A 144,179-nucleotide genomic window follows, 5' to 3' on the forward strand; every position below is an offset into this window, starting at 1 on the left:
ACACAAATACGCTACACACGTGGCCATTATGTCTCACCCTGCATCAGGTGCATAGTCTGCAATGGTAAAGTAAAATTAGAACTTGAAGACTGTGGGCCTGATTCATTAGTGATCTTATCTGCTGTTTTTTGCATATTTTAAGCAAATCCACTCTGTGCAAGCTCAGAAAAGGGAGATAAGCAAAATCCACTGCGTAAGTGAAGAATTTCTTAAGTTAAGATGAAAATCCATCTTATCTCCCAGTTTCTTCTTAAAAATAAGCATCTTAACTTTTGCACAAGAGAAGATCACTAATGATTCAGGCCCTGTATCACCAAAACTTTGCACCTCTGAGAAATGGCGAATTCCTCCATGAAACTTGATATGAAAAGTTTGCACAATATTTTTATTTAAAAATATAGCAAGAAATGTATGTAAAATGTATCAATAGGTATTTATCAAAGGACTTCTTAAAAAGTTTACTTTACAGATCAGTAAATAAATTGTCTACAAATTACATGTATAAAAATAAAATGTTTATGTACATTGAGGACCTGCATGATTATAAGTCACTTCAGACAATCCATGTAAGTAAAGTAAAAATATTTTTGCATTTCTTTTAGTGAATTTATTTGGGAGAAAAAAAAATGAAGCATATTGGTTTAAAAATGTAGGTAAAGAATATATATATTTAAATAAAGTATTAGAAAGAAAAATATATTGTGGTGGAAGCAGCAAGTCACCCGGAGACTGAACTGACAGCCTGCCTTCTGGATGAGAGCCAGGCTGAATACAGCGTACTGTCACACATGGCTTGTCCCTAAGACATTTCGACTTCGGGTGACACATGGGGACTTAAGGAAAAATAAAAGAAGTGAACCATGAATGATCCATATACCATAGAGAGCAGAGAGAGACCCAAGCATGTCCCTGTCTGCTCTCTGCACTTCATCTACACTCACCTAATAACTGTGGCAAGCCCCTTAGCCTCCCTGCAGCCACTAATAATGACAGGGTGTAAGTCATCGCAGAACTTAAATTGCAGGAGGCTAATTAACTGGTTTGCTCAGTGTGGAACTCAGCTAAGCGCAGTTTTGCGTCCTGAATTGATACATTTTATGTATGGACTTCATTGATATAATACAATTAATTTGTACCCCACACGTGATAGATCTGCAACTATCAAATCAAAATGTTCATGCTCTAGTCATTCAGAGCAAGTCATTCTTTACACAGCTTTTAGTCTATGGTTGTAGTAAAGGTTTGATTGTTTTTATAAACCACAAATTACTGGAATACAGAGGAAAGAAATATCCCTCAAATATGGAATAAAGATGGCAATGAGGGAATGTTTGAGTCTTTATTTATAATTAAATATTTTAATCCTGGTGTGTTTGTTTTTATTTACTCTTAGATTATTATTTAGCACTACAAGTCCTCAGTGCTTGTAGTTTAACAAGTGCCAGAAAATCCAAAAAGTTAATGACTGCCAGGGTTTGCTGGGACTTGTAGTGCCACATGCTAAATTAATAATTTTCTACACTTTAAATCACTACTCTAAATCCCATCATGCAGGGGGTTGGAAGGAGCCGCAGGGCTGGTTTTCCCTAGGTTGGCCGCCATTTTATTTTGGCTGGTCAGATTCCCCATTGTTATTCAGCCCTGTACTGAACAGACTGGGCTGAGTCCCACTATGATAGAGAGAACTGTTGTTTTGTTTTATATTTATGTATTTGTACACTTGTAAAGACTGTGTTGATGATCATTAGCATGGATCTTGGAACCAAAGCTTGAGTTAAAGCGAAGGATTCTCCTGCTAACAGTCATATCTGGGAACGCAAACACAGTAAATTCGGTGCTGAATCACTAAAATAAAATTAAAAGTATATATAATATAGTGTACTAAGAGTAAGTACAGGACCCACTGCTGTAATAAACCCGTAGGTCAGATGAAACCAATCAGTATAGTAGAAAAACAGCGCTGAGACCTGTAATTAGACCTAGGAATAAATCCACGTTGATGGAATTAAAACAGTTTATTGAATATAAACATATGACAATCAAATACTCAACATGCTAATAGTAAAATATCAGTGCACTGATAGCGTACATCACTCTACTACAAATTGCAGGCACAGTTAGAATGGGCAATAGACTCTAAATTTTCTCAATGCTACATTGCCCATTATCGGGATTCTCCTGGTACAGCTCCATTATCATTCACTAACCCGCACTCCGATGTATAGTGATTACACTGCTAATTGAATGACTACAAAACTGTGATTATTCCAAAGGAACACTATTATTCCTTACATCAAGGCACTACCTACTGTGTGGTACATTTCGAACCATTATATGGTATCAGAGCCGGATTTACACCTCACGAGGCCCTAGGCAAGATATCGGTTTGGGCCCCCCCCTTCACACACACAGTGGCCCCTCACACATACACAGTGGCCCCTCACACACACATAATACACACAGACACACTATTAATACACTACCCCACCCAGGGCCTGATTAAGGGTTCAGGCCGCCCTAGGCTAATATGCCCGCAGCGCCCCCTCGCCTTCCATGCCAGGCTGTGAAACAGTCTGTGAGTGGCAGAAAATTCACGACACAGTGACTATTGACATTTCCTGATATATGTATTTCATGTCTGTGTGATAAACTACATACAGTTATTCTGGTAATGTTGTAAAGCTATTTCCTGGCAAGCTGTTGAAAAGTTGAGCAACTTGTAATGATCATCAGGGGGTGTTATGGAATCAAAGGCCGATGTCTAAGAGAATTATAAATGCAAAAGAAGGGAACTGTGCATCCTCTACCAATTATCCCTATGTCTAATAATTTATGTCACATCAAATGCTGTCAAAAGGGGTATACTGATATTCCCAGTTCCATGTCCAGAATATATGTAAAACAAATGGCCCAGGCGCAATCATGTGTAGTATGGAGAGTAAATATAATGTACCTATTGCACCAGCAGTGAAAAAGGAGTGTGCTAAGAATATATGTTCTTAACACTGGTGATCCACACATTGACACACTCCTAACTCACACTGGTAACACACAGCAAATCAGTAACACACACTTGTTAGTAACACAAAGGCGCTAAATCACACCGGTAACACATAATAACACACCAGTAAGTAACACACTGATAATCTACACAATAACACACCCACAATGGATAGAAACACAATAGTGACAATCAGTGACACACTAGTGACAGGCACATGAAGTGACACTAGAAGGTATGTGAAGGACATTAACATGTGCGCTGCCAGGAGACGCCCTATATTGAGGTAACAGGGCTTTGTAAGCATTATAGACCCCAGAGCTGTCACTTCCCCGAGTCCTAAGAGATTAAAGATACAAAGTGGAGGGAGAGGAAGAGGAGGGAAAAATATTTACCGATCGAGAAGATGAAGAGCGCTGAGCGCGACTTCCATCCAGGACTATCCTGCCGCCATCACGAACAATAGCGCTATCCGCTCCCTCGACTGTAATGTCGCGCTGCACATTGGGACATGTAGTGCTCTCCAGTTAAAAGCTACTTCAGTATGCTGCACTGCACGTTGGAATGTATAGTCCTTTCATGATGCACATGTCAGGCAATAGACTGGCGGCGGGCAGAGTAATATGAGTCAGTTATATCAATGGGTCTACAGCACTGTCAGGTAACGCAGTCTGGAGCGCTCTTCCTTTTCCACTGGTAAAATGTTGTCATAGAAGCGGTAGGGGAAGGTGAGTACAGCACGGTGATGATCAGCAGTGACGGGGGAGGGGCCAAATTTTTTATTTTTTATTTTTATTTTTCAAATTGCTTCCCCAGCTGTGCCCCCGGAGAGCCGTTAGGCCCTAGGCAGGTGCCTAGGTTGCCTAGCGGTAAATCCGGCCCTGTATGGTATGAGGAGCCATCCTATTTAAACATCAACCAGGATTTTAAAATACTTTTACTAACCTACAAGGCCATCAACAAAGCTGCACCAACATACATCTCCTCTCTTGTCTCAAAATATCTCCCAACTCGGCAACTCCGTTCTGCAAAAGATCTGCGTCTCTCATCCACCCTTATTACATCCTCCCATTCCCGGTTACAGGACTTTTTTCGGGCTGCACCCACTCTATGGAACTCTCTCCCTCGCACAATAAGACTCTCCTCTGTTCTACAAACTTTCAAGCGTTCTCTGAAAACCTACCTATTCAGACAAGCTTATAATATTCCTCAACCACCATCTTAACCTCACTACCTTTAGCCTGTTACACAATTTCACACAAGACAACTACCCCCGGACCAACATTGTTGTGTGACAGGATCATTTAGCTTATGAGTCACCCTACCTTTGCAGTCTGGCTGGGCTAAGATGCAAAATGTATACTTAACCTCATGTGTCAATCTCCCATTGTCCCATAGATTGTAAGCTTGCGAGCAGGGCCTTCTCACCTCTTTGTCTGTTTTACCCAGTTTGTTTATTAGTTTATTACGTTTGTCCCCAATTGTAAAGCGCTACGGAATATGTTGGCGCTATATAAATAAATGATGATGATGATGATGATGATTTCACTCAAATAATTTCTTTAAAACACTGGAAGGACTTTGTGTTAACAAATTATTTCAATCTATTCATTTGAATGAGTGATCAAGTTACTATCTCTATATTATTGACTTCAAGAGCTCCCATTCTAACTGTGCCTGCAATTTGTAGTAGAGTGGTATACGCTATCAATGCACTGATATTTTACTATTAGCATGTTGAGTATTTGATTGTCATATGTTTATATTCAATAAACTGTTTTAATTCCATCAACGTGGATTCATTCCTAGGTCTAATTACAGGTCTCAGCGCTGTTTTTCTACTATACATATCTGGGAAGGCGGCTTACTTAGAATAGGCAACACTTATGCTTTGGTTGCATTTGCACGCTCCTGATCTGCCTCTACGGATGTAGGGAGCAGCATGGGCAAATTATGTGAAACTATAAGTTCCACATTGTTTTACTGCACATGAGCAGTGGAATTTCGATATAACCTGGGACAAAATTGTTCCGCTCTTTGCAGACATCCAATATAAATTTGTCATTCACAATAAAAAAACAGTACCTACAACTTAGGCATTTCCATAGCAGCCTTACCCATAGAACTCTAACTATTGTTGAATCTCTTTGTCTTAGGAAAACTTCCAAAAAGGAGTTGGTTTCTTCTTTATACGCGGAACTTGCGATCTCAAGCCCAATTCCCCATGACCAACATGGACTAGCATGGAAGGCTCATTATCTAGGTGAGATGATGGATAATGAGGACTGGGGAGAGTGAATGCTGCCTCTAGCTCGATCTGCGGATGTATCAAAGAAAATGAATATACATTGTTATTCAGATGGTACTGGGTACCTACCTCAACAGTTTACATTCAGTTACTGCTGATAGATGCTGAAGGGCTACCCCTAAGATGGCTCATTTCTTCATATTTGGTGGAGATACCCAAAACTCTGTGGCCTTTGGCTCAATGTTAAAAATGAAATACTGACTATCCTTCAGGTATATATCCCCATGAATGCAAGTTCTTCCTTCTCAGGTTGGGTGTATCATCTGCAACACATCATCAAAACAAATTAATAAGATATATAACGTCTTTTGTCACCTCTCAGTTAGCAATAGACTGGAAACAACTTATTCCCCCTTCAGTTCAATATATTATAAACAGGATATAGTGTAGCCATTGCATGGAGTTAATGACAAGTATAATTAAAAACTCTGCCAGATCCTTAGGAAAGATATGTGTCAGAGCCCGTCCCTGTGTTCTTCCGTCCACATAGGGATGGACGCCTTCTCTGTTTCCTGGAAGTCGTATCTGATTGCCAAGCAATCAGACCCGGCCGGCTGACGGCTCCTCCTTCGCAGCAGTAATAGGATGCTACTCGGCACCCAGTGACGGCTGCTGACATCAATGCCGCCGGTAATCAGTCCCCCTCCTCACTAACTATTTAAAGAAGGCTTTGGCACCAGTAGGGTGCCAGAGTATTAAGTCCCCTAGCTTCAGGCGTTTATGTAGTTCCTCACTTCTCGGTCTGACTGCATGGTTCCTGACTCAGCTCTCCCCGACACTTCTTTTGGATTCTCCCTTGGGCTCTTTAAGACTCTTCTGGTATTTGACTTTGGCTTGACAGACAGCTCCTTTGGATTCTCAATGTGTACTGCGCTATCCGCACAGTTTGACATTGGGCTTTCCAGACTATCAAATACCTCTATCTATCTTGCTCAGTGCCCTCCTGAGGAAGCTCAACCTGGGCGTTTCTTGAAGCTAAATCCAAACTCCATTGTGGGGGTCCATGGTGAAGACCAGAGGCGCATTAGACTCCACTCCTCCAGGCAGGGTTGAACCAAAGTCAGCTGATAGTTCCTGGTTCCTGATAATATGGGGTCTGTGGACATCTTTTTAAATTTTCGTTTCCCATTTGTATGACCGTAAAGCTTTCTCATGGAACCTTTCCATCTGGCATACTCTCTCCTTCCCCCTACAGTCTGCCACACCATCCCCCCTCCTCCTACACCTTTATCCCTTTCATACTTACAGTTGGTCAGTTGGTCAGTATATTTATAATGTGTTTTATCTACCGATTCACAGTTGTCTTTACTGACCTTTAATAAACAAAAATGTAGGAAAAAAGTGGATATTGGCCCCTGAGAGTTGGACTTACATACAGCACTAAATCAGTTCCTGTAAAATTACTTGTTTGTCAATATGACTTAGTGGTTATGCAATTTATTTAAACACCGCTTAATATTTACTTTTTGACAACTTTGATAAAGTAAAATAATTAATTTTGTATTAAAATGTCGGTTTTTGGATCACATCATAAAATTCTTATTGGTCTGCATTTTAATATATCTGTGGACCCTGTAAGATTAAAAGCTCCCATACATGTTGTGATATTACCTGGAGTTAAGGCGTCCACTACACCAGTCCCACTAATCTCTGAGCCCCAATACTGGTATTGCCATCCACCAAACTGTTAATGCAAATACTGCAAATATGTGGGCCTACTCACATATGTTTGTCAGCTTTGTATACTCAATGTGCTTAGTAATTTTCCTGACCAACTGTGGACCGACCCGAGAATGAGTATGGTAGAAAGAAATAGGTCTGCCGACAGCCACCTTGTGCCCCGATAACATTACTTCTTAGCCCCCCATAGGTTAGAGATGAGCGGGCTCGGATTATCGCAATCCGAGCCCACCCAAACAGTGCGGATCCAACGGCGATCCGAGCACTGTTAGGGGATTTCCGGCGGGGAGAAACACTGAAAGCGAGGCTGAGCTCCAAATCCCGCCGTCGGATCTTGCGAGACTCGGATTCTATAAATTCCCCGCTTGCCGCCGCCATCTTCAGTCGGGCTCAGATCAGGGAAGAGGGAGGTTGGTTTTTTTTAGTGCTGCTGTGTTCTGTCACTCTGTCCTGCTGAGTCCAGTGGTGCTTTGTCCTGTGCTCTGTCCTGCTGAGTCCAGTGGTGCTTTGTCCTGTGCTCTGTCCTGCTGAGTCCAGAGGTGCTTTGTCCAGTGCTCTGTCCTGCTGAGTCCAGTGGTGCTGTGTCCTGTGCTCTGTCTTGCTGAGTCCAGTGGTGCTGTGTCCTGTGCTTTGTCCTGCTAAGTCCATTGTTATTAAAAATGTATAAAAAAATTATAAAAAGATAAAGAAAAAATTATACAAAATTAATTTAAAAAAATTATAAAAAAACTATAAAAAAATTTCTACTGCAATATATAAATACGTTCACTGTTCCTGCATTCCAGAAATATTAGTACCAGAGATTAAACTACGTTCACTGTTCCTGCAGTCCAGAAATATTAGTACCAGAGATTAAACTACGTTCACTGTTCCTGCAGTCCAGAAATATTAGTACCAGAGATTAAACTACGTTCACTGTTCCTGCAGTCCAGAAATATTAGTACCAGAGATTAAACTACGTTCACTGTTCCTGATTGGTTTGTTAAAGTGCGAATGTCCTATTTCAACAACATCAGGGTGGGTGGGAGGGCCCAAGGACAATTCCATCTTGCACCTCTAGCAAACTCTTGCAAACTGCCATCCTGTCTGCCACTGCAGTGCCACTCCTAGATGGGCCACGTGTTTGTGCCGCCCACTTGTGTCGCTTAGCTTAGACATCCAGCTACCTCGGTGCAACCTTTTGGACTAAAAACAATATTGTGAGGTGTGAGGTGTTCAGAATAGACTGGAAATTAGTGGAAATGAATGTTATTGAGGTTAATAATAGTGTAGGAGTGAAAAAAAAATAATAATATGGATTTTTGCACTTTTTATGCTTTTTTTAAAAAAAATCAGAACCCAAAATCAGAACCAAAACCATTAGTGGGGTGTTTTGGCAAAACCAATCAGAACCCAAAACCTCAAGCTAATAAGAACCCAAAACCCAAAACCTGAAAAGTGGCCGGTGCACATCCCTACCATAGGATTGATATCACAAGAAATGAGTAAGTACTGTAACTTGGGAACATGTCATTCTCTGGCTTATCTTCATCAATTTCTTGTTCCAAATTTCAAAGTAAATATAAAACCAAAAAAACTTTGTGATTGTGTCATTAAACTATAATTTAAGTGTGGACAAAAATATGTAATGTGAAAAATCATTTTAAGCTGTCCTTGAAAAGTGCAGAGCAAAAGATCATCAGTGTTAAAGTTTGTCACAAAGTTTAGTGGCTCATAAGAAATTGTTATCCATTAAATGTGTCCCCATCACCCCTGGGATAGGGAGATTTCAGGATTAAAGATGTTTGTTGAAAAATGAAATTCATATTATGAAAATGACTTTACTATGAAGCTTGAAATGGAGCAAGTGTTACAATCATTTTTAATCATGTGTACTTCAAATTCAATCCTCTAGAAATAGCAGTCAAAAATGTTGAAATGAAATACAGTATATGCAAATAATGCAAATTATTTCTATCTTCTGAATTACTAAGCTCCTTAAAGGGTAACTAAGATGGATATTGGTAATGCCAGATATTACAATTAATCAACATTATAATGTATTTTACTTACCTTTAAGGTTCATGTCTTCTATGGTAAAGAATAGACTCACAGTTTTTGCAAGCAAAATATAACTGGACTACTGAAATCAATATTCATATTATGATAGGAAAAAATTTACAGTATAAAATATTTCCTTTATATTAGGGTTGGTTCTATGTAGGACAAAACAGAGCAATGGTTTTTGGCGCATGGCCCCACCTAGTGGCTAAGTGACAAACTGCCCTGAGAAGTAGGCAGAAAATGTTTCCTGGCAGAATCGATTTATTAGGATCAACCAGAACGCTAGGGACAGGGACATTGTCAGTGGATTTTCCTGCACAAGCACTCTCTGATTATAGAGAATAATGTGGAGGGGAGAGTAAGATTGTAATGACAGCAGGAAAAAGTTCAAAAGTTATATTGACAGGCAGTCAGATCAAGTATCTGTCATTGGATGTCTGCCTTACATTTCAGTAAGGCTCTGATAAATTAGTAAAAACCCTTGCTGACCAGGTTAGTAATGGTGGGAATATTAGGGCAGTGGTCGGCAAGTGAATTAAAAAAAACTGCAAGCACTGTCATAGTTTGTCTTAGTCTGAGCTTAGGGTATGCTAACTAATAAAAAATAAAAGCATTCTGAATAAATATTCTGGATTTAATCTTGTAGTGCACAGTTGAAGTTATTGCGCCCACCCTCAATTCCCATCATTGAAAAATTAAATGAAAAATGCATGATATTCAGGGTGGGCTAATTACTAAAATAATGTCCTTTAAAAGCTTGATTATTACTGCCCAGTAATACTATATTATTATTTTTCAGTGTGCTGGATATAATTCCCATTATTTGTTCTTATTCTTTGTATATTGACAACATCACAGTGGGCCTGATTCATTAAGGATCTTAAATGAAGAGGTATCTTATTTCAGTATCCTGGACAAACCCATGTTACAATGCAAGGGGTGCAAATCAGTATTCTGTTTTGCACATAAGTTAAATACTGACTGTTTTTTTCATGTAGCACACAGATACTTGATAGCTTTTTTGTACACTGAAATTTAAAATTGATATTTGTACTCAATGCGGCTGCGAGACTCATCTTCCTCTCACTCCGCTCCTCCTCTGCCTCCCCTCTCTGTCTTGCCTTACACTGGCCCCTTCCCCTACAGAATCCCTTTCAAACTCCTTACCACCACTTACAAGGCTCTCTCCCAGTCTACTGCCCCTTATATCTCTAACCTCCTCTCCATCCATACTCCCGCCCGCTCCCTGCGCTCGGCCAATGATCGCCGCCACTCCTTCACTCTGATCACCTCTTCGCACTCTAGAATCCAAGACATCTCCCGCGCTGCCCCCCTTCACTTGGAACGACCTCCCTCGCTCCATCCGTCTCTCACCCAATCTGTGCTCTTTCAAGCGGGCACTTAAAACTCACCTGTTCCTTAAGGCCTACCAACCATCCACTTAACCTCTCATCTCTTCTGTTTCTCCCCTGACCCCTTTTTTCTCTCCCCTTTGCTTCACTGGCTCCCTTCTGTGCCTGATTTGTTTACCCTCCCTTAGGATGTAAGCTCGTATGAGCAGGGCCCCTCTTCCCTCCTGTCTCCAAACCTGTTCTTCTGCTCCGTCTCTACTGTATATGCCTGCCCGGAGTCCCTGAAGTACTGGTACTTTTTGTTTATTGTTCTGTACTGTTTTACCCTGTATAGTCCACTGTTCGTATCGTGTACGGCGCTGCGGAAACCTTGTGGCGCCTTACAAATAAAAGATAATAATAATAATAATATTTAACTTATGTGCAAAACAGAATACTGATTTGCACCCCTTGCATTGTAACATGAATTTGTTCAGGAGACTGAAATAAGAAGTTTCTTAAGTTAAGATCCTTAATGAATCAGACCCAGTGTCACTACTCTTGCTCTGTCTGCTAAGTGCAATTCTCATGCTCTTTTTTTTATATGTATAAACAGCTGCTTTTATGTATGGGGTTTTATATAATGCTTGATCGTAAATTATGTTTTTTGTAAAAAGTTGTGTCTTTTAAATCTATTGATTGGGGTCATCATTAAAAAACAATCTAGGTTCTTCCTAATTTGTCACTTTTATTGCTTATTGAGTCAATATTGTTGCCAAAATAAGAGTAATGTTCCCCAAAAAGAATCAATATCAGTTGTGGCCATTGTTTGTAAATATTTTAGGGAGATGACTGCTGTCTTGTTTGATAATAATACTAAAAGTAAATTGTGACTCAACTGCTTAGCCTCCATGCCAAGCATGGGTGACTAAAGTTATAGATCAAGGGTGGCCGTAGATGTAGCTTATCTGGCTTTCAGTAAGGCTTTTGACACTGTCCCACATCGCAGACTGTTAAATAAACTTGAAAGCTTAAGATTGGATTCTAAGATGGTATAATGGATGAGATATTGGTTGCAGGATAGAAAACAGAGAGTTATAGTAAATGGAGTGCATTCACAGGAGGGAAAGGTTACCAGTGGAGTACCCCAAGGATCTGTACTTTATCCAGTGCTTTTAATATCTTTATTGGAGCCATTGCAAATGGTATTGAAGCAAAAGTATGCCTTTTTGCAGATGACACAAAGATATGCAGCAGGTTAGACACACCAGGAGGGGTAAAGCAAAGTATTGATGATTTAGGCAGGCTACAGGAATGAGAGTGGCAACTAGAGTTTCATGCCAAAAAATCAAATACTTGGGTCTCAAAAACACAAAGGCTAAATATAGCATTGATGACACTATAATGGAAACTACTGAGGAGGAAAGGGATCTAGGAGTCACTATTTCAGGTGACTTAAAGGCAATTAAGTAATGTAACAAAGCAATGAGGAAGGCATGTCAGATGCTTGGTTGCATAGGGAGAGGAATCAGTAGCAGAAAGAAAGAAGTAATAATACCACTGTATAGGTCATGGTACGGCCTTATATAGAATACTGTGTTCAGTTCTGGAGGCCATATCTCCAGAAGGATATAAATACATTAGAGACTGTACAAAGAAGGGCAACTAAAATGGAGCATGGCCTACAGCACAAAACTTACCCGGAAAGACTGAAAGATCTTAATATGTATAATTTGGAGCAGAAAAGGGAAAGGGGTTTGAAACTTTCAAAGTGCTACATGAAAAAAACAGCCAGTATTTAACTTATGTGCAAAACAGAAAACTAGTTTGCACCCCTTGCAATGTAACATGGTTTTATCCAGGAGACTGACATAAGATACCTCTTCATTTAAGATCCTTAATGAATCAGGCCCAAGATCATTACTCAATATAAGCCCATTCACATTCAATGAACTGTTATACACTATTTTTGATATTGTCGGCAACACTTTTCATCAAAAAAGTTTGAAGAATGCCAATTTTTCCACATTTTTGGTAAGTAGAGTTATGCAACAATCACTTATAATGCTGTCAGCTGCACTAAACACTCCTGCATTAGATGGTGCATTAGATGGTGGACAGGTTAGTTAAACCATAACCAGTATGTATAATTTGCTCCAAAAGAAATTTAATTTTCACCCTTATTCAACAGGGCAATCTCTAACGTCAATGTCTCGATTTTCATTAAAATAATCTTCTACCAAGCAAGAGAGAGTACTTTTAGTTTGAGGCATCATAGAGGCAGCAATAAATGTGGACATTTAATTTATGCATAATTAGACATCATAACCATACTTAATACATCATTCTTATTCTAGTCCATATTGGTGGGGGGTGGGGGGAAAGCAGTAGCATTTCTATAAGAAATCAAATGAGCAATCCTTTCATGTGACATTTGACAATGTCTATACAAGGAACTGTGTGTATTTCATTACATGTATGTCTGCTAGAAACAAAGACTTTGCATGTGCCTTAAATCTAGGATCAAGCATGGTTGCCAAAAGGTATTGATCAGGTTTCAATATGTTGCAACCCCCTGACTTCTTTCACAGTGAATAAAGAACTTGATCCACAAGGTCAAGATATTTAGCAGAATCATTTGTCTTCATATAGTCCTTTAGCTTCTGTAGCTACTTTTTCACTATTTACTGGTATGAATTGACTCAGGCTATCAGTGTCTGAACTCTTGTTATTATTACAATAGGTTTAAGTAGGTTCCATAAAACCAAAAGGATTCTATAGTGTAAGGTTTCATGTCCATATTCTCCCCTTTCATGGCTTGCTGCATAGCCTTTGAAGGTATGTTGCTGATGAACAAGTTTCTGAAGCATATAAAGGGTTCAATTCCATCTCATAACTAACCATGTATTCAGCTGATGGCATTGCAGTTTATAATTGTGTTGCAGCTATTATTGTGCTCTGCATGTATTTATTATTATTATTATTATTATTATTAATTTTTATTTATAGGGCGCCACTAGGTGTCCGTAGCGCTGTACAGGGACAAACAAATTACAATACGAGGTGAGACAGCACAGTACAGTAAACAATAGGCACAGTAACTCAGTAAGCTCAAAGCAGGGAAGGGGAGAGGGGAAGATCCGCATACGACGGAGACCAAGAGAGAGGGCACGGATGACAGGGAGACCCCCAGAGGGGAGAGGGGGGGAGCGAGAGGGTACGGGGAAGAGGGTCCTCGAGGGGGGAGAGCTAGGTAGCTGGAGAGCAGAGTTAGAAGTGGTGGAGATAGAATTGGTGGAGACAAGCAAAATAAGGGCCAGAAATTGTACAGGCCACAGGCAGCATCTCCCACACAGACCTCTCATTTTTATAAAATTCTGGTTCACCGTGTTTATTTTGTGTGCAAATCACTGTGTATGTAGAACATTTGCCCAATCTTAAGGCTCTGACTATATAAGTTATGGTATGTTATGTCAGAAAAGAAGAATCCTAAATAGTCTAAGGGGGTATTCAATTGTCCACAAGTTTTTTTTTCCCCCCTAGCATAAAAAAAAAAAATCTCCCGCGGGTTTTTAACTGCAATAGTGACCGTTTTTAGTTAGCGCAGCGCAAAAACTTGTGCAATTCAATTAAAAAAGAGGGAACGCTGCCCCCGCGCGCTAGACATTGTGTTTGCGAGTTTTTAGGGGAGTGAAGGGGAGTTTTAACACGGTCACTTATAACACAAAAAAAAGGTTTTGCATACTTTTCATACATTAGATTGCATTACACATTGATAATATCTACATTACAGTACTTTTTTTAGCACATTTTTTAATTGAACTAATTTTTACCATAGAATCATCTATACCATGTCAAAACACATTACTACATTCATATTTTTACCAAAAAAATACATAAATATAAATAATTAGTGATTTTATCATTATTATTATTTTTGATGTTTATTTTATTTCATTATTTTTTTACATGAAAATCAACTTTTACATGTTAGGCATTAGTGATAAACATAAGTTTAACTTTTTTTTCCACATTATTACATGATTTCAAATACTTTTCAGAGGTTTTTTATTTTTAACACACCCTAAAGAGGTGCGAGATAAAACAGCATATTTGCCTGTTTAACCCGCTGCCTTAAAAAACAATTGAATAGCTTTTAACGCGGCTGCCTCTCGCACACCCTATACTTTTAAGAGACCTTCTACTGGACCGCAAGAAGACTGTTTCATGAATAAAAACGGAGCTTTAAAAATGGAATTGAATCACGGGTAAAGTTAACCCGCTCAGAAATGATTAAAAAACAGTGTTAAAATGACTTAACGTGGTAAAAAAAAAACTCGCTGACAATTGAATACCCCCCTAAGAGTCAATTAGGGTTCCGGTTCGCGGGATCGCGCCAGAACGGACTGTGAACTTAATCCACGTTACAGCAATAACGTGGATTTTCGTTCGCAGCCCATAGGGTTGCGTAGAAAAAATCCACATTATTGCGGTACCGTAATAGCGGCAAGAATGCTCACTTTTTGCGGTAACGCGCGTTACCGCGAACCGGAATCCTAATTGAATATGCCCCTAAGAGTTGTTCCAACAGATTGGCACCAGTAATGTCATTATTGATGCCAGCAGTACATATGGGGAACTAAACTCATCTTCATTACAGTACTGTAAGGTCTCATTTCAGAGGCTTGCAGAGTCTGTTAATTTCCCCCCCGTTATTAGGTGGAGAGAGAGAGAGAGAGAGAGAGAGAGGAGGCTTTTGGGTTGGACTTAAAGTAGCTTGCCTGGAAATCACTTGCTATGTGCTAATACTAGACTTAGAGAAGCATGAGGATGATGGTCAAGGCACTGCTATTTATGATGTTAAAGCTGTGGGTGATAGGACTTGAGATATGGGACAATATAGTTAGAAATCTCTAAACCAGGGGTCAGGGAACTTTTTTACCTTTTACCCCAAAATATATTTAGATACGCCGACGTTACCCCGTTGATTTGAAAGGAAGGAAATCATATATTATTAATTATTGGAATTCAAAATTTTATTGAATCTATACAAAATTTATTTGAAAGCTTCAAAACTTCAGGTTTTGGAGAAATTTTGTTGCTTCATTTTTGATACAAGAGCATCAATATTGGGGCATTTTGATGTCAGAGCAATTTGGATACAGTCTTCAGTGTCCAATCGATTTCTCTGCTTTGTTTTTATGTTCGTTAGCGTTGAAAATCCTTGTTTGCAAAGGTAGGTTGTTGAAAAAGGCAGCAACTTTTTGACTGCCTCCTCATGTGCAATTTTGAATGCCTTTGCAGCTGTTGACATCCAAAAATATGACAGATCTGCTTTGTTTTCAAATGCAATACATGCTTCATTATTGCATCTAAGCTCAAGAAGTGCCTCTGCCAATCCTTGAGGCTCTTCTGGTACAACAGCAATTTCACATTTAAAGGGGTCTACAGTCCAACTGACAGCATGTGAATCGGCAGCATTACCACCAAGAATTTCATTTTTACGCCATTTGGGGTAATTTACCCCTGTTCCCTGACCACTACTCTAAACGCTCAGTATCCCATTAAAGTCCCTTAAAGCTCTGCAACACCTGTACCTCTGCTAACATGCAGAGAGGGCTGCAAAATTTCACGGTAAGATAAATTTTACCACTTCACTTCACAGTGCATCCACATGAGTCATATGGGGTTGTAGCTCTTGGCAAGATCTACCAGAGATTGAGCTGGGAAAACCCTGCCCAGCTGACATTAGATGACTGGCAATGACTCACACCTGGTAAAAAGCCACTTGGCAAGTTTTTTAAATGGCTTTGCTATTTGAAGGACAGTAAATCAATAAATAATAAACAAATAGATAGGTAAAGTGGTTTAAGTACCCACAAATGATTAATTACATTTCCATAGTTGCCAACATTATAAAATAGTTTCCAGAAACACGTTGCTTTTGAGCTGGTGCATGTCATGTTTAATACAGACCTTGAGGAATTGCAAACTCCCAGGGTCTGATTCATTAAGGAAAGTAAGGCAAAGAAATGAGTAAGTTTTCTCCTGGACAAAACCATGTTACAGTGCAAGGGGTGCAAATTAGTTTTTTTTATTATGCATATAAGTTAAATACTGGCTGTTTTTTCATGTAGCACACAAATATTTGATAGATTATTTGTACACTGAAATTTGATCTAGGACATGTCTTACCCCAACTATAAATCTGCAATCACATTTTAGATTCACTTCCCCCTCCAATGCAACATGGTTTTGCCAAGGTGCAAAGTTACTCCTTTTTTTTGTCTTTACTTTCCATTATGAATCAAGCCCACCATGTTCATGTTTGCGGATTTTGATTCTAACTAACTTTTTTTTTACAGTTTAAATATTCCTTTTTCAATAAGTATTAACTTAAAGCCACTTGACTAAAAAATATGGTAAAAACTGAATCTAACATGCATAGGAAAAGGAATTTTATTTATTCTATATTCACAGATGGTCAGCATTGAAAACTATGGTTACATTTTTAAACCTGGAACTGTCCTTGAATGATTGTTGGCAACGTATTGACAGAAAATGAAATGCTCTACTCACCCGCATATCCTGCAGTTTATAAATCATCTTTACTGTTCTAAAGATATAGGTAGGGTTTCAGCTGTCTGTAAAACAGCAGAGAGGCAATACATTACATTTTACCATAGCTGCAATGGAATGTCAGGTTAGTGCAAAACAACATATTTTACCTTCATGGAAATTATAATTTACATTAAAGGACAAATTCAAGTTACCTTACATAAAACAGCTACCAATAACATTCACACATATGTATGTAAAAAGATATGCAACATTGTATTTCCATTTAGCATACAGCTATGTGCAAGTTATTGTTCTCTATCAAAAGCCATTTTCTCTGAAAACAGGCTAAAACAGACTGGCAGCGGTATTCTTTTACAGGATTAGTGACATGAAGCCTGTTGTGTATGTAGAAAAACACCCCTTCACTTCCCACTATAATTATAAATAATAATAATTTATAATAAATAAATGATGATGATGATGATGATGATGATGATAATTACATGGGAAGAAGAATGTAAAGTGATATCACCTGAAAATGCTGTATTTTGTTAACCAAAAAATATTGAGCAAAAATCCATGACTAAGTCTTTTTATTTATTTTTTATAAATCCAATACCTTCCACAGTTTACGAATTAACATTTGCATAATTTTATAACAATCAAGGGCTAGATTTGCTAAAGGGCTGTTTGCTCAAACCAATGCTTTTCAGCGTTTTTCAAACCGCCGGAAAATACTAAATACTAAAGCCTAAACCGCCATTAAAACAGCCAGAATTTACATTTTTCAAACCCAAGACATTATTATTTATTAATATAAATATTTATTTATATTTTTTATGTTTTCAGATTGATTAAATATTCATTAGCTATTGGGCTTATTTTAGTTGTATTCTATTTTATGTTGTTATTTGAATATATTTTTAGAATCTGCTGTTTATCATATTTATATGGTTGTTCAAGGTTTATTCCTGATCCTTATCGCCACTGAGGATTTGTTTATGTGTATGTACTTGGTTATGAGCATATGTACAATATATATAGACATGTATATATGTGTTGTAATATTGAACGGGTGCTCATGTGGGAGAAGTCAGTTCCAAATGATAAGTTTTTTTGTAATTGAGGATTGCAACCTGCATGTTGAATATGTTTGTATATGTTCTATTGTTTTATTTTTTAATCAAATAAATATACCATTAATAAGTTCATTTTCTGGTGGCCATGCAAGCGCCCCCAGAAGCTTTCAATTAATCACTTATAATAGACCAATCACAAGAAGTGCTACAGCTTTATATAGCTTGACATTATTGAGATGACTACACTGCTTTGAAAAAGTCTGCTGTGGCCAGGCGAAACGCATCAGCAGAAATATAAAAAGTCCCAACTGCGCTCACAGGATGAAGGAATAAGACTCAAATTGGGGATAAATGGTACTGAAAAAACAAATAAAAATATATAAAAATACCAGATAACAAACAGAAAATAATGATAAAAAATCACCATAAATAGCCTGGGTGGTGTATCACTGTAAAATAAATGGAATAAATAAAAGTAATACAATGTTAAAAACAAATCCCAGAAGAAACTAATAAACCAAATGAGCTGGTGGCTCACATGAGTGTAAGTCTCTAAATGGCTGTTGAAGTTCATATCTGATAATGATGGTGTATGAGCTGTTTAAGGACCAGTCCAGAATGTTTCAATATGTCCACAATGGCATAGGATAAACCTCAAAAAAAGGGGGAAAAGTTAGCGATCAGCAGATGTATAATATAAAAAACCAAAAACTGAAACTAAATTGGAGGGAAGGAAGCAATAAACGAATAAACAATGTGAATGAGACTAGAACTAAATAGAGACATAAGTGGGGATTAGTGAAGAAACGTCCTGCATATGATATAGATGACTGAAGGTGGAAGTAATGTGGAAAAAACAGATTTAATAAGTATGGACAAACTGGCCATACAAACCAGGAATTACAGAAATAAAAACATAAAAGCACTTACAGAACACTCAAATCTGAGACTGTGTTGTAGAAACAAAAAATCAACCATAACTCACGCTAAATATGGATATAGATGCGTGAGAATGTACTCTGACAGGGGAAGAACCAGGATCGGGTGTCCTCCCTCAGATTGAAAGGCGTCAGCAGGTCTACACTTAACTTTATTGGAGATCCAAAAGACCCTTTTCTGCCATACTTCATTTATATGCACTGCAAGGAACTTGCTAATTTAGGAACCTTTGAGACGTACATCTTGTATCCGGACGGACCAATATCAGGGTGCGCACCCACCAATCACGTGACCGCTGCCTATTTGGAGCATTGATAATGATCTATCCAGCGGGGAGTCCGTTGAGTTGTCATACTATTGCCAGGTATAACTGTTTCATTGGGTTCCTACATTTACCTTGACCTCATTATTGCTATTGGTATATGGACATTTGCACTTTTGGGAACTAATTCCCTAGGTCACTCACACTATTTTGGGCAGCACGGTGGCTTAGTGGTTAGCACTTCTGCCTCACAGCACTGGAGTAATGAGTTCAATTCCTGTCCATGGCCTTATGTGTGTGGAGCTTTTATGTTCTCCCTGTGTTTGCGTGGGTTTCCTCCTGGTGCTCCAGTTTCCTCCCACACTCCCAAAAAAAACATACTGGTAGCCTAATTGGCAACTGTCAAAATTGACCCTCATCTGTGTGTGTGTGTGTGTGTGTGTATTACGGAATTTAGACTGTAAGCTCCAACAGGGCAGGAACTGATGTGAATGAATTCTCTGTACAGCGTTGCAGAATCAGTGGCGCTATATAAATAGATGGTGATGATGATGATGACTATTTTACCGTGTTTTATGGTCTGGATCTATATAGTGCCAACCGGTGCAACCACATTGATCATATTTTTGTTATATTTTTGTTATATTTTTGTCCTATCTCCATTTACACTTTGATTATTTTATGGTGTATAATTTATTATTTATGCTATACTAGTCATTATATGTTTTATGTGCAAGTTTATATATACATTTGGAATAACTTGTTATGCAATATAGAACTATGCTCTTTTTGCTCAAATAAATTTTTAATTTGTTTTACATGGTTTGATTTTTCTATTTGATATTTTCTATTCCCATTTTGTTTTCACCTGGTGGCATACTTTGCGCTGGTTGTTTTTTTGTTTTTTTTGTTTTTTTATTTTTCAAAGCCACCACTTTACAAACCACCATCTTGATTTTAACAATGCTGAACGTACAACCCGCTGGATTTACTAAGCTGGGGGTTTTCAAAACCGCCGCAAAACAGCCATCCAAACGGCCAAAAAGAAAGAGGTGGTTGTGAGTGACGAGATTGCTCAAACTGCTGCTGTTTTAACTATTTTGCTATGCAGAACATAAAAGAAAGCTCCATTGACATTTAAATTATTTGGGCATCATTATTTCTTGATTAAGGGGCAAAATTAATTTAATATTATCTTATGAGGGAATTTTGTTTTTTAATATTTTTTAAAGGGGACACTATTATAGCATTATATTATGTGGGAAATGTGAACATATAATAATATTCACTGACTATTAATGGTGCATATAATTATTTATGTTGTACAATTTGGCATTACATAGTACAGAATATTATAATAATTAAATCATTTTGTCCCCTTAATATAATTTAAAAAAAATTCCCCCATAAGTTAATATTAAATTCATTGTGCCCCTTAATCAATATATAGTGATTACCCAAATAATTTACATTTCAATTGTGCTTTCTCTTATGTTCTGAATGACAAAATAATTCAAACAGCATGTTCGAGCGATCAAGCCATTCAGAAGCAGATATTGAAACTGTCCTGTCCTGTCTTTTGGATGGCGGTGTGATGGCAGTTTTAACCAAACCACCGGCGGTTTAGCTTTTTCAATCCGCCATACATTGCTTTTCATTTTAAATTGAAGCCTCAAACCGGCCTATAGTAAATGCGATGGTTTGGACTCTAATCCGCCGGCAATGATTGGCGGTTTCAAACTGCCATCAATCTCGATTGTTGGTAAATCAAGCCCCAAGTGTTTGATCTATTCTCAGTGATTGCCCACCTTCGAAAAAATTTGTTATCATTTGTTACAGGTTCTTTAAAATATCTTGTTGAAAACAGCACAAATAAACCATAGCAGACAATCAGATATTTGCTTTTGTTGGTTTAACTGACAATAGTCTTGTCTAAGCTAGTACCTAATTGGATGATAAGGATAGATTTGTGATATTGAGGCGTATTACTTTTGTATTGTTTTGCTACCTTTTTCGTTAGTTATATGTCTACGGAGCTCAGCATTAGCTGTTCAATTCAATTGGTCACAGTGATCAGCCCAAGTAAACAGTTTCATTGATCTAGTGGAAGTCATACTAAAAACCCCAATGAAACCAATTATAACAATTATGGCTCACACAGAAACAAAACCTTCTCTGGCAAATGGTAACCATAGCAGTCCAGGATCAATAGTTACATTTATCTTTGGTCAGTAAAAATTAATTTAGATCAGGTTGTTCTCTACATGCCTGTATTTCCTTAATTTCGATGAACGATTGGTAGGTTTGTGTTGCTTATACATTAATACTATCTTGTATGTGGACAGCATTTAATGTTAGCTGCACATTAGTTCAGTTCTATACCCTACCTTCCACTTTTTCTTCTTCTTACAAATATAATGCATCAAATATTTCTGGATACTGTTAGTAAACAACATACTAGAAGTGACGATTGACATCAGACCTAAAACAACACTCTTTTAGCATTTGCTGAAAAACCATCTCTATTCATGTGATGAACCCACTGTGCTCAACTGTTATTGCGGTTGTCATATCTTTTGGCTGCTGGTCCCACTGACTTCAACTGCCATTGCTGTTTCCATATCTATTCAGCTGCCCTCTAAGCTTAACTATGATTGCTGTTGCCATCTCTGTTTGACCACAGGACACACTGAGCCCAACTGTCAGCATCCTGGACTATGTGTCAAAGTTGCAGAAACTGCCTACACTGTTAATATGAGCCAGAGTGTGGTAAAGCAGCCTCCATCTCCTCTGTTCTCCTGAACAACTTTAATCAATTGTTCCTCACTGCTCTCTCCTTACCTACCCTAGATAATCCACATCATCCACATCTCTCACATCACTCTACCATACACCTACACAATTTACCTTGTCTCTTACTCCTACTCATGTTCACAATACTTCTCTCCAGACTCCTCTTCTCTCTCCGGCATCCTATTCGGCTAACCACTAGTATTATTATAGCCCCTTCGCTACTTCCCACCTCGCTAACCTGCACCCATGAACTCTTTTTCATCACACTTTCTGGTCTATTTAAGAAGAAAGAAACCCAACACCCACAAATCATTCTCACATGTTCTCTTTCTTGTCCTGCTTCTTCTCATTGCTGCTGGTATTATCTCACCTACCACTGGGTGTCCACTATCTGTTCACGCTACTTGTTTCAACTCAAAACTTTCCAGCCACCATACACTACTAAACCCTCCAACCTTATCCACATATCTCCACTACGATCCCTCCCCTTTTAATGTGCGTTTTGGAATGCAAGATCTGTTGTAACAAACTCATATTTGTTCGACTGTAGAGTGCTATGGAATATTCTGGTGCTGTAGAAATACATTTTAAAAAAAGACAGCTGTTGTCAGCACTTATCCTTAACACTGCATATATGTGTGTAACTCTTCTCTATATAAATAAATGTTAAGAAGCAGAAAAAGAAGAATTTATTCATGTTTTTTTTTTTTTTTTTTAAATCACTTAACCTTCTTCTAACAAAAGCCTGACTTACCTCCTCTGACATTGCATCACCTGCAGCTCTCTCCTACAGGGGACTCTCCCTCAGCCACACTCAGGGACTCAGAAGCAGAGAAGTTAGCGGAATAGACCATCTACTTTCTCCATACTGCACCTTCTAAATCATACCCCAGAACCCTCCCTCTTTCTATTCCTTTGAAGTCTATACTATCAATCTGATTAAATAAAATGGAGGGCGCAAAATAATTACACAATGTTAGACAGTGGTATGATGAATGTTTATAGCCCTTTTTAGATGATATGAATAGTGCAAGAAATGGGAAGTTTCAAAAAGCTGCCAGCATGAGCGATATAAAAGTGATCTTACCCTAAATGACCCTGATCGTTGGTCCCGGGACTTGATCTGATTATTGTTCTTCTTTAGTTCTGGCAATCAGCGGTGGCTGAACCTGTTAGAGATAATCCAGATAGGTTTTCTGAAAAGAATCCTATTTCGTAGCGTTTTTTAATCACCGTCCGTCCCGCCGCTCATCAACAAACAGAATGAAGTGATGTGAACCACGGTGGCTGTGGGGATTTTGATTCCTATCTGGATTATCTCTAACAGGTTCAGCCACCACTGATTGCCAGAACTACAGAAGAGCAATAATCAGATCAAGTCCCGGGACCAACGATCAGGGTCATTTAGGGTAAGATCACTTTTATATCGCTCATGCTGGCAGCTTTTTGAAACTTCCCATTTCTTGCACTATTCATATTGTCACGGTCCGAAGACTGGATAGGAGCCCAGTGGCAGGGAGGAAGGCTGGCTAACAGGAGATAACATGGAAGAAAGGTCAAACAAGCCAGGTTCGGTACACAGAGAGGCGTAGCGGTCCAAAGGTTGAGGCAGAAGCGTAGTGGAGAGCAAGCCGAGGTCGGTACACGTGTAGTAAATGCAGGTAGACAGGAACAGCAACAGGAGCAGGCGCTAGATCACAGGCACACAGCACAATAATCAGGCACTGGAGACAGGAATTGGCCAGGCTTTTATAGGAAGTCAATGGGTGGAGCTAAGGCATGCTGGAAGATCAGGAGATCACTGGAACTGATCTAGAACACTGAATAAAGACAAGGAACTGTCCAGCAGCCAGAATAGCTCAGTCAGCAGAGCAGCAGTCCACAGAGGCAGAAGCCCTGGGTTCGAATCCTGACACATATAATCTAAAAAGAGCTATAAACATTCATCATAACATTGTGTAATTATTTTGCACCCTCCATTGTATTTAATCAGAGTTTATTTCCAGAGGTGCTGCATTATTTACATGAGAGCGCTTTCCTTTTGTATTTTATTATACTATCGATCTATTCTCTCCATCTGTTGCTGTCATTTATTACCCCAGATCCAGTTTCCAAATTTCTTGACAATTTTGCTGCCTGGTCAATTTTTTCTATGCTTTGACTTCCATATTCTTATACCAGTGGATTTCAACATTCCCATTGACAACTCCACTGTCTCTGCTGCTACAAAACTTCTTTCATTTGGTTCCTCCTTTGGTCTCCCTGTAGATTTCCTCTCACACACACTTTGATGTTGTTTTCTCCCGCTTGTACACCATCTCTAGTACTCCAACTTGGCTTTCTTATCCTCCAAACACAACCTCTTTTCCTTTAGCTTACTTCATGCTCCCCCACGTGCACCCAAATCCACATGCACACATCGACACCTGAATATTCTCAAACTCATCCATCTCTCTTCTTCTCTACAATGACTTCTCCCTCTTATAATTACCCTGTCCTTCCCTGTTCTGGCTGCATCTTTCTTCAACAACACACTTACTTCAGCCACCAAATATAGTCTCCAATAATCTAAACCTCAACCATGGCACTAAAAAACAGACCCATTACCTGCAAAAGTGCTCCCACACTGTTGAGGACCACTGTATGAAATTTCACTCCTATGCTGTCCTCCTCCATTATAAAGTCATCCTTTCACCTAAAGCACTGTCCTTTCACATTTGCCAAGCAAGCATATGTCACTTCTCATTCAACCAGTCTTCCAACCCCCGACACCTCTTACAGTCTTGCCACCTTCAACTTGCTTCTCTTCCTTCCCACAAATTTTCCACGTGCTCCCTCATAGCCTATGATAGTTTAATCTCCTTTAAAGACAACACCATTAAACAAGATATTTTTCATGCCAAATCCGTAACACCCCACCCACCTTCAGTTGGTTCTTTCCAATAACACAAGATGAACTCTCTGATCCCATCTTATCCTGCCCTGCAAATTACCCCCTTGATCATATTCCCTGGTAACTTTTCCACTCCCTCTTCCCACTGCATTCTCCCCTTTAGCTCACTTATTCAACCTGTCTCTCTCAACTGACACATTTTCATTCTGCTTTAAGCATGCGCTTATTTCACTACTCCTAAAACAATATCTCTTGACCCAGTCTCTCTCCCCAACTACTGCTTTATTTTTCTCCTCCCCTTTACCTCCAATCTACTTGAGTGATTTGTGTATAACCCTCTGTCTCACTTACGAAATCAGTGCTCCTTGTAGACAAACAAAACCTTGTTTCTCAATTTAAAGGTGAAGAAAATTAAATACCTGGGCATTTAGATCACTCCCTCTTGTCTTACAGAGACAATTTCCCTGTCACACAACATGGATTAAAAGTGATATTTGCTTGTGGACTACTCTAATAATATCATGGCTGGGCAGTATCAACCCCTTTAAGATATCTGTTCTCCTAAACCTACTGTAGTACTTCCAACACTACCTATTAAAACCATCCAACAAATGCTATCAAAATTTATATGGAAAAAGAAGACACCTAAAATTAGAGATGTGATTCTCAAAATACCAACTCAAATGGGGAGGGGGGGGGTAGATGATTTCCCAATATTAAACTCAACTATTGGGTGGGCTACCTCAGACAAGTCATGGCCACTTTTGTTTCTAAACTCACCTTGGTGTAGCTAGACGTAAAAACTAAATACTTTAATCTCTCCCTGATATCCTTGATTTGGGGTCACTCTGAATCTCATAAGTCATAAGCTATCAAACCTTTACCCACATTAACATTTCCTGCATAAATATGGGAAAAACTGTATGTCATCAGTATCATTGTCATCATTTACAGTGATGATAATAATGTTTATTTGTATGGTCCCACAAATTCCATAGTACCTAACATAATTGATATAAATGATATACATGAAAACAGTAAGCATAATAGCAGATAGATGGGTACAAAGAGCAAAAATAAAAATGCATGGATGCAATTAACAAAGGCATGCAGAAAAATTCAGCATCTGACATGACAAGGGGCATACAAGGTAGACAGACGATGGACAGATAGGAAAGGGAAGGAAGAGAGAACCCTGCTAATAGGAGCTTACATTCATACAAGGATAGTAATGAGTGCAGTAGTGGTACACATTTACAGGTGGTTCTGGGGAAGTCAGGCAGAGAGAGCGTAGTATGGAAAGTAGGGAGCCCATTAAATGGTGTAGGCCATGACCCATAAAAGCAGATGTTGGTGCATCTGTGAGCCTCTATCTCTCTGTCTCAGATATCAGATTGTACAGTGGGCCTGCAGACTCTGTGAAGAGATGGATGATGTTGTTGATGTGGGCCTCGATGATATTAGGCACTGTGCAGATATGTCTGCTATAGCTAGCCATTAGGAGGAGATTAATTTAAAAAAATGGTAATTCGGTCATCAGACATCCTCATGACAGATTACCTCTAGTGGAGCCTGAGGCTTCTCAGGGGAGCTAAGCAGCAGAGAAAGGTCCCAATGGCAATCCTCCATCTGTCTGCATGTCTCAATCAGACACACAGTCAGAACACAAGACCACAGTTCAGCAGCAGGAAACAGTGCAAACCAAACCAAAAGCACAAGTTTGGAGAGTGATAATGTGCTCCTTAGGATCCTCCACCAGTCGAGCAACATAGGACTCCAAAGTTGGCAACCGTCACCTTACGCTTGGGGCTCCCTAGCTTCTCAGTGGCTTCTCTACTCTTATATATGAAAAAAAAAATGGGCAAACTGTAGGCCTCATGTAGAGTCAGACACATTTTACTGAAGAAAACATAGACGAAAAAAGTGTGCAATAAAGATAAATATATATTTACATGTGTATGCTGAGCTGCCCATATCTTAAGTAAGCATACTCTGATAAATGTGTCTGCTGCATGAAGATATTTTTAAAGTGCATCATACACAAAAGAAGCAAAGGAAGGTAAGGTGTCCGAGTGTTGGAATTTCTACTGCTGCCCATGCACATGCTGTGACTGTCACCGTGGTAATTGAGAACCTTATATATTGTAATTTATGTACTGTTATGTGTTGAGTTAAATTCATTTTTACAAAAGCCCAAACTAATGTAGTTTTCTGAATAAATATGCTGGCTTTCAGGCGCGGGCTGGGAGAGGCGTGGCCGGGGGGCACACAGGCGGCCGCATCATATTACAGGGGATGCGGCAGCATCATTGATGACGCGGCCGCATCCCCTGTCATGTGATGCGACCGCCTGTGCGCTTGACGCGGCCGCATCTGATGACATCGGATGCGGCCGCTGGGGGAGAAACTATTTTTTTGCATCCGGGGGGCGGCCGGCCGGCCTACCCCCTGGCCCTAATAGGCGTCTAACCCAGCGGCCCGGGGGGCCGCTGCCCCCCTGCCCCCCGGGCCAGCCCGCCACTGCTGGCTTTAAAAACTTGGAATTCTAAAGCTAATAAAAAAATGTAACAAAATAAAGAATCTAAATTCAAACAAAGAAAACACAACAGTTAACTTTTCCAACAAAATACAGACCCTGGAAAGCGTGCTCTATGGTGGAAGAAAAGACAACCTTATATTTAATCATTCTATACAAACACCTTCACAGCTTCATGCTGATCACTTACATTGGCGATAAAGTAAAACAAATACACTCACATTACAAAAAATCCTCAATGACACAGCGACGGAGCTGGCTAACAATATCACTCATCTCAGCATCAGCAGGAGAAAATGATCCATACCCTGACAAATGCCAGGATCTACCTCAACTTCTAAGCAGTTTTCAACACTCAATGTTTTGCAAAATAGTGTAACAGTTATATTATAAACCTTAGAAGGGGAGTACAGCAGCAAATCGACTCTGTCTAAACATTAATTCAGCTTTTTTATGCATGGTACATCTCCATTGGCAGTGATTTGCACTGGTTGGTATCTTTGTTCGACTGTAGTAAGAGGATTTGCGAGTGGGGATAGAAGCCAGGAACAACTTCCACATCATGCATCTCCTGTAAAACAATAAAAAATTACATTCCTTTACTTAAAAAATAAAATGTAATATTTATATAATGAATACAAGACAAAACTCATCCAACTGTGTGGAAAATCCCTGCTTCAAATTATAGAAAAGTGATGATAGCTGCAGTAAATGGGAATCCTGAGATAATCCTGTATCATTATCATTTGTTTGACATCATACAATACCTGCTCATTCATGGAATGGAATTTTTGCGGTTATGAAAAGTTTATTCAATTCTGCGCTCTGCTGCAATTTGAGTCCCACATGTGGCAATTGACAGCACCCAGGATATTTAGTATTCATACTACGGAATAAAATGTCCTTTTAGCCTCCCACCACTCAATCTCGCTCAGCAGAAAATGAATAAATTGAGAAGTAGGCTTTTTGGTGCTCTCATGACCAGGAAATTACATTGTCAGAAGGTTGAAAAACTGGCACAGCCAGGGTTGCCATCAGAAACCATAGGGCCCAGTGCAAATTAATCTAGCAGCCCCTCCTTTAATATAGCAGTCTCCCTCCTTCTGCACAATAAATTCCCCCTTCTTCACAATACATGTCTCCCTCCCTCTGCACAATATTTGCCCCCACCCTCTGCACAATACATAACCCCATCTTAACAATACATGTCACCCTCGGTCTTCACAATGCATGACCCCCCTCCCTCTGCATAATACATGCCCCCTCTTCACAGTACATGCCCCCTTTCTTAACAATACCGGACCCCCTTCTTGAAAAACAATTCCTCGGTTTTCACAGTACCGCCCCAGGCGTGCACATTCGGGATTTCTAGTAAACCCCCCTCCAAGCACGGCAATGTGGTACCCAGGCTTGGGCCCAAAATACACCCCCCCAGGACCACCTTACAGCAGGCAATTGCTGATTGTCACAACTTTTATACAACCATTTGTTGTCTGATTGGTTGCCATAGGCAACATCTCCAGTTTTTCAAACCCGCAGTTTAATAAATATACCCTTCAGTCTGAGGCACTTGAGTGGACAAGTCACTGTCTCCCACAAGATTAGCACACTCAAAATGTCATGGTCTGATTGGCTACATACCAGACTTGCAGGAGTTAAACACTGCATACAAAAGTGCTCACATCCTAGTCAAACTTTCCATAACAACAAACTGTCCTGACCAACCCATTATTAAACTACAATAATATGACTTTACCAAATCCAGCTATTTTACTACATCAAAAATCTGTCCTTATTAGATCACTCTTATTACAATTCTCTTTACTTACCACTTAAAAACTGATGACATAAGGATAAGCAGGTGTTGATCAATAAGATGCTTACACCCATGTCAAATTAATTTTAACAATGGTCTGTCCTGACAAAGTCTTCCTAGTTACTACAATAAAATACCCTGACTGAATCCTTATGTTACATTGTAACAGTAACCTACCCTGACCAACCACTCTTATTAAAACACTACAGTTACCTGTCCTGACTAATTCCTTCCATTACACCATAGTAATAATCTACCCTGTACATTTCCCCATTTCCCTATAGTAATTGTCTACCCTGTACATTTCCCCATTACACCATAATAAAAATCTGCAATACTCTCCATAGACCATGTGAATCCAGTGCTCAATCTGTCAGTAACTTTGAAACAGTTAATTACGGTCTCTTCTCCAGTAATAGTCATTTCACAAGTTGTCATATTGCAGAACCGTGGGGAATATTTAATTGAATACTGGGGTTATAGTTGTGCCTATTAATATAAAGTGGGGCGAGGGTACTATTAATATAAGTCTGAGATGTTTTAGGAGCTATTAATTGAACATGGGTCTGAGAAGAGAAGGTAGGCCATTTATTAATTGTGAATACTAATTATTTAAATTCTGGGCTGTTTGGGATGAAATAGGTTTATTTATTAAATGTGAATACTAATAATTTAATGTTGGGTCTGGCTGATGGGATATAGGTCTATTTATTAAATGTGAATGCTATATATGTTATGTTTAGATGGTTGCAGAGAGGAAAGCCTAATTATTAAACATGGGTGGCTTTTATTTAATGCCAGGGCTGATTAGAGAGAAGGAGGCTTAAAGTGTTTGCTGATTGTTAGGCTTTCCATATTTCAAATAACTGTAATTTTTCCTAACAGGGCCCCAACAATCCAGTTTCCAGACAAGCAGCAAAAACTGAGTTTAAGACACGCACAAGAGCCGCAGGTGGTGAAAATGGCAAGAACAGGTAGGAGAAAGTAGAACAGTCTGCCAAGTCTCCCGGTTCTGTTAGAACAGTCCCGATTTTGGGTGACTGTCCCGCTAAATCAGGACTTTGTCCCCACTGCAAGGACAGTTGGAAGGTATGGTCTGCTTCACACTGCTCTGATTGTAAAGAAGGAGCTGCATGCACCTAATATTAGTGCACGCAGCGCTCTCTGTCTATTTGAACGCTATTGGAGCCACTCGCATGCTGGTCATGCCCACTCAGGTGGCATGAAATGGAAACTCCCTCTGGAAATGCGTTTGCCCCTCTTCACAATATGTGCCCCCTCTTCCCAATACATGACCCCCTCTTCACAATCAAGCCCGGCACTACCATCAGGCAGCTTTAGGGGGGCAGTGTGATGAAAGGGTCCCAATGTGAAGCAGGGGGACAGTGTGATGCAGGGGGAGAGTGTGATGCAGGGAGACAGTGTGATGAAGGGGGCCCAGTCTGATGCAGGGTAAATTACAGTTGTTAAAAAGAATGTGCACCAGACCATCTCTCTTGATGATATAAATATACAACGTTATTGAGTTACCTGTTTCTCTCTCCAACAAAGCTTTTGGTTGAATTATTCAGTTGGACTCAATAGCTGACATTATCTGCCAGAATTTACTCTTGAGAATTGTGTCTTGAAGTCTTTCCTCTACACTGTCAGCCTTTGTATGCTTCCTCTGTTCTCACTCAGCATTGGCTCTCATTCATTGATAGTTGTCATACCTGCACTTGTCGCATGCTTATCACCTAACTTGTTACTATATGTGAACGGGCACTTGTCCATTTTAAACCCTTCAGAGCCTGAAAGAGGAGAACTGAGCTAGTCTGATAGTGACTGATCCACAGCGATGTACCTATACCACAGTGAACAGTGGGCTACACATACGTTCTTCATCTACTGCACTTCCATGTGTAAACCATTTTAAAGAATGCAGGACTAAGACAACCTGTAGTCTATCAGACTAGTGATTTGTTTTGAGCAATACAGGATACTTCAAGAGAAGAGTGTGTTCATAAAATGCGTAATGGTTGATATCCCTCTCTGAAGTTAAACCTCTTAATAACTTATTTAACTTCTTTGAATAATTGACACGAGACATAACTGTGGCAATAATAAAAGGAGTTTATTTTGCAAACCAATATGGTGTGGAGAAAAGAGCAGTCAGTATGACATACACCAGACAATAAGGATATCCCAGCATTAAACCATGGGACATCCGCAAATGGGGGTGGTTAACCAAACAGCACCCCGGGCGCACATATTTACCTTACTGGGACAATCAATCCCAGGCACTCCATGAGCCCACAACCTGGACTGAAAGTAGCGTAACCATAAGCCGACCCACAGTGGCGGTTCTTACACAGAGACTATAGCGGGTTCAGCATGCCCATTACCGTAATGTGTGCCCCAACCACTGGCCATCGACTGTACTGCATTTTACAGCCTCAAGCCATCCAGGACCTCCACCATTGAATGCCAGACACACCAGGAACTGGCAACAGGCACCAGAGAACAGCCCGACAAGCCATAGCAGGCACGGAGGTCCATCGAAACCAGGAAGGGTGGGCAGGCAATGTCCTGAAACTCCATAGAATAATTGTTATTCTCCACCCATCACCTTTAAAGACTACTCCTTAGCCCTCCCCTATGACACCGGATTGGCGTGCACATCCCCAGTTAAACTTTTGACCTTAGAGGGATTAATTTAGTTGCTCCTTTTAATTTCCTTCATGCTTATTTCATCCCTCAGTTCGTTTTACAGCTCTAGTTGTAGGGCGTAAGTAGCCCAGTCCTTTAAATGAGTAAGAACGGGCAGAGATGCGTGTGACAGGACAATGTCATGATGTGGGAAGGAAATGGAGCCATACAGGCAACCCAGACTGAAGTTAGATAGTGGAAGGCACAGGTTTTCAAAAGTTTGCAGGGCTTATGAGCTTTGTGGTAGCACATATGCATAGATAAATCAGATGGTACTCGTACTAGTAGGTTAATTGGCTACTATCAAAATTGACCCTAGTCTCTACCTGTCTGTTTGTCTCCCTCTCTGTCTGTGTGTGTGAATGTGTGTCTATATAAGGGAATTTAGATTGTGAGCTCCAGTGGGGCAGGGACATATGTGAATGAGTTCTCTGTACAGCGCTGCGGAATCAGTGGCGCTATATAAATAAATGGTGATGATGATGATGATGATGGTATATGAGGGTAGCAGTAAATGCATTAAACTGCGGTTTGTGTCAAATCGCCAATTTTTTGCTATTTTGATGGCCATGTTTAAAATGCCAATTTTATTAAAGGGAAAGCTCAATGAGCTGTGCATTGATAAAATTGCCATTTTAAATATGGCTGTCAAAATCACCAATAATCGCGATTTGACTTATACATATTACATTAATACATTTACCACTTTTACTGCTAAATCACAAGGAGAGCAAGTTCCAGGCTTTTTTGAATGCTATAGCCATTAATAACCTCCAGAGTGTCCAGCACAGCCACCATTAATACCCAAGTACCACAGCTCAGCAACCTCCTGCTTGTCTCTGTAGACTTTCCAAGCTACTAAACCATCAAAACTATTGCCTGATTCATCAAGGCATAAATGTGGCGATCTTAAGCGTATTGTACGCAAAATCAATCTTCACATGCCCAGAGCCAGGAAATATGGACATGAACACAGCCTTGTCCGTTCAGTCTTTGAACGCAAAGGACACTTACTGCAGCCTACAATTTTGGGGAGTGGATGGGGAAGGGGCATTTTGCCATAGTCAACGTGCAGCAAAGGCATGCCAAACTCAAGTGCATGCAGCCATGTCCAAATCCAGCTCTGGCCATCTCAAAGTTACTTGTTTTACTACTATATCTCTTGCTCCACATACAGGGCTAGTCTAAGTTCTGATCACTATTGATGTCTTGTTTGCATGCTATAACATGTGTTTGCAATCACTAGCAACTATAAAAGTGTATTTTATACTCAGTAGAGATTGAGAGCATCCTAATAAATATATTTCATTGGGGGGCACTTTTTTTTACATAACTGTTTTATCATTAATGCCTATATTATTAACAGGAAACATTAATTCAATATTTTTTACTATGCATTCTGTTTAAAATTTATAATCCACATAGGTATTGGACATATCCTCCAGCGTCTGGTGTAGTACAGCACAGCAGACATACAGCCGATTTCAACAGCACACATACCCTGAGATTCGTGCAGTGATGAATTTGAGCATGCACAAAGCATAAATACGTGTGTTTAAAGCTAAATCAAGGTTGCACTCAATATTCGTGCCTTCATGAATCAGGGCCTATAATATATATATATATATATATATATATATATATATATATATATATATATCTATATATATATATATATATATATATATTGTGGTAATGTAAAGCTCTGTAAAATTTATGCAGGAACATTGTGGTGTTGATCATATATTCATACAAAACAATCGTTATATCTAACAAGAGCTTATGGTTGTGACTTAAAAATTTCACTTGTTCAGAAACTCACTGTACTTCATAAACCGAGTAACATATTTACTTTATTTATGAATCATTTGCATACCATAACTATACAAACCTCTTTAAAGGTCAGCAGATTCTTGCTTTATTCCTAGTATTTCATATAAGATGCATGTGCAAGTGCCAAGAGGGGAGGAAGGAGGGATTACAAGTGCCACGCACTTGCCAATATATCAGACTTATTGACTGATATATAAAGATACATTTTTGTACTGCCATTTATAGCACACACAAACTCTTATACTGGATCCTTACGCAGGAAAGTGTGATTTGTACATTTTTCCGGTGCAGAACATAGATATAATGGGTCTGAGTCATGAAGGAGCGCAAAGCAAAAAAAGGAGTAAGTTTGCTCCTGGACAAGACATGTTACAATGCAAGTACTGGCTGTTTTATACATGTAGTACACAAATACTTGATAGCTTTATTTGTACACTGACATTTAAAGTTAATCTAGGACTTGCCCTATCCCAACTATAAATCTGTCCCCACATTTTAAATTTACCTCCCCCTCCAATGCAACATGGTTTTACTCCTTTTTTATGTTTTGCACTCCTTAATGACTCAGGCCCAATGATTCTTATTTATACTTCATGCAGTATGTGTATGTATGTAAATATGTATGTATGTATGTATGTATGTATGTATGTATGTATGTATGTATATATGTATGTAAATATGTATGTAGAAACATGGAAAATGCATATTTTAAGTCAAAGTTGAATCCCCTCAACATTAGAAATGCATAATGAAATTTCTGCTCACCCTTATTTTCCTGTTGCATTGTTTATTACAAATAATAATCCTGAAAGAACTACCATTTCTGTGTCTTTTTCTTCATGTAAGGTTGGACATATTTTACAAAAAACAAGCAGAAAAAAGACACGCAATTATGTGTGTATGCTGAGCTGCACTTAAGATAAGTGTGACTCAGCAAACTACATTAAATGCATCTGCTGCAAGATATGTTTAAAGTGTATAATACAATTGAATCATATTATATGCTTTAAGTGTATGATCACGATGAATACTGGCTTTTTAATGTTGAATAATAAAAAAATATTTAACCCTAACCCTAATACTTTAAAAAAAAAAAAATGCCTATTGACCCTACCCCAAAAAATTTATACCAAGACCGGTGCTCATAGTGTGGACTGCTTACTGTCACGATTTCAGTGACATGGGTTAGTAGCGTTCTGGAAGCGCGGTACAAAGGGAGATCCAAAAGGGGTAGTCAAAGGCAGTCCGGGTCACAACGGTCACAGGCAGGCAGGCAGATATTAGGAGACAAGAAAATAACTGGAACACTATAGGAAACGCTGGAGGCAGGTAGGAACCTGAAACTCTGGCCCTGGGAGGAGGGCCAGGAGGGGTTAAATAGTGCAGTGGCCCAATAGGAGATCAGCGCCGCAGCGCTGTCATAATAAGCACCATAGCGCTCATGGTATAGCATCCCGTTGCCTAGCAATGGGGACGCGCTAATGTAGTGGTGGCCGGAAGTGACGCGTCTAAAGCAACCAGACGCGCTGGAGGGGGAGCACAGGCGGCCGTCCTGGGAGATCGTGGGACGGCGCCTGACCCTTACGATCATTTCTGGGAGACAAACAGCATGAGCCCACTTGTAAAAGTCAGTACGGGGCTCCAGCCCAGCCTGGGCTGGAGAGATTTTAACAGGGAAACCCACAGCATGGGGACCCACTGTCATATTGTTACACAGCCCTAGCCTTTTCGTCACATTGCTGAATATCCTGGGGGGAATTGGGAAATAAAACAGCTTGGTGCTGGAAGCACTGTGGTTCCTCAGAACACCCATTCCTGAGGTAATAAATGATTAAATTAGTAATTGTAGCATTTTTTTTTCTGTAGCACTACTTTTCCCAGCAACCTCTGCTTGAGTATGCTGGCAATTGTGGAGCTATCTAGTAGTTAAGCTCTCACTGACAGGGTCCTCAGTACCCAATGTCTCATGTCCGTCAGAAACCATGATGTTATGCCTTAAGCTGAATCTCCAGCAGTTTGTTCACTCACATGCATGGAGTTCGTACCTTGATCCATGTTAGCTGAAATGACTAGCTCTTGACAATCAATATATGTGATATTATACTTAATTAATCTATCTGTAGTATGTCTATTACATACATATATATATATATATATATATATATATATATCTTATCTGTCACATGTATGTCATATCTGTAAGTTGCTCATAATGTTCTACAGAATCTGCGGCACCTTATAAATGATGAAAATGCCTTATCATCATCATTAGGGCTCATCATTGGGGTTCATCAAAACACATTGTATCCCAACAAAAACAATGCCGATAACATTGAAATGCAGACTTACCATTAAAATGACACAGTACATTAGGGAAAGGGATAGGGTAAGGATTAGGTTTAGGGTTTCGATTACAATTAGGATAAAACCTTCTAGATTATACACGCGGCAGGTCTTGTCATTGCATTTATACTAATTGTAATTGAAACCTTAAACCTAATCCTTATCCTAACCCTAAACTTAACCCTAATCCTAATCTTAAATGTAACCCTAATCCTAACCCTTAAAGTAGATTATACATACGGCAGGTCCTGTCATTGCAGCTTTACATCACTGTCGCTAAGTGACGCAAATTACAACTGCCGGCATTTAGTGCAATCGGAATATACAGGAGGTGTGTCAGTAATGTACTGTATCTTTTTAACGGTAAGTCTGCACTTCCATGTCATCGGCATTGTTATAATCGGAATAGTTTTGTTGGGATACAATCTATTGTGATTGTAAGTATCAGAAAATCACTCCCCACCCGTGGGAAGCTTGTCATTCTCATCAGTGTTGCTCCTATGTTTTCTTATTTGTATAGCCAGTAAGTTTTGATGTCATCGGGCCTGATTCATTAAGGATCTTAACTGAAGAAACTTCTTATTTCAGTCTCCTGGACAAAACCATGTTACAATACAAGGGGTGCAAATTAGTATTCTGTTTGGCAGATAAGTTAAATACTGACTGTTTTTCATGTAGCACACAAATATCAACTTTAAATTTCAGTGTACAAATAAGAAATCAAGTATTTGTGTCCTACATGAAAAAACAGTCAGTATTTAACTTACGTGCAAAACAGAATACTAATTTGCACCCCTTGCATTGTAACATGGTTTTGTCCAGGAGACTGGAATAAGAAGTTTCTTCAGTTAAGAACCTTAATGAATCAGGCCCATCACTTATAATGTTATCACTTCACTGGTCATTAGGAAAACGTGTGTATCATATGGAATAAAGCACCCTCTGCAGTATATTTTTATGGGTTTTTGAAGCCACCTCAGATTGCTGTGACTATGAAAGTCACTTGTATGAGCTCATAGTACTCCTCACTAATTTCAACATACATATTTACAGCAGACAGTGCATAAACTTACCAATCTTCGTGGCAGCCAGTCATTATGTTCAAGGGTTAATATTTATTGTGATTAGGAAGAATTGTGATTGTCTCGAGGGTCACAAGTTTACATTAAAGGCAATTAGTGTCAGCTGTACCTGAATATCAGTGATCTTATGCTTTTTTTTCACTTATCACATACATCAAAGGCATACATAATTAAAGTAATGCTAGGAATACATTTAGTTTTGGGAAAATAAGAGGTATTTTCAGAGGTGTTGCTGGAGTTAAAAGTAGTATTAAACATGCTCGATACTAATACATTGATATGAAGGCACTTCGAAAGGCCTGAATCAGTTAATACCAAATGAGTTTATACAATTTCTGATGATTGATTTTCATTAAGTTTAAAACCTGTAAATGTTTTGCATCATAATTTTTCTAAATGAAAATTAAAGTTTGTAGCTATATACAAGTCTATTTGGATCATCTTAAAGCGCATATTAAAGTACACCTATTGTTTACATACAATGGAGGCAGCCATTTTGTGAGTGAAAGTTCAATAGAATGCTTCCTATTAATCACTTGGAACTAGTGGCATCGCTAAAACGTGAGGCATTCCTTGAATTAATGGTGTGCATTCTCATGAATATTGATTTAGCCTATAAGTGTCTGCCTCCACTATGTGAAGTTAATAGGTAAGCCTTAGAGCTGTTGAGAAATATATATATTTTATTTTTGATAAATGCTGCCTCCACTTAGAAATGTAAATATGCTCACTATTGAAATGGAGAGAGATAAGGATTAGTCACGATGCAGTAAATAGGTTGGATGGGAGCAGACAGGTGAAGGGAAGGCCAGATAGGAGGAACTTGTAGTGGGCAAATTGGGAGATAATGAGAGAATGGATAAGAGTTTGGTAACATCCTGAGTGATATCCTGGCAAAGTTTTGGAGGAGGAGACAAGTGCAAGGGAATGGATGTGTGGAGTGAAGCTGAGGGCGGAGTCAAGGATTGCAATAAGACAGCAGGCATGGGGAACTGGGAGGAGAAGGAAGAGAGTGATCAACTGTATCACAAGCAGCATAGTGGTCAGTGAGTATAAAATTAGTGACTCTTCAGCTTAGCTGTGACCAAATTGTTGGTCACTTTAGTGAGGGCTCTATTGGTGGAACCTAGAGGACAGAAGCCCAATTGCAGAGCGTTTAGGAAGGAATAAGAGGAGAAAAAATAGGTTAGGCGGTTGTAGACAAGAGAGAGCATGCTTGAAGTTCTAGTACAGTACAAGATATAAAGCTACAAGTGCATGTTGCAAGCCCCAGGCTGAATCAGACTTCTTGTTTACAAAAATTCAATTTCAAGCACATTATTTTTAAATTAAATTAATGCATTACATGACATGCTTCTATGATTAGTCACAATTTGTTGTAATGCAGAACACGAACATCTGGATGCCACAAAAAGTGTTGTAACATATTATGAGATCATTGAGCCCTTATCTGAAAACAAGAGAATACTCAGACAAAAAATAAATTAGTTGTACATTCTTTAACAACTTTTAAAAAAACAAGGCAACACAGGAACATTGGTTGTCGATTACATTTCCAATAAATGATTCTGCTATCACCGCAGCCTTATAACCACAGGTTTATCCTGATGAAGAGGGATTTTTTTTTTTGCTTCGATCTGCTGGTACTGTCAACTTCAAAGCAGATAAAAAGAGCGAGTACCTCTACTCCCCTCAAGGGAATCCTGGAGATACTCTTTGAATTAACTGTGCTTTTCACTTCTCCCCCCTTTTCTGTACATGAAAGGCAGACTTACCAGTTTTTGTACTGCACTAACTGAGAGGATCTTCCCCTCCTTCTTTCTTCATATCAATCACTCCTCTGCTCCAAGAGACTTGAGAGTGTGCAAGGAGAGTAAATTAGCTTTGGAAAACTTGATGCTGCAATTAGGAAAACCTTGTAAATACTCCACTTAGAAGAGAAACGGGGATGTGTGCAGAGAAAAGCAGAATACACTCTCTAAATATAGGCTGCAGTGCTGTAAGACTTAATGGAAACGGATTACAATAAGCAGCAGTTATAGAGTAAGTAATTAAATAAAGATTGGAGTAAAGTAGTATCCTTTGCCATCTCACTACAGCACTGGAAAGTTGTTTTATTTCAAGCCGAGCGTTACAGTGATATATACAGCACTCGGAGACTAACGTCTTCACTGTACACTGTAGATACATGGACCACATTTAGTCAGGTCAAATTGCATCTATATTAAGTTTGGTGAATTTTAAAACATATTGTAGCTAATTGTGTTAATGCATCCTGCACAGTGAAATCCATGGAAACATCAGCTGTGAGATGAGAGAGATAAAGGACCTCATTTAGAGTCGGATGCAAAGTCCGTGTAAAAAGTGTAGAAGTGGGAGTGTGCCGCAGCTTGGTAGGGTATTACGAGTTGCAAGCAAACCCCAGTTGTGTCCCACTTGTAATACCCTATCGAGCTGCGAGCAGTTCCTGCAGCTAGCTAACGCTTGCGCCACCTAATTCCTGCCGCACAGCTTTAGCCCTGTTTTGACGTGTGTTGCGTCTGCGGCTCACTGCGACTAGGATGTATTTACATGGTCACACCTTCACAATTCCGTGTTCCTCCCATTCTCTCGTAGTGAGTCGCAAACTGTCGCAAGTGTTAATTGCGCCCAAGATGCAGGCGGATGTGGAGCTTTCTGCACATGCGTCGTAGTGTTTTTTGGTTTGAAGCGCCTAAATCGGACTTTGCGTCCAAATCTAAATGAGGTCCAAAGTGTTTATATAGCTAAAAAATGTAGGTAAACCTGTGGTTGAATAGTTTAACCGGTAAGTAAGAGACTTCATCATGGACAATCCTTTTATATAAAGTGTGAGTACGTAACGTGCCTCTCCCTCTGTGATGCCAGAGTCACTAGTAAAAGGACATTACTCTGGTCATGACGGCTGCATGTGGCCCCCGATCACCTGTTCTCCACCAATTGTGTAAAGTAAATAACATACCGTTTGGTTGATCAGGATGGTCTTAATCGTTCTGAATTTTGAAGTGGAAAGTGAACTTATGCCTTCTCTCACAACTTAATACAAACTAACATCAGGCTCACAGGAAACAATATTATCAACTTTTTGTTATATCTATTATTAGTACTGCAAGGACAACACAAAATAAAACATCTTTATATTGTTGTATTACATTTTGTTGTTGCATTCTAGTTTCAGCAATAACACAATGTTAAACAATACAAACACTCAAAGCATACCCCTGTACCATACAATGGGTCTGATTCATTAAGGAAAGTAAGTAAAAAAATTTAGTAAGTTTTCTCCTAGTTTCTTCTAGTTTCATGTTACAATGCAAGGGTTGCAAATTAGTTTATTATTTTGCACAATACTAAATAGCTAAATACTGGCTATTTTTTCATGTAGCACACAAATAATTGATAGCTTTATATTCACACTAAAATTTAAAGTTGTCCTAACTATAAATCTGTCCCTACATTTTAAATTTAGCCCCCCCTCCAATGCAACATGGTTTTGCCAAGATGCAAAGTTACTCCTTATTTTTGCTTTCCTTTCTTTAATGACTCAGGCCCAATATGTCTTACTTTAGTATACACCGTTTTAGTGCTTAATTTATTGTTAAATACTCTGTTGAAAGATTTTAAGAATAGTTCCAAAACACAATAGAGTAAGACCACAAAGCAAACACTTTTTATGACTTTTGCACACGTATGACTAGTGTAAGGGAGAAATGTAGTGACTTGGGAGAATCCAGCGCAGATGATCCAAAAATAAATGAGAAAATATATAGTGTGATGATCTTTAACTATGATTTGAAAGCCACTCGCTCATTAGGTGCTTATGGAAAGTAGAGATGCTCAGGCTCGGTTCCCCGAGTACCAAACACACCCGAACATAGTAGATTCGAGTACAGAGTCGAGCCGCTCGGTACTTTTGCGCACTTTCAAAAAACGAGGCAAAACATCATCGTTATGTCGTCGGATCTCGCGAGTTTTGCATCCTATAAGTACCACCCTCTGCGGCGATCCAACGCCATTTCACAGAGGGATACAGAAGCGGTAGCACAGTCTACAGAGCAGTTGCCCAGCATCATAGGTAGAATAGAAAGAGGAGGGGGTAGCAGTGTTCTTCAAGGTCTACAGTGACATTCAGGAGAGTTCAACTGCTCCATTGCTTCTAAATCTGCAGTCCCACAATGTACAGTGTTATATAGGTAACACACAAAGAGGAGAGCCCCATTGCTCCATTGCTAATTATCATTGCTGAAATACAAATACTAGGGTTGGCAGGCTTGGTGTAAATCTGCAGTCAAATTGTATGGTGTTATATACATTACACACAAAGAGGAGAGCTCCTTCGATAATTGTCATTGCTGAAATACAAATACTAGGGCTGGCAGGCTTGGTGTAAATTTGCAGTCAAATTGTACAGTGTCAAATACGTTACACACAAAGAGGAGAGCTTCATTGCTAATTGTCATTGCTGAAATACAAATACTGGGGCTTGCAGGGTTGGTGTAAATCTGCAGTCAAATTGTATGGTATTATATGCATTACACACAGAGAGGAGAGCTACAATGCTAATTGTCATTGCTGAAATAGAAATACTAGGGCTGGCAGGCTTGGTGTAAATCTGAAGTCACATTGTACTGTGTTATATAGGTAACACACAAAGAGGAGAGCTCCATTGCTAATTGTCATTGCTGAAATACAAATACTATGGCTGGCAGGCTTGGTGGAAAATCTGCAGTCACATTGTACGGTGCCATATATGTTACACACAAAGAGGAGAGCTCCATTGGTAATTGTCATTGCTGAAATACAAATACTAGGGCTGGCAGGCTTGGTCTTCTAAATTTGCAGTCAAAGTGTACAGTGTTATCAAAATGGATTCACTGAAGTACACAGAAGAGCAGGAGCACCAAGCATCAGCTTGCACCAGTCATGATGATAGTAAACCCTCTACATCATCTGCTAAAGCTTATGTTAAAATGTGAAGTGTTTGTAAATCAGGGAAACCAAACTGTAAAAAAACAACTTTCATCTTGGTCAAGCAAAAAATACCTGTAATCCAGGCAAAGTTATCTGCAGAAAAAAAAAATTCCCAAATGCCATTCTAGACACGCAGTGGCAAGGAAAGAATGAGGCCTTCTCCCTTCTCTATGAGTGCTAGTTCTGCAACTGTCACTGAGGCATCTTCTTGTAAGGTCAGTCGTGACCAAGCAAGACCTTGTCATTCGGACTCCAAAAGTGGTGTCCAAATGCTTTTATGTGTGAAAGCCAAGCTGGAAGAAAACAGAAAGTCATTAGAGAAATATGTATGTTCAGATTCAGAAATGACACAAATCCCTGAGTATATCCACGAGTGCAATGTGTAATCCTTGTGTACCCATAAAGAAGGCCCATTTCAGCATTTCTGCAGATGTGTGCCTGAACAGCCCAAGTGTAGCCGGTGATACACAAATTGAGGATGCCACTTTGGAATTGCAGCAGAATGAGAGGGATATTTGTGTAGCCAACGAGGACACTAATGAGGATGTTGATGAGGATGATGTTGTTTGTGTAAGTCCGGCAACGTTCGAAGCAGTTCTTGCACATGATAAGAAGAAGGCCATTGTCATGCCTGGACACAAGACCAAAAAATACACCTCTTATGTGTGCAATTATTTTTACCCAAATCCTGACAACAGTTGTCTATCCATTTATACTGTTTGTAAAGCCACAGTCACTAGAGGTAGGGATCTTAACCATCTCGGAACCTCATCCATGTTATGCCATTTCATGGCAAGCTGTTGGGAAAATCAGAAACTTATGCTAAAAAAATAACAAGCAGTCCATCATCAGCTAGGTCCCTTCTCTCAGCTACATCACAACGCCTGCAATCTACCCCCACAACACCGTCCTCCTTAATATCCTCAGAAGTGAACGGAGTTAGTCCTGCATCCAAGTTGGTAAAGCTAGATGACTCCTCCACTATTCTGGATTCCTCAGAAAAATTCTTGAGTGTTAGTCCCACTGCTGCTGCTGGGGGTGAATCTGCATCCCAGAAGCAGACCAAGAAGAAGACTAATAATAGTTTAGAACAATTTACAGTTAAACAATCCGTTGCAAGAGGAAGCAAGTATGAAAGCTGTCACCCAGTTGCAAATCGGATCACAGAAGCCATGGCAACTATGCTAGTATTAAATCTGCGTCCAATATCCACTATTAATGCAGCTAGTTTTAGACATTTACTTGAGGTCTTCTGTCCCCGTTACCAAATTCCATCATGACACCATTTCACCAGAAAAGCTATTCCTCACCTCTACCAGAAGGTTCGTAAAAAGGTATTTATTGGGCTACAAAATGCTTTTCTACCCATTGTACACTTAATTAAAGATATGTGGACCAGCGGAACTGGGCAAACTAAAGATTATATGACTGAGAGCCCACTGGGTTGGTGATTCGCCTTCACCAGCAGGAACAGCAACAGCATGTACCCAAGTACGTTACATTTGTCAGAGGCAGGCTACTCTGAGTATCACCGGCTTCAGTAAGAGGCATACAGCTGACAATCTGTTACAAAATTAAGGGATGTCATTGCCACATGTCTTATCCCGCTTGGACTCTCCTCAGGATATGTCATTTCTGATAACGCCACCAATATTGTGAGAGCCTTACAGCTGGGTGAACTTCCTCACTTTCCCTGTTTTGCTCACACAATAAACTTGGTGGTGCAGAGCTTTTTAAAAAATGACAAGGACGTGCAGGAGATGCTGTCTGTGGCCCGTACAATATTTGGACATTTCCGGCATTCAGCAACAGCTTGTAGGAGATTGCTGCAGCTACAAGAGCAATTGAATTTGCCCTGCCACCAACTTAAGCAAGAGGTTGTGACAAGGTGGAATTCCACTCTGTATATGCTTCTGCAGATTGAGGAACATGCCATCCACGCTTACTCCACAAGCCAAGACATTGGGAAAGGAGGGAGATGTATTTTAGTCAAGCACAGTGGAGAATGCTTTCTGTGTTGTGCAAGGTGCTGAAACCATTCGAAGTAGTCACATGTGAACTAAGTACAGACACTGCTAGCTTGAGCCAAGTGATTCCCTTAATTAAACTTTTGGAAAAGCAGCTTGAGAAACTGAAGGAGGAGATGAAACAAATCAATTACGCCAAGTATGTCGGACTTGTAGATCAAGTACTTTATTCGCTTCGCCAGTATCCAAGAGTTATCAAAATCTTGAAATCGGATCACTACAATTTGGCGACTGTGCTTGATCCTCGGTTTAAGAGCTATGTCTTCTCTTTGTTTCCAACTGACCCAGATCTGAAGAGATGCAAGGAGCTCCTGGTGAGCAGGATGACAGCTCAAGTGTTACGTGACAGGACTTCAGTTTCTCACTCAACTGCTGCTAGGAAAACACTAAGCTTTCCCAAGAGACCCAGGGATGATGGAGATGACTCAGCGCCAAATGTTTACATCTGGTCTGGTCTAAAAGAATTGACCAAAAAAGGTGACAGCTATGCCGTAATTCCACCTTATCCTACTATCAACATCCAAAGGATGGTGGAAGATTATTTTCACAACAGCATAGAAATAGACATATTAGACAGTCCCTTTACATATTGGGAGGAAAAAAAGGGAATTTGGAGACCCAAGTACCAACTCGCTTTGCACTGCCTAAGCTGCCTACCTCCCAGTGTGTACTTGGAAAGAGTTTTAAACACAGCCGGGAACCTTGTCAGCGATCGGCATAAGAGGCTACTTCCTCAAAATGTGGAAAAAATGTTGTTCATAAGAATGAACTTCAAGTTCCACGAGGAAGGCCTTTCCCGCCAATCACATCAAAATACTGAGACTTCTGTAATGGTGAATTCCAGTGGTGATGAATTAATAATGTATGAGGATGATGTACAAACTGATGAGGCTGAGGATGATGACAACAACATCTTTCCACAGTAGAGTTCATTAACAGCACTGTTACCTTAGGTGCCTTAAGCCCATTGTTACCTTGTTTTTATGGGGCCCCAAACTAACCAAGCACTTCAGCCACGGAGTGGCATTTTTGTGGCTGAAGTGCTTGGTTTGTTAAAGTGTGCATGTCCTTTTCAAAATCCAACATAAGGGGGGATTGAAGGGCCCAAGGACAATTTCAACTTGCACCACTTTAAATTTCAGCTACCACTGTGTGTGAATGTTTCCTACATATGCTATATACTGTTGTGTGCTTAGCAAAAATCTTAGATACCCATTGATGATGCAGAATGCTCAGCACAACATTTTGACATCGGACTTGTCTATTGTAAAATAATTGACCAGAATTAGTGACACCTCTGCTGTAACTCCACCTGATCCTACTATCAACTATCAACATCCAAAGAATGGTGAAGGAATATTTTAAAGTTTTTTGAACGGTATAAAGACAACAGTTTTATTAACAAAGAACAACGTTGCTTGCAGAAGTAATGTAAGCATGAATGTCTAAATATGTGTGTAAATGTATTACCTTCCACTTTGCTGCTGTTTCATCAAGTGTTTGCAATCTGCACTTTACATCAAAGGTACCTAACTAGATTATAATTTTATGGGAATTGGGGCTGATTCGAAGCTCAGTGATGAACTCGCTTTTTGCTGGGAATTACAATGGCTCTTTTTAGTGCATTGTCTGGCACCCTGGATTGGGTCTCATAAAAGCATGCATCCCAGGGAGGGGGGGTCAACACTCGTCACCATGTATTAGCTGTAGAAATACCACAGTTATCCAAGAAATGGGTGTAGCGATCAAATGAACCATAACTGGTTTCATGATCCAAGTACAATTCCATCTTGCACCACCTTTCATTTCTGCCACTGCTGTGTGCCAATGTTTTCTAGATGTGCTATGAACTGCCGTGTGTTTGAGTCATTGCTCTGTCGCTTAGCATCCAGCCAGGTCGCTGCAGTATTTGTCTGAAAATGTATGAAAATTATATTGTGGCCTGTGAGGTGGTCAAAATTGACTGCAAATGACTGGAAATTAGTGTTATTGAGGTTAATAATAATGTAGGAACAAAAAAAGAGCAAAACTATGTGATTTTAGCATATTTTAGCTATTTTTCTAAAAAGAAATACTGATCCAAAACCAAAACCAAAACCAAAACACATGAGGGCAGTTTTGCCAAAACCAAAACCAAAACACGAAGTTAATCCAGATCCAAAACCAGAACCAGAACACGGGGGTCAGTGGACATCTCTAATGTTAAGCCTTCGATACTAGTTTGCTCTAAACATGCAAATAAACTCTTCTGTGTGTGCTTTTCAATCCAGTTTCACTCAAAGAGAAAAATAAAGCAAAAACACATTGTGTATTTCTGTATATAACAAATGAGAAAACAATTAAATGTGATTGTGCTCACCTATTGATGGGTGGGAAATGCCATATATAATACAGTTTTGAAAATCCTGCAGTGCCCCATGGATTTCTGGTATATAAGTCATGCTAGGAGAAATCAGAATTCAAACATGGTGTACTCTGTTGCTAATCCAGTGATTGATATGAAACTGTGAGGCTGTACTCAATTTTAAACAGCAGAAAATCACATACCATCAAAGTTTAATTTCTTATCCAGAAATAATAAAAATAGTGCAGTAAGCAATGACAGACAATATATAGGGGCATATTCAATTAGCTTTCTGGTTCTGAATCCTGCGCAGTATTGCCGTTAATATAGTACCGCATTAACGCAGATTTTTGTACGCAACCCTATGGGCTGCAAATGAAAATCCACATTATTGCGGTACCGTGGATTGACTTTGCGGGCCGTTCCGGCGCGATCCCGTGAACCGGAAAGCTAATTGAATATGCCCCATAGAGTTTCACGTATGTCTGACAACTCTCTTCTTATTACTTTCTACGCGTTTCGTCTTTCCTCACCTCACCTCAAAGTGATAAAATGAAGAAAAGTCCAACTATATGTAGAACTCAATCTGTTTCTATTTGGTGATGAGATAATCAGTGAATAAACATATACAAATCTACGTTACAAAATATCTAATCTATTTCCTAAATATGGCTTTAAAATGTTAATATAAGACAAGAAAGATTAACACAAGACAATAGAAATGTCAAAATATTGTTATCATGTGTTACTGAACCATTGTAAGTTATTATGGCCGCAAAGGATTTAACACACACTCAAATTTAAAAGATCTTCCTTTTAAATATAATTAATCCTATCTAGCACATTGACTTGCAGGTCAAGAGGGCAGTGTATGTAAGAGTGTGGTATGTGCAATACTTTTGCATTGAAGTCCAGAATTAGGATTTTATTTTGTAGGATGGAATTATGTAAATCCGATAAAGGTATGGAGTAAGAACAGCATATCTATAACATGCTCCCTATTTTGCAGAAGGCTGTACAGCCTTTTACTCTATAAAAGTTGTTGGATTATCTGACATCTCTGAAGTCCTGGAGATCAGGGGCCTGATTCTTTAAGGATCTTAAATGAAGAGGTATCTTATTTCAGGTTTCTGGAAAAAAACATGTTACAATGCAAGGGGTGCAAACTATTTTTTTGTTTTGCACATGAAAAAACAGTCAGTATTTAACTTATGTACAAAACAGAAAACTAGTTTGCACCCCTTGCATTGTAACATGGTTTTGTCCAGGAGACTGAAATAAGATACCTCTTCATTTAAGATCCTTAATGAATCAGGCCCCAGTTCTTGATTCTGTGCTTGTAATGTAATTTCCTTTGGAACTTCTAGTTCAGTGATAGACAACCTAATACACTTCAGGGGTCACATGAGTGGCCCTCTATCTTCAGAAGGGCCACACATTCCTAATATCAGCAAAAAAAGTTGATCTAGGTCCAAGAACATGTGCTACTATATATCTATCCTCACATTTTAAATTTACCTTCCCCAAAAAAACAACATAGTTTTGCCAAGGTTCAAAGGTGCTTAATTTTTTGCTTTACTTTCCTTAATGAGTCAGGCCCTAAGAGTACAACACTTGGTGTAATGAATGAAAACTGGTATTAAATAATTGTATCATACAATGGGGCAGGGCCTGACTCTTTTGTACAGATGAGTGGTTCTTACCTCTGGTAAAACATTTTTACAAAGTATCTTATAACATTTAATGGAAATATTAATATCCATAACACTAAACTGTGAAAACTAACTATGTTATAAAAGTGATATTTATTTGTTTGTTTCAGGGATATTCAGGGACCAAATCCTATAGGTTTTGAGAAAAAGCTGGTGCTACTTTTTGTAGAGATAACATATTTTGTATAATGGAAAGGATGTTATGTTTACTAATGTCCTTCAGCATTCTCCCTTCATGCCTCTAGATGGATTTAAACATTTGTCCATTGATCGGTTTAACGTCCAAGCACATGTGCTGATTTGGGTAAAAGAAAATAGGAATTGTTTGCAGGGCAATTGAATTACGGTAGAAGACAATCAGCTACCATACTCAGTGCAGAGTAATCTAGAGATGGATTGAAAGAATTACTAGCTGCTAGGCAGCTTTATTAGCAAACCTGGGAAGAAAATTGCATTGCCAGTGATTTAATGAACCTGTTCTGTGCTGGAAGATAGTGCAGTATTTAAAGGTGCAACAAACACACCAGAAGGCAAAGTGGTTTACAGAATTCTATAAGCTGTATAATGTAAACAAATGAAACTGTGTTTGTAGTAAATTATTTTGGTTTTTTTTTACTTTCAGAAATTAGCTCAGATTGATTTTCGATGAGCTTCTGATTGGGCAATGTTTATTTTTATACAAAATGGGAGATTTTACAAGCTATTAGCAAAGGTGCCTGTGGGACTTTTACAGCCATGCAAAAAGCTTGATTTCATTGGAACCCACAATGCCCCTTAATTATAAAGTATTGTTTTTTAAATGAACGGGGCACTAAAATGGACACCTGTGCTACCTTGCGACAGATCTCCGCTAAGTTTTGCAGTCAATATATTTGTGCTAACTGTGTGGTCTTAAAGTCCATTGCAATAATCGTTCCTTCATTTGTACTGCAATTTTACCACTATTCCAAAGGTGGCAATAAGCGGTACTCAGTCTCTTGCCATGGGATGTATTTTGCGCTGTCAAAGCCTATTTTACAGTGGTAGTTAGTTAATATGCACATCTCTAATGTCCCTTTTACCAATAACCTATAAATGAAGGTCAAATAAGTTGTATTCTCTTAAAATAAAGTAAAAAAAAATCTAAATAATTAAAGTGGTAGTCGGTGCTGTTTTTTTTTGCAGATGCATATTTTATTTACATACCAAAAATCTGTAAGATGTTGCACAAAGCTTATGCTGAAATGGCCCAGAAAACTGTAGAATGGGCCTCGCAAGAGGTAGAGAAGTTTTTGGATAGACAGATCACAAGCGTCGGAAGTGTGATGAAGTGCACTAATCGTGTTGCCTAATTCAAGTATTGTCACATTGGTGGTACTTAGGTAGCAAGAAATTGTGTGTAGTATAGTTAAAAAATGACTTGAAACGAAATATGCAATTTTGCAAAAAGAATATTGTTCTCAATGCAATGCATACCAATATCTGTTTCTGCATTGTATAGGGCAGGGGTAGCTAGACTATTAGACTCAGTAATCTACTTTAAAAACCAAAAATACTTTGCGGTCTACCATCTACCGAGCTAACATCAGAAACATTGTCTGGTTACGTAAAATGCTGTATCAACAGTGTTGGCATACCTTTCACGTAGTAGAAGGAACACTTGGTCGCAAATGGATAAATTATTTGATAATATATATATATATATATATATATATATATATATATATATATATATACATAAAAAAACAATGTTTATAATAATATACCCTTACTAGATTCAGTGACCCCTTTGTTAAGTTTTAAACTATATTTGCTAATAATAGGAAAGGTGAAAAGATAGGCATGATCCAATAAAAATATACGAAAAATACATAAATCAATTCATAAATATGCAATAGAAATAAAAACATATATCAAGCTAACTCCTCACTGAATCAAATTCATAGGTATTGTTGCTCAAAAATATAAAGTAGATCTGGTGCTGCCCTTGATAGTGTATTTGTGTGCAGCTCAGACTAAAGTGAGTTGTCCTTTCCTCATGAAGACAAATTGTAATAGATAGAAAACGTCTAACTGCACTTTAATGTTAATCACTAAGTATCTAGTGTGGAATGTGTGAAGGATAGGGAGAAGTCTTAGTATAATCAAAGATTTTTAAATAATTAAAAGAAAACAGATTTGTGTAAAGAACATAAAATCAAGTATTGCTTATAATGGTATTAATAAGAACAAACAAAGTGGTTATACAATTAGACAATAGTCACAAGCACATTAGTGTTACATAAGCATTTCAAGGTAACATCAAGAATGGCACATAGTACATGTTAATTGTCCTATGCTGTTAATAGAGATCAAGGATGATTCTGTTCTGCTTGTTAGAGTTTAACAGCTGATCTAAGTTTAATTAGCAGTTAGTTTGGTGTAATGTCCAGTGGTTGATTTCTAATACACTTGTGTGTGTGTATATGTCTCAATAAGTGGATAGCACTGTTTCTTAAAGAAGCATCAATTGGTGCTTACTAGGATTCAAGTAAGATGGCATGATGCTGTTCATTCATAACTCCTTGTGTCTTTCAAATAGTCAATAGTGCAAAGTATACAAGGGTGAAAGGAATGGTCTTACTGGCTCCATTGATGCTGAGGTGCATTTTCCCCCCTGTCCAGTGGAATGCTCTAATTACTCTTTTGCAAAAACATCTCCTAGGTACAGGATCTTCTTAACTCCCTTCCAGATGCCAATACTCAGGCTGCTTCTTTTGTGACTGGCCTTGTCACGCTGTTTGTTGGGAAAAGTAGCTGCAAAAGAAGTGAGATGCTCTCTGCTATTACAGGAATGCTGTACCAGTCCCTGATGATGTTTAGGCGGCTGGGAATATACAATTAATGGAAAAATACATTTAGGTGGCTATATTGGTGAATGCAGGTACTTTGCGAAAACCTACATGTTTTGCCGATCATGACAACTTCCTCAGGGATTAGCATAAATAACATTATTTAGTGATAACAATAAACATTATTTAGTGGGAATAATTATTAGAGCACATAGATCTAGCCAGACAGTATTTTATACAGTTCATATGTCAAATAGCCATCTTTGCACACCAAATCGGCTATAGAGATATATGAAAAAGTCCAAACTGATGCTAGTAAATGTCAGGATCTGCCTGTAGCCCGCTGCATCACATGCCGCTTATTGGCAGCTCCTGTCTCCAGTATCTTGGACTTGTTTTATTATGTTTATCTGGCAGTACCTCTGTTCAGCAGAGGTGCTGCTATTGTGCCTTGTCTTTAGTTATTGCAAGGTGTTACCCTGTGTCACTAATTATCTCCTGCACCTGGGTGTTCCCTACTTATTCCTGCCTCTCTCTATTTCCTGGGCTGGTCATTGTTGTTTTGTTGTCCTTCCTATGGTTTTGTTCTCCTGCTGCTCCTGTACCCTCGGATCCTCATATTTTGCAGCTAATACCACTTCTCCAGATTTCTCTCCACCTACCTTGCTACCTATGTCTGCAGTATTCCGTGCAATCAGAATTCAGCCTTATCAGAAATCCCTGTGCAGTTTCAACCATATTGGTTTGTATTATTTATTTGTATTTTCTAAGCAATAAACACCTTATGCTTCATCACATCCCGGACTTCATAGCTGTGATTTACTTTGAAGCATGACAGTAAACCTAATGCAAAATTTATTATATCATACCTTTAGGCAGCCTTTGTACACTTAATCTTGCAGTCTTCATCAGTGTGATATTGAGCAGACAGGCCATGCATACAGCTGTGTCTGCAGTAGAAAGCATGTTTCCTGTCTGCATCATTAATATACCTCTAAGAGTCCAAAGCAACTAAATAAAAAAAATGTGTGTTTGCCAAGCATGCGCCTTTTAAATGATACTTCTTTACTGTGTCCCCCAAAGACGTGGGTGTGCAAGTCAGGAGAGGGCAGAGGTGTTTGGATGCTCAAGTCAGGGGAGGGTACAGGTTTGTGGGTGTGCAAGCCAAGAGAGGCCACAAGCTTGTGGGTGTACAAGTAAGGGGAATGCACAGGTGTGTAGGTGCCCAAGGTGAGTGGGCATAATTCAGGGAAGTGCACACAAATGTGGGTTTGCAGGTCAGGGGAAGCACAGGTGTGTTGCTGCGCAAGTTAGGAGATAGTACAAACATGTGGATGTGCAAACGAAAGGTGGTCACAGGTTAAAAGCTCACCTTTCTGCATGAGCAGTGTAGTACAATTTCCAAGGACAGAATGGGTCCCCAATCAAAGATGTCAATGAGTGGTGCACTGGGGGCTCCAAATGAGTGCTGATATGCTGTTTAAAGGGCTCAATAGGGAAGCTCACCTTGGTAATTCCATGGGCAACTCCTCAGGAGAAAAAGCGTATATGGTGTTTAGTAGATGTGGCACTTGGCGGGAGGTGAGGGCTACAGCCCTGTAGTGCCAGCAAAAGGAGGCTGGGGGTCCAGAGGGGTATTTCAGATAAATCGTGCCCTATTTTGTGGTTATGAGAGCTTGACTGAAGGAACTTTACATTCATGATGATCCAGAACTACACAGCCAATAATGGCTGATAGCTGCAAGCAAAGGAGGAGTGTTCAGGTCCGGGGAAGTGGTTTATCTGATAGTTCAGCATGCAGCATTACCTCCCCTTCTCCAGTTGTTCCTCACTGCGATGAAGATGTTAAATCGAGCAGCAAAAACCTTGGATCTGTTTTGGTACGAGCATGCAGAGCCTCACTGCCAGGACTGGTGTGGAGGGGGAGAAGACCGGGTCCTAAATCTCTGGGAGTAAGTAGCTGGGACACAAAATAGGCACCTCTACTGAACACTCTGGAGGTGAGGGAGCCGATTCTGTTGAGTCATGAATGGGGTTAGCTCATCGATGCAGGAGGATAAAACAGGCAGAACCTCTGGGGAACTAATTTGCTAATTTAGCCTCCAGTAGCACCTCTACACTGATGGTACTCAAATATACCTCTTTTGACCTATCCCCTTCTGTATTATCTCATGTAACCAATTGGCTCTCTGCTATCTCCACATGGATGCCCAATACTACTTAAAGCTTAACATGCCCAAAATAGAGCTTATATCTTACCTCCTCCCAGAGTCACCACCTCCCCTTAAAATCCCCCCACCGTTAATAAAACCACATTGCCTCCCAAGCCTGTTGCCTCAGTGTCATAGTTGACTCGACCTTCTGCTTTATTCATACGCAGTCTCTCTCCAAGTCATGTCACCCCCCCTGAGAAATATTGCCAGAATACACCATGTTCATTCCCAAGATACTATCCTTATCCATTTTCTCATCATCTCCCACAATAACTACTGCAAACTCCTGGAATTCCACTCACCTATCTATCTTTGCTTCATTCCATCTTAAATACTACACCAAAACTGAATTTCCTCTCTCATCGCTCCACATCAGCAGCACCACATTGCAAATCCTTACACTAGCTTTTTCCCTGCTTCATAATCCAATTCTAACTACTCACCCTTACCTACAAAGCCCTAAACAACATCACCCTTTATACACCTTAAATCTAGATCTCATCTCAGAACAGAATTTAACTGGGTCTGTCTAAGCACCATCACTATCTACTCTTTGACCTGTTCAATATTGTTCACGTCCATTTTTGCTTGCATCGATCTCATATTGTATTACTGAAAAAATAACCATATTAAATAAATAAACATGGAAAACTGCTTTGTCCATAAGAATACATGTGATCGAGACTGGGACCATATACAAGATTTCCAGAAATCTATAGAGATTCGATGTCAGTTACATGTGTTTTCATGGACAACGGTGTCCATGCCTCTATGAACTGATTTGGAATTTGCCTTTATAGAAGAGAAAAGAATTGTTGGATGTTAAAGATCCAGCAAATCTTTAATTGCAGAAATGTGTGAGAAGGGATTCAGAATACTGTGGCTCTGATAACATAGTAATGGGGTGTGTTCACGCTCTATTGTGCTATGAGGGTGGAGTAGCCACAGATACATATCTAGGAGACATATCTGTTGTGCGATCTCCGCCCCTGGTGCATTATCCGTGCTGATGATGATGACCATTAGCACGGACCTTGTTGTATTAAACAAAAAGGAAACAAATAAAGAGCTTAACCAGCTCTAGTGCTGTCAATCTAGGCTAGCACTAGCAAAATGGGAGGGAAAAAAAGCGTGGGGTTCAACCAAATTTATTGTACCAGCACTAGGCTTTGCCAGCCAGGGCTGGTTTCACTCTAGCAGAGAACCCAACAGCATGGGGTCCCCCTTCCAAAATACCAAACCAACTCTAGGCCGGTCAGCACAAGACAGAATTCCCTAGGCAGATTGGGTCAATCTGGCATAGCTTAGTGCTTGTACTTGTAAATTTGGACTTTTTGTCTGCCTGATTATGCTAGTACCAGCCTAGGCTGGCAGCACTAGGGCTGTTTAAGATGTTTTTTTTAAACTGTTTATTTATTGGTCTTAAGGGCCTCTACGACTAATAATCTTGAAGAGCATCAGTCGCAGCGACGTTTAAGGTCGATAAATAAGTGTACCTCAGGAAGTATGCGCAATTTGCGCAGCAATTCTGAGTGGCACATATCTAGATGCGCGTAGCTCGGAATCCTAACTAGATTAAGCATATATTGCATATGTATATGTAAGCGTAAAGCGTAAATTACTTTCGACTCTACATAGGGTCCTGAGCTTCAAGAGTGAAGGAAATATATATATATGAGTATACAGGTTATTTCCATTGATATTCAGAAAGCTTAAAAAAAGGTTAAAAGAAAGTAACTGATAAATGTCCATTAGCAAAATCACAATAATCAGGTCTTAACCTGTTTTCTTTTCTTTTAAATTTAGCTCAAATATTTAAGTATTTTCAAATTTAAAATTAACGGAACATCCATTTTTAACTCTACACTGTAGATGATGTTGATAATTGTATCTGACATTACAAACTTTGTTGAGATTGACATTGCCTTTAATGAATAGATCTGTAGTATACTTTAATTACACTTGAATTGATTATTACTGATAGCTAAGTCCATTTAGTGCATGAATGCAATTATCAATGAAGTAGTGCTGGTCTACAGCATTTATTATAATCAGTGTCAGCTACAAACAACTCCACATTGTATGATATTTATCAGAATCCTGAATTTGGATTGTGGGAGACAACAATAACAACATAGCTAGTCTACAACAATGCTCCGCAACCTTTTCTCACCCTTGGCACACCTAAGCCAGTCCCAGCATTCCGCTGCACTCCAAAAGCAAAAATAGTAGGAGTGACAAAGTGCATACAGAGAGAGGTTAGATGGCTGCACAATAAGAGAGCAGTGTAGCAAAATCTATTTTAGCAAGTATTATATTGAAACACTCCTTAATGCTCCAGCAGGCTACGCATGATTCTTTTATTGAGCTTTCAAATATCTGACTATTGTCATGCGGATACATTCCTTAGTGGAAATTCTCTTAAGAGAGGATAGATTTTTTTTTCCGTGGCATTCAAAAGTGCTGTGTACACACACATATTTTATTTAAACATATGACATACCTTGATAGGTCAGGAAGAAAACCTTGAAAGATTGATGTGATTGGTTTTCCAGTGGGGGTGTGATTGCTGCACATCAAATCCTGTTGGAAGCTTTGCTGCAGGCAGAGCCGCATCTGATGTTGCACATGTTCCACCTCTTACAAGTAGATCGAGTATGGACTCTCCGATACACAGAGTGTATGGGCGACTTTCAAATTTAAACAGTTGGTAACACTGGTCCTGCAGTCAGAGGAAGGAGGTGTCCCACTTAGTGAGCACCACTGGGAGCAGGGGAGAGAGGTTAGAGAGAGGAGGTGGAGAGCAGGAAGGGGAGGGACGGATCAGCACAAGGCTGATCCTGTGCAGCAGAGCTAGTAAGGTGGCTGGATCCTGTGGAGGATTCAGGCACCAGGAAGTGGCTAATCCACCCATGGGCCCCTTTTTCCCCACGTGCCCCAGTGCCTTGCACTGGCCGCACCACCGGTTGTTCTGCAGCGGCACACTTACCAACATCTTGTGGCGGAACACTGATCTACAGGCAGAAGTCAGTTTTGCTTATATAGACAAGGGAGTCTTAAGTCAGCTGAATAGGGAATTGTTCAGTTTCAGACTCTGATATTAACCCACTAAAAGGAAAAAACATTGATACTGGTTTGTCACACAAATGTTTTTAATCTGCAAGTGTTGTGCCCTGTTTTTCTTTGGTAGATGGAGGAGAAATGTGAGCTGACATGGGATCCCTAGTGATCAGCAATCCCTATTAAAAAAAGTATAGCCCATTCACAAATACATTCTCACATTATTCACACAGGTAGCAGGGGTGGCACTTTTCCTTATAGGAATATACAGTATATATTAGCGATGCGCAGGCTCGGTTTTCAGAACACCAAGCCCACCCGTACATCACAGATCTAAGTACCGAGTTGGCTCAGCTAGTTACTTTCGTGGGCCCTCGGAACTGAAAATGAGGCAAAATGTCATTGTTGCATCGTTAGATCTCGCAAATTTTGGATTCTATAAGTACCGCCCTCCATGGAGATCCGGTGCCATTTCACTGGTGACTATTTACAGTGGTTTGCCTCTTAGTGTGGCCGGTGATACACAAATGTAGGATACCACTTTGTATTTGCAACAGGATGAGGAGGATATTTGTGTAGCTGACGACGGTGCTAATGGGGATGTAGACGAGGATGATGTTGTTTGTGTAAGTCCTGCACCAGTGGAAGCCGTTCTTGCCAGTGATAAGAATGTCAATTGCATGCCTGGGCATATGACCAAAAATTTCACCTCTTATATGTGCAATTATTTTTACCCAATCCTGACAACAGTTTGCTAGCCATTTGTGGTGTTTTTAAAGCCACACGGACAACACCTACCTCATCAATATCATCATTAGTGATCTGAGTTAGTCCTGCATCCAAGTTACTAAGGCTAGATCACTTCTCCCCTATCCAGGATTCCTCTGAAGAATTCTTGAGAGCTAGTCCCGCTACTGCTGCTGCTGATTATGCTGTGAGTGGATCTTTAACCCAGGAGTAGACCAAGAAGAAGACTAATAGTAGTTTACAACAATTGACTGTAAAACAATCCTTTGCAAGTGTAAGCAAGTATGAAATCTATCACCCAGTTGTAAAGCGGATCACAGACGCCATGGCGACTATGCTAGTATTAGATCTGTGTCCAATATCCACAATTAATGCAGCTGGTTTTAGACACTTGATTGAGATTTATTGTAAACATGGATATCTAAATATACGTGTATATATATTCAGGGCCGCCATCAGAAATCATGGGGCCCAGTACAAATGACGCAGGCAGGGCCCCCCCCAAAAAAAAAAAATGCTTCACAAACTGTTTATCCTTACAAGATATGAGGACAATAAGGACATGACATGCCAGTCTCTTATCAAAACATGAGTTGTTTTATTCCATTTGGTTTCTTCATCAATAAAAAAACATTGTTTACATGCCTATCAACTGCTACATCTATAAATAGATGATGATGATGATGATCTTCTACAGTGCAGTAATTCTGCAGTGCTGTACAAAGAATATTTGTCAGTGCTGTAGCTAGACATTTTAGTGCCCTGGGCGAGACAGGGCACCGGCGCCCCCCCATCTTTGTGGGAGTGACATTTGCAGAGTGGGTGTGGACAACTTACTATGTGGGTGTGGCTAGTGCTTTACTAGCGCAAGACCATACTAGATGCTACAAAGGTGGTTCTGTTCATTCCATATCACTCCAAGGGCAGCATAAAAACATATCCTCCAAAGGGGGCATTGCAATCTACCACCATTAGACTTATGAACTACGGTTAAGCCTGGGGCAGTCTTTAGTCTAATTTTTATTCACAGCATGCCCGCTCATGCATACATACAAGATGATTATGTCAACTTTATACATGCCAAGGATTTGTATATATTTCTGCCTAATGGTAGCACAGAGATGTGGCTTTAAAGTGTTAGTAGTAAATGCATAAATCACCTTACCCTATTTGTACACAAAATAATAAAATAATGAAGCATCATATATGTTAAGACAAAATTGTGTTTTGATAGTGTTGTCAATAAATAAAATGCATCACATTCTAATTAGGGCTCTTATTGTACATAGCAATAAACATTATCTATGTATATCCTGAACTGGATAATGCTACAAATTACATTAGTCTGCAAAGAGAAATTGCTAGATATGGTAATGACACAGCTTTATTACCAAATCCTCACCTCTTGCTCACTGTAGTCAGTAAGGGTATTTATAAACTGCATAAACATGTGCCTGTACCGCATTTTTATTTCTGGCAATGTGTATATTTGTCCACCAAGAGCATTTTATAGTCTATACATGCTTCCAGGTAATGTTAACTGCCCCCATAAAATGGATATCACTCCAGCGGATTTGCAGGTCTATCTGAAAACACGCATAGCTGAAATATTGCACTTACAAACTAATCTATTACCACCCCTTCACTAATTTCAACTGTTATATTTGTTTTTAGCTTCTTCATTTATATTGTTATTGAATCATTAAAAAAAGGGACCATCAAGACTTTTAATTCATATGTCACTATAATACTAAATGTTTGGATGTTTTTATTGCATAAGTTGACATGAGCCTGCAAATATGTGTTCCCACTTAAAGTGTGCCTGGAAAGTGCAAATGGCATTCCAGTGACAGTACGGGTTGAAGCTTAATTTCTCCCATCTCCGAAGAGGTGGAAAAATGAAGATCTTGCTGGGCTTTGTTGTGCTCTCCTACAATATTATGTCTTATTAATGACCCTCTAAACCCTTCTCAGTGATGTCCGGACTCCCCCCTTTCCGTACTTTATCTGGTGTTCCCCTCTCTCTCTCCTTTGCCTTGTCTGGGGAGCCCATCTTTCCAGCTTCTGGGTTTTGAGTGGGGTCTCTTGTTACCCCTTCTTACCTCTTTTCTGTTGATCCCTCCTCCCCACTCTATTCAAACCTGTAGAAAGGTTCTACTTCTGTGTTTTGAGCTGCCACGCAGCTAGGTCCAGTTGGCCTCCTAACAACATAAAAAAAATCCTCAGCCCAATCGTGTAATTACAATAATAAATAATATACTAATATATAATATATAATATACTCTTTGGAAATATAAATGCAAGTACTGAGCAGGAAGTAGAATTAATTCATTGTACGTATGTTATTGTATAGCAAAGGATAGGTAGGCTGTGTAGTATTAGATTAGTGTGAAGCATGTATGCCCTGCTTATGCGCTGCTTATTCCGTGTCTCAGTGTTGTCACGTTGACCAATGTGCTCTATTACCATATCAACACTTAATACATCCATCCTTCATTCTCCCAGACACAATAATAAACATGACATGACATGACATATACTTACAGTTGCAGCTGCTGCTCCTTTTTCTTCTGCGGCGGCGGGAACAGTGGTGTGACGTCACGTCACACAATCAGGGATAAGGAAGGATCACATGATCGCAGGGGCGGAGCAATGATTCCACTGCGATCATGATTGACAGCTGCTTGCGATCACATGATCGCAGGGGAATGATTTCTCCGCCCCTGCGATCGCATTCTGCTGCCTGGCTGTCATGGTGACAGCCAGGCTGAAGACAGCAGCGGACAGCAGCGGACAGCTGCGGAGACTCCGTGGATGGAAATACAGCGGGCCCCCTGGTAAGTGTGTGTTGTGCCGGGCCCCCTGGAGAGCCTGGGCCCGGTACAACAGTACCCCCTGTACCCCCCTGATGGTGGCCCTGTATATATTACTCAAACCTTCCACTGTGCTGCTGTTTTATCACTATTGCACAAAGTGTTTGTAATCTGCACTTTACATCAAAGGAACCCTGCTATATTTTAATTTTTGGGGTGATTGGGGCCAATTCAAAGCTCAGTGATGACCTTGCTTTTTGCTGTGAATATCAATGGCTCTTTTTAGTGCATTGTCTGAAACAAGATCCGATATACTCATGTCAGAGTGATCACAGCCAATTTTTGGAAACCTGGTGGATTTACCCTTCTGAAGTTTGTTTTCAATCATTCTTTAAATTGTTTCTCTCTCATCCGTGTGACCACATACTTTGTTTTTCACTGGGTTCATCATCTCCAACTGTGTTATAGAACAAGTGAAATTTGCAGTGCTCTGGGTGACGGTGATCTCCTCGTCTTCATCTTCCTAAGCTTAGTCTGCAGGGGCCGGTGACACACCCATTTGTTTTCTCAGGTCTCTTAGCTGTTCTTTAAACTGGAAATATTTATAGTCCTGCCTCAGGGCCTCCTCTGTATTATTCTTCTAAAGCGCAGTGTATCTTGTGTACATGCTCTCTTAAATCTGGGATCTCACCCGGTGGGTCACGTTTTAAGGTCTCCTCAACTGCATCCATATATTGGTTTAAATATCTGTTCAATGCAGCATATTCCAACATGACGGATTCCATGCTGCCCACATGTTCCGTGTAACAGTCTGTCTGAAGACGATCTAATGCCACTGTTGTAATATCCATTTCGGTGTCTACATAGGTTTGGCAGTTCTTTAGGGATGAGAGAGAGGTTTCCGCAGAGGAGAAGGAGATTAAAGATGCAGCACAAGCAGACATGGTTTAATGATTACTTGGACGCGATGAACCCTCTATGACACCTGGTTTCGTGCTGACACATGTAGCACACGCTTTGTGGAGGATTATTTTAACAACAGCATAGAAATAGACATGCCAGACAGTCCCTTTTCATACTGGGGAAAAAAAAGGCAATTTGGAGACCAATGTACCAACTTACTTTGCAATACCTAAGCTGCCCACCCTCCAGTGTGTACTCAGAGTTTTCAGTGCAGCAGGGAACCTTGACAGCGATTGGCATATAAGCCAACTTCCTAATAATAGTGGTTAGCACTTCTGCCTCACAGCACTGGGGTCATGAGTTCAATTCCCGACCATGGCCTTATCTGTGAGGAGTTTGTATGTTCTCCCCGTGTTTGCGTGGGTTTCCTCCGGGTGCTCCGGTTTCCTCCCACACTCCAAAAAACATACTGGTAGGTTAATTGGCTGCTAACAAATTGACCCTAGTCTGTGTGTGCCTCTCTCTGTCTGTCTGTCTGTGTGTGTGTGTGTGTGTGTGTGTGTGTGTATGTATGTTTGTTAGGGAATTTAGACTGTAAGCTCTAATGGGGCAGGGACTGATGTGAGTGAGTTCTCTGTACAGCGCTGCGGAATTAGTGGCGCTATATAAATAAATGATGATGATGATGATGATGATAATAATGTGTAAAAGATGATGTTCATCAAAATTAACTACAAATTCCAGGAAGGCCTTTATCGACAATTACATCAATGTACAGAGACTTCTGTAATGGTACATTCCACCGGGGATGATTTAATGTTGAGTGAGGATGATATACACACTGATGAGGGTAAGGATGATGACAACACCTACTCGCCACTGTAGAGTTCATTGACAGCACTGTTGGGCTTAAGGCAGCTAAGATATTGGTACCTTGTTTTGCATGGGCCCAAACAAACCAAGCACTTCAGCCACAAAAGTGGCACTCCTTGTCGCTGGAGTGCTTGGTTTGTTAAACTGTACATGTCCTTTTCAATATCTTACATAAGGGTGGGTGAGAGGACCCAAGGACAACTCCATCTTGCATCACTTTTCTTTTATGCCACTGCTGTGTGGCAATGTTGCCTAGATGTGCTTTAAACTGCCTTGTATTTGTGCCATTGCTCTGTCACTTAGTTTCCAGCCAGCCGAAAATGAAGGAAAAGAATATTGTGACCTGTGAGGTGTTCAAAATTGACTGGAAATGACTGGAAATTAGTGTTATTGAGGTTAATAATAATGTAGTAACAAAAAAGAGCAAAATTATGTGATCTTAGCATATTTTAGCAATTTTTGTAAAAAAATACAGATCCAAAACCAAAACACGCGAGGATGGTTTTGCCAAAACCAAAACACGAACTTAATACAGATCCAAAACCAAAACCAAAAACACGGGGGTCAGTGAACATCTCTAGTATATATACTTATTTGTCACTTTCAAAGTTCAATGTGCTCTGCATTCAGTGATGCTCTTCTGCATAAGACTCTTGTAATGCATAGCTTTTCAGTAACTGTCACCTTCCTGTCATCTTCAACCAGTCTGGCCATTCAGAACTGCCGCACACTAGATGTTTTTTTTATTTTGTGCTCCATCCTTTGTAAACTCTAGAGACTGATGTGTGTGAAAATCCCAGGCGATCACATTTCTTCTCCATGCTGGTGTTTGATCTGAGCAACAACTGAACCTCTTGACCATGGATGCATGCTTTTATGTATTCAGTTGCTGCCACATGATTGGCTGATTAGATGTTTGCATTAACGACCACAGTGACCACCTAAAAAGTGGTCACTGTCTATATTTACAGTTAGGGGTGCCAAAGTAACTATATTTCCATGTGATGTTTAGGTAATGATCTTCTCTCATTTTTTGTTCCCACCTCATAGGGTATTTTTTTTGTGTACATAAATATAGCACACTAGGCTACTACGAAACCTTGCAGCTAATTGAATCAGTCACTTTGAGTTCTAAAAAAGCAAAAATCTGTTGATCAGCCTCTCTATTATTAATCAGACCGGATTTCAAAATCTAGGTAAAATTCTTGTAAATACAGTAAATGTTTATACGGTTCTGTAAAAGTTAATGAACACAGTGAAAGAAAATTTCTGCTAAGGTTATCAATTTTGCTCTGTTACTGTGAAACTGGTATTCTACCTCTCGACACAAAAATAAATAGCAAGTGTTCTTCCCTCTCCATCCTTTACATTACTGGTATATAACAATACACACTATAAGGTATTAGATCAGGTAATTGTTGCTCCTATTGAGCCATATTCATTTCCACAATACATTAGTACAGTATACTGACAAAATATTTTCTCTGACAAACAGAACCCTCTCCACTCCTCCAGGAGGTTTGTCATAGATCGAAGCCAAAAGAAGAAAAATGGCCATTAACTCATTCTCTAAAGGCCAATATCTTTGTCAATAATTGGAGCTGAGCAACCTTGCATCCAGCTCTGATATGTTAGGCGTTCCATAATGGAAAGAAATTCATTAAGCACAACAGAGAGAAATGGCCTGTTGCTATAATATAGTGATGAAAATTAGAATTAGTGTGTGTGACTGGACTTGTTTCAAATGAAATCCATCTTTTACAGGTGGCGGATGTAATGGGGAACACTGATTGGAATGGTCTCTCTTTATAAACTTGATGATGCATCTGAAGACGCAGGAGAACATATTCATTTAGTATCATTTCAACGGGACTAATTATGGCTTCTCAGGCACTCATAGATGACTTGGATTTACAAATATAGTAGGAAATGGTCTATGAAAACCATTGAATTCTGACTGGACATTTGCACATTATAAAAAAAATATTTTTAAGTCTTGCTTAAACTCTTTTTTAAAACTGAAAATTTCTGCCCAGTTATTGGTGTAAACATTGTTATGAGACAAAGACTTTGGCAGGTCCTGCATTTGAAAGATGTCATTGGTGCCTCAACGTAAAACCTTCCTTAATACCCGTCTACTTTTGCCTTTTAAAAAAAATAAACCAAGCTTCTCCATCCTATAAGTGGAGTGGGAACTTCATGCTGAAACAGTTTTCCTGAGCTCTGGCTTTGCTTTGGTTGGCACTAACAAAGCTTGTGACTACCAATAGGTCCGCATAGTGGCACATCCATCTGACAGACACTTTTAACAAGCCAACTAAACTGGTACCTGTTTCACAGAAATGGATAAGCCTTTGAAAAATGGCTTCAGAATATAGTTATTGGTGCTCTGTGACAGTGAATTAAAGTAAACTTTTGTATTACACAGGGCCCACATTTTTAAAGGCCAAACTTGGACATTGGGCAACACTACAGTTTAGTAAAGAACTGATGTTGCTTTTGCTGTGTTTTATTTTTAATGCCACATCATATTTTGCTGCCCTGAACAAAGGCATATTACACAAACATTAGTTAAAATATACAAACGTACTTTATACATATAGATTGAGTGACCTGCTCTTAAGAACTGAAAGTCCCATAGGGGGCAAGAAAAATGTTCCAATGTTCTACAAAGCACAAGTGCATGTTTTAAGACTCACCAATAAAACTGCCAGTAAGAGTGACTGGACTTGTTTCAAATTCAATCCCTCTTTTACAGGTGGCGGATGTAATGGGGAACTGAACCAGCCACACGGTGCTTTAGAGATGAAATTAGAACATTTAGAAGATTAGAGAAATAGCTCAGAGAAGATGAGTAGTGCCAACATCATAATTCATAGATAGGCAAATAAACTTATGGGAATGTGATAACCTTCTCTGATGAGGTGTGTTTTCTGGGACCACTAAAAAATTTTAAGGTTAGGGAACTCTATGAAAGAATGAGGGAGAGCATGCGAGATAACTTCCAGGTGGTGATGAGAGGTAGAGATCAGGGATTATGAAAGGTATAAGGCTGGGTACACAATATAGTGTTTTCAGGCGATTATCGGACCAATAAAACAATGAAGGAGCGCTCAGGCCGAAATCACATTAGTGTGTACATTCCAACGGTTAGCGATTTGTGTTCCAAAGCACATCATATAGTTTCATTTGATTTTTAAACCGGACTTAAAATGTTGTTCAACGATGGAACAATGAGGCTCCACTTCTGCAGTGCAAAAACCCAGATTCCCTAGAGAATCGCCTTCGTCGCTAGTGGACCAGTGTAATGATCTATATGTAGACAGTATTTCATAGACAACCCTGCAGCTCCAACTACGACTCATCAAATCGTTTGTGTGTAACTTCTGCAGTGTGTATGCACTCATGACCAGCAGTGTCAATAGTTCTCTATGGAGTGTGCAGAGTCACAATCTTTTTCGCCAATGGTTATGACAGATGAAGAGCGCAGATCTCAGGGTAAATCATGTAAAATGTGTATAGCGTGTACCCATGATTCGGCATGCTGATCGGGACTTTTTTTTTTCTGTCGCTGGTAAAATCGTTAAAGTTGTCACATCATGAGAAATTTTCTGTTATGTGTATTCAGCCTTACAGTCATGGCCAAAAGTTTTAAGAATTACACAAGTATTATTTTTGCTGTCTCAGTTTTTATGATGGCAATTTCCATATACTTCAAAATGTCATGAAGAGTGATCAGATGAATTGCAATTAATTTCAAAGTCGGTTTTTGCCATGACAATGAACTTTATCCCAAAAACAACATTTCCACTGCATTTCAGCCCTGCCACAAAAGGGCCAGCTGACATTAGGTCAGTGATTCTCTTGTTAACACAAGTGAGAGTGATGACAAGTACAAGGCTGGAGATAACTCTGTCATGCTGATTGAGTTAGAGTAACAGACTGGAAGCTTTAAAAGAAGGGTGGTGCTTGAAATCATTGTTCTTCCTCTGTTAACCATGATTATCTGCAAGGAAACACGTGCAGTCATCATTGATTTGCACAAAAAAGGGCTCACAGGCAAGGATATTGCTGCTAGTAAGATTGCACATAAATCAACCATTTAACTTCAAAGAGAGAAGTTCAATAGTTGCAAAGAAGGCTTCAGGGTGCCTAAGATTGTCCAGCAAGCACCAGGAACATCTTCTAAAATGGATTCAGCTGTAGGATCGGGGCACCACCAGTGCAGAGCCTGCTCAGGAATGGAAGCAGGCAGGTGTGAGTGCATCTGCACACACAGTGATGCGAAGACTTTTGGAGGATGGCCTGGTGTCAAGAAGGCCTGCAAAGAAGCCACTTCTCTCCAGGATAAACATCAAGGACAGAATGATATTCTGCAAATGGTGCATTGTTTGGACTGCTGAGGACTGGGGTAAAGTAATTTTCTCTGATGAATCCTCTTTCAGATTGTTTGGGGGATCTGAAAAAATGCTTGTCCGGAGAAGGACAGGTGAACACTACCATCAGTCCTGTGTCATGCCAACAGTAAAGCATCCTGAAACCATTAATGTGTGGTGTTGCTTCTCAGCCAAGGGAGTGGGTTCACTCACAATTTTGCCTAAAAACAAAGTCATGAATAAAGAATGGTACCAAAACATCCTCCAAGAGCAACTTCTTCCAACCATCCAAGAACAGATTGGTGATTGACAATGCCTTTTCCAGCATGCCATAAGGCAAATGTGATAACTAAGTTGCCCGGGGATCAAAACATCAAAATTTTGGGCCCATAGCCAGGAAACTCCTCAGACCTTAATCCCATTGAGAACTTGTGGTCAATCCTCAAGAGGCGGGTGGAAAAACATAAACCCACAAATTCTGACAAACTCCAAGCATTGATTAGGCAAGAATGGACGGCCATCAGTCTGTATGTGGCCTATAAGTTGATTTACAGCATTCTATGGCGAATTGCAGAGTTCTTCAAATAGAAGGTTCAACACTGCAAATATTGACTCTTTACATAAACTTAATGTAAACGTCAATAAAAGTCTTTGACACCTATTTAATGCTTGTAATTTTACTTCAGTATACCATAGTAACATCTGACAAAAAGATATAAAAACACTGAAGCAGCAAACTTTGTGAAAACCAATACTTGTGTCATTCTCTAAACTTTTGGTCATGACTGTTGTCCTTACAGAAGAAAGAGCAAATACAATGTGATATGAAGAGACAAGAGAAGCTTTGGCATCATAGTAACCAAAGGTATTTTGTTCCTTAATGACTGGACCTATATTCACGCTCTGCAGACGCGTCGACTTTCAAGGGAATATTACTATATACCAGCCTAGCAAATTTTATTTTTGTTCAGAAAAATATAGACAGACAAAAAGGAAAAGAAAAACATTTTTTTAAAAATTCCACCAAAGATGACAGTGCTTTAACTAAGATAAAATAATTAATTTTCCAGTATAAATCTGTAATATGCATACTACTATTCCTTTTGATTTAGTTAAATAGAGTAGGATTTTGTTTTTTAGCATTTTATTAAACTTTTACAGCTATTATTATTATTATATCCTTGTTGTCTGACTCTGTTACCCTTTGTTTAATGCTATGGTCGCTAATAACACCGTTGGTTACAAATGCCACCTAAATTACACACAACAAAGCATTTCCACTAGAAGACACATGCCGTAGCAAACCCCAGATGTCATTGGAAAAAGAAATAGCTGACTTGCTAACTCATTAGTTATCAATACACAAAACAAATAATTTGGAGCGCACATTAAGCTGTTTACTCTTGCTTTGCTAATGCCATTTTGTGAACAATAATTAAGTGTGAAATGTTGTGTGCCTTTATTTTCCTGATGCATGCCACTTTCTCCCTTGAGGCAAAGTAAGAACCTTGTGTCGGGTGAAAACATAAAAAGAAGTGGTAAAAAAGAGGGTCACCCCTCCCTCACTAGTGCCCAATGGTAGACACCATTCCCTCCAACAGTGACTGCAAGATGAAACACATAGTGGTACAACATGTTTCCTCCTGTAGAATTTGTAAACTACATTGTTTTACACTTGTATTCCACTCAGCAGATACTGTATAATGTATGAATACTTCGGGGGTCATGTAGAGCTGGGTATACACTACAAAAAAATACTGCAGGTGAGATTTCTGTAACGACTGAAAGTCCCGACCGGCATGCCAATTCATGTGTACACACTATACAGGTATTACATGATTTACCTTCAGATCTGTGTACTTCATCTGTCATAACCATCTGCTGAAAAGATCATAACTGTAAACTTCATAGAGATCTGCCTACACTGCTGGTTGTGAGCGCATTCACACTTCCATATTTGTCCGACATTGTTCCATTGTTGATAGTGATTTTGAGTCAGTTAATAAAATGAAATCAAATGATATGATGTGGTTTGGTCGGATAAAACATGATCATGGAAGCGTACACACTAATGTAAAATTGGGCCTAACAGTCATTTATTGTGTGATTGACACAATACTTGGTTAAAAAACCTGTAGTGTGTGCCCAGCTTTAAGTTCATCTTTCAAAAGCAAATGTCTGCTTTATTTTTACTGTGCATGTGCAGTAAAACAATGTGGAATTCAGAGTTTAAGCTGCACTTGAGCCCCCCTACACAAGGACAGGTGGATCAGGGATGTGTGAATGCAACTGTTAGGAACCCCTCCAGCCGGCACAACACAACCCGGAGTCTACTCTGCCAGTCAGGTGTTCACTGGAGCCCCTGATGGTGGGGACAGACTGGGCCGCAGACTGACAGAGGGTCGTGAAGTGTGTACCGGCTGGGGAGAACCCAGGCAAGAAGAGTCAGGTCCACGCAGAGGTCAAAGGCCGGCAGCAGGTAACAGTAATGATGAACAAGCTGAGGTCAGAGGTCACAGGCAAAGTAGCAGAACGGGTAAACAAGCCAAGGATCAGGGTCACAGGAAACACAAGCGAAGTCCAATACGAAGCCAAGGGTCATACACGGGAAGTCAAACGTAGATACAGGATACAGGGACTGGAACAAGCAGGTCAGCAGACTGGAGCACAGAAGCTATAACCGGCAATGAGGCAGCAGACCTCATTGCCTTAAGTACAGACACAGACCAATCAGCAGTTGAACACACTCCTGCAGGCTAATTTACTAGTATCCAGCAGGGCCAATCAGGGCTTGCCCCTGACCTACACAGTTGCAGGCTAATGCCTGTTAATAAGCCTAATCAGCCCACAGGCTGCCTGCTATGCGCATGCGCCCGGCTACCAGCACCGCCGGGACGCAGCGCTAGTGTACTAGCGTCTGGCCGTTGCCCTGGTAACGGCCGGACAGGAAGAGGAAATGACGTCCCGGTCGTCAAGGTGACGGCCGGGACGCTGGGGCGCATGAGAAGCGAGCCGCGGCGGCTGTGAGTACCGCCGCGGCTCGTGACAGTACCCCCCCCCTTGAGGAGGGGTCAAGGGACCCCGACACCCAGGTTTTCTTGGAAATTTCCTGAAGAATTCCTTCAATTGTTTGGGAGCATGGAGTTGTCTCCGCGGAACCCAAGAGCGTTCTTCTAACCCGCGGTTCCTCCATTGTACCAAAAAGTGCACCTGTCCTTGCACTTTTTTGGAATCCAAGATTTTCTGAACACTGTACCTCTGTGGCTTGCCTGAAGACTGGGCTTGAGCTGGATAAAGAACTGGTTTTAACAGAGAACAATGAAATGTGTTTGGAATTCTTAACGAGCCCGAAATTTTTAACCTAAATGCAACAGAGTTCACCTGCTTGATGATGGGAAACGGCCCGATGAATTTAGGGCCCAACTTCTTGCAAGGTTGCTTCAGCCTGATATTTTTTGTAGACAGCCAGACTTTCTGGCCAACCTTAAGAGAGCAGGGGGTACGGTGTCGGTCCGAATTTTTTTTTGCAACAAGTGAGGCTTGTTTTAAAGATGAATGTACTTTCTTCCAGACAACTCTGAGATCCCTGGCAGTGGAACGGATCTCCTGAATACCAACGGACTGGAGTGAATACAAAGAGTTAGATCTGGGGTGGAAACCATAATTGCAAAAGAACGGAGAGGTTTTCGTGGATGAGTGACAGGAGTTGTTACAGGCAAATTCTGCCCAGGGCAACAAGGAGGACCAGTTGTCATGGAACTCCGATATGTAGCATCGCAAGAACTTCTCCAAGGACTGGTTAACCCTTTCAGTCTGCCCATTTGACTGAGGGTGGTATGCAGATGATAAACTGACCTTGATTCCCAGGAGGGTACAGAATGATCTCCAGAACTGCGCTATGAACTGGGAACCCCGATCGGAGACGATGTCTGTAGGGAGTCCATGGAGGCGGAAAATGTGTTGAATGAACAAGATTGCCAAATCTCGAGCAGTAGGAAGCCTAGTGAGTGGAATGAAATGCGCCATCTTGCTGAACCGGTCTACCACGACCCAAATGGTATTGTGTCCCGCAGAGGGTGGCAGATCGACTATAAAGTCCATGGACAGATGTGTCCAAGGTTTACCAGGGGCGGCCAACGGAACTAACTGCCCTACCGGGCGAGTCCTGGGAACTTTGTTCCTGGCACAAACTTCACAGGACCGGACGTGACTCTTGACGTCAGCAGACAGAGACGGCCACCATACAGTACGGGAAAGGATTTCCAGTGTTTTGTAGACTCCAGGATGCCCAGCAGTCCGACTGTTGTGTGCCTCAGCAAGGACTGTCTTCCTTAGATGAACTGGGACAAACAAACATCCTGCCGGAGTGTTATCAGGAGCCAACCTCTGGAACCTTTGTAAGGTACAGCTCAAATCTTGAGTTAATCCGGCATGAATCATAGACACAGGAACAATAGGCTCTGGGCAGGTGACCGGAGCATGATGTGCCAGGAAACTTCTAGACAGGGCGTCCGCTTGAATATTTTTGGAACCAGGACGATAAGTGATAATAAAGTTGAACCGAGTGAAGAACAGCGACCACCGAGCCTGTCGGGGGTTCAGACGTTTGGCTGACTGTATATACTGTAAGTTTTTATGATCCGTTATAACGGAGATCTGGTGTGCAGCGCCTTCCAACCAGTGCCGCCATTCCTCAAAGGCCCATTTAATTGCCAGCAATTCTCGGTTTCCCACGTCATAGTTGGTTTCCGCTGATGAGAACTGACGGGAAAAAAAGGCACATGGATGTAAGCGGTGGGTCTGGGGGTCTTTTTGTGACAAGACGGCCCCAGCACCGACGTCAGACGCATCTACCTCAAGAACAAACGGTACCCTAGGATCCGGATGTCTGAGAACCTGAGCAGACACAAAAGCTTTCTTCAGGGTTTAGAATGCATTTATTGCCTGTTGTGACCAAACAGTTGGATCACCTCCTTTGCGGGTCAAGGTGACGATAGGAGCCACGATATCAGCAAAGCCGCCAATAAACCTCCTCTAGTAATTGGTGAATCCCAGGAATCTCTGGACCGCCTTGAGGTTATTCGGTTGTATCCAATCCAGAATTGCTTGGACCTTGGTTGGGTCCATGGAGAAACCTTCTGAAGAGATTAGATAACCGAGGAAGGATACCTTCTGAACCTCGAACTCGCATTTCTCGAGTTTAGCGTAGAGGTGATGTTCCCGTAATTTCTGTAGGATTTGTCTGACATGACCCTGGTGCACAGACAACGATTTTGAATATATGAGGATGTCATCTAAGTAAACAACAACAAAGTGTCCCAGGAACTCACGTAACACCTCATTAATCAAGTCCTGAAATACGGCAGGAGCATTACTAAGGCCAAACGGCATGACCAGGTATTCGTAATGGCCCGAGAGCGTGTTGAAAGCCGTCTTCCACTCATCACCTGCTCTAATACGTATGAGATTATAGGCCCCACGAAGATCAATTTTTGTGAAGATAGTGGCTCCTCTTAATTGATCAAAAAGAACGGAGATGAGGGGAAGGGGGTAGGTGTTCTTAACCGTAATAAGGTTCAGCCCTCGATAATCGATACAGGGTCTGAGTCCACCGTCCTTCTTGGGTACAAAGAAACACCCCGCTCCTACTGGGGACTTGGATGGCCTGATGAAACCCTTCTCCAAGTTTTCGTCAATATACTCCTGCATGGATTTGGTCTCTGGGCCAGAGAGAGGATACAAGCGTCCCTTGGGTAATTTAGAGCCCGGAATGAGCTCAATGGCACAGTCGAAATTGCGGTGCGGTGGTAGTGTGTCAGCAGCCTTTTTGGAGAAAACATCCCAATAGTCATGATACTGAGAAGGGAGCTGCTCCGGAATAGACTGAATAATACGTAGAGGTAGTGTCAAGCAAGACTGTGTACAATGGGGGCTCCACTGGACAATTTCTCCTTTTGCCCAATCCATGACGGGGTTATGGCAGAATAGCCAAGGGTGGCCCAGAATTAAAGGAACCGAAGGACATTCGATAAGACGTAAGACTATGGATTCCGAATGGAGAGCGCCAATGTTCAACTGTAATGGTGGGGTCTCCCAAGTAATCTTGCCGCCTGGCAACGGACTACCATCTAAGCCACATACCGTAATGGCAGATTGGAGTTTAATCCACGGAATACCAGCAGAGCGGGCAAACTCGATGTCAAGGAAGTTGCCAGCAGCTCCACTGTCAATGAAGGCTGATAGTTTCGTAGAACGAGCACTGAACGTGAGCTGTGCAGGGACCAATAGTGCATTTTTCTGGGAGACAATTTGTAGACCTAAGTGAACTCTCCCCTCGTTCCTTAGGCATGCTCGTTTCCCGACTTGTTTGGGCAAGAACGGGAGAAGTGGCCTCTTGCGCCACAATATAAACATAAGCCTTGGGACCGTCTCCTGTCTCTCTCCTCAGAGGAAAGACGGTATGCTCCCAATTGCATTGGTTCCTCACCATCCTGGGAGATAGGAACGAAGGCGGATGGAGGTGATGACGTTTCCTTTTCAGTTTTCCGCTCTTTATATCTCCTGTCAATTTTAATGGAGAGGTGCATCAGATCCTCCAGAGAGCTAGGAGACGGGTATTGCACCAGCGAATCTTTAATCTGTTCAGATAGGCCAACACGGAACTGACTACGTAAGGCAGGGTCGTTCCATCCACTGTCAGGTGACCATCTACGGAATTCCGCGCAGTATTCTTCTGCCGACCGTCTGCCTTGTTTCAAGGACCGTAGGTGAGCTTCCGCGGAGGCCACTCGATCCGGGTCATCATACAGTAAACCCAATGCCTCAAAGAAGGAGTCTACGGACTGCATGGCCGGACTGGTCTGTGGCAAAGAAAACGCCCAGGACTGGGGGTCACCCTGTAGAAGGGAAATAATAATCCCAACTCGTTGCTGCTCTGAACCGGAGGAGCGGGGTCTCATCCGAAAATAGAGCTTGCAGCTCTCCCTGAAGTTCCGAAACAAAGTTCTATTTCCGGAGAACCGATCCGGTAAATTCATTTTGGGCTCACAGATGGGATCTGGAGGAGATTGTGAAGCTTTTGTGGCTTCTTCTTGAACAGACATACGCTCAGCCAATCCCTGCATCATCTGATACAAAGACTCAACATGGCCTGCTAGGGTTTGTGCCGGAGACGGTGTGGATCCACTTGCATCCATCCTAATCTTGTCTCCGTGAGTGGGCCGGTTATAATGTTAGGAACCCCTCCAGCCGGCACAACACAACCCGGAGTCTACTCTGCCAGTCAGGTGTTCACTGGAGCCCCTGATGGTGGGGACAGACTGGGCCGCAGACTGACAGAGGGTCGTGAAGTGTGTACCGGCTGGGGAGAACCCAGGCAAGAAGAGTCAGGTCCACGCAGAGGTCAAAGGCCGGCAGCAGGTAACAGTAATGATGAACAAGCTGAGGTCAGAGGTCACAGGCAAAGTAGCAGAACGGGTAAACAAGCCAAGGATCAGGGTCACAGGAAACACAAGCGAAGTCCAATACGAAGCCAAGGGTCATACACGGGAAGTCAAACGTAGATACAGGATACAGGGACTGGAACAAGCAGGTCAGCAGACTGGAGCACAGAAGCTATAACCGGCAATGAGGCAGCAGACCTCATTGACTTAAGTACAGACACAGACCAATCAGCAGTTGAACACACTCCTGCAGGCTAATTTACTAGTATCCAGCAGGGCCAATCAGGGCTTGCCCCTGACCTACACAGTTGCAGGCTAATGCCTGTTAATAAGCCTAATCAGCCCACAGGCTGCCTGCTATGCGCATGCGCCCGGCTACCAGCACCGCCGGGACGCAGCGCTAGTGTACTAGCGTCTGGCCGTTGCCCTGGTAACGGCCGGACAGGAAGAGGAAATGACGTCCCGGTCGTCAAGGTGACGGCCGGGACGCTGGGGCGCATGAGAAGCGAGCCGCGGCGGCTGTGAGTACCGCCGCGGCTCGTGACAGCAACTGAAGTATAGTGAGTTTGTGCACATGTAAGTGGTGCAGGCCTACTAGAGATGCATTCTATGCTGAGTAGGCCACATCTCCTGATGCGGCTGTTTCCAGGTGTATCTCTTGAAGGTGTTCAAGTCCTGGTGCAAATATACAATCAAGTTCTTGAATAACCCACCTGGGGTTTATGCACAAATAGCCAATCAGAGCTATTTTAGCCAAACAGATTGAATCCGCTATTGATTGATTATATGTAGACAGCTTCCTGGCCTGTCATTTGTGTAGTGGGAGGGGAAATCTACATTTTTTTTCAGGCCCAACTCCTGCTTAACAGGCTGACACTATGATAGGGGTATCCCATGCTTCCCTGGTACAGTTGGACCTGTCATATCAAGATGCTGGTTTTGGATTTTGCGGGGGAACTACATGCTGTTCATCTTCTGGCATTAATGGTAACAAGCTCAGATGAGCTTGAGCACTACGAGTGTGGAGGTTGGTTCACTTTTTTTGGGGGGAGAGGGTAGCTGTTTTTTATTTATCTAATTTTATAATTTTTTTACACACAGTAACAAAAAGTGATGACGATGACTGGCATATTTAGAATGTGGCCGCATTAAAATGCACTTTAATGACCTGATTCAACTTGGGAGCGCAATGTGAACACAAGTTGCATTTCAGAAAATGGTACCAAAACTTGCACACACACATCTGCCTGTATTTAAGTACAAGTGTTTCCATTTGATTATGGGTATATTGGTGTAAGTACGCTCTGGTGGAAAAGACAGAACAGACTGCAGGGTATGTGCAATATGAAGTCCAATCAGAATACATGCCAGAAAATATCTATTAAATAAATTAAAAACTCTTATCATACTATTACTATAATCATTAATAAAAATACACTCTTTTTACATTAAATGTATTTTGTATTTATACTGCACATAAAATGCTTGTTTATAGTTTCTTTTACTTGCAAACACATGTTCTGGTATGCATACATGTCAGTCAGCACTTACACCTGCCCTTTAGTTGGTGCAAGTGATACAGCTAAAAGGCATATACCTCAGACGTGTCTAGAGATTGAATCACACTTATGTGCGAGCGCTCAAACTCGGCGTGTACTTACTGTACATTGCATACGCCCCTTCCCTCTCAATTGCACCCTGCACATTGTAGGCAGTCGGAAGTGTAATTTGTGTTCAGACGTGAATTGCATGCAAATGTGTTCACTGGCGTAAAACCCGTTTGCATGCGAAGAGCAATTTCACATAAGATGCAACCCGCAATGGGACTTTTGTCTGAAGGTGAATAAGGCGCTAAATTTTTAACACACTGGGGTTGATGCCAAGTTGGGCCTATGCCCATTTAATTAGCAATAAAATACTGAAATTTGCACAGAGCATGCCCATACACAATAGTGTACGCTTATGTCTATATGAAGAACTAGTTGTGCCTTCTTACGACTACATAGACTGAATGGGGGAGGCAAGGGGCATGCAAACATAGACCGGATACAGAAGTCCTATCTTTTATTGGTGCCTGAGGGCTGGTACAAAGATCTGGGCTGATAATCTTGACCGTCAGCATGGACCTTTTTAGTGTGTAAAAAAAATTTAAAGAAATAATAATTTATAACAAATAACTCCACCCCCCACCCCTCAAAAGTGTTCCCAGCGTGAAAATGGGCTGGGGGCAGTGTGACAGGCTGGATTAGTAACACTATAAGAGGGAAACCCACAGCATGGGGTTCCCCTGTCATTATGTCACTAAGATCTAGTTCATTGCGGTAAGTTGCGTGAGGTCTCATCTGTACTAACCATTACAGAGTGGCTTTCCCATGCTTTAACCAATCAGAAATAAGCTACTCTGTATTGATTAGTTACATTGCAGATCCACAAGTAGCAGGTTATCATCATACACAGGGTTTTTAATTTTTTCCCAATTGGTTTTCAAGGTGCTAGATGACTGGAGTATGTGCATATCCCTGAATACTGGACCAGCGAAGCAGTAAGTTAAGCCTTATAGTGATAAATCATAGTGATACATGGCTTCTATCACTGAGGTAGGTGGCGATAGCAAACCAGCCCTATCGCCTTGTATTACATAAGATAGGCCCATAAATCCACTGCCTTCCTACAACAGTTATTAGAGTGACTGAAACTTTATGTGTTCCACGTTTCATGTGTCGCTGAATGAAATATAATATGTCATGATGTAGAAAGGAAGCAATGAGAGAGATGTTCAGGTGGTTCAAAATTAAGGAAAATTCTGCGTGAAACTTTCTGCTAGAGAAACGTGTGACATTCCCATTCCCAAACGGAGAAGAAGGCGAATATTGCACAGAACATTTTTGCTTATTTTGCACATCCTTATTATACAGGCAATTATATGGAAATCTTTGCATATGTTTTTGTTAATTTGAACGCATTACGCTTTATTTTTTAATTTACAATAAGTAGATGAAATGAAAGCACCTTAGGCACAGACTCCTGCTGAAGTTGGAGTACAATTTAGTCTATAGTCTGTAGTGCACTAAAATGTCCCAAAATGTCCCAATTGTAATCCTTTGGTTTCAGTGGAAAATGTGTGATAAGTTCTATGCATTTGGTGCTCATTGCTTAGCGTAGTAAACTACATGCTTCAATAAAGACTACTGTAACTGTCCAGGGAATTGTCACTGTCTTATGTAAATATTGGAAAGGGAAAATATATTAAAGAGGACTCTGTTAGGAGTCTATACTATGTATATATGTTAATAAATCTATTGTTCAATGACACATCAAATCATGTGTATATGCACATGAATGTACATATACACTGAGGACATAACATAGAATACAAAGTTTCCAGTATTCAATTTCACAATAGGGTCTACATTGGGCACCCTGGTCTTCACTGGATTTCATCACAGTTACATGGGCTTATATAAATACCAATCAAAGACAACTACTACTACTGAATTTTTTACTCTTTTTATTATTTTCTAAACATTTATGTGATAGCATCTATGCAAACCTATCGAATCTTAACAAAACCCTCCTTAATATCAAGTCTTCCCCTCTTTTATGCTCTTATTTTACATAATTGCACAATATGTTTCTTCAACTTACAGCCTGCATAAGCCAATTTATCCTACCAATCTTTCACTAATAATATCATTCACTTATCATACAACTCTTGCACTTTTCATGTCAGTCTATCACTAATAATACCATTCTTGCACTTACCATGCTAGTCTCAGTAATCATATCACTCTTGCATTTCTCATACAACTCTTGTACTTATGTCAGTCTTTCACTAATCATACCATTCTTAAACTTATCATATAACTCTTGTACTTATGTCAGTCTTTCACTAATCATACCATTCTTACACTTATCATATAACTCTTGCACTTATCATGTCAGTCTTTCATTGATCATACCATTCTTGCACTTACCATGCTAGTCTCAGTAATCATATCACTATTGCACTTATCATTTCACTCTTGCACTTATCATACAACTCTTGCACTTATCATACAACTCTTGTACTTCTCATGCCAGTCTTTCACTTATCATACCACTCTTGCACTTATCATACAACTCTTGCACTTATGATACCACTCTTGCACATATCATACCACTCTTGCACATATCATACCACTCTTGAACATATCATATCACTCTTGTACATATTATATCACTCTTGCTCTTATCATATCACTATTGCACTTATCATACCAATTTTGCATTAATCATGCCACCCTTGCACGAATCATGCCATTCTTGCACTTATCATACCGGTTTTGCACTAATCATATCATTCTTGTACTAATCATGTCACTCTTGCACTAATCATACCACGCTTGCACTAATTATGCCACTATTGAACTAATCATGTCACTCTTGCACTAATCATAACACTTTTGCACTGGTAATATCACTCTTGCACTAATCATGTCACTCTTGCACTAGTCATATTACTCTTGCACTAATCATGCCACTCGCACTTTTAACCAAGAGTCCACATAAGGATATCTTCTACTTGTTTCTAATTTAAATTGCAGTCACCTGAACCACAACCCTTTTGCATCTGAGGTCTAACAACTATGCATAATAGATGATACTAATAGGAATGTGTGATACCAATATAATAGTTTTACTTGGATTATTATTTTTTGCAAAGAATCTTGAAATTCTTATGTGGTGGAATAAAACTTGGCTTACCACTAACCTTGCCAGTTTGACTTCTTTCTTTTGCAAAGCACGAGAAGTAAATTGTTCCTATCAATTGTGCATTACTCCAACTAGTTTCCTCTCTTGCTCTTCCTTGGTCCCTTTCGCTGCATGTCACTGTGTTACTATTATTGGTTGTATTTTAACATTCTCCATAAACAAATAATTAAGCTCTTGATTACTGTAGTACACAGTGGTAAATGTGCCCTGTGTGAGACATTCTGCTTTGTAAACCAAAGCATCAGCCTCCATGTCTATCTTTCAGTTGCACCACAAGATAATATAAGGACAAAGACTCACACAATAGCCTGTGCTAGTGACAGGACGTACTGGGCAGCAGGTTGTAAGGCAGAATGGAGAGGTGTTGTGTAGGTAATTGTTATTCAAATACATGAAAGTAGCAGGGGAGAAGCAAAAAGACAGACTGAGGGAGATAATCAGAGAACAAAGAGAGAGAAAAAAGAAAACCCAGCCAGAAATATTGATTTTCTGTTTTATTTTAGATATCTATTCTTCCCGGGCTGCAGCAGAGAGTTCAGCACAAGACAGTCTGGTTGTAATATGACCATTAAAACTAATTATGTTATGATATGCAGAAGAAATTTGAAATAATATTCCATTAAACTGGTAAATATATTCAAACATGTGGATTTAAGTAAGCAAATCAATTTAAAGGAAAACTCCACTCTCTTTAAAATAATCGTAGTGCATTGCCCAGATAATATTGTTATTAGTAAATTAGTGTTATTCAGTTTTCTTATGCATGTAAACACATCTGTTCCTCCTTACTTTGACTGTATTGAAAATACATAAAACTTTAAAAAAAAAAATCAAAGATCACTGATCTCATTGGAGTACTGATGTCTGTGTTTTGTTACGGACAGGAGCCTGGGAAGGGTGGAGGGCTTAGTACGGTTGAAAAAAGAACAAGCTGCCAATTTATCCTTCTAGTGGAAAAAAAATTCTTCCTCACTCCATAAATGACGATTGGATAATTACCTGGATCAATCACCCCAATAATGCATAATGATAATTATAGCAGGAGATAAAACTTCTTTAAGAAATACATGAAGTTCAATCCAGTAAATGATTTATCAATCACCATCTCTCTAGGTAAAGTATTCTGCCTGCTCTTACAGGGCCTAATTCATTAAGGAATGTAAATCCCAATATGTTCTCTATTTTGCCCAAAATTGCTCTGCAAATGCTCATCTGTGAACACAAATGACACAATGCCAACTGCCTATGATTTCAGTGGTGGAATGTGGAAGGAAGGGTTGTAGGCTATGTGCAGTAAGGGCATGCCATGGTCGAGACCACGTACATCTATCCGATTCAAGCTCTGGGCATCTCTCTGGTACATGTAATTTAACCGTAATCCTTGCAACAACTACAGGACAGATATAAGTGCTGACTAATAGGGATGACTCTCGCATTTCTAGTCTAGTATTTGTATTAATGATGATATTTTTAATAGGTGTTAATGTCTTTAATAATTTTGTTTATCTGTGCGTTCTCACGGGAAATAGACATATGCACTGTGCGTATCCTGCAGTGTGTTGTAACTGTCTGCAGATGGCAAGTATAGTATAGGAAGTGAGTACCTAGACCCGTATTCAGCTCGATATGTTTCTTTAGATCTGCTTGTACTTAAATATAGGCGTACTTGTGTGTAATTTCCGTGTAATTAAGAAAATTGCAAATTGCTTCACTTTGCCTTCCTTAATGAATCAGGCCCACACTGAAGGTCTTATTCCTATATTGAGGCTCATCTTTCCTCTAGCTAAAATAGAAATCTGCTTATCACATACTCAGGTATGAAAAACCCATTACTTAAATCTTTGTATTGACCTAATTTTACTGGGAAGTGAATGAATTTACATTCCAAGAAAATGTAGCATATTCTGTAAATTAAGTATTTCACACTATATCTGTATCTTTTAGTTGAATAATCTTTGGACCTGGAAAGAGAGAGATTTGTGAAACTCACACCTATTGCCTCTTTTGTAGTTACAGATTTGTTTTGAGTACCTCTATTTTCTACCACTATAGATAGCAACTATAGTTCATCAACATAGTACATTCTAGAACTCTGAAAGTTCTAGAATGTAGAACTCTGAAAGTTCTACAAAGGAGGAGGGGTGTGGGACAGAGGCAGGTCGTAGAGGGTGAGAGGGAGTGGATCTTCGGAGGAGGTCAGAGATGCATGAGGAGGAGTTGGTTAGTGCTTTGAAGGTGAGGGTGAATATCTTGAATTGAATTCTGGAAGATCAGTTTTGCTATTATATTTTGGCTCGATTGTACAGGGACAAGACAGTTGAGAGAAACGCTAGAAAGTGGGAGGTTGCAGTAGTCAAGGCAGCAGAATGGATAAGGGGTTTCTGAACATCCAGAAATATAACTGTGGTCCACTATTTGAGTGGAACACTGTTAATAACAAGTAGCTTTATTTCAACAATATGTTTTAAACCTTTAGTTGGATCCATTGACCAGTATCATCCTGAGTAGCCAAATTATATTATATTGGGGGTTCACACAATCATCAATAAATCTTAAATATGTCATGAACTTGTTCTTTTTATGGGAATGCATGATTGTTGGTATGTGTTCCTTCACTGATTCTCCTTGTTGATTTCTATTTGTATATACAAAATAAGTTTTCTTATTGAACCATAACAAATGACTGATTGTGTGGACTTCCTTTATAGCTGTAGACCATGTGACCATTGTTAAAAGAATTCCTCAGGTTACAGTCAATCAGGAGAACCTACTGAAATTTTAATTTTGTTATTGGAATACATTTACTAATTTTTGACAGTTCTACAATGCATGGATAACAAATTTCTGGATCTCCATTCGCTGTTTGAGTGCTGTAATATGTAGTAGCTCCAACTATATCAGAGGGACATTTAATGAGATTCTGGTTGAGATGTCTCCAAGTGAGATCTCCCTAACATTAATTTTTAATACAAGTTTATCTAGGTCTCAGTCTAAATTCGTCTTGATATATAAGCAATAATTTTTATATTTATGAAGAAAAAAATAAATAAAAGCCATAGTAATTGCCAAAAAGTAAGACAATTTGAATGTGTAAATAAATTATTTGAAAATGAACAGACCATAGTATGTTAACAAAAATGATTGACAGCTATATACAGCCTATACATTCTTCCCCAACCATTGCTCTTGCTGAAGCTATTTCTGCCCAGTTGGGTAATGTTCTATTCATCTGAAAATCATCCCGGTTATTTGTTACAGATGGGAGAACACCGCTTAGTAAACTTGAACCATAATCATTTTCCCCAGTAAGACGTGATCAGGACATATTATTGTAATGTCATTGGATGAAGGGGCTCTGGTATGAACAAGATGACTAAAACATTAACAAATACAAAAAATACAGATGAATTGTTCAGTTAAATGGCACCACAATGATCATGTTCTGTTGCCACCTTGGACCATTAATATAATTTGAGTATTTTTTTTTATTTATATATATTTTTTTTTAAGTTGAAATGTTCTCCGCTTGGCTAAAGTATTAATTTTCACCTATGCTAAACATTTCCAATGAATAATTTATTGCTTATTTATTCTGCCTGAAAGGAAGGTCAGAATATGCATTTAAATGGAAATTCGCTTTGCAAGAGTAGCACAAAAGAAGCCAGTAATATCGGTGCCTCTCAGCTGGACGGAGATCACACGTGTCAGAGCTGCTGAGCCTTGATGCAGTCACTTTATGCTATGGTCTTATCAGACACTATCAACTAATGTAATACACATGACTGCAGGAAAGGGTCAAATATTCACAATGTCCACAAGGCTCAGTTTGATGTCACCTACCAAAGGATCAAAGCAACATAATACCTACACATTTATTGTAACTGCTTCAAACTCCCTGATGCTCATGGCTCATTTGTCTGTTTATGCACATCTTTCAATTCTTCCAGCTGACTGTCAGTCTGCTAATTTGATGCTATAGCCATAATTAGTCTACCAAACAGGAATGTTAGGCATACTTAAATGCATCTTTTCAGAAATTTTACATCAGTGAGCCATTTACATTAAAAACTATTCAAGACAAAAATACCATGGATACAATAGATCTGGAAGTGATGGCTTAGGTAAATGGCACAGCACGGATGATGCACAATAGTCAAACTGACCAGAAAATTGTGCATGATTGTAACCAGTAAGGCATGAGAAGTTGGCATAGTGTTGAGCAACCATGGAGGGTCCCCCAGGCAGTTGGCATTATAAGCATTTCAACTATTGCAGCAAACAAATGCAGAGATACATATATATTATGAATGTGCTGATCTTATATCTGTATAAACTAAAAAGAGAGTTAACTGACATAACTTGTGTGTATATGTGTGTGTGTGTGTGTGTGTGTGTGTGTGTGTGTGTGTTTGTGTGTTGGGGAATTTAGACTGTAAGCTCTATTTGGGCAGGGACTGTTGTGAGTGAGTTCTCTATACAGCGCTGTGAAATTAGTGGCGCTATATAAATAAATAAATGCTGATGATATATTACACCTATGGCAATAAGCAGCACTTGACATGACTTTGCTGGAGCATATTGTCACTGTGCACATTTTCCTTCCCTAGGGGGTGTCAGACAGACAGAGATAAGAGAAAAAAACAGCACCAAGCACAGGCAAGAATGCACAATTAATATTGGGCTGCCCCACATAAAAACCAGTATTATCCAAGCACATTTATAAGTTTTGAGTTCTATATTTGTTCATATGCAGTACATAGTGGGTGTGGATAATTATCATCATCATCAACATTTATTTATATAGCGCCAGCAAATTCTGTAGCGCTTTACAATTGGGAACAAACATTAATAAAACAATACTGGGTGATACATACAGACAGAGAGGTAAGAGTACCCTGCTTGCAAGCTTACAATCTGTATCGTACAGCTTTGCTAGAAGCAATCATAAAAAAAAAAATCAATTAGAGAATTTAATAAGGTTGTGTTAAAAGCAATCCATGTGCAGGGTGTTTTTTTCTGTTTTGTTCAGTTGTGAATAGCACTAAAATGTCTTTAAGTACTAACCGTAAGCTTTTCAAGTATAGGGCCTAATTTTAATATAGAAGCAAAGAAAAGGAGAAAATTTGCACATCGGCAAAACCAAGATGCATTAGAAGGTTATTTTAAAATGTAGGGTCAGATTTATAGTTGTCATAAGGTATATTCTAGATCAACTTTAATCTCAGTGTAAAAATAAAGCTATTAAGTATTTGTGTGCTACATGAAAAAACAGCCATTATTTTCCTTATGTGCAAAAAATAAATCAATTTGTACCCCTTGCATTGTAACATGGTTTGTCCAGGTGCAAATTTGCTCCTTTTTTTTTGCTTTGCTCTTAACTCAAAACCAGGCCCTTAGTGATTAGTGTTTCATGCAAAGTTACAAAACAGTCACACAAATGTAGCAAATAGTGATATTATAACCATTATAGGCAGTTCGAAAAGAAATACTGAAATCTACTTAATAAAGTGCCAAGTTGAAGTAAATGTTATTTGCAGACAGTATATAAATGTTCATGATATTTAACAATCTTATATAGATTCTAAATCTATTGTAACTGGACTATGCTCTCAGTTAATACAAAATAATGTTTGCACTTAGGTTTTCCTTTGTATGACTAAGAAAGCATGAATGTGTATGCAATTAAAAGACATGGGAAGGATCATTGTACACTCTTCTTAAGTGCTCTGGTGTAGTGGACACAGGATGCTAGCGTCTTCAATGTCATAGTTAATGACAACTAAAAAATGATACATGGGTTGTGTTTTATTACAATAAAAATAAATGAAAAATATGCTAGGTGGATTTGTATCAGATCACAAACAAGGCAATAACATATAATTTGTTGAAGGCAATTTGATGATCATTAATGGAAATTTGTTATTCTGTGGTTCATTATTTACATTACTAGAAAGCATACCTTCCATTACAGGTACTTATGTCAGCTTGTTCAAGCTTTTTGACAAGTATATTCCTGAGATCAATGATTTGTTTGCTAATATACTTATGTGACAGCATATCATTATTATCACATAGTGTTTCATAGTTTCAGTACCATGGACAGTGGCTGGAACAAGTGCAGAAAACAGTTAACAGAGACATACTGTAATACATAGGATAAGGGTAAGTTTTAAGCAACTTAATTTGTGACTGAACAAGAAGTCTGTGACTTTGGTATATTGTTCACACAACCACAAATCCCCTAATTCACTATAAAACTGTTAAGTTATATGCCAATTTCAAAATCTTTTCATTCTACATTCTTTGTAGATTTTACTTTGTCCCTTTTTGAATCCAAAAAGTTGAACAAATATTAGTTTTGAACACCTATGGAAGTTAGAATAAGGAAAATAAAATTCCCAACTGCTACCTTTAATATGAAAGTTCTGTACTAATCAACAAACAGCATGATCCAATGTTGCATTGTAGGTCATCCAAGGTCACAGGACATAGAAGCTATGTCTCTGCTATATGGCAACATATTCTATAACTGTAATAAACAAGAAACACAGATACAGTATGTAGGTTTCTCCCTACGACTGTCCAACTATCATTTCCAGCATCTTCATGCTCCGCCAACTGGCCATTCGGCCGAGTCTTTTAATTTCAAGCTTTTCTTCTAGAAATCAATCTGTATTTCTGCTTCTATCCATGCATCATCTCATCTAATTAACTAAATCAGCTACGGTGCAGCAAGACAACGGTGTACTTCTACACACCATCTATCACATTAACTCCAAGTCCAAACACTGAATACTTGTTAATCCTAGAGAGAAAGTGCTTCGCTGTCCCAGCTCTCTATTTATTAAAGGGACAAAGTAAATTATTTTATAAATAACTTTAGCACAAAAAGATATTCGATTTAGTTTAATAAAAATTAAAATAAATAAAAGTGTTTCGAAATCACATAGCTGTTTTTTTTCTTGCTTTTTTTTCTTAGAGCTCATAATTTCTCACAATTTCACATTTTTTTCAAGTTCCAGGGATATTATTTGCCAAAATAGGATCTCTGTGGGAATGTAAAATGGCCTCCGCTGCTCAGTTTTATTGTAAGAATAGCGGTTGCCATGACAACAGCTAATAACTAATAAACAATAAACAGCACTACAGTACATAAAATACATTTTTGAGCACTGTTGCTGTGGTAATTGACTTTAGATAACAGGTTTAAGATTACATATTTTTGTAATTATGTTCACTAGGTCTCAGAAAAATATAAAAATAGTGAATTATATTATTTTTTTTTTTACAGATGTCTAATCCCATATTTAATTCCTATATTTCCTCCCATCTTTTTATTGGTTATTCAGTTTTCTCTTTCATATCAATATATTTATCCTACTACCTTTGCATGAAAAATAAAGCTATGTATATATATATATTGATTCAGTAAAGGAAACTTTGAACTTGAAGATTGGGTGGGGGCTCTATATCTTTGCAATGCACCTGATAATGCAGCTGAGTAACTCATGAAAGGATTGATGGGAGTATCAACAGCCCAAGACACAAAACTGTATAGTGGAACTTATTAAATGACTGGTCTGCTGCCAGTTCCTGTTCGTTAAACAAGGGAACTGATCAAAATAGAATGTTAAATGCATAAAAGCTTTGAATGTAATTCAAGATTAAACATACACAGTTGCTAGGATTCCAGACAGCAAAGTATTAATGGTTATGGGTATCAAAGAAAAAATAACAGTATTCTACATCAGTTTCACAATTTTCATTTATGAGCAGAGAGCTAAGAAATTCTTCATGGGTGCTTTGGTGGCAGGTCCAGGCTGAATGTTTAACTCTGGTAAATGTGATAGGCAGCTACATTATGTTAAATAACAGCCCATCTGTGCTCAAGTTCCACAGTTCTGATGTATGAGCGCTCTATACCTGGGCAATGTGACAATGGGGCATCACAACGGTAGGGCACAAACACTAAGTAACTGATGGGTTAGTGAGTGCAGAGGGTATGTTTTCATACAGTTAATGGCCAGATTGTCTGAGAAAGAAGTAAGGATCTACTAGGGATGCACTGCAACTGGGAAAGCAGTGCTAAGGAGGAGAATTGTTCGAATTTATTTTTATGGGAGCATAATTAAGAATGCAATTCAAATGGGTTCTTCTCTCACCTAGGTTAAGCCCCACAATCATGCCTTCATGCTGTTATAAATTTAAAAGGAAGTTAAGAGTGGGATAGCTTCTGGTGAAGACAGTACTAGAGTGATTAGCCACAGCTTCTGTCCATTCATGTGACACTTTTTTCCAATATGTCAAATTCACACCTTTAAATCCATGTCAAAACTGTGAATGGGCTTTATTCCAGGAGACCTAACATAACTTAGCCAAAGGGAACACCTGCAATCAATTATCTCCAGTATTTAGCTGCTGAAGTCAGAGCATCTGAATCAATCCTCTCTCCAACACTATCCACATCTTCTAAGTCAGCATGTCAGCACTCATTATATTTTTTCACATCAGGAAAAATACATGTTAAGCTCCTTTCTAGAGGCAGAAAGCGAGTTGTGGACCCAGTGCAAAGATTTGTTTTTGGCCCCCACCTCCTCACACACGTACACACACACACACGCGAGCAAAAACAAAAGCAGATAGAATCTTTTTGTTTTGTTTACTTCAAATTTCAAGTATAAGAAATGAAAAAATACAACATGTGCCCCTTCTGTATCATACTTTGCCCCTTCCATCATACTGTGCCCCTTCTGTATCACACTGTGCCTCTGGCCCTCTTTTGTATCCCATTGTACTCCCTTCTGTATTACACTAATCCCCTTGGCCCTCATTACCATCACACTGTGCCCCTTCTGTATCACACTGTGCCCCTCGACCCCTTCACCTTCACACTGTGTCCTTACTGTATCACACTTTGCCACTCCCCTCCTTCACCATCACACTGTGCCCCTTCTGTATCATACTGTGCCCATAGCCCCTTCACCATCCCACGGTGTCCCTGACCCCCTTCACCATCACACTGTGCCCTTTCTGTATCACACTGTGCTTCTGGCCCCCTTCTGTATCCCACTCTTCCCCTTGGCCCTCTTCACCATCACACTGTGCCCTGACCCCCTTCACCATCACACTGTGCCCCTTCTGTATCACACTGTGCCTCTTGCCCCCTTATGTATCACACACTTCCCCTTGGCCCTCTTCACCATCACACTGTGCCCCTTCTGTATCACACTGTGCCCATTCTATGTCACACTGTGCCCATGGCCCCTGCCAACTTTACCATCACACTGTGCCCCTTCTGTATCATACTGTGCCCATGGCCCCCGTCACAATTACACTGGGTCCCTGACCCCCTTCCCCATCACACTGTGCCCTCCATCAGTTTTCCTTTTATTACAATGTCCCCATTTCCTCTTTCCCTTTAGTTATTTTCTACTGGGCCTACTTTCTTCTCATTCTTTTCTCTCTTCTGTCTTCTATCTCCTTGCTTGTGACTGCCCACTGAAAATGCTGGGCATGATGACGTCATGCCCAGCATTCACTGATAAGAGAACTGGAAGGAGTGAGCAGGGAGGAGCATTTAAGTATAATAATAATTTATTTATTATAAATTTATTTAATGGACGCCAGTGGTGACGCAGTGGGCTCCATTATCTGCATAGGCCTCAGTGCCAGTAGATCCACCACTGCTCCTATCAGTGCTCCAAGAATTTTTCACAGTCTGGACTGCTAGGCAAATGCTATGCACCTGGTGTTCTAGAGTGAAAAAATTCTTATGCTATCATAGAAAATGATTTCACTGCGAGTATGAGTGAAAATTTGGACTGTTGTTGTTTATACATATATTAAATTTACTATATGTCCAATTAAAAATATTTAACTTAGGCTGCACATTTTCCCAAAATCCAGACTCTATACTGTTGTGTCTGCATTATCATAAATATTAAAGGTATCTTATAACAGTTTGGCTGCACTTGCAGCCCAGAGTAAAGCAAGGGGTAGCAATTATAGGCAGAACATATTCATTGCAGTACAATACTGGAGCGACTGATGCACCAGAAGATCAGAATTTATTTGCAGATAACAATAATATTCCAAGTTATTCTCACTTAAAATAATAAGATACTACATGTTGTTCCATACTTCATTAGACATGGTACAACACTAATTGTAAGAAACTTCACACAATATACAGGTGTTCCGGTTGTCTATTGGAAGAGTATGTAAAACTTAGCTTTAGATACCATGGCTGCTTTTTTGGCCCTTTTTAGAATAACAAACCTAAGAATAGAAACGATTCCTGTTATATTTTTATTTACAAAAAAGTCAATGAAAATATATTGTATTTACAAAAATAAATAATAAAATATTTACGTGTATTCAAAGAATAATTATTGACAAAATATTATTTTGTAAGAACATCATATATAGCAATATATCATTATTACTATTAGTATTATTATTAGTACCAGTATTAGTAGTAGTAGTAGTAGTAGTAGATGTATGCTGTCTCCCTGTCATTGGCTTTACTGTCTTGTTGCCTCTCATGATCTCTCTTTTCTTGCATTCTTTCACTCTGTGCTCTTTCCAACTTCCTTTCATGATGATGGTGGATAAATGCCGGGAGTGAGCTCTGACTCTAATGGTAGATAAAAGCAGCTAGCGATCTGCACCGTTGGCTGATAATTATACACGGTAGCTGTCCATGCTCTGTGGAGGTGAAGAGGTCATTTCATTGAGATGTGTAATTCATGGGAATTATAATGTTTCATTTTATTAAAGAAATAGACCACAAACAAAAGTTTATAAATGTGGAAGTTAACTAGTTATTTTACCAAGCATGAATATTTGATTCTTGGTAGATGGTTACATGATATAGAAACTTTGTCAATTCAGGTAGATATTTATTATTATTATTATTATTATTATTATTATTATTATTATTATTATTATTATAATCTAGTAAAGCAGGGAAACATGTGAAACCTGAGGGGCAAAAGTGGTTTTACTGAAGAGGTGATATGGGGAATATATGTCAATAGCAAGCAGATGTTATCCCATGGCTAGGTGAAATATTCCTATAAAGCATAGAAAATAAGAGCTAAAGCAGGTAGCGGAAAGCAGGTGCATTAAAATGGAGAAGTCCCATTATGTTTAGTTAAAGGCTGGTTGAAGATTTTTCTGCCTCCAACAAGCCTTGGGTTTTACATACACAGTTCCAAAAACATTAATGTGGGCATGCAACTCTGTATGTACAAGGCAGATAAAGCAGTGTAGTCACACAAAATGAAATGCTATGCTCAGGGAAGAACATGGATGTACTGGCCATAGAGGCATCTGGGGGGTGCAAAAGTTAGCAGTCTTCTGCAAACAGTTAGCACTGACACACTTTAGATTGCAAACTCCCGAGAGCAGGGCCTTCTAAACCTTGTGTCCTCCTCTTCCTGAAACCTCTGCCTTTGGCTCCCAGCCTCGCTTTTGCACTTGATTCCTGCCCTGGGTTCTCCTCTTCTCCCTTGCCTTTGCATCCCCATTACTGATCTGATCCTGTTTGTCTGCCCACACTGCTGGGCACAGGCTCAGTCTGCTTTAGTTCACTCCCCAGTGAATTCTAGAATTCACTTATACCTCTTTGTCCTATGCACCTGTTCTCAGCTGTGTTGGTTTTAAATGCACTTTGTTTTGTCCATGCTACTTTTATGGCACTGTGCACCCTTTGTGGCACCATAAGCATAAAAGATAATAATAATAATAATAATAATAATAATAATAATAATAATAATAATCATAATAATAATGTGAGGAGTTGGGTTGATCAAGAACATTCATTGCTATATGAAGATATACAAATACACCTAGTTCTGCATTTTAATGGAAAAATTAGATTTAATTTTGTAGGCTGTACTAAAATGAAATAAATGGGTGGGAAGGGGACATGTATGGGCGTTCCCTTCTTTCTTCGGTAGGAAACAAGTGACTTTTTCTCCCAGCAGAAGAGCTTTTCCACCACCTCTAAGGTCTCAGATATCTGGGGCTTATTGTTATACTTATAATGGGACCTACAATGGGATGTATTTTGCACTCTGCAATTCAACTTCTATGGAAAGTGCACTTACTGGAGCATTTTGAACAATGTAATAAAAAGTGTCATACATGCAAAAGTGACACATGTGATAAACACAATTTCAGTGTCCTCTCTTTGTAAGATTAATGAAGACATAAATTAAGCTAAAACAATAAGTATTAAAGGATAAAAATGGCAATGTTTAAATTAATAAATAGGGTGATACAAAAATGGAAGTAAATTCATGGGATATTTTTACTGTTTTCAGCTTACGTATTTTCTGGAGCATCTGTCAACCTGCAAAACGATTATAGATAAACAAGCAGACATACTGCACATACAGAAGCATTGCCAGACTGCAGTTTTTGTGGTCTGTAAATAATTTTTAGTGTATGTGGGAGTGTAGACCAATCAGAGTGGACTTGCTGGAGGAGAAATATAATATACAAGCAAACTCTGGGGGTGGTGGGTTCTAAAAGAATTCTCACTCCAGATCAAGTAAACAGGGATAGCCCAAGGTCAAGGTCACTTGACAGGGTGAGGCGTTAAAATATCCAGCTGATGTTAATACTGCATTTTTGTTAAGGACAAAATATTACAGGAGAATCAGATATGGCTGGATTTATGACCAAGGCCAAATCAAATTGGTCGCAAGCAGACAAAGGGGATAATACAGAGATAAACGAAAAACAGGAGTAAATTACACTTAAAAAAATTGCATATTTCCACCCATATGCAGAGCTGATACAAACCTAGAGAGCAAGATTTGCACCTAGTTTATGACAAGTCATCATGATCAGCGAAAATTTGCACCTGCCCTTTAGCAAGTACTAAAGATACGCCTCCTAACAGGCGTATATGTATGTTTCTGCAAGTCTGCATGAGTCACATTTGTGTCAACACCCCTTTACTGTACTTGGTCACCCCTCCCCTTGCCTGTGCCACCTCTGTAGGCACCAGTGTCATATAGAAGCTGGTATGCATAGGTGCATTTGCATCCACTTGCTTTCAGAGCATGCACTGAGCAATTTACTGCATAATATGCTACTTCCAACTCTGCTTCAAGCCCAAAGAGAACATCTCTCATGAGATTTCCAACATGTGAAGCGGCTCAAAAAATGATATTACTTTGCTGTGGCAGGGCCATGGTCTTTCCATTATATAATTCATAATTGCTCATCTCACATCATGATACTCCCCCTGTCAGATGCAGCCCTGTCCTCAGTAACATAATCATTCTTCACATTCATCTCCTGCTGTTATTGTCAGGAGCCGTCCCTGCTGTTCCCCTGCCATATGGGGACGGACGCCTGCTGCCTCTGGCCGGAGCGCTCTGTTGCATAGCAACAGATGCGCTGCAGCTTCCGCCGCATCTCCCTGTCGGGTGCATGCGTCCTGCTCCGTCCCGTTGCCTAGCAACGGGATGCTACTCCTGCACGTAGTGTGCCTCTCTCTGGCTCCTCTTATCTCTTCACAGTTGCCTCTATTTAAACCTGGCTCTGGCTCCAATAGGGTGCCAGAGTAACAGGTTTCTTTCTCCAGCGTTCCCTGTGATTGTTTCCTGTTGTGAACCGACTCCCCTGACCATTCTCCTGTCTTTTGCTCTCCTGTTGTGACCCGGCTTGTCAACCATCCTCCTGTCTGTCTTTCCCATATTGTTCCTGCGACCTTTGCCTGTTTGACTACCCGTTTGGATCCTCCTGTACCTTGCATTCCCGATTGGCTTGACCCAGACCGTCTGACTCTCCTATCACTACACCGGCAGCTGGCTAGTAGGACCGCGACCTGCGTTCCCTATGCAGTGAAGTCCAAACATCCTTGCAGGGGTCCCTGGCGAACACCAGGGGTACGTTAGACTCCGCACCTGCTAGTTCAGTAGTGCTAATACCGGTTAGTGGCTTTCTACAACTCCAGTCTTCAGCAAGGACTGATGTTATGAACACTGCAATGATATCATTAGTAGATATGAAACTCAGTGGAACTACAGGGGGGGATGCAAGGGGTAATGGAGGTCTGGCAGTGGTGGCTCGCTCTCCCCACTCTGAAACCCCAATTCTACCCCATTGCCCCCACTGTTCTGTGAAAAACAGGGAATGGAGGATTCTTCTGAGCATGGGCTGGTCCAAGGATTGCGCTTGTCTGTGAATAAGTCTAGTCTGGGAGATTAGAGCGACATTGATTGCCACTAACTAAATTTTGCTCTGGGGTGATGCACTGTTTAGTCCCTGGATAAGCTCCAAGTTGCTCTATCCTCACCCACTCCATAATTGGGTAGTAATAGACATGCAGGCAATGAAGATGAGATACAGAGTGCTCTGATCTCTAGTGAAATGTACCTTAAGAAAGGTGCATGGAAATGGCATGAGAATCCACAGAGAGTACAGCAAACATATTATTGGCTAAGATGGACATCAGGCATAACAGTAAAAAAAACCTGCAAACAGCAGATGTGAGTATTGTGTTGTTTTTGGTGCTATGGCATTGACTTGCATGGAACAATTCTTTCTTTGATCTTAGGAAATAATGGATGATGAAGTCCGGGCTGCTGAAATGTTTTATTTGATAACACAGAAAAACAAAAATCCAGTTTTCTCCAACGTTATATTCATTTATCTTTAAATCCTATCTCTACTATTACTCTAGTGAACGTGCAGCAATAAATAAAACATAGAGCAGAGTGATGTCCCATGTATTAATAACTAGACAGGCAATATACTCAGCCCATTTTTCTTAATTCAATCACATTTGAGAAACACTCCCACATCTATTTGCTGTATAGATAATCAAACATCAATAGATAAAAAAGTGTGAAATGATCAAATTACAGTGAAATCAATCAAGAGGAGCCGTGCTCTCCATATATCATACAGAATAATGTGTTCCAACCTAATAGAATATACTATGGAAAAACAATAGAAAATACCATATTTTTCTATTACAGAGTATATTACTTCAGAACATAATTCAACACAGTGCTGATATTTTTTTAATGTGTAAAATTACACCTCCAACATTACAAATGCCATTTGTGCCTGTTTTTATTGCACAAATGTGCCCAAATTTTATATGTAAAAACATTTTAACACTTACTACCATGCCCATTTGCAACAACATCTGCAAATACATACATATCACTTTTACAAGGGCAGTAAAAAAATGTGAAATAAAGGTGCATTGTGGGCATTATTTCAGGGTCAATTTCCACTATGAACATGGAGCATTTGTGCAAATATAAGTGTTTGATCATTTGTATTTTTTAGCATTAATTGTTTTACTTTGCTTCTTTAACCAGAACCACTCACCTGCCTAGGTGGGCTGGGTCCCAGGAGTTGAGGCTCTAATCAGAAATCAAACTCATGACTCTTCAGGATATATATATATATATATATATATTATATATATATATATATATATATATATATATATATATATATATATATATATATATATATATATATATATATATATACACATTATATATATGTGAGTCAATTAAGATACTAACCATGTTTAAGCCCACAACCAGTCTTTCACTTTAACAAAGAAAGGAGCGTACCTTTTGACATGGTACTGATATGCAGCTGCAATCTGCAAGGCTGAATAGTTGCTCCAACTTTAATAGAGAGTATTTTAGTTTTGCCATTATGAATCCTCCATATCAATAATGTAACAATTGCCTCTTCAATTGAGTGTCTTTATCGAATGTAATTTTGAATTCTATTGTTCAGTTAATAATATACTGTACAAATATTGTATTCATTGTCACTACATGTCTCATGTCTCTTCATTTTATGATTATGTATTATATATATTATACATCAACCATAGACTTTAAACTTTACCCTCAATTTATCAGGTGTTGGACCCTTAAGTCATATGGCCCTTCAATAAACGTGTCAGGTGGCTTATTCCTTTCCCCTAGTGTGTGTGGGTGGGTTATCACAAGTCACTTGTAGAGAGCTAGGCAGAAGTTCCATGACTCAACCCTTGATAGACCGTTCCAAGATCTGCAACACTGAAGAGAGAACATAACCTGGGTGTGGTGACACCATGTTTGAAAAATTGAGAAAGAGGTCAGATTACCCTAATCATGAGATTTATATCCCACACTCCATTACATGTACTGAGGTATCTGGAGTGCATGGGATAAACTAGTATGTAGATCTAAGCTTAATGTATGTTTTACTATCCTTTCTGCCCTGGACTCCCTTTCATTTTTAGATTTCAGAACTGAAGCCGCTATTTGTCTCCCTAGGGACTAAGCTGCTGAAAAATGTATTTTTACACCAACAACTTTTCAACTATTTCATTGAATTGACAGGAACAGAGTATAGGACCCATGGCTTTAATTAAGGGTCCCAGATCCTTCATGGACCATTGACAATCTATTTTTTTCCCTCTACCTCTCCTTATCTGTATAACAAGCACTGTGTGCACAGGTATCATTAAAAAGACATTTCAGAAGGCTAAAGATGGTTATCTTATTCAGGAGGTCACGTGACCCTGGTTTTGAGGTGGCATATTCAAATCTGCATATTATTAAAGCATTCTCTAACACAGCATATAGCTGTGTTTGAGCAACAGTTATTCCTATCCAGACTGACTTCCTGTTATGCTGTATTGCTGCTGACCTTGGCTTCCCTTGTGATTCCTTCTTGGATGGTGCTTCTGTCTGTTAGCCCCTTGCTTGCTTTGACCACCCTCTCTCAGATCTTGATTTTGGACTACATTATTATCTTTGTTCCAGATCCCGGCTTGTTATTGGACTTCCCTACTGCTTACTGATTTTGTACCTTGCTACTGCCAGTGTATCAATCCTCGGCTAGCTGACCTAGCCGAGGACTGATCGCATCTGAACTCTGCGATCTGCATGTTCCCGGCCAAAAAGGTCATCCTGCCTTGCGGCGGTTCTTGGTGAAGACTGGGGGATCCGTTAAACTCTGCGTCTCTGTTTGGCCAGCACTAAACCAGGCTAACACGTGTCTCCATCACCCAAGACCCCTCCTCCTGAGACAATCGTTACAGGTACTCATGTTGGACTCCCCAGAATAGACATTTTCTGGTTCCTTGTTGTTAGTTGCGGCGGCCAAGGGCACCACCGCGACTCTGTCTGTAGTCTTCCGGGCGTCCCGGCCGTCACTATGACGACCGGGACGTCACTTCCTGTAGCTTTGTCCCGTTTGCCTGGGCAACAACCGGGACGCTGGGGAGCTTCTGGCGCCACGCCCGGCCAGCTGTCAAACAGCCGGGCGCATGCGCACATGTGACTTCAGGGCCCGCCGTTCAAGGCTGAGTTCAGCCAGCCAATCAAGGTTGATTATGAAGAATGGTTACTGCTGGCACTCTGCTATTCCCATTGGCTGCAGGCTCTGCATGTTCATCAGTCTGCAGCTAAGGACACATTCTGGTCTGTGTCCTGATTGCCCATCTGTATTATTTAAGGCAGTGAGGATTGGGCCTCACTGCCGGTTATAGCGTCCTGTTCACAGTTCTGCTGCCTGCTTGTTCTCTCTCTGTTTGGTGTTTAAACCTGTGACTGACTTCCCGTGTATGACCCTCGCTTGTTCCTGGACCTTGAACCTACTCTTCTGACCCTGACCATTAGCCTGAAAACCGGATTCTGCTCCTCTGCCAGTGCCCCTGACCTTTCGCTTGTCCCTGGATTCTGAACCTGTGCTTTTGACCTCTGACCTTGGTTTACTCTGCCTGAACCCCACGCTGCTGTTCGCCTATCACTCCACTCCTGGGTTCTCTTTAGCCGGTATATGATTCTCGACCCTCTGTCAGACTGCGGCCAAGTCTGTCCCCACCACTAGGGGCTCTAGCGAACACCAGGCTTTGGGAGTAGACTCCGAGTTTTATTGGGCTGGCTAGGGAGTTCCTAACACTTGTGTGAGAAAAGAGACTGTCATCAACTCTAATGCAGTGTGAACTGAGGTGCCCCAACTGAGACAAGACTCCAAGAAATGTATACTTCCAAAGACTTTTGACATTAGAGGGAATCAGGTAAAAATAATGTGGGCATGGGGAAGTATTTAATCTGGGTAGGAAGGAATAGGGTAACATTTGATAAGAAATGTTGATGTACTAAAGTGAACTGTATATAAAACAATTAGAACAGTGATCAGTACAGTAAACTCTTAATAAAATTAGAATATCGTTGAATCTATAGTTCTACAAGTAATATCACTAACTTAAACCAATAGTTTTTACCAATATTTATAACTTTAAATACCATTTCTTGAAGATTTTTTAAGAAATTAAGATGACTAAAATTGCATGGGTTACTTGTGTTTACTGAACAATTATGGCTCATATAATAACCTGCAAACTTTGGGCTGTTGAGCCTTAGTCTGTGGGCTTCTGATTGCTTTCGGGCGTCTGTCCGTGGTTTGCATAAAAAGAGCCATATTTATCAGGGTTTAAAGGTGTTAGTTCTCACTAGCAATCAGCAGAGAAACTGCCCCAATTCACCTGGCAGGGACTTACAGAGGGGTAAGTGTTTATGGGGTGAACACTGCAGCGTGCTTTGTGAGCGTACTGTTACTTATCTGTCTTGACTGCATTTGACTGTTAAGGCCTTGAAATTCCCATCCTTATGAGATAAGTGTCATGCTGGGGTCTCCTGGTCCAAGATCTTGCGCCATTTCTTTTATTCCACAAGTGGTTCAAGGAATTCTAAGCTGACCATTGCTGTCTTCTGTACACTCTGTCCCTACTTTATACTATTGCTCTCTTCACTACTTTATTTCTCAGTAACACACTACTATCCCCTGACCTGTTTGGTCTCAGACTATCTTAATTTTCTGTCAATTAGTTCCTCATCTCTGTATTTAATCTCTGTTTTATATGTTTCCCAAATTGTTTACCATATCTGCTATTCCCTGTTCTTCAGCATCCTTTTATCCTACAATTTCTGTCACTATTGCTCTACCTATGTCCATTTCTGTCTGCTGCTACCCTTCTTCAACTTCCTTAATATCCCAAATGTCTGACACTATTTCTATAGTTCAGCAGCTACTCCCCATTTCTAGCGGAATCAGGGTTCCTTGATACATTTTATCAATGAATCTCATTGGTTAGTTGGGGCAAGACCCTACGTGGAGTCTAGTAACAGTGAACCTCATTATACCAATGAGGTTCATTGATACATTTTATCATGTTCTTTGAGGCTAAACCTCATGAGTGGTCTAGCCGCAACTAACCAATAATAGCGGCTTTCTTGAGGCTTTGACTAATCAGAGCAAAGTCTCATTGTATTTGATAGTTTCTGTCAGGCCTCCTTGAATGTCAGTTGCTTTGGGGCTCCATAAGGAGCAGTTGAGCAAAGTCCATAAGTTTCTATGTTTTTATTTCTTCCCTGTGGATTAAAAACTGGAAAAAAGAAAATAATTCCTGTGGAATTATGTGATTAATAAATTGATGAATGAGGGATTGTGAGAGTTTTAATTAAATAAAGGATTTTATCACCATGTTTTATTTTATTTTACATTATTTTTATGTGGTCCTATATGTCACCATAGTTCTACAAGTGCTAGCAAGTTATGACTGCTAGGGTTTTTTGGGATCAATAGTGCCACATTGCTATTTTTTCACTATTAAAACTGATTATCTCTACACCCCTGTGTGCGTTCAGCATAGAACTTTTATTTACTGGGGGTGCATGGTTTTCTTTGGACCCGATTACCTTAGGGAATTCAGTCTCATGCCTGTCAGGTTGAGGTTGTAGTCCACTATAAAAGTGGGACCCAATTCTGCAAGTTTTTCTTCTATAATGTCACATGGTCAGCCTTTTTGGTACACATGCACAGTATGAAATTGCGTAAGAAGGGCCTTGCGTCCAACTTAAAATTACCCTCTTGATGTGATCAAGCCCTCGGAGGCTTGAGCTCTCTTTAATGGTCTGGGGAATAACAGGGACTTACCCCTACCATATGGTCAGGCCAATCATCATGCTGGTATGAGCCCCAAAGTGGTTTTTGAATATTGGTACCAAATTGGTCTTGACTTTTAATTTTGCATATTTAAACAAGAAAACATTGTTTTCATACACCAGTCTCACCCTATCTGCAATCTAAGTACTGCATACATGGGATAAACAAGATAGGGATTGGAGTAATAGTTTTATTTGTTTTTATTCTTAAACTTAACTGGTGCTTTTTACACTTGTATTGCACCAATGACCTTCATATAAAAAGTCTTACATGGACCGATATACAAATTAATCATCATGCATACACAATCCTTAAGGACACTAGTACGGTGGGCAGTGGCATGCAGTGTTTATAAGGTCCAGCTTAATCAAAGCATTCATCATCCTATATCAGCAGGTTTATCTTCATATTAATTTCACTTTTTCAATGTCATCACCATTCAATAGATTTGCATATCTTTAATTGGTCTCTTTGATAACTTTGCTAGAAATGGCTATCTATATTTTTTTTCTTTTCCCAATGCACTCCTGGTGCTCGGTATTGCTTAATAAAGCGATATGTAAATAACAAAAATGAGGATATCTGTGTTATTAGAGGACATAAACATTCCTGAAGTGGATAATTGAGGTATTTTCTAAATTAATGTTTTGTTAGATCACAATATCATTGTCCTAAACATAAGAGAATTTTTCAAACCAATCAAAGCGTTTGTTTATTTATCTTCCTCCAAGCCATCTTAGTTCAACATTAACAATTCTCTTTGAATCTTTGTGTAATAACAAATTGAACTCTAGTAATTAAAATAATTTGCTAGTCATTATGAATTATTAATGAGAAGCTTGAATATCTCTTGTCTCATTAGTATGTATCTGGTTGGATTTATTTGCATAACCCCAGAAACCATTACCTAGAAAATAATTCAACACACAGAGAATCTATTTCTTCTTCAAATTCGGAACTCCTGACTGAGAGGGGGGGTCAGGGGCCACTTCAGTATTCAGGCAAAATGTTTCTCTTAAATGAGGTTCAATTACCTTTAATGCAAGATTTGCGCTTGTTTCTATTACAAATATGCTAATGTTATGTATATATTTTGATTAATGACAGTTTTATAATTACTTCATAACCATAACAGTTTGTACTTACATATTGTATTCTAGGACTGACAATCATGTCATCAACATTCTTTATTTTACACTTCACAGCATCTCAACTCTTATGGTGTTTGATGATAGATAGATAGATAGATAGATAGATAGATAGATAGATAGATAGATAGATAGATAGATAGATAGATAGAGTATTAAAAATACAAGAAATTACACTATAACAATGTGCAGTGACCCAAGTTCTGCCTATATTATATTTATTTATTACAAGGTATTTAAAGCCAGGCACATTTACAAAGGTAGTTACAATCTTTCAAACTCCGTTAACAGTGGATCTATTGTCTTAGATTAGCCTCTACTAGCTGTTCTTGCATCATATTTTTTTTTTTCATTTCCATTCCAACTGGGCAATTTTTTAATTTATACAGAAATGAAAGTTACTCAATCAATGTATAGGTTTATAGCAGGTGCTTGAAAGGGTGGGGTTATCCTGAATGGAATAAATACAGAGAAAAAAATCCCCTAGCACACTGCTATAGCCAGCAAAGGAGCTGACATTTCTACTTGTATATAAAAATGCAGAAATCTCAGTTGCACATATTTGCAAATGTATGGAAAGCCACCCGCCACTTCACGGCGCCTCTGCTAATAGGGTATTCCTAACTCTAAACAGTGATACATTTAAGTATACATCTGTATTTTGACTGTTACTGTGGATTGAGACAATACTCAAAACACCATAATGAATTTATAATGATAGGCAAGTTAAGAGTTAACAGTAAGTATTTAGTGTAACTATACTGGTAACCCAAGCCCTAACATGTGTCTGTCATTTGTATTTTATTGACAGAATAATTTTTAATTGCAATTATATTTTTGGGACTAAGCATTTCCAGGACCAATGTGTTCTTATCCATGTTCTACTTATTTTCCTTTAGAGGCCTTGGTTACACTGATTCCCAGAACCTGAGGAGATTGGAGTCTGGAAAATGTTTTGTTCTCAAGTTTTTTTCTGTATAAGACACCTGTTGTTTTTCTGGTATGAGATATATAAGGCATTTGTCTTTAATCTTAAGGAAGTAGCTCTAAGGATGATATCACACCATTATATAAATTAGATATAGCAATCATTATTTATAAGGTATGCATGCTTCTAATTAATTATATATGGATGCCATGCTATGTACAGTATATCTGCGTTAGACACTGAACACGTCACTCAGTAATCATAACTCATAAGAAAAGACCTTGTTGCAATCATTTTTTTATTTATTTTAACAATAACTGGGTACTTGTGATTTCTCTATTATTAATTAAGGATAAGAAGCCTTGAAGTAGACATATAGAATAACAAATCAGTAGAAAAAAGCACAGTGTTCTGTCAGGATAGGCACAAGGCACAAAAGTATAAAAGGCATAAAGGCATAAAAGTGCACTTTCCTTTGTGCATCTACCTTTGTGACCTAGTGGCTGAAATTCTTCACACATATGAAAAACAAATATAATCATATTGCCTGCCTATAGCCAGGGCTGTTCCATTCAAGTTAAAATGATTGTGTAACCACATGTAACATTTTAAGAGATGCAACAACACTTCATGTGAAGAGAATGCACACATTGCTCCATCCAAATTAGTTGAGGCAATTATAGGCACACCTAAATCAATGTTTAAAAACATATAAATAAGACAGATGAAATAAAGAAAATCCTAATGCTCATTTACTCTCATGAGTGGTGTAAGCTTTTATCCCCCTATAGTTCACATGTTAAGTGTATAACCTTGATTTAGGGGTATAGTATTGCATTTGCCACCGCAATCTTTTCTTGCATTTCTCATGCTTGACAGGATCCTCACATCATTGCTCCATGCTGTTTAGGGACCCTGCTCTCTTCACTATCTAATACCATGTTCACACTGACCTAAAAACACAGGCTATTGTCGGGGCGAGCCCCGGCGACCGGCATCTACCCAGGTCTGATGACCCCAGAATTAGACCTGGGACTCTTGCAGGGTTATTCCCGGATCCATCCTGGGTAGCCGCCAGTGTGAACCGTGCGACCCGGGTTTTTCAACCCGGGTGTCATAGAAAGGAGCTGGTTTAAATTACCTCAACTTTGTCAGCCAATCAAAGTTCCTCTTGTGATGACTCACAATTATTGCCAGGGCACACCAGAGTTCAGTATGAATGGGATTGACCTGGGAATTTTCTGGGTTCAAGGTGCAGTGTGAATGGGGTCTGATGAGCTGGGATGCTCTGTAACGCGAAAATTTCCTGGGTTCAAAAAGCCAAAATATTGTCCAGGTGGCAATGTGAACGTGGTCTTTAGGACACATTTGCACACACGTACTGAGCGGATTGTGCTTTTTTTTTAAACTGCATGTAAATCAGCTCTGCATACTCTGGAAGTTAACAAGAAACGGATCTTAAGATTCATGTGGTGAGGTTTACAGAGTAAACCTACGGGAGTAGCACTACTATAACAGACACTGCAGGATACGTACAATTCCTATGTGGAAAAAATCTCAAAAGAGCGCATAGAAAAAAAATAAAAATAAAAAATAATATATATATATATATATATATATATATATATATGTTTGTGTTTGTGGCAAATAACCCTGTTTGCCACAAACCATTCCCCTTAGCTTTGCCATTGGTTTTCATGCCAGTCAGACCTTTTTACTTGCTAGTGAGTCTCCTTCCTCTGAAATAATGCTGTCTGCTTTATCATGTAGCACACAAATACTTAATAATTTATTTGTACACTGAAATTTAAAGTTGATATTTGTGTGCTACATGAAAAACAGTCAGTATTTAACTTATGTGCAAAATAGAAAACTAGTTTGCACCCCTTGCATTGTAACATGGTTATGTCCAGGAGTCTACATAGCACTACCTAGCAATTGGCACTTAGACTAGACCTCTAGCTGTAGTAAGGGATATGGCAGAAATCCTGCCTACATCTGCGTGCGCCTGAGTTTGATTTGAATGTGACTGCACGGGAGCACTTTTAATCAGGGCCATCTTAACAACATTATGGGCCCCCGGGCAAAGCAGTGCACTGGGGCCCCTATATATATATATATATATATATATATATATATATATATATATATATATATATATATATACATACATACAAGTTAACCCGTGCATGATACTCATTCTAGTCAAATCAAGCTACTTAAGGTGTTAAAAAGGTTCTTGTCATGCATTTGGGCCATAGCCCAGGCCTCAACCACCAACCACTCCCCACTGTCACCCCCGGCAACCTCCAACCACTCCCAACTGTCACTTCTCCTTCAAGAAATATATATATATATATTTTTTAAATCTTTATAAACACTTTTAACAATTAACAAATTAAATTAACAAATTAAAAACATCTGAGTATACCAAATTTCAGCCCTTTCTGAATTTTTTTTTACACAAACACTAAGAATTTAGTAGGTCAGTGTATAATTAAGCCCAGCAGGTGGCGCTGCAGCTTGGTTTTATTTTTTCCACACACAGACAGACTAACACACGCCACTAGACAGTTATATTATAGATATATATATAGATATAGATGTATAGAGATACAGATATAGATATAGATATAGATATAGATATATAGAGATAGATGTACTTGCTCAGTGACCCTTGAAGGTTTGTTTTGCAGGATTATTTTTTTCTAATTAAAAGCACTGTCTATGGGGCCCCCTTGCCCGTGGAGCCCCTGGGCACCTGCCCATCGTGCCCAATGGAAAAGATGGCCCTGCTCTTAATGTACATTGCCTATGTGCATCTTCCCTTTCCTGACCTTGTTCCCTCTCCGAAGTTATAGGCTGTAGTAAGTGTCATATGTGCTCTAAGAGTACTTGGACGTGGCTGCCTTCTGTTCCGTATCGTCCAGTTCTGAGCATTTGCAGAGTGATTTTGCAGACGATAAGCAAAAAATTAACAGATACTTTCCTTAATGACTTAGCCCTTTGTCTGTTGCTTTCTGCTTGCCTCCATTTCACACTTCACATTATGGCACTGCCTCATTCAGTTCTCTCCTTACTTATACAACCAAATGAGTGGACAGCCACTGCCTTCAACAGCATCAGCATGCTCTTCTCTTGGAACCCTCTGGTCGTTGTGAGCATTCTTATGATCTGATTGGCTATAGGTCGTTCTATTCCTGCTGAACTCAAGCCTGAGACATGCAGTAGTCGAAGATTGATTACAATAAGGTACTCAATCTCTAGTCAAGTGCACCTTAATTATGATTTACCGCTTGTAGGCAGAACACAGTAAAATAATAGTACTCACCTCTGGCTGACCCTGCCGTCTGTCCAAATGCCGGTGCTATCAGTATTCCTGCCGCCTGTGTTCTTGCTGAAATTTACATAGCTAGAGCAGCCAAGTGCAGCCTGAACTAGAATTTGTTATCATGCCCCCTTTATATGGCTTGGAGTGTGCAGAATGTAGTTCCATGCTTCTCTATGCAAGCTTGTGCAGGGAGAATAGAGGCATTGTGTTTAACGGAGGGTGCTTCCATTTGAATGGACAGCAGGGGCAGCTGGAGGAATGTATTATTATTTTACTATTTCCTGTCCTTGGGCAGTAAATACTTTATTTTTAACATTAGGTAGAGACACTTTTCAGATAGACTTCAATGTGCAATATATCTAGAGAGAAAAAAACAATGTAATAAACTGAACTGTGACGCACAAAATAAAACCAGTTCCAATGTCTTTTTATTCTCATGACATACTTATGGCACAAATCAGGCTGCAAAAAGAAAGAAGTGATAATAAGAGGGACTTTGATGTTATCTTTTGAAGACAAGTGCATTCGATGGATTGCAATCCCACAACCAGTTCTGCAGAGCATCTGCATAGAATGCGGAATGATGGAATGCACCTGTGAATGCACATGACAGAGAACTAGGTGTATTTGTGCAAGAAAATGCACTATCTGGTCTGTAAATGACCTCTACTGTATAAGCAGCCCTGGATGGCCAGGAACATAGGACATGTATTGTATGGTATGTATCTGTCACATACCTTTCTTGTTAGTTTGTTTATTTGGGAACTGCTGTGGCTTTTACTGTGCTAGTACATGCTGCCACATATATGAGAAAGTCTATCATCCACAGTCACTGTCTCCTGAGTATGTAAACTTCCTGCTAGCAGTCTTCTGTATGCCTCAGATCTATTAATTGTCAGGTAACCTAACATCCTGTAACCTAACCAGTTGTCCCAACCTCAGAGTACTTGCTATCTTTTTTCTGCTGTAAATCATAACTTGAGATCAAAATAATACACAGTCCCATACAATCCGGCAGGCGGATAACTTCCCAGGTATTAACATCCATCCACATAGACAGAAGGTATGCCTATTTGCTGATGATGTTTTTCTGTTTGTAACCAGCCCGGAGACCTCGTTGATAATTTTGAAGCATATCATAGACCGGTTTAGCGAAGCATCATTCTATAAATTGAACATTACAAAATCTGAAGCCCTTCCTATCAATATACCACAATCTTCCCTTTCAAGCTTACAAAAGAAATTTCCTTTTGTGTGGGTTAAAGATTCCTTATCATATTTAGGTATTTATATTCCGGCAAATTTATCTGCGGTGTTTGAAGTGAATTTTTCCCCGATTTATCTTCACCTCTCCACACTGGCTAAGAACTGGATTGACTTCGAGGTCTCCTGGCTGGGGCGCATAGCGGCTTTTAAGATGATGCTGCTACCAAAACTTATGTATATTTTCCGTACCATACCCTATATTATGCCAAAACGAATGATGGATAGGTTTCACACTCTGATGATGTCATACGTCTGGAGGCAGAAACGCCCCCTCCTTACATATAAACGTATGTCTTTACCAAAGTCAAGAGGCGGCCTATTGCTTCCCAGCTTAACACTTTACCAGGATGCCTGTGTTCTGAGTTGCCTCCGTGACTGGTCGCTACCCCTTGCAGCTAAGCCGTGGGTTGATATCGAGAGATCTTTATACGTAGGATTCCCCCTGCTGGATCTTCTTTGGGTTCCTAGGCCGGACCGCCCACCAGGTGCCCGTAAATTACTTTCTATCTCGGATGCCTTACGGGTATGGGATAGATTTATTGGGTTGCACAAGGACGTTGTACTCCCCTCTCGCAATCTTTCCCTCCAAGCACTGTCCAAACTCATGCCGGATATCAATATTACTGTATGGAAAAATAGAGGGATAGTCTCACTGGCGGATATGTTTGCGCAGACCCTTTTCCTCCCCTTCGACGTGCTTAGGGACAAATACAATCTGCCTCAGTCTGAGATGTTTAAATATATGAGAATAAGACATTGGGTGGGGGCGTCTTCCAGGACCCCCCAAGCCTTGTCCACATTTCCAGCTCAGGTCCTAGATAGATTAACAAAGGCAGGCAGTAGGGGAGGAATAACATTCTGGTACCGCTATTCCCAGTCCCTGGTCCCAGCCTCCAAGACTCCGACTCAGGCACGCTGGGAAGCAGATATTGGTATGACTCTCTCCCTCCAGCAGTGGGAAAAGATCTACATTTCCTCACACCGCATGTCTAGATGCATCAATCACACCGAAATGCATGTTAAGCTCCTCAATCGGCTCTACCTCACCCCGGATCGCCTTCATAAGATATGGCCAAGTCAGTCTAAACTCTGCTGGCGTCAATGTGGTCAGATAGCAGATGTTTATCATGTCTTTTGGACATGCCCGGTGATCCAGACGTTCTGGGGCGAGATATCCGCTTTGATTTCGGAGGTCCTGCGAGTTTCTGTCACTCTTGACCCGAAGGTAGCCCTCCTACATATATATCAGCCTGTGGTTCCTAGCTATAAGCGCTATGTATTAGGACACATACTAATAGCCGCTAGAGCAGCAATAGCTCAGAACTGGAAGTCCCCTGCTCCCCCCAGCATCACTAAGGTCGTGTCTAAGATCCAGTATAGTTTTAAAATGGAAACTATGGATGTGCCCTATACGTCATCAGCCTCCAATCCAATTTTCAAATGGTTTAGCTGGCACGAATATGTTACAGAGGGCTCTGGTAGAGCACGAGTAGCTTCAAATACTTCACCCCCTTCCTCCCCAGCAGCCCTCATAGAGGAACCCCAGCCTAAAGAATAGGCTCTGCCTGTGGGTTATCTGCACTACCTAGGTATTAATATCTCCCCATCTGGTGTACCATGAGAAAGACCAATGTGTATATGTTATTTCTGTTTCTCAAAGTAACGTGCATGCTATAAGATTGCTGTTTCAATTGAGTGACCCCCCCCCCTTTTGTTTGTTTCCCCAACTGTGCTTGTTACCCTTTCTTTTTTCTGTACCCCATTTAACTTTGAAAAACTCAATAAAAATCTATTGAAGTAAAAAAAAAAAAAATAATACACAGTCATAATCCATACCTGCCTATTCTACTGGAATATCTGGTAAACTCCAGAATTTCAGGTAGAGCTGGATCCTCTCCCGGATCCCACTTCTCTTTGTTGAAAATTAGATGGGATCATGAACCTGCACCCTATTCTCTTTGTTGTGAAGTTGGCAGACCTTGGTGAAATGATTTACAATGTCTTGCAGCTGGTGTGGGGCTGTGAAGATGCAAATCATAATCATGTCCCCCCTCCAGGAGCGGGATGGGCCGGGGGGCATCGGCCCCCCTGGCCGCTCAGACTCACCGCTATTAGGGCTGGCCGGCCACCCTCCGGATTCAATTTCACAGGATTTTAAACGGCGGCCGCATCTCATGACATGAGATGCGGCCGTGTCATCAATGACGCGGCCGCATCCCGTGTCATGGGATGCGGCCGCCTTTGCGCCCCCCATCTGAAATCTCCTAGCCCGCGCCTGCCCCCCTCCCCCGCACTTGCCCCTTGGACTTCCCCCCAGGGGTCAAATATGTAATAACCTGTAAACAAGACTTTTAGATTAAAATTGCAGCATACTTTTTTATACTATTTTACGTGAAATCTCAGGAGAAAAAGACTACAATATTGTACAAATTATTAGGACTTTAAATATCCTGGGATGTCTGTTTTAAATTATATAGAACAAAACTTGCAATAAATGTAATATACTTCTAGGAAAGACTGAACAAGATGGTTATGTTTATCAACTGAAAGCAAATAAAGCCTTTTAAACGCGTCCTTGGGTCACCTTAGTCCTGGGAGGACAAACACTTTTATAGCATCTGAAAGAACCCAAGTGCCGCAACATCCATAGGATCTTTGTCCTCTGAGATCATCTTCACTTACTGTGTACAGGACCATATATTTTCATTACCCCATCATTCCGTTTTACGCTCACAAGTTAATAACGATGACCTCGGCTGCTTTCGTATCTAAAACACTCATTTACAGCCAAACTACCCATTTGCAGACTTCATTCACTTTAATGGGTGACTATCCCTATGTCTACTAAACACTTTGCATGCTAACAATTATTTATTGCTCACTCTATAGAAAATAAATGTGAGGAGGTTGCAAATGAGATGGGAAGGGCAATTGCCACTTGCTACTTTTTCCCTGATTAACTATTCCCAGTCTTTAGCTATTACTCTGTATTTCTTTTTGCTGGTAAAGAACTAATCACAGTCTTTCCTATAATCTGGTTTGTGCTTAAGCAGTGACCAATTTAAGAAATGACTCTTCTTGGATTAAGTTCTTATGAAGGTGTTGACTTTGAGATTAGTCTTTCCTAGAGAGGAATGATCTTCCTGTGTTTCATTACATGAAATAACGATCCATAAGCCCAATACGTCTGTTTGTGTGTAATAATTCACCAATGAGAGCTAATAAGATGGGAACAACTGTACACAAGCTGGATATATTAGACTATATAATTGGCTGTATCTGTTCTCGTATACCTGCAGTTTAAGATGCATAGTTGGCCTGTGTAATGAGTTTATTTGAGCACAATTAAGAGGCAGCATGGTAGCACAATGGTTAGCACTGTTACCGCATTGGTTGTCTCAACACAGGTTCACCTCCAACCAGGGCCTTGTGTCTGTCGGCCGGAGCCATTAAGCAAAGTGAAGCAAAAAAAGAGTAAATGTTCTCTGTTACAATGCAAGGGGTGCAAATTAGTTTATTATTTTGCACATAAGTTAAATACTGGCTGTTTTTTCATGTAGCACACAAATACTTGCTAGCTTTATTTGTACACTGAATTTTAAAGTTGATCTTAGGATATGTCCAACCCCAAATATAAATCTGTCCTCATATTTTAAATTTACCTCCCCCTCTAATACAACATGGTTTTGCCCAGGTGCAAAGTTACTCTATTTTTATGCTTTGCTCTCCTTAATGACTCAGGCTCTGTATCTTCTCTTTGGGCTTTTTTTTTTCTACCCGATGCTCCAGTTTTCTCCAACAGTCCATAAACCTACTGGTAGATTGATTGGCACTGACAAAATGGATCTTTGTGTAATTGTGGAATAGAGAATTTGGAATGAAAGCTCCAATTGGACAGGGACTGATGTGAATGATTACATGCTCTCTATATACAGTGAAACACTTTTAATTCCTCTAAGCCCATCTCAATCTAATCAAATCCAGATGTTTTACCTCAAATACTTCACAATCTATGAGGTACGGCACTTAGCGCACATTACATACTTTGACAAAAGACTGCCTGCAAAGCCTTCTAAGTAGTATTGGTAGGAGGATGTCGCATGCTCATTAATAATCTCTATAAGGGAACTTTTTGTGACTGTTGTCATGAGTTATGTCAAACTCCTATATTACTGAGGAGATGCAATTTTACTGGACGGCTATCAGGGCAGATATCTAGGGCAGTAGAACTTGGGATGCAGTACATTGTATGGAATCTGTTTTTATTTGCTGAATACATAGCATCCTCTGGAGAATAAGGCCAATCGTAGTGAAACACAAATATGTCACTTAACAAGCATCAAAATATCACATGTTTATAGGTTTATAAAAGGAATCTGCTGCTCCTGGGACATTCATTCTTGCTGGACAGTATTAATGAAACATGTCTCTCTGTGACTGGATTATTAGTTGACCAGGCTACTGTGCATTTCCTGCCTGATTTATCCCTTTCCTGGTTTATTATATATTTTACACCTTAGCTAAAACACACTGACCTCCGCAAGTCACAATTAATTTTTGTAGCTGTCATTAGTGCCATTAGCTAGGTAGGTGTAGGAATACACAGGCAGTTCACGATCTCAACCAATGCAGTTGTTGAACAGCTACAAGCTGAAAATGGGCACATTTTTTGCTGCACCTCCCAAGACATAGTGCATGTTGCCAGATGCCAGGACCGGCATCTAGAACTATGAGGGAGATTGATGGCACCATTACAGCTGCAGGACCAGCCCCTCTGAAATGATTAGTAAGAAAACTGTGTTCCAGCAATAGACTATTAATGGTCACAAAAGAATTAAAAATGTGGATAGGGCTGCTCATTTCTCAAGTGGGTTTTATTTACGCGCCATATTTGGGAACAGTTTGTGTATTAATTTGCCAGCAACCAATCTCTGAAATTTGTCTGAATTTCTGAATCAGCAAAATAAATGATCTGATATTCATTTAAAACAGCTCATGTCTGTGGTAATGAAAGTAATAATTAAATTTAGTAAACGGTCACCAACACACCCTCTCAGGGAAAGAGAAAATTAACAATCTGTAATGATTGTCTAAGGAGGAGAGCCCTAGGGTAATGGATACACATGTTAGCCTGGTCTAGAGCTAGCAAAACAGAGACATGGGGCAAGATTTACTAAACTGCGGGTTTGAAAAAGTGGAGATGTTGCCTATAGCAACCAATCAGATTCTAGCTATCATTTATTTAGTGCATTCTACAAAATGACAGTTAGAATCTGATTGGTTGCCATAGACAACATCTCCACTTTTTCAAACCCGCAGCTTAGTAAATATACCCCATGGAGTCTAAAAGTTCACCCGGTCTTCACCGAGGACCGAAGCAAGGTAGGTTGGACTTTTGCGGCTGGGAACATGCAGGTAGCAGCCCTCTGATCAGCCACTAGGCATAATTCAGGGGAGAGAAAGGGAAATCTGAAAGCAGGTCAACTAGCCAATGACTGGTATACTAGTGGTAGCAATGTACAAAATTAGTATGCAGAATGGGAGTCCAATAAAAAGCCAGGATCTTGTACACAGGAAATAGCACAGTATAAAATCAGGAAAGAGAGAGTGGTCAAAACAAGCAAGGACTGGTACACGAGGGGTTAACAAACAGAAGCACTATCCAAGAAGGAATCACAAGAGAAGCCAAGGTCAGCAGCAATACAGCATAACAGGGAGTCATTCTGGGTATGAATACTTGTTGCTCTAATGCTGCTGCAGTGTCAGAGTGAGCTTTATATACTCAGCGAGTTTGAATATGGCGCCCACCAGCCATGATCATGTGACCACCCAAACCAGGAAATGCTGACCTCTACACAGCAGAAGAGCAAATCAGCAGCACAGGAGTGTGGAGCAGTTAAGTTTTGTGACACAATCCCAATATATCTACATTGGTGGGAATGATGTTTTAAGTTTACATCCTACTTGCCAACTCCCGCATTTTGCGAGAGTCTCACGGTCTCCCGGGACAGTGTGGCAATCTCCCGCATCTGCCCACTTCACTAGGAAGTGCCCACTTCCTAGCGAAGTGGGCAGAATTAGGTCCCAAACGCCGCGATTCCCGGTGAATCGCAGCATTTGGCCCCGCCCCCCGCTGTCAAATGACGCATTTGCGTCATTACGTCACAAGGGCGGTCCAAAATTACGCGCATTTTGGAGCCCCGCCCCCCATCACACCCATTTCCCCCGGCAGGTTCCCGGAAACCAACTTTCTAAAGTTGGTAAGTATGGTTTACATAATGAATGTGAGCTTACAGAAAGGTGCTTGATTGTGACCTCAGTCTAAACATGTAGTGTTCCATCTATATTTAATTATTAAATACAGTTCAAACAATAGGGAACTGTAATTAGGAAAAAAAAACATGTTCCAGGAGACTATTTGGAGATTGGGTAAAGACAGGGGCCAGGGAAAAGACAATTCTGCCATGGTCAGCAAAGAGGGTCTGCATGCCAAAGAGGGCTGCATGTCTCTTAATTCTTCAGATTGATTCAGTTCATACAAAGAGATGTCTCATGACGTGCCTCCAGAATAGTTGCTCCATGGGGATGCAACATCACAGATCTTTCCTCGCACCCCATAGGAAAATCTGCAATGTTAGAGCACCAGAAATGTCGTAAATGTGCGCAGCCGGTGGTATCTGGAAGCACGTTGCTTTTATTTGAATTGGCCCCTTAGAGCGGATCATTATGGCATATACAGAGGCTAGTTATTATTAACTTCTGGTTAAATGAAGACTTCACATGCTCTTATTAATGTGCCCTCATAAGCGAATGGTCATTTAATTCAGTCAGCTATGCAGAGAGGATTTTTCCTACACACAATTTTACATTTAAATTTTAATATCCCATTAAACTTCTCTAGTCAGTCCTAATGTAATGCAGTACGGTATACATTGCAGTTATCTAGATCTGCTGTAAATAACTCCTAGTCAAATACTATCAATGTTTCTTAATGCTGCCTCAGCATTAACAAACCGCTTTGTAGGATACTATTGGACTTTTATGTGATGTTTCCTTTTCCCATAATGAACCTGCATAGATTGTAAACATGAATTCTTTATTTCTTGAATGCTGGAGGCGTTTATGCCCACTGGCCCCAGAATGTGGTCAGAGTGCGCTGCAACAATCATATGATTAATGAAACCTGCAGTAACAACTACCTTATGGTATAGAACATGTACGGTCAATGAATTCTCCCCTGAAACGAAAAGCCCTTATAAAACAATTAGAGAGCAAAAGAGGTGATCACAGAACGCTCATCTCTCCACCTCCCTCTACAGCTGTCTCTCCAGCCTGCTCACCTTACCTGCTATAAGAAGTGGCTGTCTGCATCCTGCCTTAGATAGAAATCTGGGGAACCTCATCTGCTGTCACTGGGGAAATATAACATAGGATGAAACAGAGAAATTGAGACGGAAGCTTCAATTACTGTGCAAAACCCAAGAGTCTTTGCAGCAAGACTTACACAGATTTCTTTTTAATAACTTCTCGTTACAGCAAGAAAGCAGTGATCACTAGATAGGAAGGAAAAGAGAACTTGGTCACAGGTTCCTAAAAACAATGAGTGAAGGTCTCATGGTGAATGTGTTATGGCTAGTACAATGCCCGTCATTATACAATTACTTATCTTTTTTTTTATTATTATTTACATTTTAAATAGTCCTCTTCAATAAATGGTAACTTACATTATAGAGCCCAAAGAATAAAAAGAGAAAGTGCAAACTGCATTTAATTTACAGAACAAGAGAGAAATACATTATATGTTTAGTCAGAATTGGAATACGTTCCCTAAGACAGGAATGTAGAGGGAGAAATCTTTATTACTTGGGACTGTACCTGGAAATTAGGGACTGTTGGCAACCATGCTTGTTGATCCATAAACAGGGACGCCCAATAGACTACAAAGACCCCAGGCCCGACCAGGGGCGGGCTAGGCCGGGGGGCATCGCCCCCCGGGCCGCTCAGTCTAATAGCTGTTTGGGCCCCCCCGTGGATGCAAGCGGTGCCGTCCGCATAAACTGAATGCACAGGCGGCCGCATCACATGACACGCGTTGCGGCCGCCTGTGCTCCCCCCGGGCTGAAACTTGCCAGCCCGCCCCTGGGCCCGACCATGGGGACGCGTCGTTTGCGACTATTGTGAAGTTGATGGGGCTCTGGCCCCTCTTCCCACCCACACATACCATTTGGAAAGATATCTGCACAGATCAAAAGCGTCCTATTGATCCGTGTAGTCACACCCTCTTTAGGCTGCGCGGATAGCACAAACTGCTGTCTAGGCTATACGTGCAGCCTAGGGGAGGGAGTGTGCCCAAGAGACTGACAAAAGTGTTTTTGCTTTACTAATATTTCTATTGTTGTTTTTTTTGGTATTTTTGTACTTTTGTAGGTAGATGAATAGCAAACAGGAATAAATATTTGTCTAAATCTAAGACTGAGACAAAACCCACGTACCGAGAAATAAAAATAAAACAGACGACATATCATGTACAGTAGTAGTACTTTAACAAGTTATTAATTATAAAAATTGTATGGAATATGCAAAATGGTTAAAGTTTCATAAAATGTGCTTAAATATGTCTTAAATACATTTTTAACCAATTGTTTCTTATTGTTTTTCTTACATTTCCATATAGTAAGTTTGCTGTACTTGCTTTGCTGATTCCATTAATGTTTCCCAAACTGAGATTTGCTGAGTTTTTACTTCTGATCAACACCCCTGGGGTTTCCAGTTTTAACTCGCTGACCTTAAGCATCCACTGATTAATTCCACTGGTCGGACATAGATCCAGATGGAGTGAGAGCCGGAGGCTCAAAAGATATATAATTGTACCATGTGGGACACTAACAGAGCTGGCCACCTATGGGATTTAGCTCAGAAGTAATACCACAGATTACGTACACATTATTAAAGCGTGAAACTGTCCGATTTACAATCAATAGAGCCGTTTAACAGTTTATAGGGCAAAAACAAGATTTTTTTTTTTATTTCCCTGAATATACTGTAAAGTGTTAGTGGAGTGGGATGAATAGTACATCTCGGGATGTATAAGGAACAAAGAGTTAAGCTTTGGCATTTTAATGACAATGCACATGCCGTTATTTACCTAACTGTATTTTTACTACATTAAGTTTGATTCTACTTCCCTATAGAGTATGCTATAAAATGATTGTTGTAAGCACCTTGAGAGTGCTATCAATAGGACTAGCACTACACTTCTAACCAGACTGTGCAGTATTATAAGCTCCCATTTATAATAAATATATCATTATGTATAATCCAGAGAGGGCACAGGAAAGAAAATTGCTGCGAGTAGAGGATAAAAGAGTGAAAATGTGATCTCTACAAGGATTTATTTGTGAAAATCAAGTCCCCATAGGGGAAGCAGAACCAAGGATTATCCTGCAATGGTGTTACAGCTCCCAGAGTTACCTGCTAGCAAACCCAGCTGGTGTCGTTCTTATAGTGATTGCTCATGCAAGCAAATGTAAAAAGGTTGTATTAAATACAGACTTAATAAATCCAGTGTTGGTGTTGTTTCAGTTTTTCCAAGTGTATCACCTTGAGCCCCAGTGTACTAAACTGGTTACTGCTTTTTGCACTTTCTTGAAGCATGAGTGTACTTGCAGGGCTATATGTGGTAATTGGTTCTACCAAGAAAGGAAATGCTAAGAGAAGCTAAAACTGTATATTGATGGTGTATACTGTATCATAAGTAAAATAACTTTCTCCCCATACTCAGGATATAAGGTTGCAGCAATGAAAAACTTACAGTTTCCAGCTCTTAACACCTCAACAGTGGTGCCTACACTTGGTTGGGAGCCCTAAAGCATAACTTTGAAACAAAAAAGGTTACTGATGTTTCCTTATGAGCTCAAAATGAACCAAAACAGAACCTATCTCGGTCATCCTTTTATTTAAGAGCCTCAGGAGTCTGAATACTGAGAAAATAAGAAATCAGGAAGCCAAAACTGGTTTTGGGAACCACCCACTGAACAAACTAAATGGTGTTTTTCTTCTGGCAGCAGACTGAGAAGCTGGGGCTGGGTCTACTTGGATAACTGTGGTAATTCTACAGCTAATACATGGACAGAGGGAAGCGGGCGGTCATGTACAAGGATACCCTCAAAGGTGGGAAAGGGATCCTGGATATCCCCACCATGCTGCAAGCCTTCTTTTTCTGTAACTGCATCCGCAGAACTCTTATTGAAAACATTTGCTCTGCTGGGAAGTCCATGTCTCGCTTTTTACTCCTGCCTCCTTGGAGGACCCTTGGTTGGGACAAGTAGGACAGCACCATCCCTTACAACTGGACTACACCTTTGTTTTACCTGGATGTTGGACAATATATGAGAGAGCACCATTTGGAGGGACTTAAACCATACTCGTGGAAAACCAAAAACTGTCCACAAGCTCATCAGAGCTAAAGACATTATGGAGTCTGTTCCAGGGCTTTCTGCTGCAACAACAAAACATGTGTGGGAGAATGTGACACAAAGACATTGCATGGATGGCTATCCAGGGAGATCTTACTCTAAGGACATTCATGCACTCCCGGAACCTGTGCTGATATGTCCACTGTCCCTTTTGCATCACCAGAAGGGAAACAGGACAGCGTATTTTTGGGACTGCCGCAATGCACAGGCACTGTTGCAGTGGGGCACATGAACTTAAGTACAGTGTGCCCAGAACTTGCCTTTCATACCATTCTGTATTTTATGGATTATTTCCTGGGACCCACACCATTGGGGCAATCCAGGAGGTCTGGCGCCTTATGAACTGCTTTAAGGATACTATTTGGCTTGCCAGGAATCGCCTCTTGAAAAGCGAGAAGATGACCATCCAGGACTGTCACAGTCTGCTAAGAGACTATAACACCATTGACCATGTGTCTCCCCCTTCCTTATCCCCTCCAACCATTCCCCCATCACTGTTTGAAGTTATGTTGAATGTCTTGCCTTAATTTATGCACCCTTTCCTATATTTGTGTCTGTCTCAATAAAGCTTCGGTCTTCTGTGTACTGCTGTGAATCCATTTTGATAACACAGTACAATGTGACTGCAGATTTACACCAAACCTGCCATCCCTAGTATTTGTATTTCAGCAATGACAAATAGCAATGGAGCAATGGAGCTTTCCTCTTTGTGTATAACCTATATAACACCATACAATGTGACTGCTGATTTACACCAAGCCTGCCAGCCCTAGTATTTGTATTTCAGCAATGACAATTAGCAATGGAGCAATGGAGCTCTTCTCTTTTTGTGTTACCTATATAACACAGTAAAATGTGACCGCAGATTTACACCAAGCCTGCCATCCTTAGTATTTGTATTTCAGCAATGACAATTAGCAATGGAGCAATGGAACTCACCTCTTTGTGTATTACCTATATAACACTGTACATTATGGGACTGCAGATTTAGAAGACCAAGCCTGCCAGACCTATTAATTCTAAAAATGTATTGTGTAATAATATGAATAGAGTGCAGGGCTAAGCAGGCCCGGCGCTCCCATTAGGCAAGGTTAGGCACTTGCCTAGGGCGCCGGGCTCTGGAGGGCGCCACAGATTAAAGATTTCTTTAAAACTGTGCGGCGACCGCTGACCATACCTTTCACAGCTACCGCACAGCTTCAGATACATCCACAGGGAGGGGGGAGGGACTATTGATCTTTACCACCTGCTCCGTCTCCTCCCCTCCACTCACTGACTGTCGGGCCGTGACATCATCATCACGGCCCGACAGTGTCAGTGAGTGGAGGGGAGCAGACGGAGTAGAGAGGAGGCAAGTTAAGGTAAGAAAAAACGGGGGGGGGGGGGGGGGGGGGGGCGCCGATTTTGAAAATGTGCCTAGGGCGCCAAGGACCCTAGCACCGGCCCTGGGGCTAAGGTAACTGTGTAACATATGTGTAGAGCAGAGCTTTTCAAGAATCAGAGGGGAAATGACCTGCTATTGCATTACTTTAATATAAGCTCTCCCCTCTTTGCAGAAATGTACATGATAATTCCAATTGGGAGATTTAATTAGCTGCAAAGTGTCTCCGGAATGTCCGTAAGACACGTTGCAATGGAGATTTGTCAGAAATCTCTGCTCATTTTTTTTTGCACCCCATAGAGGTGCGAGGGAAAATGTGCTTAGATTTCTACCGCAATTGCCGACAATGTGCATGCCACATCGCCGGTGATTGATTCCCCCACAAGAGTCTTATTTTAATTAATATTTACCAAAGCCCTTTGTGTTTCAATTTTACAATTCCCAAGATTCTCAGCCAAACCCATGAGAACAAGTAGATTATTTATGTGTCAGGTATTGAACATATGAACCATTTATATTGTATCGTCTCTTTTTATACCGAGTGCATTATTTAAACTTGCATCAAAATACTATGAAATTATGATAACTGGAGAATATTTCTTTCTCTCATTTGCATTTAACCACCGCACGCTCCATTTGCTAAAAATACAGATGGACCACGCCGTACGGCTCGATCAAGAACCTAGTTCCCATTTCATATTTTTTCATATCAAGCCATATGTTCTAAAGAAATAAACTCTATTTGCAGTTTATATACATCTAGAATTCCAAATAATAGTGGCCAAAGGCATTGCCTGCCCCGAGAACCAGTGGCTTAGACTTGAGTCTAAAGTGCAGTATCCAAACAGTTTTTTTATTTAGTTTTTATTTGATTGTAGCATGTTATTTGATATGCTTAAACGATTTCATGATATCGCCACCTACAAAGCTACAATGGAATGCACATGACTCCCCTCTTCTAATAGTGTCAATTGTTCTTTTCTACAGCTTGGGAACCTAGCACTGCCCCTGCCACTGACAGTCACATATTGAAAGCTTGTGCATCTTACACTTAAAAAACAATAGTTGATTTTTCAGTTTCTAATTTTGTTTTTATACTGGTCTACATCTCAGTTCTAGAGTACAATAAGATCCGTACCCTTTTCTACTCTTTATTACCCTATTTTGTTCTCCTTTTTGATCCTCGCTGCATTTTCTATTTACCTCTCCCTGTTCCCTTACCTCTGTATCCTCTCTCTCACTTTCTTTCCCCAGAGTCTTGTATTGACGGCCCAATGACCTCAATTTTCTCAGCAGAGAAAAGAACAGGTCAAGTGGAAAGTGCTTAAGGAAGTAGATGTGTCTTGGCTGCAGATTACATAGCTGGCCATTTGGCGGTTTGCAAACAATAATAAAAAGTAAATGAAAAAAAGTAAATTAATTTTATATGTTGTTGACAATCAAGGGGAATTTCCAGTGCAGGTAAACAAACACTGTTTATTTTAGCAACAAATCCCACATAAAATATCCGCTTTAATCATAAAAGTTATAGAGACTAAAGCAGTGCATTAAACTATTTGTTCCTATATACTTATTGATACAGGAATGTTTCCTACTTTTCTGTATTACGCTAAAGAAATAGAAAGAAGGCTCCTCAGATGGCTTCTGGTTACTATACACTTTCTAAATCATAGTTTATGCAGTTTATTATATTAAGTTAATACTTTTATAGCACACTATTTTTGTACTAATAGATTTATTCAGTTATAAGGTCAAATAAATCATGTTACATTACATTGCCCTTTAAAATGATTTATTTACAGAAAATTTTATTTTCACCCAGAATTAAAACAGTTATACAAACATCCTGCACCAAACTATCAGAAGCTTTGGTCCTGTTACTCAGTTGCTGATGGTAAGAGATGTTCAAACTCAGTGACCCTACCCTGCCTCACCCAGGCACCTGCTTAGCAGCCAATAACAAGACAACAGTTGCCAAAACACTTGATTTTCCAAATTCTCCTGTCTCTTTTTGCAGGGCAACTTGTCTCTGAGTACAGGTGTCAGACTGCCTATTTTCCAAATGATGCCAGTCTTAGATACTGAACCTGAGCAGTCTGCTACTTGGGAAAACAGGGGTGTTACACAATAATTTTACTTCTAGGTCGAGTTTTACTTTAAATGCCATTTGCTGCTTTTGAGTGATTGGATGATAGTTTTAAAGAGGTGGAAGTGTTCATTGGCAGAGAATCACATGCACACTGAAGCAACATTTGCAGGGCATGTTACGATATAAAAAATACATTAGCATAAAGGGGCAGAGCTTTCACTATAGCTTACACCCAAAACCGCATAAAAAGAAAAGACCAAACTGTCTCTTCATTCATTCCTATAAAATAGAAGTTTATTACCATACATAAAATTTAGAAAAATCATTTAACTTGTAAAGTGCAATGCAATAATTATTCCCTAATAATAAAATCCCTTCGTATGTAATGGTCCTGTATGGGTTAAAGTTATAGCCCAAACTCTCCATACACAAAGTTATTATAAACAAATAGGCACAAATAGGCATCACTCACAATGCTCCATTCTCTGTGGGCATCATCAGTGATTGGTCCACAGCAGAAATGAACGCCCATGCCTGAGCATATAAAATTGCAGAGGAGTCTGCCTGGCGCCAAGCAACTTGAAAAGGTGGCAGGTGAAGAGAAGGTGTCAGTGGGGGTTGCAGCTATGGAGTCGGAGACAGAGTCAGAGATGGTGCTGAAAGGGCCAAAAAATGTTGACAAAATGAGGTGAGGGATGGAGATGCTCAAGAAGAGCAAAGAGCAAAGCCAATAAGCCAAAGAGAGGTGGAGATGATGGTAAAAGTACTGGACCAGTACGACTACGACATTAAAAAAGTGAGTAGCACATGTAGTGTATCTGTTTACAGGACTTTATGTATTTTAGTCTAGTATCATGCGAAGCAATGTAAACGACTGATTTGTAACATACATTTATTTTGTCAGAAAGAAGAATTAACGGAGAGAAGGCCTATTTAGATACCACTGATACCACTAATGTAACATCTGTTATCAAACAAGAAAAATTTGATTTTGAATACCAACATATGAAAGAAGTTATACACAAAGGTATTTCAGTGAACATGTGTAGACAACTAAATGCTTTGGGCACATACATGTACCATTATAATAACCAAAATGGCACCTGTTTCCAGAATATATGGAGGTTAAGTCCGCTATTATTGCGATTGTGCCACAGGGACTACACCATACACTGATCTCGAGCAGTGTGCAAGGTGAGCAAATGAGAGTATATCTGGTGTTGGATATAGATTACAGATATAGAAGTTTAATGGTAAACAGTTTTTATTTCCTTGTTTCCTAGATAAAGAAATCAAAGGGAATATAAACCCAAGAGACATCAAGAAAAAAATGAAAAGCCTTGAGAAAAATTTTGTTGAAATGTGTGTGCTGTTTGGAACTGTTCTGCCACAAACCACTAGCACCTTTAAGGTGTAATACTATTTTTGTCACTTGTCATATTCTGCAATAAAAATGTTTGTACTTTTTCCTGGAATACAACTGTTGCATTAACACCGTGTGGTTTATTTTGGGTATTTTACAAATATTAGTTAATAAAGGTTAATATGACTTTATAAGTTTAACAGGTATAAGTTTATAAAGGGTAAATATGAATAGGTTCCCAATATAGATGCAAAGGGTAATAACACACATGCTTTACACAAGTGTAATGGTCTGCAACCAAACAGGTGAAAAACACATGTATACAAAACAGTGATGTGCGGATACCACACACGTGGGACTGGTACAGGCATCAGAAATTTACATACACACGCCCCCAAGGTCGAGGAGGTATCGGAGGATTGTTGTGGATTGGTCAGAAATTTATACACACTACACAACGTAAAGGAGATTGGAACGAAAATATTGAATGGTGCGACCAACCAAATGAGGCGACAATCGTCCATTTGGGCAGACTTTTGACCATCGCGTCACTGACCCGACTTTCGAATGAGTGGTCCTATATTGTCTGGTTGAGCCGATTATTGGACAAAAACCCTATAGTGTGTACCCAGCATTACAAAGCATCCTCTTTCCTAAACTGTATGATAATCATCTTCATCATCATCATTTATTTGTAAGGTGTCACAAAACAGACAGAGTGATACATTACACAAATACAATCACATATAAAATCAGAACTAGTACAGCGGAGGTTATTGATGGAAGTGCAGGCATGAGACAAAATTTAGAGATGGCCCTGCTATTGAGAGATTACAGTCTAAAGAGAAAGGGTAATGCTGAGGCAATAATAGATTGGGGGGTTTGAAGTGGACAAGCGACTAGAGCTGGTAGAACAGAGGTAGTAGTATCTGGTGGGGGTAGGATATGCCATATTGACAAGGTGGGTTTTGAGAGAGTGCTTGAAAGAGTAAGGGTTTAGCGGGAGTCTGGTCAAGTGTAGGGAGGTAGTCCAAGCGTATGGAGATTCATAAGTGGGGAATAGAACTGATGGGAGTGAGAGGTGGTTACCAGAGGGGAGGAGAGGTGTAGCTGAGAGGCAGACCGAAGAGGGTGAGTGGAGCGAGTTTAGAGATATATGAAGCGTATGTGTTAGTGAGGGCTTCGCAGGTGAGGGTAGGAAGATTGAATTGCATTCTGCAGGAAATGGGGAGCCAGTGAAGGTATTGCAGAATGGTACAACAGTTGTAGCGTGGCAAGATAGGAAGATCTCGTTGTGGATGATAGAATGGATTTGAGTGGAAAGGGGAAGGATGGGTGAGTGGAGGGACATATACTAAATAGTAGAAGGTTGCTGTAGTCAAGACGGAAAATAATGAGCATAAAATGGATAAGGGCTTTGTTAACCTCCTGATTATAACATCTTTTTTGCCTGCTAAATTCTCCACAATAGATACCGATGTCCAACATAGACTAGGTTACAAGAAAATATACAGCAAATACTAAATAAATAATTCAATAAAACAATACTCCAATTCATTCCAAAAAGGACAAAACTTGCAATTGTAGGAAAGGCATTTTTTCATAAGCTAAGAAAGGAGTTTATCCTTGTAAGAAAAAGTTTGTTGTATATTACCAGGGGTTAAGTATTTCTTATCTATAGTCATTTTTATCTTAAATTAAACAAGCGAGATATGCAAATTTCTTGCTAGATGCAAAAAAAGGGAATTACATGTGGCGGGTCAGGGCCAACTCAGAGCGATGAAACAGTACGGAACAGACTCCAACATTAGCTCTAGTTCTTCCCCACACATTGTAACAGTCCTACACAATGCACCAAAACCTACACACACCCATTACACACTTCAATAACTTGAGTACAGATACATTAAGCAAAATAACAGCACATGTACAGATCTGCAGACTATCTCTCTTGAGATCTTCAATCTGCTCTGTCAGCCTGTCTGTCTGCCCCTGTTTACTCTACCCCTTCCTCCGTGGATAGGACTAATGCCAATGAAATAACAATACTTCTTTATTCTCTAATCCAGCACTCACCTATCTTCTCCCTCCCTCCCTCCTTTCCTTGTTCCTTCTCTCCAAAGACCTGACTGTTACAGTCCAATTCCCCAGCAGAGGTAGAATTAAATGGAGTTATGGGATGAGTTTCATCTTCATCCTTTTTTTTTTTAATATAACAGTGTAATAAAAAGCAGACAACTGTTTCCAGACTGAGAGCCTGGTTGTCTTGTAAGAGGCTGTTGTTTATTGTAATACCGAGAAAGCTTACACATGCTGTAGGTAAAATATTACATTATTATTTTATTAAATGAAACCGTCGACTTGTACCAAGGGAACACGTAGCAGGTAGAGTAAATTACACAGATATCTCTCTCTAACATGCTGCCTGAAATCACAGTGGATAAAGGATTGTGTTGCATATAAGCCAAAGGTTCTCCTGGTTGTTTCAAGCACTGGAATCTTTCCTTAGGGATGCATTGCAAATGTAAAAAGTGGTAACATCATTGGCTCTACAGCAACATTATAATCTTGTGCCTGAGGGCGATAGTGACATTATTGGGGTGATTAATCTGCTGGAGGGAACAAGCAGCACTTGATCACATGGCCTGACTCATTCTTTGAAAGGTATTAAAAATATGTGCTATTAGGCCTTACATAATAAGAGCATTTCTCTTCATTTACCCTATTGTTTTGTAAAGAAGCAAGTGAGAATTAGATATATTATTTTTCCTTTACCCTCAACTGTAATTAAACCATAGGACAACATTAATAATGATACATACATATCTATACTTTAAAGGCCATTTACAAACCACAATATAGGTTGGCATACAATACATTTCTATATTAGCAAATACTCCTAATTATCTGCCATGTGCAGTGTCGGACTGGGGCATGAAGGGCCCACCGGGGAACTGCAATGCTAGGGGCCCACCAGAGGGGGTGTGGCCAGTCATCATAGAGGCGAGACTAGACGCTAGAGGGGGAGTGGTCAGCCCACGAAGGACAGCTAGCACCATAGTGTAGTATATAAAGAATGCAGTGTGTGTATAAAGAGTACACAGTCTGACCTGCCCCTTAGATTGGGCAGAACAGTCACCATAAATCGGGATTGTCCCACTAGACCAGGCTTGGCTAACCTGTGGCACTCCAGGTGTTGTGAAACTACAAGCCCCAGCATGCTTTGCCAATATATAGCAGCTTATTGCTGGAAGGGTGTGCTGAGACTTGTAGTTTCACAACACCTGGAGTGCCACAGGTTAGCCAAGCCTGCACTAGACTCAGAATTTTTGACAGACTGTCCTACCTGTTGTTGTCACTTTTACCACCTGCAGCTGCTGGTTTCTTTAGTTGCTGCTTGTCTGGATCTTGGAATGTTGAGGGCCCTATTTGGAAAAAATAATGGGTACATTTAGAAGATTCCAACCAGCCCTCAATAGGACCAACAATTAATACTTAGGCCTTCCTCCAGCCCCAACATTAAAGTTATAGTATTCCCATTTAATAAACCTATTTCCCTCCCCCCAGACAGCCCCTGCAATAAATCGCATTTATGTATAATACGTATAATAAATATACCTATTTCCCGCAACCGTCACTGCCATTAAATAATTCATATTCACATTTAATTAAAAGCCCCCAAACCACCCCATCTTAAATTAAATTGCCCCACCTTCACCCTACAAAGAAAATAGCACCCATTATTTAGCTACCACCTACCACACACACTTTACATTGCCACAAGCCCGCTGTGCCATCACACACACATTACTGTGCCCCTTAATCACCATGCTGGGCCTCCTTATGATCAGACTGCGCCCTCCATGCTGTTTTTGCCCCCCCTTCATCACCCTGTGTCATGCTGCTTTTGTTTCCCCCTTCTCCTGGCCCCCCTTAACTCTGCCATCATGCTCCCCCTTCACTCTGCCTTCATGCTCCCCCTCCACTCTGCCTTCATGCTCCCCCTCCACTCTGCCTTCATGCTCCCCCTCCACTCTGCCTTCATGCTCCCCCTCCACTCTGCCATCATGCTCCCCCTCCACTCTGCCATCATGCTCCCCCTCCACTCTGCCATCATGCTCCCCCTTCACTCTGCCATCATGCTCCCCCTTCATGCTCCCCCTTCACGCTCCCCCTCCACTCTGCCATCATGCTCCCCCTTCACTCTGCCTTCATGCTCTCCCATCATGCTCCCCCTTCATGCTCTGCCATCATGCTCCCCCTTCACTCTGCCATCATGCTCTCCCATCATGCTCCCCCTTCATGCTCTGCCATCATGCTCCCCCTCCACTCTGCCTTCATGCTCTGCCTTCATGCTCCCCCTCCACTCTGCCATCATACTCTGCCTTCATGCTCCCCCTTCATGCTCCCCCTTCATGCTCCCCCTCCACTCTGTCTTCATGCTCTGCCTTCATGCTCCCCCTTCATTCTGCCTTCATACTCTGCCATCATGCTCCCCCTCCACTCTGCCTTCATGCTCCCCCTTCATGCTCTGCCATCATGCTCCCCCTTCATGCTCCCCCTTCATGCTCCCCCTTCATGCTCCCCCTTCACGCTCTGCCTTCATGCTCTGCCTTCATGCTCTGCCTTCATGCTCTCTTCTTTCTTCCATTCCCTCACTTACCTTTTCTATCTGATTCTTTATTCTCTTCTGTCTTCTGTCTTCTGTCTGCGGCGCTCCTCACTGAATGTCGGGCGTGATGACGTCACGCCCGGCATTCAGTGCGCACGGAGCCAGCGCCGCAGACACGCAAGGTTTTTTTTGTTTTTTTTGTCTTCAGTTACTCGCTCCCCCACCAACGAAGAGGGGAGCGATCAGGGTCGGGGCCTACCGGGGGATAGACCGGTCCCCCGGCGGGCCAGTCCGACCCTGGCCATGTGTATAAACAAAGAGAGTGTTACCATCATGGGCCTGATTCATTAAGGATCTTAAATTAAGAAGTTTCTTATTTAAGTCTCCTGGACAAAACAATGTTACAATGCAAGGGGTGCAAATTAGTTTTCTGTTTTGCACATAACTTAAATACTGACTGTTTTTTCATGTAGCACACAAATATCAACTTTAAATTTCATTGTACAAATAAGCTATCAAGTAATTGTGTGCTACATGAAAAAACATGTAATATGTTAATATATTAATATATTAATATCTTAAATACATCACCAGCTTGAGTCGACATTGGTGCTGTGTTTAATACATTTGTCACTTTTGTGTATTTGCATTTTCTTATTACATTAGTGAAAATGGTACCTAGAATTGCACTTCACCATGTAATGTGGGCTTGGAAGATCTACAATGCATTCAATTGCAAATATGTGCAAAGCCATAGTTTTTACTGCCTCCTTGGTCTTTTAAGAGAAAAATGCTTAATTTTGTTATTTGATGATGAATAATATTCCCAAACATGTGGTGCAGCGATGGGGGGGTGGAGGCTGTTTTTTTGAAATGGTAACTTTTATAGAGATAATTTGCTTATTTTTTGGTTTATAGATGACATCATTTTGATTTGGAAGGGATCACTTATGGGTTGGTTGAACCTTAATCATTTTAATTTCACACTTACGATCCACTTTCAATCTATTTTCTTGATCTAATGTTATGTAGTGAATCTTCCTGCACTATAAAAACCAATAGTTATTCAAGAAGTAGCAATAATCTTTTGACAGCTAATTCATGCTACCACAGATCTTAATATGCATCATTTTAATTGGTCTATTTTTAAGGATCAGGAGGAGCTGTTCCAATGCTCAGTAATTTGAATTTAGGGCACATGAGATTCGAGAAAGGTTTCAGTATTCGGAAAAATATATTCAAGAGCTGTATGATTGGACCATGAGAGCAGAAAGGTATGTGCTATTGTCGGGCCAAAAAGATATTAAATAAAAGCCCCTTTCCCTCCCCAAAATCACAGGCCATAGTACAGAGGTGGAACTAGAGAGCTGTGGACCCCGGTGCAGGGAAGCGGGGAGGAAGGAACCGGAGCCCGCAGCTTGCTAATTCTGACCCTCTGCATCTGCCGTGCAGCGGGCCCCATTGTCTCCATGGGCCCCAGTGCATCACACCTGCTGCACCAATGGTAGTTCTGCCACTGCTGTAGTATGTGTCTTTTGTGTATGAAGACAGAGCAGACATGGCTGAGCTTTCTGGTGTATGGGTCGCTTGTGAGCATGCACAGACTGATTTTGTGTACAATATGCTCAAAATCAACAGATATAGATTGTAACCTTGCGAGCAGGGTTCTCTTACCTCTCTGTCTGTATGTATTACCGAGTATTGTCTTATTAATGTTTGTTCCCAATTGTAAAACGCTACGGAATTTGCTGGCGCTATAAATGTTGATAATGATGATATGTGCCTTAATAACTCAGGCCCACTCTGTATATGCAGAATTGTTATAAATATGCTAAGCAAATTCAGAGAAAGTGGTGTTAAATTAAAATGATTTATTCTAAATTATTGTTTCACATGTTTTATCCACATAATGATTTATGGTTTACACATGTATACATATTTAATATGCATCACACACATGCATATATCATGGAGCACATTTTTTATTCATGGGATGGTAAATATAAATTAATGCTACCTTTTCTCCTTCTAGTTTTTCCACGTGAATTTTAAATGTTAATACATGCATGTATTTTGATATATATCTATATATGTATCCTTTATACTGTTTTCGTATACATTTCCTTTCAAAATTAAATATACATATCTATATATATATATATATATATATATATATATATATATATACATACATATATATATATGTATATATATATAGAGAGAGAGAGAGAGAGAGAGAGAGAGAGACACACACACACACACACACACACACACACAGGGGTCTCTTCTGTATATATTACCACAAACTTTTCATTACACACAAGCACTTTCACACACATGTGAAGTTGTTTACATTTATGGAGAACCAAACAATGCAATAGACTCAGGTCCTCAGAAAAACTAGTACTCCAGTGTGGATATAAAAATACTTATTAAAAACATATAATATAAAATGCACTCATTAAGCATATATAGACAGACCACCTTCTAGATGGGAATATCAATAATAAATCTATAGGTGCACCTACAAAAGATTATATAAATTGAATACGGTTACAGATGCTCCCTCTCGAGGTGGTATGAACAATGTCTATTAATGAAATTGACTCCTTGTGGCAGTGCTCACATTGATATAACTTTATATTATGCGTATATCAATTCGCATAGGTGTATAGTAATCAAAACTAATACGATCCAGAGGTAGCTATATGGACTTCAATTTATTCCACAATCATAATATAGCATGCTTTGATTGCTCAAACTCCAAGGCTGAAACTCCCATCTAGTGTAGATGTAGTTCAACATGCAAATATAAACAATGTTGTACAGCAATAGAGACAATGTAGCAGATGTTCTAGTATGGAAATGGAGGCAGTCCACGGGTAATAATATGGTATATTCTTACCAGAATCCTGAAGTTATTAGGATGTATCATCCAATCTGTGATTTAGCCGTCAGCATAAACAAGTTGGAAGCATGCTGCTATAGTTACCCGGAATGAGTATTTCAATCTGTACTTGCTCCTCCGTGTACAAGTGCTGAATAATGCTGCTCCGGCAGAAACAACTCTCCAATAGATGAAGTGGTTTGCTACCACGAAACGCGTAAGATAGACATCCTTGTCTAAACTTTTTTGGCACTCATACACTATCTTTGTGGACAGATAGCTCACTTACTGGCTAGGATCGAAACTCCCTTCTTAGCATCTCGAGATTGGATTTTAAACCAGAAGCCCGGGAACAGCACTGCTGGTGCAGGGGGCTGCAAATATACTCTGTAAGCTGACAGGAGTCCACGAGAACTAACTCTGTATTTAATATACAGATGAACGTGTAAATGGGTATCTCTCTGGATCGTATTAGTTTTGATTACTATACACCAATGCGAATTGATATACGCATAATATAAAGTTATATCAACGTGAGCATTGCCACAAGGAGTCAATTTCATTAATATACATTGTTCATACTACCTCGAGAGGGAGCATCTGTAACCGTATTCAATTTTTATAATCTTTTGTAGGTGCACCTATAGATTTATTATTGATATTCCCATCTAGAGGGTGGTCTGTCTATATATGCTTAATGAGTGCATTTTATATTATATGTTTTTAATAAATATTTTTATATCCACACTGCAGTACTAGTTTTTCTGAGGACCTGAGTCTATTGCATTGTTTGGTTTTGGTATATATTTGTGTACGGGGACGCAGACCCCGGGCAATAGTTCTCTGGTCCACCTCATAATCATACGCCAAAAAACACTTTGTTGATTTGTACATTTTTGGAGAGTTGTATCATGTTACATTTATTTGTAATATATTACTATAACTAGAGATGAGCAATTATGATTTTATTGAAATAAAAAATTCTGAGTTTTACCAACTCAAGTTGAGATTTGGATTGGCTCAGTATTTCTCCTGGTCTCCTGGGGTCTGTAACAGAGGCATAACTTCCCTTTCCTGTGACGTCAGAATAGCGTGAGCTTTGGACTCTGCAATGTGTATAAATACCACTCTCTCTTTGTGATGGGCATAATTTTGGGAAGATGTAAACAAAGGTCCAGAGCAAGTGAAATTTAAGTCTATAATGCAATTGCAAGCAATTTTAATGAATAAAATAATAATAATAATAATAATAATAATAATAATAATAATAATAATAATATTTTTTTAAATACTAATGAATTCAATTGATGGCTAAAAGATTTATAATTAAAACTTGGAAGTTGTATATCAGAGATCTGTCCCTGTTTCTGGCAAGCAGGGAACAGAAGAGGGTGTACAGTTCAATGAAAAGTGTTTTCATAGGCACCAGTAAAAGTAAATAATTATACTTCCATTGACTGTTATTTACTCTAGTGTTTATGACTCTTTAAGTCTGTTTTAAACAGCATGTAGTGCTTAATTTTAATAATAATTAATGCAACCACAAAACACTATCTAAAATAAATTGTTTATTCGTTGAAATGTTTTGTTTTTGGATGTGGTTTTGGTTCTAAAACGTTTTCATGTTTTGGTTTTGTTACAGGTTTTGCCTAGAGATGCTCAGGCTCAGTTCCCCGAGAACCGAACACACCCCAACTTAGCAGATCCGAGTACCGAGCCGAACCGGCTCTGTATTTTTGCGCACACTTGGAATTAAAAACGAGGCAAAATGTCATCATTACGTCATCGGAACTCAGATCTTGCGAGTTTTGGATTCTATAAGTACCGCCCTCCACGGCGATCTAGCGCCATTTCACAGAGGGACACAGAAGGGGTAGCACGGTTCTTGGCAGTCTGTAGAGCAGTTGGGCAGCGTCGTAAGTAAAATAGAAAGGAGCGGGTAGCAGTGTTCTTCAAAGTCTCCAGTAAAATTCAAGAGAGCTCCATTGCTAATTGTCATTGCTGAAATAGAAATAATTAATAGGTCTGGCAGGCTTGGTCTTCTAGATCTGTAGTCCCATAATGTACAGTGTTATATAGGTAACACACAAAGAGGAGAGCTCCATTGCTCCATTGCTAATTGTCATTGCTGAAATACAAATACCAGGGCTGGCAGGCTTGGTCTTCTGAATTTGCAGTCAAATTGAACGGTGTTATATAGGTTACACACAAAGAGGGGAGCTCCATTGCACCATTGCTAATTGTCATTGTTGAAATAGAAATACTAGGGCGGGCAGGCTTGGTCTTCTAAATCTGCAGTCACATTGTAATGTGTTATATAGGCAAAACACAAAGAGAAGAGCTCCATTGCAAATTATTATTGCTGAAATAGAAATAATAGGAATGGCAGTCTTGGTCTAAATCTGCAGTTACATTTTACTGTACCATAGCTCATTCAGAAACAGGAGAGGTGGCAGGGTTCAGTGCTGAAACAGAAATTATAATAGTAGGGCTATCAGTGTTCTTAAAAGTCTCCAGTGACATTCTACTGTGCCATACCTCATACAGAAACAGGAGGGTTGGCACTTTTCTTGTCATTCTCCAGTCTCAGTCATAATGATACTAATCACTCTACCTCATGTGCTGAAGTCTATGTTCAAGTGCATATTGGTTTTAAGTCAGGGGAACAAAAATGTAAATAAAAAGCTTGTACCTTTTTAAAGAAAAAAACACCTTTCTAATAAAGGTAAAAGTTTACTGTAGAAAAACATAAAATTGCCAACATGCCATTCTACCCAAAATATTACCAAGTATACCAGCACCTTCTCTTAGCTAAATCTCAGCACCTGCAATCTTCACTGTCATCATATTCACCCTCATCGGTGTGTACATCATCCTCAAACAATACTAATTCATCCCCACTGGAATCCACCATCAAAGAATTCTGTGTACTTTGATGTTATTGCCAGTAATGGCCTTCCTCATGGAATTTGTAGTTCATTTTACGGAAGAGCTGTCACGTTTTTTGGGCAATTCTTTTAGACCAGATCAAATGTCAAAATGTTGTGCAGACTCATCTGCATCACCACTGGGTGTATTGGGTAAGCTGTTTTTTCCTAGCAACGATTTCCAGAGAAACTGAAGGAGACGTCATTGTGTTATGTACCACTTAAGCTGTCAGCTTGCTGACCAGGAGCTCATTGCATCTCTTGAGATCTGGGTCAGTTGGAAAGAAAGAAAAGACATAGCTCTTAAAGCTAGGATCAAGAACAGTTACCAAAATGTAATGATCTGATTTCAAGATGTTGATAACTCTTGGATCCTGGTGAAGTGAATAAAGTACTTAGGGCCTGATTCATTAAGGATCTTAAATGAAGAGGTATCTTATTTCAGTTTCCTGGAGAAAACCATGTTACAATGCATGGAGTGCAAACTAGTTTTCTGTTTTGCACATAATTGAAATACTGACTGTTTTTTTCATGTAGCACACAAATACTTGATAACTTATATGTACACTGAAATTTAAAGTTGATATTTGTTTGCTACATGAAAAAATCGTCAGCCTGATCAGCGCAGAGAATTAGACAGGTGCAAACTCCAAAAAAGGTTATTATGACCCAACCTCAATGTTGTAAGAATTTTTTTTTAGTATGAGATGTTTTATGTATTCTTTTGATTTTCAATCCAAATGGATTCAGAAGAAAAAGAACGCCAATGAATTATGTCCACAATATGAGAAAATGGCCCCTGACTATTTTTTATGCCATGCTAAATATGGCATAGTGTAATCCAGGCGGCTGGTCTGGTCATTGCCGCCTTAAAACCGGCAATCTCACTGTGGCCATTGTAAGTGACAACATTAGCACTGGCGCCATTTTATACAGTCACAAATTATATCTGTCGTCTATCAAGCATGTGGAGAATGTTGTCTGTCCATATATCGTAAGTCTTTATTTCCTCCTTTCCTTACCCTTGTACTAATCGGAAACTTTACGCTGGTCTATGGATTGTCGCAATTATTATTTAACCAGAATAATGACTACCACCGTGGCAGAGCAAGTAACAAAATGTGAGAGGAAGGACAACATACTGTATAGAGTGCTCAGTAGTTATTAAACTGCCAGACTATCTAGCACTGCTCTGAATTCTGTTTCATTTTCATCCAATGCCATCTTCTGTACTTTTAAGAAAAGTTAGACATCTGTATCTTTTATTAAACTGCCATCCTATCTGCTGCTGTTCTGCCACCTTGTTTCATTAGAGTGTCATCTTTTTGTAGTATTAAGAAATTATTTTTTTACCACTTTTTGTCAAATTTACATGTTTGGCTAAAATCCAAAAGAAACCACCAGTCTGGTTTTGCCAAAACTAACAATAGAAAATGACTTACATTTTGGAAAACCAAAACAAGCTGCTTTGCTCATATCTAATTTAAATTATATTTGTTAAAAATTATTTTTTTTGCATAAAATATGCATTTCCATACATGCGCACAAAAAATGTGTAAGCATAAGGCCCTATGGAGATTCAAGCACATCTCACACTTACTACATTTTATGCTTACAGAGCACAACGGAGGAGGGATGGGGAATTTCAATGTAGGGCAATTACAGTAAAAGCATGTTCATGTACTTGCTACCTATGTAGAGGTCGAGACAGCTGCAGATACACCTGTCAGAAGGTATATCTGTTGCAGGTGCCTGACATGTGGTGCTATGTGCTACTGATGAAAAATAAATGTATTTCTATTAAAAAAAACATGACCCCCTCTGAAGATTGCTACCAGCACAAGCGTTTAGGTTGGCAGTGCTAATTTCTGGGGGATGAACAGCATGTGGACCCCATAGAAAAGTCACTTCCATCCCTGGGCTTTAACAGCCTGGTCCAGTTACACTATATCAGGGAAGCCCACAGCATGCAGTCCCCCTATCATAATGTTCCTAGCCCAGGGATGAATTCCCAAGGGGAATCTGTCTTGACAAAAACTGTGACCGACACCTACTAAAAACAGCCCAGTGCTGAAATCATTAGGACTCTTTCCACATCCCTATGGCAGTGGGCGTGGGGTAATAGATAAATGCATTTTTTTCTGATGTAATACTAGTCCCAGGAAGCCCTTGAAGCCCTGAACTGTTTGGGATATGCTGGCCCTTGTAGACTACAGGCGCCAGCATGACATGGCATTCAGGGCCAGGGGAAAAATTACAGTTAAATAAACACGGAATACACACAGACCTGTCTGCTTCTTATCAATATAGAGCTGCTTGTTCAGAATATGGGGAAAGCCATTCGGTATTGGTTAGCAGTGGTGATCTCAGCACTGCTAACTGCACTTTGTTAACTTCTGAACAGACATCTACACACAAAGGCAGATTACAATATAAAAGATTGCAAATAAATAAAAATTACATTATTAGGTGGCTGTTATTAAAACATGCTACATTATGTGGAATGATTCTGCTTGCCTTAAAATCAGGCTTTGGTAAAGCAGTATACAGTCCCCATGTTGGAAGTGCTATTATTAGAAGTTTCTATGATGCTGCACTTTGGTACACTTCAGTTTGCATTGCACATCAGTGAATACTTTCTCATACCAATTTCATTTTTAAATGGATATCTTTCCAATGGAGGAGGCAGAAAGGTGAAATGAACAGTAATCATTACAATAGACTAGTAAATAGGCTCTAAGTTGAGATAAGGTATAAAAGTTTTATTCTGTATGTGTCCTGTACAAGCAACAATAAAGACTGGTTTGCAGTTAACCTGCTGTTAATTGATTTGTGTATTTTATTATCTCTGTATTATGTTGCTAATAATTTTGTGATGACATCAAGGATGTTATGAAATTATTAACTGTTAATGCCAACAATTAAGTTGTACTTTATACTACAGCACTTACATTCATTCAGTGTCTTGCTATTATGTCATGTGACCCAATGTCATGTGACCCAGTGCCCTCAAATAAAGCAGAGCTCAGTGTCCTTGTAACTTCTACTGCAAACTTTTCCCACAAACAACCAAGTAAAGGCCACCATTATGTATGTATCTGTTGCAGAAAACCACATCATGTCATGTGACAGTTCAAAGGCCATGGGCAATGCACTTTAAAGATGAAAGACTGTCGTGCAGCCAATTCCATAGCGTTACCTTGCGACTACTAGCATTGTAACACATAGTAGTTTCAGCAGATACACCAGGGATGGGGCCCCCTTCAGCATAGTTTACTCAGATATGTATTCGAAATTAAGATATTATTTGCATAATAAATGTACTGTGTATTTTGTGATCCCAGACGTCTCTTATGTTGGTGCTTCTGTGTATCCAAATAGCAGGGCTCTGTATCTTTTCAAATTCCAATATTCATGAGGGAGCCTGCAGTAGGCCTTGGGACCTGTGGTGACACGTACAAATTTTATTACTTTATTACCTTCAACACTCACAAATTGTGGTAGGAGCCTCAGTGTTTTTAGCACTGGGCTGTTTGTTTTCTAAGATAGGGCACAGCTTCTTCTTACTGGCCTAATTCCTCTAGAGAATTCAACCACGTGCTGAACAAGCTGGGGCTGAATCCCATTATGACAGGGGGATCCCATGCTGTAGATTTCCCTGCTATAGTGTGGCCAGCTCAGCCTGTCATAGCCTAGTGTTGGTTGCTACTTTTGCCGCAGCCAGCCCAGATAAACACAGACCTATGCACAAAGGGTTGGGAACATGCAATAAATATAACTCCTACCAAGCGTATCTACAGCTGTGTCCCCCTCTGATTAGATCGCAATTACATTAATGTGCCTTTACTGTACTTGGTCTATGCTTGCCTGCCTCTTCTCTCCCCAATCCTGTGCCTCGAAGCTTAAGGATTCATACGTGTAGGATGCAACCAAATATGCATTTTAGCATTGAAATGTGTAATTTACACTAAGAACAGATGTACGTCCTGCATCTCACACTATGGCGGGTATTCAGTTAGCTGTGGAGTGCCTCCAGAAGGGTCGCGAAGGAATCTCGCTGCGATCTAACATCACAGATTTCTCCTCACACCCTATAGCGGTGCAAGGAGAAATCCGCAATGTTGAGGTACCGTAGTACCTGAAAATGTACCCAGGGAATGTAGACTATAAGCTCCAATGGGGGACTGATGTGAATGAGTTCTCTATACAGCGTTGCGGAATTAGTGGCGCTATATAAATAAATAAGGATAATGATGTTCGGTGGAACATTGCGGCTAACTGAATATCCCCTATATGTTTTTCCCCTGTAAAACCATTACCATGCTGCCTGTGACCTTATTGCACCTGCTAGTGTTTGAACTGTGTCTTAACATGACTAAAGCTAGACACCCAATACAGGTTTTTCACCCTACTATCATGGCAATCACAAGATAAATGACTTTTAGGTCCGATATCGTATTAGTGTGTATGCTTCGGCTATCATGTTTTATTGTTCCAAAGCACATGTTATCATTTAATTTGATTTTATAACTGGACTAAAAATTTCTATAAACGATGGAACAATATTGGGCAAATTCTGCAGTGTGTATGCACTTACGACCAGCAGTGTAGACAGATCTCCATAGAGTTTACAGAGTCACAATCTTTTCAACAGATAGTTATGACAGATAGAGAGCAAGATTTAAAGGTAAATCGTGTAAAATTGTTGAAGTGTGTATGTATGAATCGGCATGCTGATCGGGACTTTCATTCGGTAAAATACTTAAAGATATCCAGGTGAGGGCTGGCAAATTTTAGTCTGGAGGGCAAGACTCAACTTAGCAGGCTATTATGAACATTTTAAAGGTGAAAAAAATGCAGGTGGCCCAGTGACCCAGTCCATAGTAGCCCACTATGGGACCAGCCTGGGGGGCAGTTGCTACGATTTACTGTCCATTTGTACCTCAATAAAGCCACTGCATTGAGACAGTTACACAAATAGAACTGTTTAGAAAGGTACAGAGCAAATGATAGAATTGTATGTACATTTCTTCTAGATTCTTCATATTGCAGAGTAGTTATTGATATTTTGCTAGCTCATAATGTCCATCTGTGCACAAATATCACCAAGTATATTGGCCAATCTCAGCCTCCACAATGGTCCGGACATTCCCGTGGGCATAAAGGTGGACTAATCAGTGAGTCAGTTATTTAGTCACAACTAATATTATTATCGTAGATTTGTAAGGCGCCACTGTGCTCCACAGCACCATACAGTAGGGAAAACAGGACATACATAAAACATGGACATACAAGGCAAACAAAATAAATGCAGGCATGCAAACAAAGGGTGTGGAGGACCCTGCTCATTAGAGAGCTTACATTCTAAGTGGAAGAGGTTACAGCTGAAACAAGAGGAGCGCATGTGGCTTAGAGTGGAGATTGGGACAGCTGTGATGGTGCATCCGTGTGAATAGTATCATCAGGGATAAAGTAAGTTTTAAAAATGAGAATGGTTTTTAGAGAACATCTAAATATTTGAAGGCTGCGGGATGCCTGATTGGATGTGGTAGGGAAATCTATAAGTGAGGAGCAGCACGTGAGAAATCTTATAGACAGGAGTGAGAGGTGGTTACCAGAAAGGATACAAGGCGCAGGTCAGAGGCAGATCTAAGAGGGCAGGAGGGAGAGTATTTTGATATGAGATTTGAGATGTATGAAGGGGTGATGTTTTTGAGGGTTTTGTAGGTAAGGGTGAGTAATTTGAATTGGATTCTGGAAGACACAGGGAGCCAGTGTAGGCATTTGCAAAGTGGTGCAGCAGATGTGGAGCGGTGAGAGAGGAAGATAAGTCCGACAGCAGAATTTCGGATGAAATGGAGTGTGGATATATGGGTGTCATTTTGGGACAAGTATGTTCTTATATCTTTCAACAGCATTGTAATGGTAGTTTTGATGCTATAAGTTTTAGAATTTTGCTTTTAATTTTAAGCCACAAAATGCAAATATTAAAATATTGGGGTCCTGGGGGTCTCATAGCACACAGCAAGCAGAACCTAATGAAGACCCCCCAGCAATATACACACACATATAAAACTTACTATGTTGTAATTGTCTGGAAGAGCGTGAAATATTATGACATGACATTAGGTTGCTATAACATATACTTGAAAGTTATGGTCAGTTTTAACAGTGAATGGACATCCTGTGCCTGGGTTATTAAGGAGAGCAAAGCAAAAAAAGGAGTAACTTTTAACCTTGGTAAAACCATATTGCATTGGAGGGGGAGCTAAATTTAAAATGAGGTTACAGATTTATAGTTGGGGAAGGGCATGTCCTAGATAAACTTTAAGTTTTAGTGTAAAAATAAAGCTATCAAGTATTTATGTGCTTCATGGAAAAGCAGTCAGAATTGTCCTAACATGCAAAATAATAACCTAATTTGAATCCCTTGCATTTTAACATGGTTTTGTCCAGGATCAAATTGACTCATTTTATTTGCTTTGCTCTCCTTAATGATCCCCAATGTTTATGTAAACACTTTAATGCAGCAACATTTTTTTATGCAGATATAATGCTACAAACTTGTGAACATTTCTCCCTTGTTATATTCTGATAACTTTACTCTAAACGGTTTCAATTTGTTTACATATCAGTGTTCTCAGCTATCTCATTTACCAGTCAAAACACCTTAATATAAGGGGCTAAGAGTGCTACCCATACTTAATGATGTAACTGGGACTCATGTCTATCTCCTCTCACCGCACATTACATTGACTGATAGCCTAATGGGCACGAGACTGCAGTGTCCTATCTAATATACAGCAATAAAGCAGGGAAGGTCTGCACTGTGGATTTCAAACATGATCTTCAAGAGCAATTAATCATCGTTCACAGACTCCATTTTTCCTGCCTATTGATTCTTTCACAGTTACAAGGCTTTAATTATAATTAGTTGCTGCATTCGATGGATGGGGAAATAAAGTTAGAAATCCTGGCATATTTTTATTTCTCTGTAAAATATACCAGAATGTCCACCTGTTGTCACGCTTCAAAGGTCACCTTAACTTCCAGTGGAGCTTTGACTTCAATTTAATCTCTGTGGAGGAAATGTGCTGCCAGCAAGCAGTCATTCATACATATCCCAAGACAAGTGTGCTGTGTTTGTGTGAAACCCATTGAAAGATTGATGCTACCGTAATAACAAAAGTTTGGTGTAGCATTAAAATGTTTCCAACAAAAGTGACATTTTGTACAGTTTTATTATTTATAGGAGGATCTTACAAAGTTGCAGTTATTTGTAAAACTGATTTTATTTAAAATGCATGACGGCTACATGCAGTGGAGGCAGCCATTTTGTGTGTGCTTAGCTAATATTCATTAGAAGGCAACCTATCATTTCTTTAGGAACCAGTGACATCACAGAGACACAAAGCACCAAGGGCAATGTGTCACTAGTTTCTAGAGCGTTGACAGACAACAATCTCATGAGTATTGGCGGAGGCCACCGAATGGCTGCCTCCATTGGGAGAAGAGGATGTGCACTTTAATATTCAAAATTCATCAGAATGGTGCGTGTTGTGTCATTAATGCTGTATTTTGTCAGCCAAAAGTCTAGGGAAGGCTTTCAGAAGATAAAAGGCTTACATTAAACACAAAGAAAGACATTTTACAAAAAAAAACAAAAAAAACCCGAAAGACACAAGTAAACAAACTCACGTAAACAAAAAATAATAATATAGAAATTGGTTATTGAGGAAGGGTTTTGGTGGGGAACGAGCTCATTAGATTAGGAATTAAATATAGGGATATAATAACAGTGAATCAGCGAGAAACTCATAAAATTAATATGAATAAAACTGAAAACTGCCTGGGAGAGAAAGAAATACTCTTCATCCCACATTCCTTTATTTAAAGCTGAATTATTTATTATACTTGCATTGTATCATTGCCATTTTATTGCATTTTGCATTTAAAGCATTTATCAAACATTTGTTCTGTAGTGTAACAGAATTTCCTGCTGGGACCATAAACAGTTTTATTAAATGAGGGAGTTCACAAGCTTTTTCTTTTTTTTTTTCTATTTTTTTTTTTTACAATAGCAGCAGATTTCCTACACTGGACAGTTTGGTTCAGTCGACAGGGTGATAATGTGTTCCAAGTTATATGCCTTTTCTTCCTATGAAATAATAAATGCAACTCTATAGGGATTATAACAATATTATTGTCCTCATTACTATTACTAAAATATGCTGAATCAGATGTAAGAATGTGTGGGTCTGCTTATAGGTTGAAGCAAATACAGCTCTTGGGTGACAGAAAAAAAATTTGTTCAGCAACGGTGAGTGGGAAATGTAAAAGTCATATCCTAATTTCGAATTGTGAGTAATATGAGTAGATATACATACAGAACTCCTCAAACATGAGACTAAGAAAATCTTCCTCATGGGAAGCCTAATCCCTTTTGGCCTCAATGACAATAGCAATTATATGGTCTTTTCCTAATCGACCCACCTATATATAATTTATAGTATTTGAGCTTGATGTTGTAATTATAATCATTATTATTATTATTGTATGTTTTATTCCTATTCTATAAACAAGGGTTCCGGCAGACCAGTATATGCAATACATAACAGTAACTACATTGTTCTGTACCTAAATTCAATTGTGTGCAATACGGTATCATAATAATGCCTTATTGAAGATACAGCTCATTTTAGGGTACATTATAGTTCCTCATGGATTACTATATAATGAGTAGAGTTTTAAATATGATAACGACAAATTCCAGATAATTTTATTGGATACATCAGACTGGCCACTCCATACTGAAACAGTGGTGGTATGATGTATGCCCTCATAATGGATAATATTTAACCTTCAATATCACGGATAGAGTATCACTTTGACACTAGATCAGTGTCACACAACGTTATATTGGGATATAACATAGGGGATTAATATATATCACATTAATAGCCATTTTGTCTTTTTTTATTAATTAACTTAGTAGTCATTTAATATGGTTCACGTTTGTGATAATAACAGTTGAGACACCAACTTTGTTCTAGGTGTCAATAATTTATTTTTTTCTTTTCACTTTATAAATGGTTCAATACCTCTTATAGTAATTAATCACACTAGTCACGAGTTAGTGTTTATTTTAATCATAGTCTGATAACTAAAGGGCCTGAGGTTGTAACGTGCAGGCTCCTAACACAACATAATATGGTATTTACATTGTATTATCTAGTTCACACGCCATCACTTTGATCACCAGTAGGGTTATATTAACTATTTGTTATCAAAATTTACCTGTGAGAGAGAGGGCTTACAGACTGGAATGTGCTGTTTATAATACCCATGTTATAGAGCTATTTTTCTGCATTAATACATGAATTGATTCCAGAAACTCGAGTTATAATTCTGCCGTGGATATGTATATGTTTCTGTTGGTTACTATAGTTACCTGTTTATAACGAGGCCAGCTGGGAGGCTTGTCCTCAGGCTGAATCATGTGATAGAAATTCCCACTTAGATTGGCTTGAACGTAGATAAAGTTTTCATTGAGAATAGATGCTACGTCATTTAGGGGCGTGATTACACGCTTAAATAGCCTATTGCCGCTCCACATCGGGTTGCCTTGATAAAGCACTTAGCGAAACGCGCGTTGGAGTTCTGCTGTGCTCACGTGTGTGTGTGTGTGTATGTTCACGATAATAATATAGTGAGCCCAATACAATACTCCTCTCTACTATATTAGTGGGGTCACGCTGGTTAGCATTTTAGATAGCTTACAACAATAATGCCAATATCTTCCGATATTACGAATCTCTAGCTTGATGAGTTCTCTGTACAGCGCTGCGGAATTAGTGGCGCTATATAAATAAATGATGATGATGATGATGATGATGATTCAACACAGACCCATATTAGATTACAGAGTATATCCATAGGCAGATCAATTCTATGAGAAACGGATAGATTCCTTCTAGGAGGTGCCTGATATTAATATTGGAATGTTGCTTTGGATAACGCCAGACATATATATAATGTTATGAGATGATAAGGACTTTCCTTATTATCAGTCTAGCGGGGTTACATTATATACTACCCCCAGTAGTCTTAGATCTGTGAGAGAGGCTATTACTATGGGAGGTAACCCCTGCTAACGGGCTTCCAATAAGATCATCTAGCATACTATAAACAGGTTTACTGAAGAAATATGGATATTACTACTTAGATGGTGTTCTATTTTGACGAGGTTTACCTCAAGGAAGTTTATAATAGTAGTGAGAGGATATAAGTGGCAGGATAATATACATAGGTGTGGGTTTTTTTGCTTAGTAGACCAATACATCAATATAGGTCCAAATTACAATAAAGCAAGACTTAAATATGTATATTGAGGATACTATATATATACATAGTGAACAGGATATTGCTATTTATCAACTTTATTATAGTTATCAGAACACAGTGAGTCAGCATAGTAGTAAGATTACTACTTCTTAACAGTATGTACACCAAGAATTATTGGTAATCATTTCATTCACACAAATGTTTTTATTATTTCGCTAATTGAAAGACTTCTTAATCCAATAAAGATATTATTCTTAACAGTTACATATTTTTCTAGTAAAAAGAGTGCCCTATATACACATTTTCCTGATCCCCTTTCCCCGTTCTTTCCTTCTTTTGGCATCAATGTCTATCTTGTGTAGGAGCACCTCCCCATATGATGAGATGAAAAGATTTCTCGAATCTAGTAGGGGTTGAGCTTGGTGCGGTGATAAGTTTTTTTGTTTGATATGAGTAGCGTAGCCTATCTCTAAAATGATGTGTAAAAATAGATTTAGGTCACTATGTGTATGCAGCATGCAGTAGAGATGGTCTGTATGTGTATGTAGCAGTAGGGATGGTCAGTATGTGTATGTAGCAATAAAGATGGTCAGTATGTGTATGTAGCAATAGAGATGGTTAGTATGTGTATATAGCATGAAATAGAGATGGTCAGTATGTGTATGTAGCAATAGAGATGGTCAGTATGTGTATTTAGCAATAGAGATGGTCAGTATGTGTATATAGCAATAGAGATGGTCAGTATATGTATGTAGCAACAGAGATGATCAGTATGTGTATGTAGCATGCAATAGATATGGTCAGTATGTGTATATAGCAATAGAGGTAACCGGTTGCTACAAATTAATTAGACCATTGCACTAAATGCTATGCTGTGGCAACAGTTAATTTAGACCAATCAATCACAATACTTTTAGTGCAATTATACTGTTTATACTTAGACAAAAATCAGTAGATATGTAACAAGGATTAATAAAGCTTGTTCAGGTTAGATGCTTTCTAGTTCACTTTATGATATACAGAACCTATGGGTTAAATTATAATTAGAGATGGGGGGCTCATCCGAATTTCACTAAGTACCAAACCGAGCACGATCGGTACTCTCCCACCCATTCGGATTCTAAATCGAGGCAAAACGTCATTGTGACGTATTCGTATTTCTGAGCTCGGTTCTCGCGTGATTTGAAAAGCATAAATACCAGCCTCCACAGCAATCCATCGCCATTTGACAGAGGGAGAAAGCAGGGTTAGGTCACACTGGCTAGATAAGTACAGGGACAGATCAGTATTTGGACACATTATTGTTTGTATGCAATACCATTGTAATCTTAATACCAATTGTTCCAGTAGTAAGAGGAGGATAGAGGAGGGGTTTTTTGTGCGGTTTCTGGCACTTCAAGTGCTTTTGGGGTGTCCCCCATTCTTTTGCATTAATATTTCTGGCTGTCAAAAGTCTTGTTTCTCAGCAGTCTAAAATAATAATATTTAGCACTCCCAAGTGCTTTTGGGGTGTCCCCCTTTCTATTGCATTAATATTTCTGGCTGTCAAAAGTCCTGTTTGTCAGCAGTCTAAAAATGTAATATTTAGTACTCCCAAGTGCTTTTAGGGTGTCCCCCTTTCTATTGCATTAATATTTCTGGCTGTCAAAAGTCCTGTTTGTCAGCAGTATCTAAAACAATTTGTAGCACTACAAGTGCTTTGGGCTCAGAATGGATTCAAAGCAGTCCACATATGAGCAGAATGAGCAACCAGGTTCTGTCACCATTCCTGATGGTAGTGTTCCCAGTACGTCATCTTGGAAAGGCGATGTCAAACTACACAGTCTTTTGAAATCAGTCAAAAAAACCACATCAAAATTTTTTTTTACTGTGTTGAAGCGAAAAAGAAGTGTAACTGAGGAAAAGTTAAGTGCTGATAAAAAAAAAATTGCCAACATGCTATTCTACACACGCAGTGGCAAAGAGAGAATGAGGCCTTTACCTTTCTCTATTAGTGGCAGATCCAATAATGTTACCGAGCCTACAAGTGTTGCACAACTACTGTTACGCGTAAAAGCCGAGCTGCAAGATAAGAGTAAGACATTAGAGGATAATGTTTGCTCTGAATCAGAAATGACACCAATCCCTGTGGAGAGTCCATCCAACAATGGGATGTCTAATCGTGAGCATTCTGTTAGTGTAGCCATAAAGAGGGGCCCTTTCAGCAGTTCTGCTGATGTGTGCCTGAACAGCCTGAGTGTAGCCGGTGATACACAAATTGAGGATGCCACTTTGGAATTAGAAGAGGGGGAGATTTGTGTAGGCGACGAGGGCGCTAATGATGATGTTGATGATTATGATGCAGACAGATACCAAATTGCCCTTCTCAATTTCTATTTATATTCTAGATTATATAATGGCTGAATAGTTTTCTATTTTACTCCTAGTGGAGAGGGGATCTGATGCAGACAGATACCAAACTGCCTTTGTCCATTTCTTTGTATATTCTAATTCTACAGTCTATGCAGGCTGCTTTTTTTCTATTTTACTACAAGTGGATGGGGGGGGGCTGATGCAGACAGGTACCAAACTGCCTTTGTCCATTCCTTTTTATATTCTAGTTCTACAGTCTATGCAGGCTACTTTTGTTCTAATTGACTACAAGTGGATGTGCGGGGGGGGCTGATGCAGACAGATACCAAACTGCCTTTGTCCATTTCTTTTTATATTCTAATTCTACAGTCTATGCAGGCTGCTTTTTTTCTATTCAACTACAAGTTGAGGGCGGGGGGGGGGTCATAGACAGCCACCAAACTACCTTGGTCCATTTATTTTTTATATTGTTCAGTCTATCCAAGCTGCTTTTTTTCTATTCAATTGCAAGTTGAGGGCAGAGGGGGGCACAAATAGCCACCAAACTACCTTGGTCCATTTATTTTTACTTTCTAATTTGTCAGTCTATGCAGGCTGCTTTTTTTCTATTCAACTACAAGTGGAGGGCAGAGGGGGGCACAGATAGCCACCAAACTACCTTGGTCCATTTATTTTTACTTTCTAATTCTACAGTCTATGCAGGCTGCCTTTTTTCCATTCAACTACAAGTGGAGGGCAGGGGGGGGGCATAGATAGCCACCAAACTACCTTGGTCCATTTAGTTTTACTTTCTAATTCTACAGTCTATGCAGGCTGTTTTTTTTTCTATCAA

The 144,179-nt window shown here is 39.8% G+C and overlaps 1 long non-coding RNA gene across 2 annotated transcripts; it reads right to left on the reverse strand.

Annotated features, from left to right (window-relative positions):
• Positions 1 to 5,154: 5,154 nt before the first annotated feature.
• Positions 5,155 to 103,818, reverse strand: LOC142142653 (uncharacterized). Of its 2 annotated transcripts, XR_012689263.1 has the most exons (4): positions 103,652 to 103,818; positions 27,648 to 27,997; positions 16,943 to 17,007; positions 5,155 to 5,318 (listed from the first exon to the last, which is right to left on the reverse strand). It is a non-coding gene; the product is annotated as an uncharacterized LOC142142653 (long non-coding RNA). The 2 variants fall into 2 exon arrangements; XR_012689262.1 differs by lacking the exon at positions 5,155 to 5,318 and having other exon boundaries at positions 16,913 to 17,007.
• Positions 103,819 to 144,179: the final 40,361 nt, after the last annotated feature.

Source organism: Mixophyes fleayi, chromosome 3 (genome assembly GCF_038048845.1).
Source record: "Mixophyes fleayi isolate aMixFle1 chromosome 3, aMixFle1.hap1, whole genome shotgun sequence".
NCBI classification, from domain to species: Eukaryota; Metazoa; Chordata; class Amphibia; order Anura; family Limnodynastidae; genus Mixophyes; species Mixophyes fleayi.